Source organism: Oryzias latipes, chromosome 10, assembly GCF_002234675.1.
Source record: "Oryzias latipes chromosome 10, ASM223467v1".
Taxonomy (NCBI): domain Eukaryota; kingdom Metazoa; phylum Chordata; class Actinopteri; order Beloniformes; family Adrianichthyidae; genus Oryzias; species Oryzias latipes.
Genome location: NC_019868.2, coordinates 12,303,406 through 12,405,084, shown reverse-complemented (window position 1 = coordinate 12,405,084; position 101,679 = coordinate 12,303,406). Strand labels below are relative to the sequence as shown.

General features: G+C 40.9%; 8 protein-coding genes across 16 annotated transcripts; 3 read left to right on the top strand and 5 right to left on the bottom strand.

Moving 5' to 3' along the window:
• Window positions 1-5,073: 5,073 nt before the first annotated feature.
• Window positions 5,074-17,189, bottom strand: LOC101158863 (EH domain-containing protein 1). The gene is made up of 6 exons (XM_004073164.4): window positions 16,410-17,189; window positions 11,806-11,903; window positions 7,599-7,840; window positions 6,799-6,969; window positions 6,539-6,703; window positions 5,074-6,233 (listed from the first exon to the last, which is right to left on the bottom strand). The coding sequence occupies exons 1-6, from the start codon at window positions 16,796-16,798 to the stop codon at window positions 5,700-5,702; spliced, it is 1,599 nt and encodes a 532-aa protein (XP_004073212.1). The 5' UTR covers window positions 16,799-17,189; the 3' UTR covers window positions 5,074-5,699.
• A 2,988-nt stretch (window positions 17,190-20,177) lies between these two features.
• ubxn1 (UBX domain protein 1) lies at window positions 20,178-29,642 on the top strand. Of its 3 annotated transcripts, XM_011480030.3 has the most exons (11): window positions 20,178-20,329; window positions 21,033-21,103; window positions 22,335-22,399; window positions 22,497-22,550; window positions 24,940-25,067; window positions 25,607-25,694; window positions 25,940-26,131; window positions 26,465-26,516; window positions 26,588-26,710; window positions 28,856-29,039; window positions 29,130-29,642. In XM_011480030.3, exons 3-11 carry the CDS (start codon window positions 22,341-22,343, stop codon window positions 29,168-29,170), a joined length of 921 nt encoding a protein of 306 aa, XP_011478332.1. In that variant the 5' UTR covers window positions 20,178-20,329; window positions 21,033-21,103; window positions 22,335-22,340; the 3' UTR covers window positions 29,171-29,642. The 3 variants fall into 3 exon arrangements, with proteins under 3 accessions (XP_011478332.1, XP_020562164.1, XP_004073211.1); XM_020706505.2 differs by lacking the exon at window positions 21,033-21,103 and having other exon boundaries at window positions 20,311-20,329; XM_004073163.4 differs by lacking the exons at window positions 20,178-20,329; window positions 21,033-21,103 and adding an exon at window positions 21,702-21,873.
• Window positions 29,643-30,056: 414 nt separating this feature from the next.
• LOC101158365 (pre-mRNA-processing factor 39) lies at window positions 30,057-36,895 on the bottom strand. Of its 2 annotated transcripts, none has more exons than XM_011480032.3 (15): window positions 36,794-36,895; window positions 34,678-34,913; window positions 34,445-34,570; window positions 34,229-34,347; window positions 33,672-33,839; window positions 33,354-33,534; window positions 33,145-33,249; window positions 32,568-32,685; window positions 32,316-32,458; window positions 32,092-32,218; window positions 31,666-31,937; window positions 31,331-31,506; window positions 31,179-31,253; window positions 30,493-30,664; window positions 30,057-30,416 (listed from the first exon to the last, which is right to left on the bottom strand). In XM_011480032.3, the coding sequence occupies exons 1-15, from the start codon at window positions 36,840-36,842 to the stop codon at window positions 30,345-30,347; spliced, it is 2,139 nt and encodes a 712-aa protein (XP_011478334.1). In that variant the 5' UTR covers window positions 36,843-36,895; the 3' UTR covers window positions 30,057-30,344. The 2 variants fall into 2 exon arrangements, with proteins under 2 accessions (XP_011478334.1, XP_011478333.1); XM_011480031.3 differs by having other exon boundaries at window positions 36,791-36,857.
• A 1,229-nt stretch (window positions 36,896-38,124) lies between these two features.
• On the bottom strand, window positions 38,125-52,702 carry ganab (glucosidase II alpha subunit). Of its 3 annotated transcripts, none has more exons than XM_011480033.3 (25): window positions 52,619-52,702; window positions 51,772-51,873; window positions 51,569-51,677; window positions 49,370-49,497; window positions 49,059-49,238; window positions 48,825-48,890; window positions 46,905-46,962; window positions 46,741-46,822; window positions 46,363-46,459; window positions 46,104-46,284; window positions 45,822-45,975; window positions 45,006-45,241; window positions 44,797-44,923; window positions 43,958-44,037; window positions 43,631-43,771; window positions 43,033-43,129; window positions 42,750-42,851; window positions 42,052-42,295; window positions 41,667-41,731; window positions 40,427-40,503; window positions 40,259-40,333; window positions 40,069-40,182; window positions 39,876-39,985; window positions 39,640-39,740; window positions 38,125-39,471 (listed from the first exon to the last, which is right to left on the bottom strand). In XM_011480033.3, exons 1-25 carry the CDS (start codon window positions 52,636-52,638, stop codon window positions 39,362-39,364), a joined length of 2,856 nt encoding a protein of 951 aa, XP_011478335.1. In that variant the 5' UTR covers window positions 52,639-52,702; the 3' UTR covers window positions 38,125-39,361. The 3 variants fall into 3 exon arrangements, with proteins under 3 accessions (XP_011478335.1, XP_020562162.1, XP_011478336.1); XM_020706503.2 differs by lacking the exon at window positions 52,619-52,702 and adding an exon at window positions 52,568-52,586; XM_011480034.3 differs by lacking the exon at window positions 48,825-48,890 and having other exon boundaries at window positions 52,619-52,700.
• Window positions 52,703-53,016: 314 nt separating this feature from the next.
• Window positions 53,017-58,083, bottom strand: ints5 (integrator complex subunit 5). Its single transcript, XM_023959083.1, has 4 exons — window positions 57,817-58,083; window positions 56,738-56,990; window positions 54,681-56,654; window positions 53,017-54,519 (listed from the first exon to the last, which is right to left on the bottom strand). Exons 1-4 carry the CDS (start codon window positions 57,909-57,911, stop codon window positions 53,812-53,814), a joined length of 3,030 nt encoding a protein of 1,009 aa, XP_023814851.1. The 5' UTR covers window positions 57,912-58,083; the 3' UTR covers window positions 53,017-53,811.
• A 2,298-nt stretch (window positions 58,084-60,381) lies between these two features.
• Window positions 60,382-64,027, top strand: LOC101157546 (HRAS-like suppressor 3). 4 transcript variants are annotated; one of them, XM_004073160.4, is made up of 6 exons: window positions 60,382-60,495; window positions 61,021-61,085; window positions 61,164-61,211; window positions 61,788-61,896; window positions 62,062-62,330; window positions 63,378-64,027. In XM_004073160.4, exons 3-6 carry the CDS (start codon window positions 61,197-61,199, stop codon window positions 63,498-63,500), a joined length of 516 nt encoding a protein of 171 aa, XP_004073208.1. In that variant the 5' UTR covers window positions 60,382-60,495; window positions 61,021-61,085; window positions 61,164-61,196; the 3' UTR covers window positions 63,501-64,027. The 4 variants fall into 4 exon arrangements, with proteins under 4 accessions (XP_004073208.1, XP_004073206.1, XP_004073207.1 ...); XM_004073158.4 differs by lacking the exon at window positions 60,382-60,495 and adding an exon at window positions 60,670-60,803; XM_004073159.4 differs by lacking the exon at window positions 60,382-60,495 and adding an exon at window positions 60,687-60,842.
• A 3,352-nt stretch (window positions 64,028-67,379) lies between these two features.
• Window positions 67,380-81,873, bottom strand: scyl1 (SCY1 like pseudokinase 1). Its single transcript, XM_004073218.4, has 18 exons — window positions 81,636-81,873; window positions 80,919-81,059; window positions 79,159-79,281; window positions 78,847-79,073; window positions 78,670-78,760; window positions 77,823-77,978; window positions 77,521-77,679; window positions 77,313-77,420; window positions 77,093-77,206; window positions 76,848-77,003; window positions 76,577-76,765; window positions 76,338-76,413; window positions 75,393-75,590; window positions 75,142-75,284; window positions 74,977-75,060; window positions 74,590-74,889; window positions 70,582-70,660; window positions 67,380-69,515 (listed from the first exon to the last, which is right to left on the bottom strand). Exons 1-18 carry the CDS (start codon window positions 81,741-81,743, stop codon window positions 69,391-69,393), a joined length of 2,577 nt encoding a protein of 858 aa, XP_004073266.1. The 5' UTR covers window positions 81,744-81,873; the 3' UTR covers window positions 67,380-69,390.
• Window positions 81,874-90,722: 8,849 nt separating this feature from the next.
• On the top strand, window positions 90,723-100,531 carry LOC101172987. Its single transcript, XM_004073217.4, has 7 exons — window positions 90,723-91,258; window positions 91,394-92,891; window positions 94,389-94,417; window positions 96,137-96,265; window positions 96,658-96,724; window positions 96,819-96,926; window positions 98,814-100,531. The coding sequence occupies exons 1-7, from the start codon at window positions 91,152-91,154 to the stop codon at window positions 99,393-99,395; spliced, it is 2,520 nt and encodes an 839-aa protein (XP_004073265.1). The 5' UTR covers window positions 90,723-91,151; the 3' UTR covers window positions 99,396-100,531.
• The last annotated feature ends 1,148 nt before the right edge of the window (window positions 100,532-101,679 follow it).

Genomic DNA, 101,679 nt, shown 5'->3' with positions numbered 1-101,679 from the left:
CGGATGAACTTATCCTCTGCAGCAGAGGTGACTCTTGGTCTTCCTTTCCTGGGGCGGTCCGCATGTGAGCCAGTTTCTTTGTAGCGCTTGATGGTTTTGTGACTGCACTTGAGGACACTTTCAAAGTTTTCCCAATTTTTCGGACTGACTGACCTTCATTGCTTAAAGTCACTCGTTTTTCTGTACTTAGCTGCTTTTTTCTTTCCATAATACAAATTCTAACAGTCTTTACAGTAAGACTATCTGCTGTGTATCCACCTGACTTCTGCACAACACAACTGATGGTCCCAACCCCATTTATAAGGCGAGAAATCACACTTATTAAACCTGCCAGGGCACACCTGTGAAGTGAAAAACATTTCAGGTGACTACATCTTGAAGCTCATCAAGAGAATGCCAAGAGTGTGCAAAGCAGTAATCAAAGCAAAAGGTGGCTTTCTTTAAAGAACCCACAATATGACATATTTTCAGTTGTTTCTCACTTTTTTGTTATGTAACCCTTGTGCCATCCTAGGCACTTTAACATTGGGAGTTGGGTCATCTAGACCCACTAGACAGTGCTCTGAACCTTTTTTCTTCAATGATTTGTGATCTTCACTGGTGTCCATGGATTACATGAAATCTTTCCACCTTTATCCACCTTTGTCATTGTAGGAATAACACGTCAATGTAAGGGTGGGGTCATCTAAGATAGCACAAGGGGTATTCAAATCCACATGTGGTAAATCATAGTTTTGATGCCTTTAGTGTGAATCTACAATTTTCATAGTCATGAAAATAAAGAAAATTCTTTGAATGAGAAAGTGTGTCCAAACTTTTGGTCTGTACTGTATATCTATGTATCAATTACAGGTCACAGGTCAATTGACATCAGGTCAATAGTGCTTTAAAAAATTATCACAATACTTTCAGAAAGTACTATTACTTCTTTCATTTCCAGTATCAAAACAGAGTGGTTAAATCATGACTTTGTTTACAGAAAAGTCGTATCAGTTGTTTAATGTGATCAAAATGATTAACTACGATGTTATGTCTTGTGGGTAAAAATGAAGTCAAACATTATAATAGTAATTTCTCTTTGTTAGGTGAATAATCCTGTACGTATATAAAATTAGTGCAACACCATAGGAACTTTGTCTTTATTTTGAAGATTTGACATCAGTTCATGACTTTCTAAAATTATATAATGTATCAGAGATTTTGTTCTTGATCAAACTGTCATCGTTAAACATGTTTTTTTTATACTCCATAGAATAGTTATCAGATCTGGATCTTTCCAGTCTCTTCCATAAGACTTGTTCTAACACATAGAAGTGTTTCATTCCTCACCTGCTTCTTAGAAGAAACACTCCCACCTCATGATGGTGTTTAATGAGCTCGACCTAGTTAACTCTCTGCTGGGGTCAGTGTGTCAGGGAGAGCATGTGAGTGACCACATGAGGCGAGGCGCTGGGGTTAAGTGACAAAAACAGAGAGGAGAAGCTGCTCTCCACAAACACTGGAGGACAAGGAAGGAAAAGGGGAAGAGGTGAACGGAGCATAGTGACGTCTCTGGGAGGGAAAAGGAAAAGGGAAGCGGTGTGAGGCCGAGATATACAGCAGCAGTCCTGCAACCAGAGATGTGGAGGGGTGCCGTCGCTCCCCTCATGCCTCTGTGGGCATTCCAGCAGCTCTCTGTGAACGCTCTGACATTAGTGAGCTGCAGGAACATGGAGCTGCTGCCAGCAGCAAATGATCTGTAAAGAGATCAACGCAAACATCTGCAACTGCAGATCTCTGGAGCAGTTCAGAAGAGCCAGATCATACATCTCCTGCCTTGCAGGTTTGACTGTTTGTGTTTGAATGCCACAGCTGCTCAGAGGAACCCATAACTGAGAGGAGGATGAACATTTTTCACTTCCCTCACTTCTCTTTTACAAGTGGATTCTCAGTTTAATAGTCTTCAAAGATTGAGAATATGACCTCACATATGTGAGCAGAGAAGGAATCAAACCTGCACTTACGTTTTTGCTTTCAAGTAGATCCTAACGTGAGGTTCTTTTAGAGCCGTGTTGTTGCCCTCTACGTGCTAAATACCCTGTAATAGTTCAACTCATGCTGCAGTCTATTTAAATTGATCATCTTCTGATCTATTATAAAAGCATTCCCAGTGGTCTTTTAGTTAGGATGATGTTGTTTGTAGCCCAAATCAAAACATGTGTGTTGTTTTCCAGGACAGAGCAGCAGTAGTTCATTAGAAATTCACCTCTGAGTTGTGGACAGTACTGTTGGCGCGGAGCAACCCCGCCCCCTCTTCCCCTCCACTGATAGCTCAGAGCAGGGAGCTTGATGCCGCCCAGCATCACAAATACAAACTTTTTTACTCACAACAATATGAATAAAGAGATTCTCAGGAATGCAATTTTGAGCTTAATTTTCTTTAAGTAGTGGCCTCCTTCATCAGAAAAATGCTACAAGAACATGTTAAAAATGTCATCAGAGGGTGTCTTTCAGCCCCAACTCTTAACAAAAGGGCTCGTGCAACTCAGTAAATGTTGTCATATTTGGATGAAAACCTTCAAAACAAAATAATCTTGAACTTTATCTAAAGTTAAAAAAAAGACAAAATGTATGAAACTATCCCAGTTGTCTGCAGTCTGAAGTTCCAGAGCTTCACGTGGCTCTTTACCCCTCTGCTGTGGCTCTTTGGTTGAAGAAAAATAAAATAATAGTAATTTTAAAAAGTATGCGTTACTTATTTAGTTTTTCAGGTTTAGAATTGTATGGTCGAGGTGTTTCTATAACAGTAAAAGTTTTTTTTACACCACTACTGACATTAGACTCACTCAAGAGTCTCTGTGTGGTTAACCATCGAGTGTACAGGCTGCAAAATACTAAGCAAAATGTGCGTCAAATCTTTGATCTTCAGTCAGATTTGTTTTAAATTGGAAAACGTTTGATCCTATACCGCTAAACAATGCTTAGATTCTGTCCAGAGGGAAATTTAAATATATATCTAAACATATCTATTGTACCTTTTTCTATTGGATCATAAACTAATCAAGTTGTGTTTTTATTCAGGTTAACAGCAGCAACAATTGATTTGATTTGATTTGAAATGGTTTATTTCAAGCAATCAAATAAGAATAATACACAACAACAACACAATCATCAGTAATACATTCATACAATGACAACTCAAACTTAGAATATTTAGAAATATTAATAAATATTGCTTGAAAGGGAGTGGAAGGAAGCGAATTTATATAATCCCACCCCTGTTCTACCATAACCATTTTATTACACGATTTATCATTATCTGGTTCCTAATTTTTATCAGACAGAATTAAGAATCCTGAAGTATCAATAAAGCACATGACGAAGATGAATTACTTAAATTATTTTGTAAAAATAACTTTTAGAAATCAACATGGCAAATGCAGATCATTTATCCAAAATATATGCAGATTATGTTACTTATAAAAGTCATGTATATGATTGATAAAAATAATACTATATCAGTTAAATAGACATAACACTGTTTCAAAAATCATAGCAATAATTATTAAAGTATCAAAAGTTAAAATATGTGCAAAATTATGTTACATTAGGAAAAATCATGAATCAATTTTTGGAGCAAATGAAGCAAAATCATTAGAAATCAATCAATTTAACCATTTTTAATAATTGATTAAGCATTTATTTATTTTTTTTTATGACAATTTAATGCTGTGAAGTCGAATAAAAAAGGGTCCATAATCTGTCGAATGACCAAGGTTGGTATTCCTTCTTCCGCTGATTAACAGCCGTTCTTCTGGCTTTGAACAGAGTTTATAGTTGTCCTTGATGTTATGTCTGCAGACATTAGGTTAAGGTCTGTATCCTGCTGCTGTTGTCAGCGGCGCTGAAAGTTGAGGTCAAGTAAACATAAAGTTTACTGACGGTATGAGAACAGAAAAGGCAATTTTGGACTTGTGTTGTCTAAACTTTATGTACATCTGCTGGAGATCCTATGTGTCACTGGGTGACTAATTTAAAAGAGAAACCAGTAATACTGCCCTATGGGAAAACTGAAAGACAATTTCCTTTATAGAAAATATATTTTTTCTTTATATTTCTGACTTTATTTAATGACAAAAACATAGTTTATTTATATTTAGCATAACAGTAATATAAACACAAAGCAGTGTAGTATTATCGTGAAAGGTGAATAAGACTGAAATCGGCCCAAAAGGCTCTTTCAGTGTTGGGGGTTGCAGACTCCTGACCTTAACTAACAAGTAGAAAAAGTGGGGCTGGATCTGTGGTCACGCAGAAAAACAGATCAATGTTATTGTTATTTTCTGTTATTGCTCAATTTAATGAACAAAAACTGAGTTTAATTAAATTAAATTGTTTTTCTTTCATGGTTGGCAGAGAGATTTTTCTATTCATGTTATACACAAACATATAGAGAACCTAAAAAATGATAAGTAGCTGTCTTTTATTACCTCATCTTTACAGACTTGTAATAATTTCTCCATACACAAGGGAGCGCCTCTGGGCCTAATCTGCTACCCCGCTCATCTGATACAAATTGTGTTGTGACTCAGTGTAAAGGATTTCCAGCGACGACACACCAGCTTATGATTAGAGAAAGCAAATGTGACATTGCAAGGAAAGAGATGAACTCAAGACAAGGGGAGGGCTTCAGGACAAGCTGGTGACTTCAGTCAGATGGCAGCTCCAGGTCAAAACTGAAACAGATATGGATGAGTGGAAAAATGTAGAACATTTGTTAGTGTCATTCCTGGATGATGATACATCTGAATAAACATCCCTTACGAATGAAAATCAATAGGACAGACAGATGGTTCATATTTCTGTTCAGATCTTAGCATTTTGACTTCAACTTTGAGGCTGAATGAAGGAAATTCTCTAGTTAAAGGAGGCTTCCGTCCTCTTCCAAGTCACTCTTTCGAGAACTTTATGAGTTTAAATGAGCACTGCCTACATCAAATAGAAACATCAGAAATGTGAGAAATTCAAGGAACGACAACCGTCCTCAAACTCACTGACAGTAATGAACGGCTGCAGCATAAAAAGGCACGAAAGTGATGCATCAGTTCAGATTTATTCAACAATTTCTTTGCTGGTTTTCACCAAACAGGAAGGCATTCTTTCACTCAAATCACAGTTATGTCCCCCCAAAACATTTATTACAAATCCACAAACCACAGGTAAAACAGTACAGTATTCCTTTTATAATCTGGAAAAATAACAACATGGAGGCATTTGGAAAGAGTAAGGAAATATAAAAAAAATAAAGAAAATTATTTTTTTACATTTCCTCTCTCTCTCCCAAATGCATATATAATTCTTTGGATCAACATTTTAGAATATAAACTGCATCCTTGTAAGACATGTTTAATGCATAAAGCCACCTCATCGTGCCTTCTTTATTTAACTGTCCTTTCTGCAGAACAAAGACTTCCTCCCCTTTTAGCTCACATAGATACCTGAAATTGTATACTATATGCATAAGCACAGCACCGCTCTCCCTCCAGTCTCTGTCTGGTGAAAAACATCCCAGTCACCGCCTCCTCCTGGTGTGTGAGGAGGTCTGGGGACTCGGCTTGATTGGAGCACAAAGCCGTTTGTGTTTGGACTTGTTTTTGAGTCCTGAACACTAGCGCTGACATCCCTCTAGGCTACTGCTCCTCCTCCTCCTTTCTGGACCTTCAATCCTGCTGAACTGTCCCACGTTTGGATGGGGGCACCAGGTGATCAGGCAGGGAGGCCGGCAGCTCGTGGCCCTCCAGCTTCACTTTGATCAGGTGGTTGGCCAGGGCAAACTCCTCGTCGTCGAGCAGACCGTCTTTATCCACGTCTGCCAGCTTCCAGATCTTTCCCAGGACTGAGTTGGGCAGCTTAGACTTCACCATTTCCTTCTTGGCTGCAGCGCCGGTCACTTTCCCGTTGATGGGAGACAGGGTGTAGAAGATCTCGTCGTATGTCGGCTTGTCGCGGCCCACCACCCACTCCAGCTCGTCGATGCCTTCGCTGGCACCTTCACCGTAGCCGTGGCCAAACGGTCCGCTCATGGTCCCCTCGAAGGCTCCGCCTTTGACCGACTGGCTGGGCATGTTGGCCTCCTCCTGGCGTACCAATGCCATGAGCCGGGCAATGTCGTTGGCGAGCATGTCTTCCACCGCCTCCAGCAGCTTAGGCTTCAGGTTTGCAAACTTGGTGAAGTCATGACCGTTCAGCAGCTCCTGGAAGCAAAGGGAGGTTGAAAGAAAACAGGAATTAGAGATAGAAATAGATCAGTCTTCAATAACTACCCAAGGCAGTAGCGTACAAGAGGCAGGATTTCCTGACAAACCAGGAAAAATAAATCTCATCCTTGTTCTGGCCCATCCTGGAGGGCAAGAACAGGAAAGAAGGGCAAAGATGTGAAGAGCAAAGGCTGAAAGGTCACAGAGTCACTTTGTTTCTGCACTTTATGCTACAGACAGAAAAAAAACATTTCATCACATCTGTATCTCAAAAGGAATATGGAGGATTCTCTCAATCTCACCTGCATTTTTTCAAGTTTAGGAAAGTCTCCTGGGGAGATGTTATGCTCTTTTTCAACCCTGTGGTAGATCTCCCCGAGGTTGGTTATAAGCTCTTTCTTCTTGGATTCTTTCCCGAACACAGCGGGCATCTCCTTCTTCAGAGCGGTGATGATGTACGCATGCACCTGCAGGCCAAAGGAAGAAAAACAGAACAAACATGACAAAGAAATACAACCAGTTACTTTTTGTGATAAGCTTCAACGCTGTGTTTGACACAAACCTTGGCAAGGCGTGCTCGTTTGATGAGGTCATTGAGTTTGCGCAGAGCTGCATTTCGTGGCAAAGACTGAATGTCCACAAAGAGATCCTGCTCTTCGGCCTCGAACAACTTCCTGTTATCAGGGACCAAAAGGGGCTGGGCCCAGAATGACCCGATGTAAACTCGCACAACCTGGAACAGGATTCACACAGAGGTTAACCTCCACCCATCCCAATACTACATACAGCCAGTTATGCTTTTGCTCATGAGTCACACTGAAGCCTCACTGTTGCTTAAAAATAAAAAATCTGGTGTGATGCAAAAAAAGGAAAAGTCTCAGATTGTGAAAAGGGAAAGAGTTAGATGCAAGCAGAGTTTTTTCTCTTTACTTATAGGGTGTTGTCATTGTTCAGTAATGCTGTCAAGACCAATGAATAATGAGCAGCATGATCCAAAGGTTTCTCTGAATCAAACATTAACTAAACAGTCAGGGAGGAATCATAAGACTGTGTCACATGATAGGACATGGGATTTTCAAATGCTGGTGTTCTAAGTGTTTTTCACTTTCACTACATACATAGTCATAACTGTTCTCATGTCCATTAGGAGCCTGAAACCACTAAAGCACATTAATACAGCCCTAAACTTTCAAACAGGCTCAGATTTTAATTCCCATTATTCCCCAGCTGCTCACCGTCTGTTAAAAAATGACTACCAAGCAGCACCTGCTGTTCTTCTCAAGAGTGAAGTAAGTTTGCTGGTTCGATTTTCAACTTCTAACACGAGTGCAGAACTACTCTGCACGTTTTTGTTTTTCTTACCTCAGGTGTGTTGATGATTTTCCCCAAAGACCACATGAGCGCTCCGTAGACCCTCATCAGCTGCTGAGTGCTGATCTGATCAGCCTTGTTCAGCACCACTCTCATCTTATCCTCGTGATTCTTCAGGGCTCGGATCACCTCTGAGAACTCATCTGAGATGTCCAGCTTGTGGGCATCAAAGAGGAGGATGATGCGGTCCACACGCTCGGCAAACCACTCCAGCACAGCAGCAAAGTCATAACCTAAAGGAAAGGAGATAAAACAACAACACATATTTCAGCATCAGCACAGACATTAACTTTTCTATTATTTATTTTTACCATTTGGATAATGGAACTAACTGAAGAAGATGAAACAGCAAAGAAGATTTTGCATATTCAGAAAAAGCTACATGTCAGTGTAACAAATTCATTTCACCTCATAAAGAACTCAAAGGTAAAAGAGGACATTAAAGGATGGAGAAGTTTTGGATTACAGATAAAATCTATTTCAAGTGAGAGTTAATTTCAGTAATAGGAGAAATGTTCATAATACTAAGCGCACTCACCTGGTTTTGTTTAACCTGCTGTACTGAGACAACAGTAATATAAACGAGTAAAGACTGAACCACAACCATAAAATCTAGTATTATCTGCCATCAGAGTCCTGTAATGCACCATGCTCTATCACAGGCTGGCCATGACAAAATTCAACAGAACAAGGCTTTGTAAAATTATTGACATTAAGAAAGTGAGAAAATAAAGCAACGCATTTCTGTCTGTGAATGAGCACAGAACTGTGCTCCAACCTTTGGATCTTTTAATTTTAGAAACGAGCCGACTGAACTGAAAACACTGAGACAGAGGGGAGAGTAGAGCGTCTGGAGCTGCGTTTTGGATGAGCACATGTGTCGTCTGATCAGAAAAACATGATCAATCTCATTGGATGTACATGCACTCTGACATGACCACCTTTCAATACCTACAACTGAAAAAGGTCGAAGCAATGCAGTCTATAGAAAGACAAAGATCATGGACAAAAAAATACATACACAAGGCCACACAGTCCTTGTGTCAATTAGCACAAAAGAGAAGTCAGAAAAAAAGCCCTAAAGTTCCTTACAGTCTGGTTAGTCTCTGCTACGACTGAGCCAGGAAAACTTGCGTCTGTTAAACTTGACCTGCACAATCTAATCGGTTCTGTTTATGTATGACACAGACCGTACAGTACGTTAGTGGAGTACAGTATTGGACCAGTGTTGACACAGAAACAGAGGATGACGTGTTTACACTGAAGAGGGATCAGTCTCAGCGGATGTAGATGCACTCTACCATGATAATACCTACAACTGAAAAAAGTTGAAGCAATGCAGTCTATAGAAGGACAAAGATCATGGATAAAATGAACAAAGACCTAAAGTCCACTCCTAATGACATTTTGATCTATTGTAGAAGCGTTCCCAGTGGTCTATCAATTACATCATTTTTAGACAAAAATCCAAAAACCTGTTTCCTTTTGTAGGACAGTTTCTGAAGAGTGGCAGTAATTTAATAGAAATTCATCTCTGAGTTGTGGGCAGGACTACTGGCACGGAATGAGCCCACCCCCACTCCCCTTAATCCATGAGTTTACACGCCCTCCTGCTTTACAGTCACTCACAACCTCAACCTAACAGAGGTGAAACAAAAATGGTGAGCAGTATTGAAGCCATCCAGTTTTGAACCAGATGCCAGCTCAGATCAAGAGAACAAAGACGCACATGGATGTATTTGTCTACAAATGGATTCATGAGAATGGAGAAGAGCAGGGAGCTTGTGGCCCCCAGATTGTACCGTAATTTGTACGTCACAACTACACCTGATCCTGATACACAAAAATTTGAATAAAGACATACTCAAAAATGCATTTTTAATCTTCATTTTCTTAATATATGTCCTCCCTCATCAGAAAAAATTGCACAATATATGTTAAAAAAACCAAAAACTTTCATTCAATGGGTCTTCAAACAGAATATAAGAAGAAACTGGAAATAGAGGTGACATAGATCATGGTTGAAGCACTTAACGTTCCGTCCTTGACAAGTGAAAGTAAAAGTAGACAAAAGAGAAAATGATAAGTCTAAAGTCGCGGTGTGACCCACTGAGGACATTTGTTCATCCTCCATGAAGTCTGTTTTTAAACATACATGTAAAGGAATGAAGCAGCTGCTAAAACTCAGGCTTACTTATAGCATCAACAGCTGCCATGTCAGTGCTGTACACATTCTCCAGGCATGCAAAGACATAAAGACATGATCAAGTTTGATTCGCGTTGAGAGGAGAGAGACAGACAGCAGAGGTGTGGAATGCCACAACTATGGCAAGAAACCAAAACGTCTGATGAGAAATGAGCCTTGAATTTTTTTTTTTTGAGTCTCGCATCTGTAAAGCTTTAAGAAAGCGTCAGTGTGGTTACCATAAAAGCTGAAAATAGCAACAGCAAGCCCAGCTGTGTTTAAATCAGATGTTCTGCTAAGAGATCTAAAAAAAAAAAAAAAAAAAAAGGAACAAAAACGGGATAAAATGTCTGTAGCTCAGTCAAAACTATACATATAATCTGTTTAATGTGAGAAACAAAATTTAATTTTTTATTTTACCTTGGGTTGGTATCAAACTTAGGGTTTTGCTTTGCAAAAAGTCATTTTTTCCCCCTAAAATTATGATTCATCCCAAGAAATCGTTGTCACAGAGCTTAATAAGCTACAAACAGTTTCTGAAAAGCTTTTTTTTTTCTAATATTTTGCCGTACAGCTTTAGCCCTTAGCAGCATGCACTGCTATCAACATTGCATTAGATTTTTCTGAACTTCATACTGAGGAAAACGGTTTATGCTGACCTAATGAAAAATGAAAGCAGTAGCAGAATTGCTCAATAACTATACCATGAATTGATTTCTCAACATTTTTTGCTTGGACAATTTTTGCCAAAGCTTTAGCAGTTAGCAAGGTATAGAGCTAAATATTAAAATACTGAAATGTACAGCCACACAGTCCTTTGTCGTCAATTAGCACAAAAGAGAAGTCAGAAAAAAAGCCCTAAAGTTCCTTACAGTCTGGTTAGTCTCTGCTACGACTGAGCCAGGAAAACTTGCGTCTGTTAAACTTGACCTGCACAATCTAATCGGTTCTGTTTATGTATGACACAGACCCTCAGTACGTTAGTGGAGTACAGTATTGGACCTGTGTTGACACAGAAACAGAGGATGACGTGTTTACACTGAAGAGGGAGAAAGTGCCTTTGAGAACAGTACTACAGGAAAACACAAAGGTGTGAAGATCTCTGTTCATTCAGCTTTTCTTTATGGTCTGATTAGCATGCATTGACAAAGATGCCAATCTAAAGTTTTTTACTAAATCTATAACCAGTATTTGAATCTTTTTGAAATGCTGTAATGCCTGCTGATAAAAAACTCAATACTACTGCTTTATTTTGCTTTTTGATGACTCAATACAATACAAGACTTGGATTGGGGAAGGATTTGGTACAGTTCAAACCCAAAGCAGTCTTGGGAAACATCACAGTGTTTCCCATTTTACTCCACTTCCTCTCACTAAAATACACAAAAACACGTTTTGCATGCGTTTCCTCTAAAAACCACTTCAATCCAGGTAGAGAAAGCAGAAGCAGTGTTTAGTTGCGCATTGTTTTCCCCCTGTGCTCTGTCAGATAAAAGTAAAACTGTGTGCAACAAAATCCTAAAGTCATTTTAAAACAAAACCATTCCAAAAACTTCAAATTAAATTAGAAAAAGAATAGAGAACGGCATGTTAACATATTTTTAAAGAGTGAGGGAGATATTAAAAACTAAAATAATTCACAAGAAATGGTGGCTGATGTCACCCATAAAAAGGATCTGCACAAACAGGAAATGATCTTCAGGTGGTGTCAGCTCTCATCTTTGCCCTTGCCATGACTAGATTACATGCTTGCAGGCATAATAAGACTTTAAAACCAGTTTGACAGACTGAGAGCCCCAAAAGCCAAAACTAAGTTTGAAGGCTGTTTATGTACGTCTGCTTTTAGGTTTGCACCCCAAACTCCCTGTGGGTTTTTAGCACCTCTACAAAAAAAAAAAAAAAAAATCAGTTTACTCATTTGTGCTGGTTTTAAATCAAAGGGTTTTCTGCAGTTAGTTAGTGGAGGTAACGCCAAAGAGGAAAAAGAACAGTGAGCTTTTGAGAACAGCGGACCTCTACTTATCCTCTGCTTTTCCCCGGACAGGATTCCAGGAGTATCAATGATACTGATGCTTTCCAGGACAGCGTTAGGCATCTGAGCACACATGAACCTGCAGAGGGAACACAGGAGGGGTGAGAAACAAAAACATTTTATAATAGGCGGAAAAAAAAATAGTAAAGGAGTGTGTGATAAAAGGAGAGGGGAGATTCTCAGTGATGATTGCTGAGATGACAAAACAGAAAACCAGTCTGGTGAGTGTCTTTAAGCTTGGAATTACATAAACTTTACTCTTCAGCTTCACAACAATTATTATCTCGCTGTCAGGCTCCGACGTGAACAGACAACTGCTGGAAGAAACTGTTCAGACGGTGAGAGGAAAGTAAAAGTCAGAGATAAACAATCCCCTTTAATAATGTTCCTGTCGATATCATAGCTTGAAACATTTACTTTAAAATAAAGTACATTTCGGTAGAGGGATTTCCAAGTGGTCGCATAAGTTGAGTTACATTCTTTGTTTCCATAAATAAATGCTTTATAAATAAATGCTTTAATACTTCCGTCACTGCAGAAGTGTTTAGGGAATTATTTAGATTCTGTGCTAATCTATTCTGCAAACACTGTGCGCCAGCTGACGTTTAAATCTAGCTTTTCCGACAGTGATGATAAAGATTTTCCGAACATTACAGAAGTATTGTTTGTAAAAGGCCACTGTTGCGTGAATGCTTAAGAAGGGGAAATGTTGGGACCTTGTCCTTTTTACCTTAATGTAACATGCTGAAAATAAGTGTTTCAAAAGAATTTAAACTTAATAAAGAGAGTGCTGCACTTCAGCAGAAAAATACAATAATAATAGAACAACAACAGGGGAATAAAATCTGGACAGCTAACATAACCCACAACTTGGAATACCATTTCTCCCTCTGCTGCCCTTTAAGCCAAACGCTCATAAAATGAGCTCAGAGGGTCATAAGACCAAGAAAACGTGCCTTCACATTCCTGCTGCAACCACACAAAGAGCAGAACACAAACACCACAAACCCCAGCATGGATCCAACCCACCAAACAAAGGGAATTGGAAAAATCTACTCAGAGTATTGTGATTAACTTGCTTTTTGAAATGATACTCTCTGGGCAGCAACATGACAAATGATAGAAACAGCCAAAGATAACATAAAAGCAGCCCCCCCCCCCCCCCCCCCCCCCTTTCCCCTCATATCTGATACCATATGACTTGCAGCTGGAATTTTGGCTAGCCCTGTCCTGGATTTTTTCCACAAAGTTCTGAAGAAGGAAAAAAAAAATGGCTTGGATCAGTTTAAGCTGAACTAAAAAAAAAATTCCTGGATCTTTAAGAGAGCGTAGGATTTCTAAATATTATATCTTTGAAACCACGAGTCATCCCTGTAATGAAGGCTGAAAAATATCCATGAATTTTGGAATTCTGGGAGAGAAATTTGACAATGCCGTCTTCCTCTTTGCCTCATCTCCTGACCTATGACCTCCTTTCTCGTCATAACCGTCATTTCCCACAGAGAGGAGGAAACAGGGCGACCATCACGTGATCCGCAGATGTGGAGAGTGGAGTTACAACCATATCATGTTTCCCCGCTTTACTCCCAAAAATCCCTCCCAATGCGGCAGAACTAAATCACAGATTGTTTAAATGCCTTTTCTTGCCCATTCACACCTGTGAGTATGTTTTAGATGCTCTGAGAGGCTTTTAGAAATGTCAGGCTCCACCTCAGTAAAGAGCAGAGTCAGCACACTGGAATAACAGGACAGAACGGTGCAGGACAGTGTGGGCCAGAGCGGAACTAAAGCTTTGCTGATTCCAGTTTTACTGACGAAGGCCTTAAAGACACTGGAGCTTTCTGTGATACAACAGGAAAAAAAAGTGTATGCTTATCAGGAGTTGAGTAAGAAGTTCAAAAATATTTTAAAACAATCAGCAAGAACAGAGTTCACTGAAGAGACAAAGCAAAATGCTGCAATAGTGGTATGAAAGCAGAAAAAAAGCAAACGTCAAACTCTTCAGTTCCCTGTGACGATAATGCAAGAGTTGGTGTGAGAAACACAGAGCTAATTTGTGTTTACCATCTTCATAAATAACAGGTTATAGTGCAGACAAGTCACATCAGCCCCTGGTAGTTAAAGGCTAATCTGAGAGTTGAATAACTATGGTTAGGAGCTTAACAGAAGAGAAGCCATAATAGTCCACTGAATTTCGATGATTAAAACATATTTCCTTTAAAAGCAGTTACAGGGATGCCTGAGAAAAATCACCGGCTCAAGTCAACCAGTTTACAGTTTGAGCCGAGCAAATCTATCTAGCTGATATAAACTGTTATGAAAATGTGACAATTGAGTTGAAATATACAAAACACATAAACAACTTTTTTTAAATTAGCAAACGCATGACCACTCATGCTAACAACTCTATTCAAATAAAACCACCAAACTCCCAGGAGACAGCAGGTCTCTGTCTAATAATTGTAGAAAATCTATAGCGTTACAAAGGCTTCACATAGATTCCTCTGTGGGCTGTAATGACCTCCAAGAGTGAGCCATAACCTGTTAAGGTTTCTCAAAAGTAAAAAATGTTATTTGTCACAAGTTTGCCATCTTAAAAGAGAAGGACAACAGTCTATATAATCACAGGAAGGTAAGTGAATGGATAAAGGGAATGAACCAAACCGAGTTAATGTCAACTTAAAAGGTTTCATTTTCTGAAAACAACTGGTTTAAACTAAAGAACAGACTACAAACAATGTAAAAGCAGGGTAACACGATGCTGGCAGGTGAGGGGGGGGGGGGGGGATTGGGGACTAGAGGACATCCACTCAGCCTCTACGGGAAGTGACACCACCAACAATCACATGTCAATAGGCTTTTGTCATTACAAATCCATGGAGAGTGAACAGGGTTCAGGTACAGGCTGACTCAACACTTTGTACTTTGAATTGTTCTGGGAGGGGCTCATTTTGGTTTTCCAGTTTTAAATTCTTTAAGGGTCCTTAGTTTACTTTGTTTTATTATTTATTTAGGACCACAACTTGCAACATTTTATTAGACTCCCCCCACCCACTGTCATTCTACAGGTCAGTTTCCACATTGCAGATTTGATGTTGCATTATTGAAAAAAAAAAAAAACACAATGGGAAATTCATACTTTTTGTCATGTCCTGGTTAGAGATCTGCTGCGAGACCGTCCCTGCTTCTTCAATAGATCTCTTGATCTACTGGAAAATAGATCATTCCTGTGATCTGTAACCCTTGTGCTATCCTAGGCACTTTAACATTGGGAGTTGGGTCATCTGGACCCACTAGACAGTGAGCTGAACCTTTTTTCTTCAATGATTTGTGATCTTCACTGGTGTCCATGGATTACATGAAATCTTTCCACCTTTATCCACCTTTGTCATGGTAGGGAGAACACGTCAATGTAAGGGTGGGGTCATCTAAGATAGCACAAGGGTTAAATTACAATTATGCAGTTTTTAGCCCAAAAAAAGTGTTTTTTTCTTGGACATTGATTATGCAGAGTAGCAGTAGTTCATAAGAAATTTGCTTCTGAGTTGTGGGCAGAACTGTTGGTGGAGCAAGGACGCCCCCACTTCCTGTCACCCATGTGTTTACACACTCTCCCACTAGCTTACAGCCTGGAGCAAGATTTCAACGCTTTCACACCAAGCCTTTTCCAACTGTAGCTGGCAGACTAGTAAACAGTAGGAATGGAGGGGGGGAAATCCCTTCCCTGCTTCTCTGTTATGAACACCATGGGCTAAATCTGCATCCAGTATCCTGTGTCATCCTGTGTTTTCAAATGACATTTTTTGTCTGCTCCTGATTCACAGCAAATTGAATAAAGAAATGCTCAGAAATGCCATTTTAAGCTCAACTTTCTATATACGCCCATCATGACAAAATTGCCACAAGAACATGTTAAAAGGCCCCAAAACACAATTTTTAGTGGAGTGTGTCTTTAAATGTATTCCTACCAGTACATTTCACACACTGACTGCACTGCTACCTTTAACCCGTTGTGATAAGACTTCATAAATTGTACTCACAGCTAGAAAGGGAGTGTTCTTCTGACCGTACAGATGTGGCAACAACTAGGTGACATGAAAGTCATAGCGCCCACATGAGGACAGAAAAAGGTCAGTGTGTTGCTTGGCAACATCTGTAAGTTTCTATGTAGCAAGGGTCATGCTGGGAAAAAGTCTGGCAAGAATGACCCTTCCAGGTAACTGTAGTCAGGAGGCCTAACTAATATTTTGAATCATAGCGTCAAAAAGTACATTAAAAAACGTACACAGGTTAGAATCAATCGCCACTTCGTTCTTGACACTAAATACCCGCATTTTCTTCAGATGATGAAACCTGCTTACCCTCACTGCCATGATTGTGCAATGACACACTCTGGATTTACATCTGAAGAGTGGGGCGCGTTTAGACTTGTGGTGGGGGTTGTGACATCCGTTGACACGTTTTCAACAACATAATATTGAGTTGGTCAAAAACATGAACATTTCCCCTTTATGGATGTTTATATGGGTGCCGTGTCCACTTTATATTGCTTTTAACAACTCTGATAGTTAGGTGTCGGGGTTACCTGTTGAGGAAGGCGTTGCCAAAAGCGTTGAGTTTGCGAAAGGGCTTCTTGGGGTCGACCACCAGGGCGTTACCTGGGATAACCCCCTCCTGGTCACCGTGCATCACCGCGATGAAAGAGTCTGTGGTCGGCTCCGGGCCAATCCGCATACCTGGGAAGTCCTGCTCCATAAGGTGTCGGATAAAAGTGGTTTTTCCCGTGGAGTACTGACCCACCAGAAGTACCATGGGTTTGTTATCAAAGTCGGCATCTTCCAGTGCGGGAGAGTGGAAGTCGTGGAATCGATACGTGTCCTCCAGCGGGAACAGTTTGGTCCGGTACAGCCGCCGCAGCCCTTCGGAGACGTTTTGAAACAGCTCGGGGTCCTTTTTTAGGGTTTTTCTAAACATGGTGATCGATTTCTACGACGTAATTGACACACGTGTGCCAGTCTAGTAATTACCTAATAAAGTGGTGCGGACTTCTCACGCCGCAAAGACACTAGCTGCCTGCCAAAATGGAGCAACGACTGTGGGCGAGGTCTAGTTGGAAGTTTGTGTCCCCACCCTTTTCTTAGCTAGCTAGTCAGCGCTCGCGCTGTGCAAGTCTCAAATCATTCAAGGAGGACTTTCGGTTTAGCTGACATATACCAGCTATATAAACGCTAACCGCGCCACTAAGTCGGCATTCACAGTCTTAAGTTACGCGAGAACGAGAGGGGAAACCCGTAGCGGCTTCTCTGAATTAAGCCACTTACTTAGCATCCGCCTGTCAGTTCCTGTACCTTTAGGTGAACTCCGCTAAATGGGAGTGACACGCGGAAACCGGATTTCTTTTTGGGAAACTTCAAAATAAAATTCCTTTAAATGCCACCGTCATGTTGTCGTAATGCGTTGTTATTGTTCTTGTAAAATCTGCAGTTTTCCGCTCTATCGATATCCCATGAATTATTTCAGTTATTTTCTACATTACCTGATTACACAAAAATGGTCTTAATTTGTAAGTTTTTTATTTTGAAAAGTCAGCGTAGGATTGGTTTTCTGAAGATCGACAAAAATCAAATTGATTTTTTTATAAATCCATGCAAAACATCCTTTTAAAATTATTGTATCATTTTGTATCAAGTATCTTTCTCAATTGGCTAATGTAAATATTTATATTTCACATGTATAAGTTTTCTGCGGTTATTTTCACTTTCCTTTTCATCAAATCATCAACTCATACACTTTAAATGTATGGTTAGGTTCCAACTTTATCATATTCACTTCACGAGTCTAAAAACAATATCTTTGCTCATTTGTTATCTAATGTTGATTTATTTTGTAATTGAATCTTTCTTTGCAAGTTTTTCTTTTTTTGGTAGGGGGTTTCTCTTTTATCACATCGACGCTTTAATCTTACTGTGATACTTTTAATGCTCTTTTTTGCTTTCATTTATGTCTTTGTGAGTTTTTCTAAAACACTTTTTAAACTACTTTTCCATAATTTAATACTTTATGTCTCTTTTTGATTATTACTATTTTTTTTAAAACTAGGTTAAACTTTGTTAACCCTATCACTGTCATCAAGATGTCTGTTCTGGACTCTATCCTTTTAATGCCATCATGCAGCAACAACAACAAAAAGGTTCTTTTGTCTTCTTTTATGTTTTATTCATTCATTTGTTCTTTGGTACAACTACTAGAACATACCTTTAGACATGTGTGCATTTCAGTGTATTTTTTAATGGGCTGCATTACATTCCACTAAATAAAATATTGCATTTCAGATCTAGTTGCACAGTAAGTGTCACACTAAGACTAACGTGGAATGATAATTTACCTCCAGTTTTAATTTGTCTTTTTGTGGACCCCAAAAGATATTGCAGTATTGGTTTTTATCTGCTGCCGGCCACCCAGTTGTTTTCTAAGACAATTTGAAAATGTGGATTTTGATCAGAAAAGGTGTTGTAATTTGTTAAATGCAATTTCTGTAAATCAGCAAGTCACCAAAATAAGAGTAAGAACAGTTGCATGTATACAAATAGACACACATCCAACACAAACTAATGTAATTTCATTTGTTTTCACTTTTCCTACTTTCTTTAAAAATATGTAAAATACATTAAATCGGGGGTGTCCAAACTTTTTGCAAAGAGGGCCTGACATCCATAAACCAATTTAATTACATTAAATGCAAAGGAACTATTTAATGAGTATTTTATCACATTGTCCTACTTTTCATTTATTCCCATAGGACACAAATACATCTAAATACACTTTTACCAAAATGACTGACAGTTTGTGAATTTTTTGCACCGTTCATTTTTAGTTAGCAAACTCCTTTAAAACAGCCAGAGATATTTCATATTTCACCCCAAAAAAAATATGGCAATTTCCACTTGTACTGGAAGTGGTGGCCCTCACTGTCAACATTTTTTTTTTTTTTTTTACAGGTGACATTCTAGAAATGAACGTGAAAGTGTCACAAAAGTTTCGCGCAATAGTGGTGCCACAGGTTTACAATAACATCATCATGAAAGGAGTCTGTGGCTGAACTTTGGACATCCTTGTATTAAATCCCAGGTACAGATCCACTCCAAAACAGTACATTACATTCAAATCACATTTGTTTTAGTTGTAAAAAGGAAGCGATACAAGAACACAACAACACACAGATGGTTGAGATTCACAAGTTGTGCTTTATTTTTTTACTAGCTCAGAATTTCTTAAAACAAGTGTTACTGAGCACATGCTGCAGAGTCTGCTGAAGAGAGGCGTCCCGCCACAAATAACAGCAGCTCCACTGGAAGCCTGAGTCTTTCCATATGGAGATGCTGTTACAGCTGGTGAGATGCACAGAAACAAAACAGCTGACAGGACCCAGCACAGTCATGAAAATTCAGTCTCAGGAAAGACACAGTCTTCTGCTGAATTCTATAGAGAAACAAAACACAGTAAGTTGTTTTTTTTTCCAACTCAAAGCAGCTGACAGTTCAGAATTATCTAAAATATTCTCCTTTTTCTTTATTTAAGGATTTTATATTTAATCCAATTTCTAGCACAAAAGTTTCTGTTTATCTAAGTGAACAAATGCTGCCATCTCTTGGAAAGAAGTTGCACGTTAATACTTTGTACATAAATCCTGGAATGACTGCAGCCACACCTGCAAAGGATAATAAAAAAGATTCTTTGCTGATGCATCCTTTGATCTTGGATTTTACTGCTTTTTAGATTGAATTTTAACTTACAACACTTATTAAAAAAATGAGGCCGACTGTTAAATAATTTACGCAAGAAGTGAGGAATGAATGGTATGATAGCAAATGGACTTGGATCTCAAACCCATTAAAAATAATCTGTTACATGCAGGCATTGATATGGGCAAAAGCTGTAACCATAAGAATTTATGGTTTCCTTGTAAAAAATTCATCACCTTAGTTTTCCACTTTGTTGAAGGTATTCTGGCAAGGTTTAACCTTTATCTGCAAGAAAAGAAGGTTGTAAAGCAATTTAGGGCGATGCAAAAAAAAGACCCTTAACCCTATTGTTTCTTTCTACTTTATTCATTCTGTCTCATTTTTTTTACTCCAGTGTGAAAGAATGTTAACATTTGTTCATAATCAGCAACATGGTTATTTTGCATTTCAAGAGACTACATCAATGGAAAGTTTGGACAATTTTGGGGTCCTTACAAAGAAATTGTTTCCAATGACTAATCAGAATCATCTACGTTCATTTATTTTACTAAAAATCCCACCTGCAGTAAAATTATCTGTTGCTTAGCAACACCCCTGTTGAAATGTGCAAAAATGTAAGTGTGTTGAAGTTTCAAGGTCAACCTTTTCTGAAACTTTTGCCTTAAATGAATACTGCAGCTCTAGAAAGGAACGGGATTGACTTACTGCTACTCAACAAACATGAATGAACTTCGACTGAAAAGTTGCTCAAGTTCCTGACAGGGTGAGTGCACTTTGTGATGCATTTAAACATTACAAAATACAGCATTTTAACCCCAAAAAAAGTGTAAAGTCCAGAAGTCTATAACATTACTGACAGATTAAGAAACATTTTTTTTGTCCGTTTAAAATCCATAAAAGAATACTCACCAAGAATGTTGATCATGTGAAAGCAAATGGACAGTCAGAGACGGATAAAACAGATAGAAAAGCCAGAAAAAGGAAAATTCATGGCCGGATGATAAATAGAAATCCACTAAAGGAAGATCTGCTGAAGTAAGAGGGATGAACGGCAAGAGACACTTGTGAGTGAATGTTAGTCTTGTGAATGAGAGCAGTATAAGACTGTGTGACGGGAGAGTAAAATTAATCATTACACTTACTGTAAATATGTAACAGGCCAACCCAGCCCGCACTAGGGATGTCAGCAAATTAAATTCAGTTTGAACTCCAACTATGGTAACTAGAAGACAGGATGAAATCCTTTAAGCTAACAATAATCAACATGTCCTCCAGTAGTCTTACTTGTCACACCCACAAAAACACAGAGTTGTCTTGATTCTGCTTAGGTAAATTGTTTTCTTGTTTGGTTACATTTATCACAGTTAAATTTAAACCAATTATTGGTCACCTAATTTCAAACAGCCGACTATTGACATTCCCATATCTATCCGCTATTTGAAAAAAGTGAAACTTTGTATTTGCAGCTGATTGGAAGCATTGACTGATGCTGACCTGAGACAATTATTGGTGTTAAGAAAACCTGGAATTTATCCCTGTGAGTATGCACTTTAAAAAGATTATATTTGAAGATTTTTTTTAGTAATTGTGCCCCTTTTTTTTACTGCTGCAGGCAGGGACTCAAATTCTAGTGTAATAAAGATAGCTTTGGCCTTGACTGTTTTATTTGCTTTATCTCAGTCTTTCAATCTAATCATCAAAACGGAAACAGAAAGCTTTTACTCACTGAAGAACCAAATTTGAATCAGAAGAAATGCATTTAAAAGTAGATCTTTTTGATCAAATGTATTTTAAAGATTATTTTCGTGTATTTTTTAAAAGATATGTATAACTCACATAAATTATCATGAATTAAGTTAACTTTAATTGATTGTGGAAGGAAATAAATTCTCCACTTGGGTGTTTTTACTTTCCATCTTTTTTTTATGAATATTCATGAAATGTGCATGGAGAAGGGCATATGTTGAACCTGTCGAATTCGTATGGTACATTTGAGGAAAAAGTCCTAAATTCATTGTTATCAAATTGTAACAAAAGTGTAGTGTGCTAGTTGTGGGATGTCACATTTGAGCACATGGAGCAACAATGTTAGTGTGTCAGATTTATTGATGAGTCTGATTAAGTCAATTGTCTTGTTGCAGTTGCAGTTTAACCTAGTGGTAGACAAGTATTTATTTCTGAGAAGGTTTGTTTTGTGTAAAATTATATTTTAAAAATTCAGTTTAAGTGTAATGGAAATGGAAACGCGGTGTTGTTCGGTCTGGCACATCTGGCTTTCCGTACTGATGAAGCGTTCTTAACTAATGTGTGAGTAGCTAACCAAAATTTGTATTCATTCAGATTGAATTGTGAATTATTTAATGTCCCAATTACTGTAACTCTCGTATTTACATTTGAGCGAAAACCTCAATTAAATATTATAAATTGGCGAAAAATTTATTATGTCTTCCAAATCGTTATTTTTGCGCAAATGTCTATGCTAGCTCCCGCAGGTCGAGCGTTTGCTATATGCTAGCTGTAGCTTTTTCAGCATATTTAAAGTTATTATAGTTAGTAACTGAAGAATAAATGTATCCACACTTGAATAAAATGCAGCATTTTTAAATCTTTCATTTTTAAAAAATGATTTTGTTTAAACAAAAATCAAGACAAAATAAATGGAGTCTACTTGCTTTGACTGGTAGCTATGTGGCTGAATTAGGAACGAGCCGGTTTGGTCGCTTTTAAACCAAATTCCAAAGTGAGAATGGATTGTTTCACTGTTTCAGGCCACGATGGCGGAGCTTACAACTCTCGATAGCCTGCTGGAGATGGGCTTTGACAGAAACAGGGCGTGAGTGACCCCCCCCCAACCTGAACCTTTGATTATTGATTATTTCATAAACGTTTTGGTGTTTTAATGTGTGTTTCTGTAATGACATTATTTCCAGAGAGAGAGCTGTGGCCAGCACGGGGAACCAGGGAATAGAGCAAGCCATGGACTGGTGAGTAGAACATACAGTGGGGCAAAAAAGTATTCAGTCAGCCACCAATTGTGCAAGTTCTCCCACTTAAAAAGATGAGAGAGGGCTGTAATTTTCATCATAGGTAGACCTCAACTATAAGAGACAACAGCAGACAAAAACAACCGTCTCTTAATCGATTAAGAGAAAGTCACGTTTTGTATACTTGGGTTTAAGGAATTTACAAATATAGAGAGCTTTTGAATACTTTTTTCCTTTTCTGGCCTTGTTATTTAAATATATATTTACAGTGTCTCTCTGTATACCACTTTGATTTTTTTCCTGTGCTTGGAGTTTTTTTTTTACAATCTGTGGGTTGAAGCAGCACATGTGTATTAACAAAACAATGAAAAACTGCCTTCTAAAATTCAATCAGTCCTCAGCGAGACATTATCTAGCCTTTTTTTGTTCGAAATTTAGCTTACCGCAAGTGCGAATTGACAACATCACACACGCCACACTGTGCTGAAGCTTAAGAAAGAAAACTAAGTAGTGTTTAGGTCTTGAGGTTAGCTGATTTTTCGTCATTTTTCCAGCTTTAATTGTATTACATTAAGCCAAATTTATAGCTGTGTTAAAGGCGACCTCACAGTGAGGATGGTTTAGGTAAATAGAGGTTGTTTTTGGTTACTACAAGATGACTTCAGTTCAAACCCATATCATCATCCTCCCACCACCATTTTTTTACCTAACTCGGCTCTATGCCAGTGCGAATGTGTCCTGTACTTTTGTACCTTGTTCTTATTTGTACAAATTTCCTGCTCTCCTGTTTGAGTCCATTCTCCTGAAGCCCAGAGAGCCCTCTTCAAAATTCTTTCTTCTCATGAAATGACCCAGTAGGAAGTCTCAAACAAAAGAGCTTTACGTTGTTGATGTTTGTCCTTACAGTTAAATTTGTGCTAATTAACAGAGTGGGCTAATGTATGAATTGAACTCCTTTTACGCCACACTCTGTTCAGTTAGGGTAATTTATTAAAGAATGTATTATCCGTAATGCTGTTATCCTCCATTATCAATATATCAGAATAGAAACAGTAAAACATGCTGGCTAATTGGATGAAATTAAACCCTAGAGATAACTTATACAGTGGAAGAAATAAGTATTTGATCCCTTTTTGAATTTGTAGGTTTGCCCACTTAGAAAGAAATTGTCTGTCTGTCATCCTAATGGCAGGTTTATGTGAACAGTGAGAGATAGAAAATCACACACACAAAAAAGAAATTGACTTTAAAGAATCTATGTAAATTTATTTGCATTTTATTGAGGAAAGTAAGTATTTGAACCCTTTTGCTGGAAAGGTTTTGTACTTTGTGGTAAAATCCTTATTAGCAGCACAGAGATCAGATGTTTTGTAGTTGATGATCAGGTTTCTGCACATATCAGGAGGAATTTTAGTCCACTCATCTTTGCAAATGACTTCTATTTTATTCAGATTTGGTGGCTGTTGCTTGGCAACTCTGAGCTTCAGCTCTCTCCATAGGTTTTTTATAGGACTGAGGTCTGGAGACTGGCTGGGCCACTTCATGACTTCTTCAGCCATTCCTTGGTTGTATGTTTTGGGTCATGATCCTGTTGGAAAACCCATCTATCACCCTTTTTTAAGCCCTCAATGCCTGAATTTATTTCCACGATTTTTTTCCCATGTAGATGCTGTATTAATGTAATTTTGTATCTGTAGTGGTTTGATGCTTGCATCAATAGGTGTTAATGAGTTAATGACCCACTCCAATGAATTTAAGCTTAAAACGACCTTTCTGAAGATTTCTTTATTCAAATTGTGGAGGATCAGGAGCGTTAAAAAAAAGCTCAGGTTTGTGACGCAGCGACTGACACGTCGCCCTGCCCTGCTCTGGTCTGCTTCTCCTCCTCACACCCTGGACCGCTCACGCTTATAGGTGTGCGAGAAACGCCTACAGGTGAATAGTTAAAATTACAGGTGACAGGTTAATTAAGTGAGTTTAACTGGTCTGTGTGAACCAGAACTCTGAATAGTTTCTAAATCATTTGAACAAAAAAAAAAGTGTTCCTATATGTGGAAAGATGGGGTTTATAGATCCTGATTATATAGAAATGTTTCTTTGCAAACATCAGCTTCTTTGTGTAGGTCTGAAGTTTGTTTCTGGTTGGAATCTTTTGACACTTCAAAACTTCAAAGAAGGTTCTTTTGCTTGGTGGAGAACACAGATTTTCAGTGAGTGTTTTGGCAAACCGTCACAAAAAATCCTTTGAGTCATTCTTTAACTCCACCATATTGTTTTGTTGCTGAGAAGAAGTCCAGACTGAATAAAGGTTTTTAGTAGGTTCTTAAAAAGATCTAACACACTAACATTTTTTTTACTGAGCTGTTTTTCCTGAAAATGCTTTGATCAGGTTAATGGCACACGAGAATGACCCAGACATCGATGAGCCCTACGTTCCTCCTGTGGGGAACGTCCTGGGAGAAGCTGCAGACACCCAGAGCGGCACGGAGCCGCCCACACGGGAAGACCCCGCTGAAGGTCAGGCTAAACGCTAAAGTCAGTTCTGTTGGTTGTCACAATATAATACTCTCTATTTGAAGGATTAGCTGGAAGATGTCAAATTATGAAGAACGTCTGTTGTAGACAAAAGAAAAACACGACATTTCTCCTGCAGTTAACATAGCGGATAAACTTTCAGCTAATTTCTGTAAAAAATCTTAGAAAAATTCAACCCTATCAGTCAAAATAGCATCTTTGAAGATGTGATGCATCACTGGAATAATCCTAAATCATTCCTCATAATATTTCAATTCATTTAAATAGCTTGTCTTCTTCTCCATCTGTCTCCTAAACAGAGATATCTTTGCACCTTTCTAATTTGATCACGTCAGAAATTACTTGTATATCAGTGTTCTGGGAATTGGATTTGTTATAAACATCTTAGAATGTCTTTGTAGCTTAAAAAAACAACACAAAACAACAAATAACAGCATTACTTTCAGACTTGCACAGTTTCTTTCACCTTAAATGACTTTATCCTTTTCTGAACCTTGGAAATGCTCGTCTTGTGTCTTCAGGAACAGCAGAAGGAGACGGCAGCTTTGTTGAAGATGAGGAAAATAAGCGGCCGATGTCAGAGGAGGAAAAGCAGGAACAAGTCAAAAGGTCTTTTTGTTTCCTTTGGGTTTAGTTGTGGTGGATTGTCGCACTGCATGTTGCTCAGGGTTGGGTTAAAAAATGGAAGAATTTAGCTTTTTCACTCAGAAAATCAATATGTTTAAAAAAAGTACTTCTTCTGAACAGTTTAAAAACTTATATATATAATTTTTTAATGGAAATAAAAAAACCACGATGTGGAAATACTGCTGTAGAAAAAGCGACGTTGAACGTTGGTATCGTCTTGCGCTCAGACTAGAGGAGCTGATGCGAGTGAAGCAGGCGGAGCGGCGAGAGCGGGAGCGCGCCGAGGAGGTGGAGCGCGAGAAGCAGAGGAGGAGACAAGGCCAGGAGCTGCAGCAAATCCGCCAAAAAATACAAGACGACGAGATGAAAAAACTGGCTGAGCAGCGCAGGAGAGAGAAGATGGAGGACAAAATGGCCAGGTAGTGTCTGTCTCCCATCTCTGAGCAGTCACATGGATATTAAGAATCTGATTGTTTTCATTAAAGCTGCAAGTAAAGAATCTCTTCCTGTTTGATGTGAATTAGAAAAAGTGAGGCGTTTTAATATCAATATCATGGTGAAGAATGTTTAGATCAAGACTGACACATTCAATAACTGAATTTCATCTCCATAATGCAACACTTGTCAAATGTTTCCTTTTGGGAAAACATTTTAATGACATTGTAACATTTTTAGATGCCCTTAAATGACATTTTTATAGAGGGCTCTAGATGTTGTTGACCCTAAACTATATTTATTTCCATTTCTGTCAGACAAAGAGTCAAAGACAAGATCGCGCGGGACAGAGAGGAGCGAGCTCAAAAGGTATTCCAGTCAGTTCACATGTTCTTAACATGTTACATCTGCAACTCTGAAGCCTTTTTTTCCTGCTGTAGTTTGGGGGCGGTGCTGCCTCGACCACATCCGCCTCGTCTCAACCTAACTTACCCAGTCCATCCTCCCCCACCAGTCAGGGCCCGCCACCCAGCAAAAAGGAGTATGATGAGTCCAGGATACAGGTGAAAGTCTGCACAGCACTCTTTCCTCATTTCTCGTGACACATTTATCTTTTTTTTTTCATTTCTCATCCTTTAATGTGTAGAGTAGTTTGACGTATTCGTTGTGGGGATCAGTGAAAGCTGACGGCTGTGGCAGCCCCTAACGTGATAACAGCAATGTGCGTGACCATGTTTGTACTGCAGCATTTCTCTGTATTCTCAGCATCTCTCAGCAAAAAGTAGGACTCTTGAAGTTGAATTTTCTGAAGTATACTTGAGTATAAGTATAGCAAGTATACTGTAGACCTAGGGCACCGGAGGGAAAGATGGTGGCACGTGAGGGTGTCGCCTGTTTATGTTTTTAGGATCTGAGAAAAATAAATTGGGGTTTTCGTGACAATCTCCTCTCACAATGGGCTTCTTTTGAAACTCCATTTGGTCATGTTTTTGGCATCGCAGCAGCTGATATTCATGAAATTATATTTCCAGATTCTGATTTTTTGTACCAAGGCTTGTCGGTTTGGTCTGGGGGTTTTGCCGCAGTTCTCCCCCCTGCTGGGGCTGCTGGGGTCTAACATTGTGGCTGATCTGATCCTGGTAGAAGAGATTACCCGTATATTGTTTCTTCTCAGCAGAGCCAAGCTACTCATCTCTTTTATAATCATAGTCATTTATTCCTTCCTGTATGCATTGTGTGTGGGGTCAAGGGGTGGATTTTGTCTTGAAAAGTGACTGTTCACACGTAATCTCCTAAATATGTGTGGCCATCACAAGTACCGGTATTTAGAAACCAGCACATGGTTGGAGTGCAGCTGTCTGCAGCTTGATAAAATAAATAAAATAGCTTGGGTTGGTTTTAGTGTTTGTTTTTAATTGTAAAACGCTTTGAGCTGCACACGTGAAGCTTTTTAAAAATAAAGCTTGATTGATTGATGAGTTCCAAATAAAAACCAAGCAAGGTCAAATTAAACCCAGACTTTCTTTCTGCTCTGCCAAACGTTAATATAAAATGTGAGTTTGAAAATACTCACAACCGATCACCACTCCATTTACTGCGGTGACAACAATGAATAGACGCTGTCCAATCAGCCAAGTAAAAACATTTAATTTTACGTGCAATAAAAGCACCGTGACAGAATGACATGAAGTTATTCAGGCCCTGTCTCATAATGTGAAAAACGATGAATAAGTCTCAAGCATACGCTTTTTTTGGGGTCATGTTTGTGTGGGTGTCAGAAATATTTGTGGTATTTTGTTCTGACGTATCCAATCCTATTGCTGTAGGGATGACTTACCACAAATGCAGTACTTTTGGTTTCAACTTTGACCTACTTTCCTTGTGCAATATTATGAAAACCCTTTTTTTGAATTAATGCCAAAATAAAGCTGTTGGTGAATTCAAAAACATTTCAGATATATTGGAAATGTATTTGAGTCCATGTATGTGTAGTGTAGGAAGTATACAAACTAAATACTGTATTTTCTGCACTATAAGCCGTTCCAGAGTCCAAATCACAGTAGCCACACAAAAAAACATCATAAAGGAGAAAAAATACATTAGAGGCGCTTTTTATTTTTTCTTGATACAAATAAGAAAAATACAAAGTTCGAGTTGAGAAGCGCTTCTTCTTCTGTCAGTAGCAAATACTGATACACTAACACACACAAACACACACACACAGACAGAGAGACATGTAGTGGTTGTTGGTGGGAAAATAAACATATGAGCCCATTTTTTTTTTCTTTCAAATCATAAATAAGTTGCAGCTGAGTGAAGCTGGCTCCCCGTCCAAACTATACAAAAAACACGACTCCATACTCAGAACAGTTTGGTGGTCCTTCTTCAGACTAATTGAAACAATTTCAGTTTATAATATTTTGATTGAATAAAAAGTAAAATACAAGTGTACTGCCTCACTTTTCGTATAGATCAAGTTTACTTGCAGTACATTTAACTGACTACTTTTTGCTAAGCGTATGCTTCTGCATTGATTTTCAGTTGACCATCTTAGTTTCTGTATTATTTTCTATTTGTCAGAAAATCTGCATTTGTAGGTTCTTAGATCCAGATGTTAAGGCTTTTGAACTCAGGTGCTGAGTTTGGTCATTCTTCCAAAGACTTGTATTTCCATCTTTGCTCCAAACTCCCCTTTGACCCCCCCACAGGTCCGCCTCCTGGATGGCTCCACCATCACGGCAGCCTTCAAGGCCCAGGAGCCTCTGGCTGCGGTGCGGGTCTACATACAGATGAACAGTAACACCCCAGAAGGTCAGGATTTCACGCTGCTGTCGCCCTACCCTCGCCACATTTACACTGAACAGGACATGGAGAAGCCCCTCAAAGAGCTGGGTGAGCTTGGGAGGAGCACTTTAAAGCAAAAGGACCCCTTATGGGGCAGCTTTCCAATCGGAATCCAATTGTCTTCTTCTGTCCTTTCAGGTTTGGTGCCTTCAGCTGTGCTGGTTGTCTCCAAGAAATGAGTCCAGGAGGATCTGCCGTGTGGCCTACCTCACCACCTGCATCAACACCATAAACACCTAAACCGGGAGGATCCAGAACACAACCGCCACCTTTGGGTGTCACTCAGTAAGCCAGCTGTTTGACCTGCAGAAGTCTAGAGACTCTGAAATGTAGAGATAATTATGTTGGTCAGTGCTTACAGTGAGTTGGACCTTCAACTTTTACCAACTGAAGAAAGCAAACAGCTGGCTTCTGACTGAAACCTCTTCCAGGATCACTTTCAGAAAAGTCTTTCATTTTTAACCGGATCCTTATGCGCCTCTGACTGACAGGACCTTAGAGATAATCCCATTCTTCCTGATTTTGTAAGATTCTACTTTTTTTTTTTTATCATTCAGATGTATCAACAGTTCTGTCTGCATTGTCACCAAAAATCACAGACAATAAAACTGACTTGGAGAACAGAAAGATCCAAGTTTCTGAAATATGGAATTTAAGACAATGATTTCATTTACAATTTGATTAAAAATCAGTTAATTTCTCAAATTTCTATTTCAAAACTTATTTTGTTTGGCTTTGAAAATCAGTTTTCACATAACTAGTGATGGAATTTTTTTTTATATATATATACATTTCTTAAAAAAACGAGGACTTCCTTAATTAAGTTGAGCAGAAAAGCTGTTTTTTTTTTGCCTGAAAAAAATCCCAGAAAGTATTTTCAAGTCAAATTAATTTATACTTTAAATGAAACTTACTTTGTTTTTTAAATAAAGATTGATTTAAATTAGTTTACTACTAAACCCAGTTCTACTTCTGTAGAAAATGAACTCAGCAACCTTATATTGAAAATATTTGAACTTAAAAGCCACAACACCTTTTCTCCATAGATGGAAGCATGAGCAAACATAAAACGTGACACTAAAAACATTTTATATACATTAAAACAGGCAACAAACGGACAGTGGAATGGTAGAAAACATCAACGTTCCTCCTGCAAAGAATAAGCAGAGGAGTTTCCAAAACATAGAAAAATAATTCCAGATAAAACGCACGCCTGACTTTCCTCCTCCTTCCATCCGCCTGTCAGAAAGAGCATCTTCTTCCTGAATCCTGGGGTGTGATGGGGCAGCAGATGAGGAAGACGAGGCTGCTGCTGCTGTGTTTAATGTGAGTCCAGCAGGCTCAGTCTGTTCTTCAGCTGGGCGGATAGTAGCCCTGGTTGTAGTTCCAACTGTTCTGGTAGCCGTAGCCGCCGTACTGCGGTTGCTTTAGATCAGAACAGATTCTTTTCAGTTTCTTTTGTCACAATGACGTACCGGAAGAGCAACATTCTCCGCCCTACCTGGTACCAGCTGCTGTACGCTCCGTACCCCGTTTGAGCGCTCACGTCGGCACTCACAGGGGGAGGCGGGGTGGTGATGGGGACATGCGTCGTGGTGGGGGCAGCCTGGGTGGCGGCGGCAGCGACGGTGGAGTCCTCTTCGGTTTTGCTCTGCTTCTCTGGATCCTCGTCTCTGAAGAGTCACAGATGAATACAAAGAAATCTTCATCAAATTAACTTTTATTTGGCAGTTCGGTAAAAAAAATTTAAAAAAAAAGTGCCAAGCAAACGTAATGGTACAGCTTTCCCTCGTTTATCGTGGAAGTTACGTTCCATAGAAATAAAACCCCACAAATATCCCCAGAAAGGTCAAATCTGTGAAGTTGGATTAGAGATGTTTTAACCCCTTACTACACACTTTATACACTTTTCTCTCTTGTTTGTAAAGTCAAAGTTCAAATGTTCGTAGGAAAAGTCCAGTTTTATAGAATTAAAACAAAAATCTGCTCGCAATTGAGGATTTGTGTAAATCTGGCAACCTACACACATTCTGCACAGGAAACACAGCAAGGAGGAGATTGATTGACAAGATCAACGGCCAATCAGGGCGCTGTGTTGCACCTTAAAAATATCTGTGAGGCCACTTAAGGTGAACTGAGATATAGCAAGGGAACACCGTAAGTAAATGGTTCTGCTGGTGGACGTACCCGTTGTCAGCTGGCCTCTTTGTTCCGCCCAGCTCGCTCAGCAGCTTCTGGTGCGCCTCGTATACAGAAATCACGCTGCAGAGGAGCACAGATCTTAGCAGCCTTTTCTTCCAACCCTTATCCTGATTTAAAACTCATCTGTGAGGCCCGACCTCTTGATGGAACTGCTAAAATCCTCAGAGAACTGAAGGCCTCTTTGTGAGAGGAGGATCTTGGTGTCTGGAGTGAGAGGAGCCTCCAGCGCTCGCCTTACACACTCCTGCACGGCCTCGGCTGAGGCGTCCGACACCTCCAGCTCCAACAGGTTCAGGTGGAGCTTTTCGTTTTCCTGATGGAGTTAATGGAACAGAAAGAGGGTGAATGAAGACTCGTTCTGAGCATTTCAGCAGAATCAGCCTGCACCAGAGAGGGAATGGAACGTTCTGCAAGTCAAAGCGTCGCAATATTATAAACGGCTGTGAAAAAAACTCAGTTTTCAGGCTCTTACTGGACTCATTTCCAGGGCTTCCTGTAAAACTCTGCGCGCCTCGCTGGAGTTCCTGCCCACTTTCAGCAGCAGACGGGCCAGCTTGATGGAGTAGAAGGCATGTAATGGGGGTTTCTCTGTGGACTGAGCCACAGCCTCACGCAGAAGGGACTCTGCTTGCTCCAGCTGACCCGCCCGCCTCTCCAAAGCAGCCCTGCGGAGGCGGACCACCACCAGACCAGGCAGTTTTTTCTCCAACTCCTCCAACACTCTCCGAGCCTCAGCGATGTCACCTGGAGAACAACATTAGAAAACCCCTATAAGGGGAACATCCCACCGGATCGGGAAGGGTCGATTCTTGGTGGTTCTGAATATTCCCAGCAGCACGTCTGCTTGTACATTGTTAGAAATGTTTTCATGAGCCTCGATTGGTGTGATGCCTCATACCGTGCCGCTCCTCAAACGTGGCCCACTGCATGTGAATATTGGGCCTCTGTGGCAGGTGGATCTGGCAGGCTCGCCGGTAAACGGCACGCGCCTCCTCAGCGCTCTGTAGCTCCAGGTATCTGATGTACTAACACACAAAAGTACCACGACACACTGATCCATCCTCATCGAGTTTGCAGACAGCGTTATGGGATCACCGGGCACATCTGGGAACCACTTCCTACCCTGGTCCACAGCTCCTCGTACAGCGCACAGGCGATGAGGCAGCGCTCAAACAAAACACGGACTCTGTGGTCACTGCGGGCAATCCCAGCATCCTTTGGTGCATCGTGAGGTTCGGATCCCTCTACAGCTGCTTGGCTTGGATCTAGGAGGATGTTGCAATGGAGGTTGTGTTCAAATGTAGCTACAGTGGTCCCTCACTCCATCCGATTTTCCTTGGAGTGGGTCTGCATCTGAGTCATTTGTGTACTTGCCTTGTGTGGTGTCTCTGCTGTCCCTGTGCAGCTCGGCCATCTCCCAGTCCAGGTAGGCGTGCCAAGCTTGAAGCTGCGCACGATCGAGCGGCTTTACGTGGAAATACGGCCGTTTGATCTGCAGTAAGAAAGGAAAAGAGTCGGGTGGGTTTGAACATTTTTTGTAAAACTCGTTGATAAATACAGACGTCCATCGCGGGATGTAACGTACTAAAAGTAGCTGGTTGTCAACCTTTTTTTTTTTTTTTTTTTCCAATTCTTACAGATGTTTTAAAAAAAAGCCCTCACTACACATTTAAACTCTTAAATGTCAAACCATAGAAAAATAAGTCCAGTTTTATAGAATTAAAAAAACAAAGATCTGATTGAAGATTCATGTAGATTTGGCAAACTAAACAGATTCTGCTTCCTGATCGACAACGATTACAGCCAATCAGGATGCCGAACACAATGCACTGTAAAAAATAAAACAAACACCAAAGTTGTGCAACAAAATTTCATTTCAAAGGAAGCTATGATGAATCAGTTTTAAGTGGACAATCTGATCTCAGTTTGAAGTTAACCACCAGATGCTCACAGCTTCTTCAAAGTGCCACCTCTTGCGGACTTCTTCCTCGTTTTCCTGATACACCTTGTCTCTGACGGCCAGCACTCGTTCCCTTATCTTCTGCATGAGTTCCTCCTGAAAAACAGAATTATCTTAAAATAAAATGTCTTAAATGCATTCACCTTACCACATTAATCTATTGGAGCACAACAGATCCGGTCCAGGTGGATGTGACTCACAGAGTCCACCCCTTCAGGTGTGGCGGGCCCCTCCTCCCCCGGTGGTCTCTCCTCGTCCTCCTGCTGGGCCTGTTGGGCGCGCTCCGCCTTCTGGCTTTGACGGCACAGCGCCCTCAGCTCCTCGTACTCCTCTGGAGAGAGAACGTCCTTAGGTGGATGACTGTTGATGTGCTCTTTCAACCTGAGAGTGGACAGGAGGAGGCCACAAAACAAGCATGACGTTGGTCTGGAGGAAGCCTTTGCTCTTCTGAATGTGGAGTTCAGCAGGAATTTTGGCGACATTTTCTTTGGTACATTACAACAAAGTGGTCCCTTTACTTGTCATAATGGGTGTTGTAGAGCTGGGTGGGGACTTTGAGCACTCTGTCCAGGATGGCTGTTGCCTTTCTCAAGTTCCCCTGCTCCTTCTCCCACTCCACATACAGATCCCAAAGCCGGTCGGAGTGGAAATCCATCCCTGCTGCTGTGAGGCAGTCTTCAAAAACTCTTTCAATGTTTGGAAAAAAACACGACAGGAATCATGACTGAGTGCACTATGTAGTTCTGTCCAACTCAACAATTCTAATGTCCAGGGCCCTGGACATTTCCCAGAAGTCTCCCAGTGTGCATCGATGCTCACTAGGTTGCCGAATATAGACCACAATGCATTGTGTTTTAACCAATTTTCATGTGGGAAAAAAAATATTTTTATAAACATCCAAGTTCCCATTATCATTTAAAAATAGTCCTTGTCAAATGTTCATACTTATGTAGTTTTTACTTTTTTAGTAGTTCAAGTGATTTCTTCTTTTTTACTTTGGATTTGCATAAAGGAACTATAGTTATTTAGTTAGAAGCAGTGAGCTTGTTTTGTGTGTGTGTGACTGTATTCTCACCTGCGGATCCGTGTGGGAGAATCTGACAGGTTCATGTCCAGAGTTCCCAGCAACAGGTTTACATAGTGGATCCACAGATCTACACTCAAAGGGATGGCTCGGAGGCCCCGAATACACACCTAGAACAAAGCATGCAGAAATACATCAACATAAAAGTGAACTTTTTGAGCCAACTTTTACAAGCACTGGAGCAGAAACGTCGGTAAAAGTGTAAACCTCTTCTGCTTTGTCGTTGGATCCGGTGCGACGCTCCAGATCTACAAATTTCTTCCAGTAGCCATAGCAGAGCGGGTAATGAGTGAGGAAGGCCTGTAGTGCTCTGTGTGATGCAACAACGTGACCCTGAAGTCAGATGATATGTCCAAATGTATCAGTTGGCGCTAAAAACGAGTAGCAGACTCAAATATCACTTTGAGTTCCTTTGACTTTCTCGTGCTGAAAGCACACACCTCTTGCTCGCAGTACTGCAGCAGGTCGGTCCAGCTGGTGAAGTCTTGAGGTCTGTCGTGTGCCGCCTTCCACAGGTGCTCAAAGTCGGCAGGCAAGTCCCCTTCCTGGGCCTCGGGGGGCGCAGAGAAAGATGCAGGGTCGGGGTCCGCGGGGGCTTCGGGTCCTGTGGCCGCACTGCCGTTGTCCTCCGATGCCTCGGCCGGAGGTGGCGGGGAAAGGTCAGAGGTATCCATGGCTTTAGAGGACAAGACTTAGTTTAAAACTCCTTTTGTGACAGCGGAGATGACTATTAAAAGTACCATGAAGTTAGATCGCGGCCCAAAGACATGACGTAAAAACAAATCCAGAGGTTTCTTTTCACTAAATAAAAGAAAGAAAACTAATTTGCTTTCCAACGGGAACCAGTATCAGTTATTTGCAGATGTACAAACCAGTAACATCTGGACCTAATCAGCAGAAACACGTGCAAATACATTTAGACTAAAATGGCTAAAAGGCGAAAAGTAAGACCGCCAAATTCCTGAAAAAAAGTCTATCTTTATAGCAGTTCTGGACTGCAAGGACCAGATTGTTTTGGTGATTGTTCTTTCTTATTTGACCCCCGCCACATACTCAAAAACCCACTATAATTTGCACACTCCTACTACCCAGCAGAAATGAATTGTAAGCAGTGTGAGCAACCCCCCTCCAAAAAAATGATGACATCACAACAGGCAAAACCGGGGGGAAAAATAAATAAAATGGGGCCAAAATCGCTCATGGCTTCAAAAAATTCTCTCAAAATCCTCAAAGTGAAACTTTTTGGTTGTACAATATGGGAAAAGAAAACTTGTTTGAATGATCTTCGCAAAATTTTACACACATGCCACCAGCTTAAGTCTGCAACCAGCACCATAGTTTTGTTGACCTTTGACCTTGGGAAGAGGACGCCATCTTGTATATAAAAAACAAGACAAAAATTCGCCTTTAGTGCTGTCTACAAATTTAAACTCCTCTTAGGAATTTCAGTCTATCGCTTCCTAACTCCTCGAGCATCATTGGGAAGGAAGCCTTTTAGGAAAAAAGGTTGGAGATTTTTTAACTGCGTTAGCCTGACTATACTAAGAATGTGGCCGTGGTTAACAAATAACCTCCATCACCAAAAAAAATCCAAAAGTTTACTTCTGCTGATTCTTCTAAAAATTGCAGACTTCTTCGTCAACGTTAGATGACCCAAACAAACTGGTTGCTATGGCGATAACACCAGCAGAAAAAACGCTTTTTTTTTATGAATTTGTCACTTGAAAGAGGCGGAAATGGGGTGTCAGTGAAATTTCTGTGGATTTTTTTTATTTTTGATTACAGAGTTTTCACATAAGAGAATTAAACTGAACAGAGACGGAGCTTTTATTATTAAAATACTGAATGCTTTCAATACAAACAAACCGAGATGAGATCTTATTGGATAAATGATGAGAAAACTTTTCCAAGGATTTTATCAGAACCTTGTATATGAAGATCCATTTGGATTGATATAACAGTTGAAAAACGTTTTAACAAGTGGGAAAAACTTATTTTTACAAAGAAGGGTGAATTTCTTTTATGTTTACTGCCATGGCAGCTGTTCTCTGTTGTAAACCTTCTGTTTTGTCATCAATTCTTTCACTTGAGAGTTTGTTTTAGAGCTCCTTCATTCTAAACACTAATAAAAAACACAAGTCCTCCACAAACTGTTGAACAGCCTGAAGTACAGAATCGTTTCCATATTCACTTAAAGTACCTTATCAACTGTCTTGTAAAAAAGATTCACGATATGATTTATTTATTTATTACTACTCTATTCAGTACAGGATGTTTCATGCAAAAGAAAATTCACAAAATACTCTACGATCTCAATCTAATCAAAATATGAATTTATTAGAGAAAGAAAGCCTCTAGCTAAACTGTGAAGACATCTGTGTTGACCGGTGTAGTTAACCAGGTTAGCATAGCCAGCTAATTATCGTGCAGCTTTGTCTTGTCATTGTGTGTCGCGACATTTGGCTTGATAGATTTTTCTTTTGTTTTGCAACTGTAGCTTCAAATTTGTATCTTTAAAAGTCTAACCACGAAGCGTATTTGTTTTAAACTAACCACCTGACGATTCTCCGTTGCTGCTCATCTCCTCACGGCCCTCCTCCGCCATGATTAAAATGCCAACGTGACGTCATTAAGACGCGACAGGGGGGGGCAACCATTTTCTTCTTTTACATTTTTTGGCACAAAGCGTTTAGGTGCATTACCGCCACCTATTGGTAATGAAATGTGGGTTAAAATGGATTGATGGCTCAGCCTATCAATTTTCATTTTTACCCATTTTCGTCTTCAAGAATGAAATCAGAAACTTATAATTGGCGGCGTTGCTTAAAATATCTTAAAACTTCCCAGTGTATTCCTTTCCTTTCTATGGATGTTCCATTAACAACTGTTTCTGAACAGAGAAAATCTTACATTTCATCAATGCTCTACAGTTTCATCCTCATTACAAAACAGATGTTTCTATCAAGACTTTGCAGTGAACCTCAAGGCAAAAAAAGGCTCACAGAAAATTCTGATCATTGTCTAATTCCATTAGTTATTAAATTAATAAATTGACCGTGTGAGCAGGATTATTTAAACTCATTTATCCAACAACAGCAGTAATCTGAATTTGAGGAATAAGATTTTTTCTCAATCTGATTTCATTCCACATCTATACCAGACATATGTTAACCCAGATTAAAGAATAGTAACATGAAATAAAACCGTTTTTTACATGCACTCCAAGAAGTCTTATACTGAAATGTGTTTGAGGGTTTTTACATCATCCTTTTAAGTGTCCCTCAAAGCTTTATATCAGATTATTCTAGTTAGCAGATTATGAGTAGTTAGATATTTGTCATCAGGTAAAGGAGGAAAGTACAGAAATAAAAACATCTTTCTGCTCTTTAGTAGAGCTCCACCATCCTATAACCCTTGTGCTATCCTAGGCACTTTAACATTGGGAGTTGGGTCATCTAGACCCACTGAACAGTGCGCTGAACCTTTTTCTACAATGATTTGTGATCTTCACTGGTGTCCATGGATGACATGAAATCTTTCCACCTTTATCCACCTTTGTCATGGTAGGGAGAACACATCAAAGTAAGGGTGGGGTCATCTAAGATAGCACAAGGGTTAAAAGAGCATCAAATCATGGTAAGCTTGTTGAAAGTGTTAAAAATTATTGCACACATTTGAGAGTAAATGCAGTAAAAGGTTAAGTAATTTGGGATTATCTAATCTAAAGCAGCATTTTCTTTTCTAAAACATTCTTTTCTATTTTGGGAATTAGGATTTTTGTTGTTGAAAGTGCTGCATTAACTTGATTAAACACATGCCAGCTAATGCGATAGTTAAAAAACAAAACAAAATCACATGTAGAAAAATCATAATGAAAGCCAAACAACTATATTGGTCAGCTTTATTTCCACTTGGTCTCATCTGTTAAGAGTACATTGTTCAATTGCGACAGCCAAAGTAGAAATTTTCACTTCCATTTGATTGAGCTACAAAAAAAAAAGAAAAAACGCATCAGTTTTCACATTTATCCTCATAAAAATCATCTTTTCCAAGGACCCCTCAAGAATTCTGATTCTTTCAACACCACATAGATTAGTCTCCAGAAAGTAACTTGCCTCTTTAGAAGTGCTTCATGTTTACATTTGGACAGGTTATTTTGGAAGCTGAAAGCTTTTTTTAATCGTTTTAAAATGAGGATTAACTGTGATTTGGGATGGAAAAGTAGGTGGACGGTAGGGACTGTCCTAATTTTTGCCTAAATCTAAACAACTTTTCTTTTTGTTAAGTGCATTTAAAAACAGCCAAGACTAGTATCTAAACATTTAAAGAACGATCCTCACTGAGTGGTACAGACCTTGAATGCATTTCAAACACTAGATTTTTAAGCATTTAAAATTCCAATTTCTGGTCAGGAGCTAAGAAACCTCATGTCCAAAGTCAATGACCAATCGTTTTTATTCTGCAGAAGTCACCACTGAACAATGTAGAGATGAACTCTGCAAACGTGACAACCAAGACACAAAAACCAATGAGGCCCGCCCACACCGTCACACGGGAAACATGAGGGAATGCTGGAAAAACAAGAAGATCAAAGACTGTGGACAAGCCTTTTCTAATGGGAAGTGCACAATTAGAAAAAAACAAACAAAAACAAAAAGGAATATCCACATGGATTTATGGGCGTGGCCAAATAAAGGAATGACTTATTTTTGAATCAAAAAGGGCCAGCAAAGGGTGGAGTGTGTGCAGTTTGAAAAAGGTAGCCTTCATCTTTAATCCCCGATATCCATAATTTAATCTGGCTAAATACCCAGAGAGCAAAGCTAGAAAAAAATAATCAAATTTTTGCAATTCCAATTTTAAAAAAAACAAAACAAAACTATAACCCCTCAATTATTAACTATTAAAAAAGACAAACACAATGGTCTAGTAGTAACTTTTAACCTCTATTTGTCCGGTTTTACAGTGAAACTGCACAAACAGGGAAAAATAGAAATGACTGCTTGGCTAACTAATCTACATGAAAGTGAGGGTATAATGTCCGCATTCTGGCTATTCTTTTCTTTTTAGTTAGTTTGAATGTGTTTTCTCCGTCATTGCTCTCATGCTCCTCCGTTTCCATGGTTACTCCAGCGTCACAGTCCAGTCTGCTCCTGCGTTCATTCCGGGCTTACGGACCGTCACAACCGACATGGAAGCATCAAAGTCAAATTCCAGCTGACTTTCAATACCGTCTGGGAAGAAAAAAACAACATAACTCAAAACTCAGAGCATTCACGCTGGCTGGACTTGTTCCAACAATTGCTTTTCAAATCCTCTTTTGATGTTTTTCTTTTTATATCAACTCTTAAATGCTGCAAAAGTGTAAAAGCGGTTCTCTTAAAACAGCTAAAATCACTCACCAGCAGTCTTGAGGGTGACCTTGGCGGGTTTGCTGGATCCTATCAGGACGATCCGTTCGATCCATGAGTTAGTCGTGAAGTGGGAATCAGGAACCAGGTTGCTGTGCAGGAAAAATGCAAACATTCTGAGGTCATTCCTGAAACTCTGCCGTAAACGGCTGTTTTACCGTCTGAACTTTGATTTTTTCATGGAGGTGGATTTGTGTTTTAAACAGAAGCTGCTTCGTTGCACGTACACAGAAGAGAGGACGTTGTTGGAAAAGGACAGCCTTCTGTGGATGAATTCCTTCTTTTCATAGTTAAACGTGTGGCCATCATCCATGTAAAGCTCACCCTCTGCAACCCCCTGTCAGAAGAAAAAAAAAAAGAAGAGATTTTAAGACACCATGAATGCCTTTTGTGTCATGCAGTGTCCATTATTTTGGTTACCCGAGCGTTCAGAGCCGCATAAAGAGTGTAAGGATCGTGTTCCATGCAGGAGGAGGACCGACGAACTCGCATTTTCCGAGGAATGATGGAACCGCCGCGCTGGAACACGGGGATCTAAAAACAGAACATACTCAATCAGAAAAAAGGAAGGTGACCAAAGGATCAGGAAATGAAACAGTGAGCGTCTTACAGAGCTCATGGTGACAGGAATGTAAAGGTTCTGAGCGCCGTTGTGCTTCTGGAAGGTGTGGATGTCAAACCAGACCTAAAACCAAAGACATGCACAAAATTGTTTTTGTTTTCTTGCTTACAGATAAAAGAAACATTTGAAAAGTTATTTTCGGGTAGACAAAAGCACCTCTTCTTTTCCAGGCAGGTAAGCAGTTACTCCTCTAGCTCCCTCTTCAGTGACGGGATGCACCAGTAAGTTCTGGCCTAGAGGAGGAGAAAAAAGAAGGCAAAACAAGACGAGTGAATCCAAAATCTAAGGAGACTGAAACCGTTTTAAATCACTTCTTTAAAGCTTCTCAAATGCAATTCATTTCAACATAAAGTCTTGGTTTTGGCCACAGACACAAGGTACCACATTTACTTCATTTCACAGCTAGAACTGTGACGTGTGGGATTTTTGATGAGGTCATCACCGCGGTGATGGGGTTATCGTCACACCCCTATTCACAGCTATTACTTAGAGGCACAGGCTAAAACAGCAGTGATGTGTTTGAAGCCATCTTGAACTACTTCTTATTTTAGTTATTAGTCTATAGTTATTTAATATCGCTATACATGTTGACCAAAGTATTTTTTTCCAGTAACAAAATAATAAGTTACTATAAAATAACACTAAGAAATTGGACAAGAACTAAGCCTGCACAATATACCGCAAATATATCGTTATCGCAACATCAAGCTGTGCAATATGCATACCGCAAAAGACGGCGAAAATCGCAATAAATGGTTACCTTGACCCTTGTGCTATCCTAGGCACTTTAACATTGGGACTTGGGTCATCTAGACCCACTAGACAGTGCTCTGAACCTTTTTTCTTCAATGATTTGTGATCTTCACTGGTGTCCATGGATTACATGAAATCTTTCCACCTTTATCCACCTTTGTCATGGTAGGGAGAACATGTCAAAGTAAGGGGGGGGGTCATCTAAGATAGCACAAGGGTTAAATGTGCTAAAACAAACTCATGGCAGCTTGAAATATTGAATAAATGAAATAAATCCCTTTATGCATTTAACCAATCAGAAGGACCCGTTTACGTTGTTGATCAATCAGATGAGCCCTTTTATGTTTGATTTTTGCCTCCTACGTTCACAAGGGTCATTTGGAGTATAATTTTTATACTGTTGCATTGAAATGGAAATGATGTTTTTGGTTGGTTTGATATTTGTTTATATACCGCAAATTATATCGTTATCGCAATATTAATCACCAATATCGCATATCGCGAGTTTTCCTCATATCGTGCAGCCCTAACAAGAACCATACAAAAAAGGAAAAGAAAAAAAAAAAAACTACAACAGTTTCAACCAATATCCTATTTATAGAGTGACACGTTCACATGTCAGAGCAAAACAGATGTGTCTCACCAATCAAGAACTCATCATCCACAGCAAACGTAGCCGGATCCTGAGTATACTCCACCCACAGGGGTCTGTAACACACATGCACCTATAACTATACTGTCTCCATCAGGTTTAAAATACAGACCAACAGAGCTGCACATCTGGACAACGTTCTTATCTTATGGGTTTAACTGTGCTGTTGGATGCTTAGTTGTTTGAATTTCTGGTATATAAAAGAGAATTTTAGTCCATATCCATCAGGTTTTAATAAATTCCCAAATGATCACATTAAGAAAAACAGAAACAAGTTTATAAGCAGATCAACAGTTTCCTCTTTAAGTAATAATAATGTTGCATAAGGTTAAACTCCTTCCATGTTCTATATGTTTCGTCTTCCACTGATCCTCACCTCATGACCGGCTCTCCGGTGCGGTACGCGTGGTAGAACTGCTGGTACCAGTAGGGTAAGAAGGTGTAGCGTTGGCGGATAGCCTCCCGGATCAGAGCGGTGTTCTCTGGACCAAAGAGCCAGGGTTCACGGCGGGGCGTGTCCAGGTGAGCGTGAGCCCTGAAGAACGGCTGGTAAGCCCCCGTCTGGTACCAGCGCACAAGCAACTCTGGAGTCGGCGACTTGAAGAACCCGCCAACGTCAGCTATGTGAGAGGGGGGGGGCTATTAGTCAAATCTGAAGTTCAGAGTGCAGACAACAAACCTCTGCAGCCCTTTTGTCCTTTTATTAACATATTTCTACTCATGAATAAACTGTTTTATCATATAATAAAAAGATCAGTAAAAACAAAAATGCAAAACTTTACCTAGAAAGTACGTTCTTCCCTCATTTGCATGTTTTTGTTTTCTAAATGACATTTGCACACGGTCCAAACATGAGGACTACTGACACTTCAGCCCATGTAAATGTCAGAATTCTTCTTAAATAAGTTCACACTCATTAAACACCACCTTTCCAACTGTGCTTTGATGTAGTTTTTGGCGACATTAGTCAAATTATATTTCTACAGTGGATAACATTAAGAACAAAACTCTACTTAAAGTAACTTCTCCTAATATAAATACTTTTGCTCAGCTTAGGAGGGGGTTAGTACTCACCACCACAGAAAGAAATTCCAACTAGACCCAGACTCAAACACATGGGGATGGATATTTTCAGGTGGTCCCATTCAGCTGCATTATCTCCAGTCCACACAGCACCTGAACAAACAATAAAGCAATGGAGCTTCAGAAGAATCCACCCAAATGCCTTTAAAACGCAGATTAGAATAAGACACTGCCCGGTTTTGGGACACAAAACGGTTATAGCCTGAAGAGAAACTTTAATCAAAAGGTATTTTGGGTTAGACCCCAACTCTGACTAAGCAGAAAGGCTGGTTACCGTAGCGCTGGGACCCAGCGAAGAAAGCTCTGGTCAAGACAAAAGGTCGTTCAACTCCTCCCGACCTCTGGACCAAACCCTCTGCTGTGGCCATTTGCTGGAGATGGAGGGAGTGATGGAGTGAGAAACAAAAAGCCCCACAAACGTCTGGATGCAATAGTATTTATATCGAACCAAGAGCCACTTAAGACCAGCGTTTTTGGAAGCTTAATTATAGGTCATCGATCAGATATACGTCAACATCTCCCATGATTTATTAGAATATTGTGACAAACATAAAGATCAAACAGTCATCAGTTTTAACAGTATGTAAATAACAGTTTAGTTCTCCTTCTGGGTTTGTGCTGAAGCACAAAGGAATTACTAACAGCCAGAGATTGCTGGGTTTGGTCCAAGTCATCTCTCTAACTCAAACAGATGGTTTCTAATAATGTCTGGCCTGAAGGACAAATTCTATTTCAGACTTCAAGCACTTCTGAAAAAAACAAAAACAAGAATCTGACTTTACAGTCAATGACTAAAGAAAAGAAGAGGAGTTCAGGTTAAGTGGCCAGCAGATACATTTGACTAAAGCTAAGTTAACTGGGCTCACACTCACCACATATAATCCATAAATATTGTGTACGTCCCGGTTTTCCCAGTCTCCGTGTACTGCGTCCTTGTGCATGGTGACCTCAGGCCCATTGAACACTGAGGGCTCGTTCATGTCATTCCACGTGTACAAGTTCTCCATGGAGCCCTGCAGAAACATTGGAAGCAACATTCAAAACCAGATATTTGAACAAGTAAACTCAAAACTATAAATATGTTTTCAAATCGACTATCCTAATAAGTTAAAAAGAAGAAATATGCCACGGCTTGGGAACTGAGTTTTCTTATCCTTTACAAGCCAACTGTTCTATGATATTATGACTTATGAACTCACCTCGTACTGATCGTAGGCAAACATGCTGGCCCACCAGGCCCTCATGTCGGCACGAGTGAAGTCTGGATAACCAGCATTACCTGGAAATCATCACCAAAGATCATCAAGACGGATGAAAAATAGAACAACATTGAAGAGAAATAACATTTTGTCTAAATATTGTGACACACTGAAACATGGTCTCATCATTAGGACTTTAGAAAAAGCTGAATGGAATCTCCAAGAGCAAGAAAACTTTTTTCTTTCACTATGAGTGAGAAGTTTGAGTGACTTCCCCTCTTAACCTCAAAAAGAGGTTTTACCTTTAAGTGTTATACAAGATCACCGGGAACCAAACTTGTTGGGCTCACTTTCAGTAAACTGCTTTTCCATCATTCATCACGTTTGTGACAGAATTCTTCAAACAAGAATGTATTAAATTAGCTTTTGGCTTATTATTTTTTTTTTTTAATAAAAGTTTCCCCCACAAAACCTGTTAAAGGAAATTGTGGCGCAAAATGTCAACATTAATGCTTCATAAAGATGGAAACTGATTTTTATACATTGATTCTAATATTCACCTTTTATTGTAAGATTTTAATTTAATTTATGCTTGCGTCACATGTTTATACAAATGGCAAAGACAGTAGAAAAACAGGAAGAGAAACTGACAAAGATTGACAGAAACAGATTTACTTCCTTCTCTTTTTACCAACATAATTTTCATATCTGTGATTCATATTTGATACTTCTGTTGCGGTCATAACTGGATTGATTTTTCGATATGCATCTGTATCATCTTCATTCCTACAAGCAGGTCATACATTTTATAACAATCATCAAACAGAAGAGTTTCTTACCGGGCCAACACCAGCCCTCATAATCCCCACCGTCCTTGTTCTTGACATAAAACCCTCGAGAGCGAATCTCATTGTGAATCTTGTAGTTGCTGTCTATTTTGATGTGGGGGTCAACAATGGCAACCATCTAAAAATATAACCAAATTGTAAAAGATGAGAGCAGTATCTTATAATGGTATATATCAAAGCAGGATGGATGCTGTTGGTACCTTTCTCTTTTTGTCCAGAAGGCCTTGCAGCATTTCCTTTGGCGTTGCAAACTTGTGCGGATCCCAGGTGAAGTAGCGTTTCCCATCCGTGTGCTCGATATCCAGCCAGATGAAGTCGTAAGGAATGTCATACTCGTCAAAGCCTGCGTCCACAGAGCGCACGTCTTCCTGGTCATTGTAGTTCCAGCGGCACTGGTGGTAACCCAGGGACGCCAGAGGAGGAAAGGACTGAGTGCCTGTAGAAAAAAAGAAAAACAAAATATTTCATTGAAAAAGAGAAGCAGAGAATTCAGGAATGTCGTTTCAGACAAAGAAAGTCAGATTTCAGTTATTTAACCTTTTAAGAAAAAATGTACCTAATATTTTGGTTCTTTTATGTTGCTTTTCAAACATAAACTTACCTCAGACACATTAATACATGAATAAATGTCCAAGGAATGTAACTTAAGACTTTAGCTGTTAAATAATTCTGATAATTTTGCTTATGTTTTATTTGATCTAAAAAAAAGGGAAAGTGTGTTTTTTGTCACTGGGTTTTATGCTACAAGTTTGGTTAAAGAATTTATGGCATTAAAATTAAATGTCAAATGATTTTCTGAAAGCAAAAAAAAAAAAAAAAACAGCCAACAGTTTTACAAAGGCTTAACGTTCTCCTGAAGGGCTGATATGATGCAAACCTACCCAACCTAAAGATGTTAACATTTTTGGAGATGCTAAAAGGTGACAAACGCCAAATGCATCAACTCAAAGCCAATGCCAAGTCAAGTGTCTTGGAGACTTTAGGACATAAACATCACTGTGGCATGAAATGCCTACCTGTTAGAGAGGCATACTGGGAGAAGACATGTTTGGGTGTTGGTCCCAGCATAATGAAGACATCTATGATGCCACTTTCAGATATCCAGCGGACATCAGTTTGTGGTATCTCACTCGATCCCTGAACATAATCCAGCATTTTCCCAAACACAGTCTGAAAAGACAAAAATAGTGGCACTTTCAGGCGAGTTTTACATTCCATTTAAAGACAAACTAGAAAGTTTCTTATCGGTTAGCAAGAATCAGTCTAACATGTCAGAGAAGAGGAAACATTCAATGTACCTTTCCAGCTGTGTTGGAGCTTATATCCACCCACGTTTCTGCAGCGTTGAGCCAGAAGATCCCGGTAGTCCGCTGGGCATTGTGTGCCAGCATAACTGGGACAGCCCCATATAAGGCCATAGGGTTATACAATTCATACTGAAAGACGTCCAGGTTGAAGAGACGATACGGATCTCCGTTACTGGAAGGAAGAAAACAACCCCCATAAAATCCAACTATATGAGACCCAGCAATTCAAACTGTTTAATGTGACACCCACTCTGTTGTTTTGAGTTTCAGGTCATCTGCATGTTCAGGGATCCCGTAGACGTGCTCCACCCCCGGGAATGAGAAGTCTAAACTAATAGAGGACGGACCTGGGGGGGGGGAGATGGGAGACAACAACCAAACATCAGTTTTATCAGCAACTGACCTTGCAGCACTAATACCACAAGTACACTAGCTCAGTGTTCCCCAACCCCATCAGGCCACAGACCGGTTTAATGTCAGACTATTTTTTCACGGGTCGGCTTGTACAAGGCTGAAGTGGGAATCTGATTTCTCTTTAGCCTCTAGTTTCCTTTGACTTTTGAGGGTGACGTTTATCTTCGTTCACACACACATTGGGAGTTGGGGAGCAATACACTAAATGACTCACCGTTAGGTTTACTGTCTGAGTGGGACTTGAATGTTTCCTCCCACATCCCCTCTTCCGCTTTCTCTTCCTCTTCCTTGGTTGCCTGGAAGTCAAACACAACTAGTGTGTATTGTGCACCCCTCAGTTATCTGAAGTGGGGCAACAGAAAAGACATCTTGAAGTACCTCCGCCTGGTCTGCAGAATCGGCCTCCTCTTTCTTCTCAGCCTCGGGGTCTGCCCGACTGCTCAGAGAAAAAGGAGCGTGGAAGAGATGCAGGAAAACAACAGTCAAAGATACGTCACTTCAGGAAAGTCACGTGACGAATGATCATATGTGGAGAAAATTAGGCTAGGATTAAAGAAAAGAGGTCATCTAACAGTGGTGTGGAGATGATCTCCTTACCCCACACTGGAAAGCTAGGCACAGCTCTACAGGGTGTAATTGACTACGGTTTACTGATAAAGTGAGCTAAGCAACTCCCTGTCTTGTGGCTACTTCAAGCTCAGCCAAAAGGGACAGAGCTCCAAAGTATCCTGCATGCAACAAATGCAATGGTCTCTAAGGAACCTAAAGATCGAAGGAATCCCAGAGGACTCAACATACGTAAATCCATAGAATGGCACCGCCAAAAAATGTTTTAAAAAGGGGGGAATACTTCACAAAAAGCCTCAAATTCTGATGAAAATGTCAATACTGGCAGCCGCAGAAGTGCATGATCTGCATCGCTAAACATGCAGAGGAAAACTCAATGTGCTCTAGAGTGAAAACTAACCAACATCAAGTGAAAGGAGCAGCTCAACTGCAAACATAAAAGACCACAAAGAGAGGTGTTGCTTATGGGTTTGAGAGGGCAGTAAAACCTAACGTACAAGGGAGCACTATTGTGTGTGTACAGTGATCCCTTGCTATATCACGGTTTTCTTTTCACGGTTTCGCTACTTCACGGATTTGGATTGTGCATTGTGTTCTGCATTCTGATTGGCTAAAAAGTCACTCAGCGAGTAGCTCAAGAATGGGACCCTTTGATGAGCCGTTCATTACAGTTCTCCAACATAATCGATGGTGGCATGTCGGTGTATAAGGATCTTTAGCAAAGAAGAAAAAAGAGCGACAACAACTGCCTATCACTATGTTCCTCTCCCGAACAAACACACCTGCAGCTGCACCGCGGGCTTCAGAAGGAAAAAACGCTGCAGAGGATGCAGCGGCTCAGTATGAAGAGCAGTGAAAAAGTAGACCGGAGTCACTATCTGTCCCACTGTACTTTTTTATTTTTTTCATAATCATTTTAAATTTTCCTCCGGTTAATCCACTCGGGTCGCGGTGGGCGGGGCTAATCTCCGCAATTTAAAGCCTTCTGTTCTTATCGATGATTGAAATTATTATTTGACAGCACACTACAGAAGTTATTTGTTGAAAAAACGTTTCTAAAGTACTTTTATTTGTTAGAAAAACAATTGATTTAGCCTGTTAAATGGTTTGTTCTTTCTTTTCAATGTATAATAGTGAATTTCATTGTATAATAATTGTAAAAAAATAAAGGTTTCTACTTCACGGGTTTTGCTTATCACGGGTTCTATTTGGAACGTAACCCCCGCGATAATCAAGGGATCACTGTATACAGATGCACGCCCTTCAGACCTGCACACTAAACCAATTCAAGATCTTACATGGCATAATGTAGCCATTTGTCCATTAGCCTCCACCAAATATGAAGCATTTATTACACAGAGCTAGTTGAGAAACCCATTCAGTCATGCAATTGAAGAGTTAGATGAAATCAGACAAGCTGCTGCAGTGATACAGAAGCTGCATGATGTCATTGATCTGTGCTGAGACGGTGTCTGCAGGCGCTGACGCATCATTTCTCCTTGTTTAATAATTAGGGTGATCTTTTACAGGTTCATTGAAAATGTTCTGGAACAGTTAAAATCTCACCTATAGTGCTACTTTGAATCAAAGACGTCCATGCACACACTCACGCAGTCACATTTATTTACAGGGTAAGTACAGAGCTTGGGAGTGATAGAAACCCCGTATTGAATGGCACTATAGGCAGCATTAGCACAAGGAACAGAAGGCACAAATCTGAAGGGTGTTTACCTAGAGAATACCCTCTTGATATTATCCCACACGCTAGCCACTGTGCTAGTTACTTTATAGGAGAAACTAGGATGATGGGGAGAAGAGGACAGAACGAGTCAGAGAATACCTTTAAAAGTAAATCATATCATGGGAACAAAACACAGAAATCATCTACTGAGTGACAACTTGGGCCACAGCAACAAAAGGCAGTTATTTGTAAATGTGCGTGAGCGTGTACGAGTAGATTCTCACGTGTCCTTGCGCATCCTCAGGTGCTCGAAGGCGAGCAGGCCGCGGGAATTCAGTGACATCAGGACATCGTGTCCCTCCATTATGTCCAGGCGGAAGGGCCGGACGCTAACGATGACCCTTTGAGACTCCGCCCCCAAGGACAGAACAACTCCGCTCTCATCCTGAGACAGAACTGACAGGCTGTGGCGGAGAGAGAACAGAAGGAACGATACAGATATTAGGGATGAGCAATAATACTAAAGGATGATACTTTTTGTTTCAAGTTTCATCATGTAGCTGTGTGCGTGCAGGAAGTCTCATGAGACACTCACGGCTCTGTAGGGGGGTCCCTGATGAGCACGTCTGGGACCTCGTAGCGAGGCTTCAGCGGCTTAAGCTCGTTTATCTTCACCCTCGTTATGTTTCCCTGGAGACGGTAAAGCTCCAGCAGCAGACGCACCTATGGGGCAAACAAAACGGGCCTAGAATCTTTAGAGTTTGACTTGTTTTGTCGGTTTAGGCATTCTGACTCGACACCAAGAACAGCAGAGAACAAGTTCTTGAATGGCAGCATGTGAACAAAAAGACCCTCAGATATAGCTGATGTGCCACCAAAGTGTTAAATCACATCAGTAAATTGGCTTTATTCTTGGATGTTTGTAGGAAGATTAATCTGGGCCACATTCACAAACACATGATTTAAATCAAACTATTTGGAGATTTCCAACCCCTACTTCAACAAAAAAGGCCTCCTGAACATGGTAAATACCAGAGAAAGAAAATGTTTGAATGAAAATGAAATGAAAAGGACATTTAATCCCATTTTGAGTATGCGGTTTTTAGCCAAAAATAAAAAGTTTTGTTTTCTAGGACATAGTTTCTCCAGAGCGACAGGAGTTCATCAGAAATTCACCTCCGAGTTGTGGGGTGGGACCATTGGCATGAAGTAAGCCTGGGGGGTATTCCAGAAAGCACATTAAAACTACCCTGACTTTAAGCCTGAACTCTGGCTGAAGCCGCCTGAACTTACTTACTCTGGGTATGTCGGTTCCAAAAGACCGGATATGAGTTAGCGCAATTACGCTCGATTTGGTAACCCTGGATTTATGCGCGTGCACGGCAAGTACATAAAGACATTCTCAATGGATCGCCGATTTCAGGAGTCACCATGGAAACATTTATTGTACTTCTTGAACTCTCACATGTATAATTTTGAGCCTGCAGATATTCATGTTTAAAACAATAAAATGTATTAAAAAAAATGGATTTGCAATATGATACATAATGTCTAACAGTTTCTCTGACTTTGACATTTCACCACTAGACAGTAGGGATGCTAAATAAACTCATCCTCTCCCTCCCTCTCCCTCATGGTACAGAAAGAATTAAACATAGTGGGACAAAGTAACTCAGCAGAACACAGTAAAACAGCTAAACAACTAAATATATTTGGTCAAAAACCCACACTAAAACCCAAATCCGTCCAGACAGGCAAAGGGAATGGTTTCCCACAATTCCTTGCGGTGCCGATCTAACAGCAGCACCAAAGTTACACCAAATTAATTGAATTGATTTGAATGAAAGTAACATAAATGTCTGATAACTACCTGTTATTTTTAAGCTGACTTAACAAAAAAAAATGATTTATCTTAACTGAAGCAAATAATTAAGTTAGATCTAAGTAAAAAAGTTTATTTTTCCAACATCCATATGTGGTCTTATCACCCTCTCATGGTGGAAAAAGTATCATCTAAATCATCTTCAAATGGATATGACATGCTGCTTCACCTCTCTGAAAACAAACTAACCTTCAACTAAACCTGCTCCAGACCAGGTTATGTTCAGAGCATGAGTTGCTATGGCAACTTGACATACCCTGAAAGCTCAGGTTATCCGCTTCCTTAGCCTCAAACTTACCGTGGTAACTAGCATAACATGCTTTCTGGAATACCCCCCTGGTCTCATTTCCTATCATCCCTTTGTTCACACCCTCACTTGCTAGCTTACAGCTCCTCACAACCCCAACCTAACATTATCAGTACGAACAAAAATGGCAAGGAATATTGGATTTACCCCGCTTTTAAAGTCATCTACAAATGGGTGCATCAGAACGGAACAGTGGAACAACAATTGTAGCTTCTATGTCACAACTACAAGTTTATCAAATTGCATTTTCTCATCTGCTCCCAATTCTCAACGATTTGGAAAAAGAAATACTCAGAAATGCAATTTTAAGCTTAATTTTCTTTATAGGTGTCCTTCTTTATAAAGAGAAAATGCCACAAGAACGAGTGAGTCTATAGAGACATAGGGACTCTAAAGCACTGTGGTGTTGTCCTTTGCTTTAACATTGTATGAAACTCAAAGTTCAGCTTTGCCCCCATAGAACCCCACAGACCAGTGAGTGTAAACAGTCAGGGATAGGTTCATTCAAGGATGAATTTTGGAAAATCTAACACTGATGTGGCCCAACTTCTCTTTTACACTGCTGTAAAATGAGCTGAAAGTCACAGATTTAGAAGTAAACCTGCCTTGTTGTTGTCGTTGATGAGCTGCAGGGTGAGTCTGGTGTTTGTCAGCTCCATGGTCTCCAGCAGGGCTCGATAAGGGGAGTCGCCGGGTTTGAGGGCCCGCTGACGCCTGGTGGAGTTAGGATACACCAGATCAGAAATGACGCGCTTCTCCTTGGAAAACAAACAAAGCCTCATAGCTAAACTCTGTCTCTTGCACTTACTTGCAGAAAGCACTCTGGTCACAGGTCTTGAAGTTGCCCCTGTCCACGGCCCATGTTGCGCCCAGGCACATGGCCAGCCAGAGCACCAAGACAGGCGCCATCCTGGGAGAGAAAAACAGAGAGAAAAAAAAAAATCACATCTTGGTTGTTTGTGTCGGTTGTTTTCTCACACATAATTCCCCGATTAGGGCCAGGAACGTCGATTTAGCGATGTACAGGATCCAAATAACTTCAGATTGTTTGCAAACGTTGTTCATTTTTATCTAAGCATCGCACATCCGGACTTTGGTCTCTTATGGCGCTGAAACACGCGTTTTCCTATTTCTAACAACGCAAAATGAATATATTCCAAACAGTCATTTTACCCACCACTCCCGTTTTCTGTCGACTTTACTGTGAATACTAATTCCTGCGATTAGAATGAGTTTGGCCTGATACAACAAACACCATAACCTGTTAGCTAATGTTAGCTAACAAGTCCGCGTGAGAATTAGGTGAAAATATCTAAGGAAATAATAACCAAATATCAAATAAACAACAGCAACGCATTGCTTACAAATGAGGATTAAAATGCAGATGTAAACCTGCAATACGAGGGTTAACTGCTTAAATGAGCCATGCGACATAACCCTCGCTAACACTAGGAGCCGTTAATTCAATTCAATTGTAAAGGACCGCTCGACTTTTGCACACCGTCTCTTTTCCCTGAACGACAACGATATCTTTAAACAAAATTCCAATACTCCAACTATGTTAATGTAGTAATTAAATGTGCCCTCTCGACTACAATTCCTACCTTAAATCGCCGGTAATTCAGGGATATTAGATCAGAACTGCTTTGTCTTACCTTTCAGAGAAGGAGGCCATCTTGATTTTGCTCCGGTTTAACTCCGCCTATTTCACTCCGCAACAAAGATCGTTAAAAAGTAAGATTCCCAACTACTCGCGGAAAAACAAATAAAAAACTTTTTATTATCTTGGTATAAAATGTTCTTATGTGTGTCTTTGATTAAAAAATGAGCATTTCATAGTAAAATGTGATTGGCTACCCCAGGATTTAAGGGATAGTCATGTGAACTTCCCGATTATTGACCCTCTCAGGCACGGACACGTCATCGCTTTGCTCCAGTCAGTGAAGCGCACACATTGATCCCGGATTTGTCTCCCTGGATTCACTTCAGCCACTGAGGAGCATTAATGTAAAGAACAAAGGAATACTAAAAAATTAACATGAGACACATCTGTTAACACATATTTTACTTGCACTTTTACATTTTAAACCATAATTTAAGCATATAGTTTTGCAGATGCACCTGCTGTCATCAAGTTCTTTGGGAATATTTTGATTTACATCTGCAATTTCACACTCACAAATTCAGACTGTTGGGACAGTTTTACTGTAACCAGTAACATTGACTCATAAATAAACATGGAGTGAGTATGTTGGTAGAAAAACTGTCATGGGTAAAACTTTAGGTTGTTTTTTTCTTATTTCAAGTAATCCAAGGACCGGCCTGACAGTGAATTATAGATGTCCTGCTCTTTTATTTCCAGAATGTCCATGCAGGGTTAGATGGTGAGAAGGCTCATGTTCTTCCTCTTGACCTTAAGCAAAAATGTAACCAAGGTTGCAGGAGTATATTTTTTTAAGCAAACTTCATTTGTATCTGTCTAGTTGACAGCGGAAAACTTGACCCAATTATCTTTTTAGAAAGTTTTTAATGTTTATGTATAGGGGGAAAAAAGTTTTTTTCTCCTTAAAGGTGATGTGAAAGACTCTACTTTAGATGCAGTCTATGACCAACTTATAATCTGTTTTTAGAGTTGAGTTAAAGTTCAGTTTGACAATATTGTTCTATAAAAAAAAAAAAAACTGTACGATCCAGAAAAACAAACGTGAAACACATAAAGCTGTGCACAAAGGTCACTATTTATCAAGACAAAGGGTTTGCAGTACATCTTTGCAGTAAAATGTATTGTAACACATAAGGATCCCTCTCTTTAACAGTATTTCAGCTATCACCCGTTTCTCACATCTTCTCAAAGCTGGAATCTCCAGCACAGGTGCCCCAGTCTGTCAATGTTTTTATGCAGGACGCTGTGAATTGGGGCCACATATCTTGCCACATCCCCGTCCCTGGAGAAATCCCTGCAGAACATGCCCTTTTCCGAGCTGAAGACAAACTTTTGTGGAAGCGGCCCGTTTCCCCTCACATACTCCCACACAGCCAGGAGCAGCAGCCTCACCTCAAAGGGATTCAAATGGGGAAAAGCTTCGTGGACGTTGGCCAGGACCGGAGGCAGGAGTTGACCCTCTCCCATGCAAGACACCAGCAAGCAGGAGGCCTGCAGGTGCCATGGAGAGTCGGTGGATGACGCTTCGCGGAAGGCCTCCCAGTGGGCTAGCAGAGTGGCCATGAGGCCTCTGAGCACAGCCGAGCAGTAGCAGAGAGCAGGCCGTCCGGCCGCCACCACCTGAAGGAGAGGGAAGAGCACGGGGTGGGCCTCAAAGCAGCGTCGGATGTGGATGTCTCGCTCCACCGTGGTGCGAGCGTGCTCCTCGGGAGGCCACGATAACTCCCCGTTGGCCACATCTGGACAGACGCTTTCCACCAAAGTCACTGCTATAACCTTGGCTGCCTCTGCGTTGATGGGCAGGGGCTCGTCGGGGTCAGAGGGCGACGGTGTTCCATTAAGGCCAGAGGAAGTGCAGCACTGAACTATGACCTCCATAAGAGTCTGGATGTTCTGAAAAGATAAAACATACATTTAGTTTTATACCAAATTCCAACAAGTTTGGCTCGTTCTCAAAATAAATTTTGCTGATTGAACATTTAAAAGGAAAAGCCTACAAATAGATCTAACTCTTTACACTGTTATAATCATGACACTGAGACTCAACTACTCACCCAGATGACTCCTGCTGGGTCGGGGTGCTGTGAGGCAGTGCGATGCTTAAGCCCCTTTCCAATCACCCCTGCGTGAAAAACAGACCACACACTTCCGGAAAAGTTGACGCTTGTGCTAAAGCGGCAGTTTATGTCCAGTAAAGACGCTCCCAGATCGGAGGACAATGAGGGGTTTGTCACTGGGGCTCCTGACATGTCTGCGACCTGCCCTCCAAACAGGTCAGCATTGCCTTTATGCAGCGCTCCCTCAGCCAGCTGCTGAAGGATTGCCTTGAGAGTGAGAGGAGAGTATGCTGCAAACCGAGACAAAATCAAAACGGAACAGTTCACAGCTTCTCCTGCCTGGCCGCCATCTCTACCCACGTTCCCAGCTTCCACCCGCTTCCGCAGTGCCATAAAGAAATGAGTGACAGCTGCCCGGGAGAGCAGGAGGAGGTGTGCCGGGGAGGATGTGCGAGGGAGCGGGCTGCACGACAGTAGACGGGCTGTGGAGTGGGAAACGGCTGCATCGCTGTGCAGAAGGAGCGGGCAGAAATCATGAAGGTGTCCTGAGACGGCTGAGCCCACCTGGACAGCCATGGAAGACTGAGCTCCTCCTCCTTTTCTATCTTCATCCTGACTTTGGATGGCTATGGAAAGGTTGAGCAGTAACTGCTTAAGCTGTCGAGGCCCCAAGGTGTGAGTGTGTATCTGTGCCACAGAGTGAGCTACAGCCGCAGGAATGAGCCCGGCCATGCACGATGAGAGGTTGGTGTGCAGCTGCCAGGCAAGAGCCAACTCTTCTGGGTTGCGGGCTTGTGTAAGGAGCTGGCAGAGGGTCTCTGTGGCAACACTGGGACCCCCATAGACTGCCAGCAGACAGAGTAGCTGATGCAGCCACAGGTGACGCTTTCGCTCCAGACGCAGGGTTTCCGCACACAGCTGTGCTACATGAGAGCGCAGCTCCTCCAAGAAAGGGATCACCCTCTGAGGCTGCGAGGAGGCAGAAGTATGAGGGCTGACCTCAGCTCCATCAGAGCGATTGAAGACCAGCTTGTGGAGATGAAGGAGCAGCATCTGCAGAAGGCGGTCGCAGCCTTCTCTGACCCCTTCGTGAGGCGATGGGGTCGGCCCAGAGATAATCACAGAAGCTGGGGTGGCTGTGTCTGCAAGGAATTTGAGGACTCGAGCTCCTCCTGTTGGGCTCTGGCTGATCAGATGAACAGCGAGCCCCAGCATGTTTTCCAGTTCTTCTTTAGGGAGGCCCTGCAGCAGAGCCTGCAGCTGGAGCAGAATGGAGGGGCGTAGCTGCTCTACAAGCTCAGCAGAAACAGCACCGAAAAGGTTAGGGGACATGGCAGCGAGCTGCAGAAGAAATGGAACAGCCGAGCGTCGAAGTTGAGGGGAGCTTTCCCAAGAGGTTGACGAAGAAGTAGGAGAAAGCGGGCTTGAAGGACTCAGACTTTCCTGAAACATCCTGAGGAGCTCCTTCCGTATGCTTTCAGAGTGATGTGCTGCAAGGTGGCCAAGAATTCCCACCACCGAGCCAATCTTGGGAATTCTATTACCTTTATCCATTCCCATCATCAGTAACCCTTGATCCTTAGCACCATGGGAGCAGAAGTCTTTCAGCCCACAAGCCAACACCCTGCTGATGATGGTTCCGGGGAAAGCCGAGCCAATGTGAGCCACCACCCAGTCAAAATGTGGGGAGTGCTGTACTGAGGTGTCCAACAGCGCGTCCACACAGGCGTCAGGGCACCACGCCAGCATTGCAGCCAAACACTGCGAGTAGGCCTCCATGAGGGAGCGAGTGGCGGCACAAGACATCCAGAGCTGCAGCAGCTCGTTGAGGCTGGCAGAGTGGGGGGCAACCCGGCGGCCCGCATGCTTGCTGCTCAGCTGGCCGAGCAGGTCCACAGCCCAGGTAGACACCAAGGGCGCCCATGCCCTCGGATTGAGACGGATGAACTCTGACAGCACAACATGTACCTCCTACAGGCGGAAAAAAGAATTTAAACGGCTTCAGAAAATGATCTCCCCAAAAGACGGTAAAAAAGTATGGAATGAAATCCCACCTGTATAATGTCCTCAAGATTAGAGTTCCCTCCTGAGGTGGAACTACCCTCTGTCTCCAGATTTACCAAGAAAGCAGACACATGCTCATCATACACGCCCCTAAGATGCTCCAGCACTGCCTCTCGACAGGCGGGGACCGAGCGCAGCAGCCGCACGGCGCAGCGAGCGTGCTCCCTGACACTGAGCTTGCGACCATGAACTGCATCAACACCACTGATGAAGGACTTGATCTCCTGAGACAGCTCCTGGGCACTAAGGAAGAAGGAACGGGGAAAACAGAACACACACACAATTATCCATAAAGATCGTATCAATAAATGAACATTTATTTCAGCATAAAAATGTTTGCAAACAATTTACTCTGTACTCTTCAAGTTGTTAGATTTAAAAAGTAGCTTTTAGTGAGCCAAAATAACATCATTACCCTGACCAAAGTATTTTGCTATAATATAAACAAAATAGACTGCTGCCCCCGCGACCCGGCCCCGGATAAGCAGAGGAAAATGGATGGATGGATAAACAAAATAAGCTGTAAATAATCAAAGCAATTTAACAACAAATGAGGCCAAATCCAGGAAACGTGAAAATATTCTATACAGTGAAAGTTATCCAGTAAGATTTTTTAATCGGTTGATCCAGCTTTTGGTTATACAATCATTGAATCTAGTATATCTATCTGTATGATGATTTATTTAACCAACATAAGTTTTAAAATATCAACAAAAGTAATTCATTTAAAACTTTTATAGTTACAGAATATCATATATTATATTTTCAGAGTCGAAAATACCAGAATTGGTTCTAAAACGAAGTCATGACAATAATTTCTGGCATTGAACAATGAACAACAATTTGTAAATTGTTTACCTTTTCAATAAAGTTTTTCTTGGCTAACGGTTCTTTTGTTCTTATTGCCCTAAACAGCTCGAGTTGTGAAGGACTTGTAGCAAAAAACCGAGAAAAAAGAAGAACCCGTAAAATGTGTTCATCCTTATTCATTAATATATATGATAAAACTATCTATACAGCGATTCTGAGAATAGTAGCGGCTCTGTCGAACCCGCCACTTCCGACGTACCTCAGGGTTGTCTGGGCAGTGAGGCTGTGGGAACTCTGCATCGCTTTCAGCGGACCCCCATCACAAACCACGGACATCGCTGGGTCGCTTAACATTTAAACGTCACATAAAACTCCGCTCTGGTCCGGAACACTTGAACAAAGCTGATGGGAGTGGGGTCTTTCGTCTTTAGGCTGACAAAAATGAGGAGAAAACACAGCCAAAGGGAATTCTCAAAGCCGGAAGTTACGACTTCTTCTTGAAAAGACAAGACAAGCCCGCCACTGTTAGCTAGCGACACCTAGTGATTGTTGTTTTTGACGATTCAAATTCCATCAAAGTAAACTAAACATTTTTTCATAAAATGTGAGATTCAATAAAAAATAAATAAATAAAAACTATACATCTAAAAACAAAACAAAAAGTTATTCCCTTCAGAATAGGCTCCTACTCAAACCGATATGTTTTAGGATGTGAACATTTATTGTATACATTTTTAAAAACACCTCAAGTTAATAGTTTAAGGAAATAAATTTGTATTTTGTGTGCATAAATGAGCATTTTATGGCCACAAATTAGTACTTTGTGCGCTCAGATTAGCCAACTATTGTACACACAAAAGTAAAGTCACTTTTTTGCATTGCACAAGCTGCTAATTTTTGCGCGAACGTATTTTCTGGCCACAAAATGCTAATAATTTTCTAATTTGGGTGCATAAAAAAGTAAATTGTGACCACAAATTAATAATTTAATGGAACTATTTTTATGTAACATTTATCATTACCGGTTAGAGGACCGCGGTCAAGTGAGCCGACATCTGTGGAAGTGCGGTCACGCCAGCATGCGCGTTTACACCATAGTTTACGGTACACACGTCCAGCGAGCTGGAGAGACGGCATAAAGCGCTGATATCACCCATGTCACAGTAACCCATTATAGAAATGACGTACTGTACTCTGAAATAAATGAGAGTTATTGCATGCCCTGTATCGTTATTTAATGTACAAATGCATTCATTTGGATTGCATGTCTGTTCATTCCATAATAAACTACCAGAAATAACGTGTTTTGTCTGAAATATAATCAATCAGATAGATTCTAAAAGTGAGATTTAATACTGACAAGAGTGTTTTGTGGGTGGTTGAGCATGACATGGAATGGAATCAAACAGACATGAAGAAACTCCAAGTAAAATCCCATCTGGTCCTGTCAACTCTTTCTAAAGTTGCTTCATTTAAGGTGACGCTAAACTTTCACTGGATTATTGTTGGTAATAATGTTCACTAACATCACAGCATGTTTGAAGAAAAATGACTGAGAATATTAGAGATATTGACATTATACTGTAATTCATCCTCCCTCATAGTCATAGTATAACATTTGAACCATCCAAAATACTCCTTTATCAAAAGGTGACACAAAACTTTCACTGGATTATGGTTAATAATGATGTTCATGATCATCCCAGCAAGTTTGAAGAAAAATGACTGGAGAATATTAGAGAAATTAAAGTTATAGTTCTCCTAAGCATCCAGCCTTTGTGGTTAAAGTAAAACATTTGAACCATCCAAAATACTCCTTTATCAAAAGGTGATGCAAAATTTTCACTGGATTATGGTTAGTACTGATGTTCGCGATCATCTTAGCAAGTTTGAAGAAATTTGACTGAAGAAAATTGCAGATATTGACATTATAGTACACCTATAAGCGGCCTGCCTTTAGTTAAATTATTACGGATTACCTATTCAAAATGCACATTTATCAAAAGGTGACGCAAAACTTTCACTTGATTAATGTTAGTAATGTTGTTCATGATCATCACAGCAATGTTGAAGAGGAATGACTGTAGAAAAATACAGATATTGACATTATAGACCAATTCTGGTCTCCTCATTCACAGTCGGAGTATAACATGTTTATAAACCTCAATATAAGGTAAATACACGGTTAGAGTATGTTTTTGCAGTCATTTTTCTTCAAACCTGCTGTGATGATCAAGAACATCATTAACAACCATAATCCAGTGAAAGTTTTGCGTCACCTTTTGATAAAGTGGTATTTTGGATGGTTCAAATGTTATACTATGACTATGTATGAGGGAGGATGAATTAGACTACAATGTCAATATCTCTAATATTCTCCAGTCATTTTTCATCAGCCTTGCTGTCATGTTAGTGAACGTCATTATCAACAATAATACAATGAAAATTTTGCGTCACCTCAATTGAAGCAACTTTAGAAAGAGTTGACAGGACCAGATGTGATTTTACTTGGAGTTTCTTCATTTCTGTTTGATTCCATTCCATGTCATGCTCAACCACCCACAAAACACTCTTGTCAGTGTTGAATCTCACTTTTAGAATCTGTCTGATTGATTATATTTAAGACATAACACATTATTTCTGGTAGTTTATTATGGAATGAACAGACATGCAATCCAAATGAATGCATTTGTACATTGAATAACGATACAGGGCATGCATTAATTTCAGAGTACAGTACATGTCATTTCTATAAATGGTTACTGTGACATGGGTGATATCAGCGCTTTATGCCGTCTTTCCAGCTCGCTGGACGTGTGTACCGTAAACTATGATGTAAACGCGCATGCTGGCGTGACCGCACTTCCACAGATGTCGGCTCACTTGACCGCGGTATTAGAGGAGTCTGACTTTCGATTTCCATTTTTGCTATAAATAGGTAAGCCAGCTAAGTATCAAGTGTTATTACTGGACTTTTGGCATTCTAATGTATTTATTTTCATTAAAGTAGACTGTTCCATCTTTTTATAATCCATAAATAAAATGCACTTGTGGACTGACCCATTTCGGTCGCTTTAACCGTAAAGTATTTGATCCGTTCCGTCCCCGTGCGGACTTGGTACAGACCGTGGTGGTTGTTGTTGTTGCAATCAGCTGATCGCTCACAGCTGAGCTTTGCTCTCCATGTCAGTCGGGAGCGGCGGCTCTTCTAAACTAAAGAAAGGTCTTCTGGACGGTGATTTTCGGGTAAGGACCGCTGCAGAGCCTCGGAAGCTGGGAAAGAGGGTGAATTTCTGAGCCTCAAAGCATTTTGTGAAACGGCGTCGAGTCTGTCGACACAGAGCATCACAGCCTGCTAGCTAGTTCCTCCGCGTCGTCATTGGTGATGTGGCTGTTCCAATGAAGTTATACCCCCCGAATATATGAAAAATATATGCGTTTCCTGTTTGTTTGTTTTTCTTAGAAATTTTCAGCTTTTCCTCGGCTGCATAACAGTGCTTGATTGAAACGCTTTCAAAGGCTAAAAAGGTAAACGACAGCATCAAATAAATGAAAGAAAATGGCAAAGATGTGCTTAAAAACAATGTTTCGTGATTCTTTGATCAGAACAGGAAACCAGTCCAAACATCAGAGTGGGCCATGGCTCCAACACTGGTAAGCAAGTTGATTCTACTTTCTTCTTCAGAGAAATTGTTTGCCTGGTTTGAAACTGTATTTTTAATTCAATACATTGATTTTATGATTTTCCTTAAAAAAGTTATTTGTTTTAATTTTTCCTCATATAAAGACAGTAATTAAAGAGGAAATGCATAATTCTATGAAGTAAAGATTCCCATTTGTAAAGTCTAAATAGGCTGTGTAATCATCTAATTTAAAAAAATAATAATCCAAGGAAACCAAATTAGAATTTACATTTTAGGCCTTTTTCTTTCTCTCTACGGAAAATAACAAGCTGTCAGGAGGGTCTGTGTTTTGCTGTTTTAGAGGAAGTTTGTTGCAGTTTTTTCAGTTCTACATTTAATCAAACTTGTCGTGAACCTTTTTACAAAATTAAAGCATAAATTTAACTCGTACAAAGCATCATTAAAACACTCAAATTGTAAGCATACAGTGAGGAAATAAGTTCTCACAGACTGCCAGGGAGTTGAATCGGGTGAAAGTTTTTCAGAGTGTTGAAAGTGTTATGTTGTCATTATGAAACACATTTTTCTGTCCTGCTCTTAATCCCAGTACGATGTGAAACCCGAGCCGGGAGACTTGATTGAGATCGACCGTGGCTCTTATCAACACTGGGCTGTGTACGTTGGCGATGGCTTCGTTGTTCACATGGCGCCGCCCTGTGAGTGTCCAAACAGGATTCACGGAGCTTATGTCCCAAATATCAATCTGGAACAAAGAGTGTTCGATGAAACAAACTGAATTTAAATAGTTTTGAATATCAAGTTGTGCATGAAAGGCTATGAGAGAATAGCATTTTTCTTCTTCTTTTGTGATTGTGTATTAGTTGAGACTCCAGGTGCTCGTTCCAACAGCATCATGTCTGTCCTAACGGAGAAGGCTATGGTGAAGAAAGAGGAGCTCTGGGAGGTTGTGGGAACAGATCAGTGGAAGATCAGCAACAGTCTGGATGAAGAGTACGAGCCCCGGCCGGCTCCAGTTATTGTGGCAGATGCCTGCTTGCTGGTGGGCCAGGAGCGACCATACTGTGTCTTCACGGGGAACTGTGAGCATTTCGTCAATGAGCTGCGCTACGGAAAAGCTGAGTCCCGACAGGTTGGTGGAAACACTCGAACTTTTCTAATACAAACCTCTTTTTTAAAACCATTAGCGATAGAGAAAGAGTGGTGAGTTTAAAGACCCACTTCAATGAAAATTGTGTTTTTTGTTTTGTTTTTTGTTGTTTGTAACCAACGCCAATGGCTGCACGGTGGCGCAGTGGTTAGCGCTCCTGCCTCACAGCAAGAAGGCCCCCGGTTCAAGCCCTGGCTGGGGGGACCTGAAACAGAACATCAATGGGGGGCCTTTCTGTGTGGCGTTTACATGTTCTGTGTGGATTTTCTCTGGGGTCTCCGGCTTCCTCCCACCGTCCAAAAATATCCTTCATAGGTTAATTGGAAACTCTAAATTGTACATAGGTGTGAATGGGTGTGTGATTGAGGACATTCTACCCTGCGACAGACTGGCGAACTGTCCAGGGTGTCCCCTGCCTTCGCCCACAAGTGGCCGGGATAGGCTCCAGCAGCCCCGTGACCCAGAAAGGGATAAAACGGCAGAAGATGAATGTTGATTTTTGAAATGTTCTTGTGGCAATTTCCAGCTATTAAAAAAATTCACTTTACGCCGTGGTGCAGCGGCAGGGCGGTCGACCTCTGATCATAAATTGCAGGTTTGATTCCCACCTTGACCGCTCATGTGTCAATGTTTCCTTGGGAAAGACACTGAACCCCACCTTGCCTCTGGTGGAAGGTTGGCACCAGTGATTGGCAGCAGAGCTGCCACCAGCGTGTAAATGTGTTTGAATGGGTTTGGGACTGTAAAGCGCTTTGGGCTTTCAGAGAAGGTAGAAAAGCCATTTTTGTTGAAGTGCAAGCTAAATTAAAGTAGTTTTTGAGCCAAAGTGGTTTGATGCATTTTTGCATCCGTAACCAAAAAGGGGTTAAACAAAAACTTGCATCAGACACAAATTGCGTTTAAAAGTTTAGTGTAAAGTCCATTACTGTGCAATTCTGAGGAAAACTTCTTTTTAAACTGGAACAAATTCATTCAAAGAGAGCATAAAAGAGTAACAAACCGGCTCTTGTTTGCGTTTGTCCTCTGCAGGTGCGTAAAACAGGAGAGGCCGTGATGATGGCGGGCGTGGCTGCAGCCGTGGGCCTGGGTATCGTGGCTCTGGCCGGAGCGCTGTTTGGAGGCAGCAATAAGAAAAACAAGAACAACCAATGACTGAAATCCTATGCTTTTCAGGGGTTTCAGCAAACTCCTAACAGCAGCTCTTCAAAACTAATCACAACATAACACTGCCAGATTAACACTTATTTGTGATGTCACAGGAAGTTAGGGTGACCCTCATCATGGTACCTCTGCCTCACCTTTACCAGCCATTGATGTTCAAAAAGAAGCTGAGATCATCTATAGAAAAGCACAAACTTGATGATTCTTCTTTGGTGCCAACATAAATTACAGTAAGATTTATATTTGTATGCTTATAAAGGTTGGAAAGCACAAATTATTGAGGGGATGTTTTTAAGGTACAGAAGAAATTGTAAAATAATTTTTAACTGGTTGGAAATATAATCTTGTGGATCAAACTGTTTTAAAGTCAGCATTTAATTCTGTATTTGCCAATAAGCTATCAAGTTTTCCTGTTTCACAAGATTCTAGTACTGTAAAGTTGCACGAGTCTGTTTGTTCCTGTTTGTCTGTTTCTGACATTTGTTTGTGAGCTTTAGAATAAAGATTTGAAGCATGGAGTTGATTTGCTAAAAAATTTTTTTGAATCCAATGTTCAAAGTCTTACTGATCAATACATTTCAGATACAGGGTAAAGTTATGAAGGGGTTTGCCTCGACGAACCTTTGCCACTGTGCTGGAATGCCATGCTATCTTATCTTGCATAAAACACACCAGGATTTACAACTCGACTTGGCTTAAATTTACCAACTACATTAAAGCACGAACTAAAACTTTAAAGTCTTATTTCAGCTTTATTAAAAAAAAAACAGCTTATCATTGGCAGTGGATCACATCTAAAACCCACTAAATGTCATCACTTATGTTTGGAGCAAGAAATACTGGGAAGGTTTTGCAACTTGTTCCACGTAACCCTTGTGCTATCCTAGGCACTTTAACATTGGGAGTTGGGCCATCTAGACCCACTAGACCAGGGGTGTCAAACTTATTTTCACTGAGGGCCACATCAGCATAGTAGCTGTCCTCAAAGGGCCAGATATAACTTATACATGTAACTAAATGTAATGAAAAATAAACGTAACTACTCAATGTTACATAACTCATAACTTTTTTAAGTGAAAATTAGTTGCATAGAAAAAATGTTTGCTTGTTACTCTACCATAAATCCTTTTACATTTGATTCTGTCAGGTTAGGTTATGTGGACAGTGTTTAAGTTCTAATGTATAGTTAACCCAATCCGATATTTCAAATCCATTTCCCCCTAGATATGAATAAATACAGACCTATTTTTATTTTAAGAAATTAAAAACTTTTATGCTCTTGCGGGACACATTTGGCCCACGGGCCTTGAGTTTGACACGTGCACTAGACAGTGCGCTGAACCTTTTTTCTTTAATAATTTGTGAACCTCACTGGTGTCCATGGATTACATGAAATCTTTCCACCTTTATCATGGTAGGGAGAACACGTCAATGTAAGGGAGGGGTCATCTAAGATAGCACAAGGACAAAAGGACTGCAGAATGCATGTAAGAAAAAGAATACTCTTTATAAAAACTACTTAAAAAAGAGAACAAAAGAGGCCGAAATTAAATATAAAAAATACAAAAATAAGCTAACGCAGATCATAAGAACATGCAAGAAGGAATATTATGGAAAACTTTTAGAGGAAAACAAAAGTAATATCAAAAAAACATGGGGCATACTTAATACTATTCTAAGAAAGGGTAACAAGGAAGACTCCTATCCAAAGTATTTTATTAGTAAGAGTGAAGAAATAGATCAAAGGGAAGAGATTGCTAAAAGATTTAATGATTTCTTTGTAAACGTGGGACCTGAGTTAGAAAAGCAAATCCCGGATCCAGGAACATTTAGAAAGGATGTGCAAATGTTAATTGACAGAAATCCCAGTAGCATGTTTCTTAACCCAGTAACTGAAAATGAAATATTAAAGACCGTGAGAGGAATGAAGGGTAAACTCTCTACTGATGTTAATGGCATTGATATGGCCTTGGTGAAAACAGTAATCAGTGGAATTCTGAAACCGTTAGAATATATCTTCAATTTATCATTCCAAACAGGTTCATTTCCTAATCAAATGAAAATTGCAAAAGTTATACCATTGTACAAAACCGGGAACAAGCATCACTTCACAAACTATAGGCCAGTTTCTATGTTACCGCAGTTATCAAAGATTTTGGAAAAAATTTTCATAACCCGATTAAACTCTTTCATCGAAAAGCACAAGATACTGGACGAAGGACAGTATGGGTTCAGGTCAAATCGATCAACATCACTGGCCCTGATGAATGTAATAGAAAATATAACAAATGCTATTGATAATAAAAAACATGTAATCGGGGTATTTATTGACTTAAAAAAAGCTTTCGACACAATTAACCACTGTATATTAATTCATAAATTGGATCGGTATGGCATTAGGGGGTTAGTGCTAGACTGGATCAGAAGCTATTTGAGCAATAGAAAGCAGTTTGTAAAGGTTGATGGTGCTTGTTCCCAATGTTTGGACATTGTTTGTGGTGTCCCTCAGGGGTCGGTTCTGGGACCAATATTGTTTATTTTATATATAAATGATTTATTTCAGGTTTCTAACAAATTACGGCTAGTTCTATTTGCTGATGATACTAATGTGTTTTGTGATGGGGATGATTTGCAGCAACTCATTGAAATTGTTAAGAAGGAGATGGAAAAACTGAAGCTGTGGTTTGATGTAAATAAGCTTTCACTAAATTTAAGTAAAACAAAAATGATGTTATTTGGTCACCATAAGGGTAAAAATATTGACATTGACATGCACATAAATGGGGTGAAACTTGAAAGAATTTATGAAAATAAATTTCTTGGGGTCATAATTGATGACAAACTTACCTGGAAAGCACATATTAGCTACATACAAGCTAAACTATCCAGAAGTATTTCTGTCTTAAATAAAGCTAAACTGGTTCTGGACCACAAATCACTCCACATGTTATACTGTACATTAGTTTTACCATATTTTTCTTATTGTGTAGAGGTTTGGGGGAACAACTATAAAACAACGTTACATTCACTTTCAATACTTCAGAAGAGAGCAATACGAATCATACACAAAGTCAGTTACCTTGAGCACACAAATAAATTATTCATAGAATCAAAATTACTCAAATTTTACGATCTAGTAGAGTATTGTACCGCTCAAATAATATTCAAGGCCAAAAACAACTTATTACCCACAAATATCCAAAGGTTATTTATTACAAAAGAGGAAAAATACAATTTTAGGGAAAAAGATACATTTGTCATACATAAAGCACGTACAAATAAAAAGAGATTCTGTGTTTCAATTTGTGGAGTGAAGTTGTGGAACAGAACCAGTAAATGCTTGAAACAATGTCCAAACATAAAAGAATTTAAATATAGATACAGGAAGATGATCATGGATAAATATGTGCAAATACAAAAAAATACAGAATGTCAGCATTTATAAATCTGCATACTTTGACAATACGTTTTGTTATTCATTTGTATGTTGTTTGGAAATGAAAATTACATGTATATATGTACATATACACTTGGGTAGGGCACTGGACTCTGATGGTGGGAAAGTAAGGGCTTAGGGTAAAGGGGGGTGAGAGTTTATAAGATTTTTCTTCTTCTCACTCCCTTTTGGACTGGTGTTTATATCATTTTGTTTTGTTTTGTTTTGTATAATTTACTTGTCTTTTTCTTGTTTTTGTAAGTTTTGTCTCGTTCTTGTCTTATTCTGTTATTTTACATTTGTTTCACTAGTCCAAAATAAAAAAGACTACTACTACTACTACTACTACAAGGGTTAAAGAGTTTGGTTTGTGATGTTCTTCATTGTCCACTTCAACTGTGAGAGACTGAATGCATAAAACAAGCCTAGAAATTGCATTTTAGGATTTTATTTGTTTTAAATTTTTTGTACAACGGAGCAGAAAAGAAATATTTGATCTAAAACTAAAGTTCACCATAACCCTGGTTGACAGTGACACTGGTCAAACAAAATGTTTGCATACAACATAGTTGCAATGGACTTTCACACCTTCCACTGATCCTCTGTTGAATGGAGGTCCAAAAACTGAATGGGTCACTCCAGAACCTTGGAATTCTTATGTGGCACTTTTTTTATTTTTTATTTCCCGGTTGTTTATCACAAACAGATCCATTTTCATTTCATCTGACCACATGACATTCTCCCAATCCTATTCTGGATCATCCAGATGGTTTTGTGGTAAACTTTCCCGGGACATGTGCTGGCTTGAGCAGGGGGATCTTCGGAGCGTTTCAGTATTACAATTCACGATGCCATGTTACTTGTTACTATAGTAACCTTGGTTACTGTGCTCCCAGCTCTCTTCAGGTGACTGATCAGTTCCCCTGTTTAATTCTGAGCTCATTCCTCACCATGCAGATCATTTGTACCTCATCAGGAGGGATCTTGCATGGACCCCTTAGTGGAGGGAGATTTTACTTTCAGTTATATTGCAATTACAATTTGTGGATTGGATGCTGTGATGCTTCTCTTATGAAAAGGTATAATGTTAAAAACATAAATAATGCTGAAGTTTATTTTTTTTCACTAGGTCATGTGAATAACTTAAGTTGAATTTTCCATGGGTTCAACAAAGATGCAGAAAACGAATGTTGGTCTAAAACCGAAGCAGCCAAATCCAACGTGTCATCTGGTTTTGGTCTGCTCAAGGTATGAAGGTTAAGTTTCTATAAATGGAGTGTTTGCGTTGGAATGACTTATTACAGGTAATAACGAGCAGCTCTGGCATGATCACATTTTACAAATAGTTTTTTAAAAATCTGATCAATTGAATAATTTATGGTTACTCCAGACCTGACACCCAAAAAAGCCGTATAAGGTAAAATAAATGTAGTTCTATTAGCTTTATTTTAAAATGGCTCACATGCTACACCTCTCAAACATTGCACCTGCTCTGGGGATTAAAGCTCGTAAGCGCTGACCTGACAGTCTCCATAAGCATCTCCAGCAGGGGTGGCTGGTATTTGGTTCAGCTGCTGCAGCCCCCCCATCGAGTGTTTTGTATGAGCAACAGCACACCTCTTAGTGACACCCGATTGCAAACATCCCAAAGTCACATTGAATGTTCTGCTAAAAAGTCTGAAGCTCCACCTGGAAGCTTTTGGCGTCCTTTCACCTGTCACAGCAGATGTGTGTGGATGAATAAAAGGCACAAAGAAAATGGTAAAAAGGATTTCTTTTCGTAGCCATGATGGAGAGAATCTTTTTCTGAGTTCTGAATGACCTCTGCTGGCCGGGACTGATGCACAAACACACCTGCAACGAGACAGTAGAACACTGGGGCCACCTCAAACCACAAATATGCAGCTCACAGGGGCTACAAAGCCAGTCTGGAAGGAACTTTTAGAAGTGATTTGGTGAACCAGCTAGTTCCATGTGCAGTGTTGGGTCATTGCCCAGATGGTCAGTTCAGTAAATGGTGTAATTTGTGCAAAGTAAAGGTTACACTTTGTCTTTTGCAGGGCATGCATGGATTCCTTTCAAAATGGCTGATTTGGACATTTCACATCCACAGTGTGTGCAAACAGAATCTACTGAAAATGATCAGAATTCTTTTATATATATTCATCTTTTTTTTAAAAAAGTGTTACTTCATTAAGACAGGAGGAAAAGGGTATATACAGTTACTGTACAACAGCCAGTTTGGTTGATAAAAAAAAAAAAAGGTTAAATAACCGTTTTGCTTTGCTTCAAGGATTTCCTGTTTGTGCCTTTATCTTCATCAGTCAAAACAGAGATCCTTGTCAAAGGATGACATTCACGGTTTTCCCTGCTGCTCTGTCCCTCTGCGTGTGGACATTCAGTTTGTAGGGTGCCTGCAGTCCGTGTTCCTTTCTTCAGCCTACATCAGTCCAGCTTGCGTGCTCCCAGTTTCAGAGGACCTTTGGCCGCTTTCCGCTCCGCTCGCTTTGCCTCCAGCTCTTTTCTCCTCTCCTCACGTTTCTTTTTGGACAACTCTGCCTTACTAAGACCTGCATGATAAAAACAAAACAGTAAACAGACATTTCACTCTTATCAAATTCATTTCAAAGCAAACCTAAAGGAGCTCAGAAAATAGTTTTGTTGCCGCTACAGTTATCAAAGTTGCAGAGAAAGTCAAGAGTTTCTATGAAATTATTCAGCCTCCTTGGATATTTCAGCGATTTTTGCTTTGATAAATGGAACCAGGATCAATATATAAATATTAGGAAGTTGACCACATTTTGCAAAACAAAAAAGAAAAAACAGTTTTAATGTCAAAAATGTACATTCAGGCAGCCCATAGTAGATTCAGATAGTAGAGTCGCTACAGATATAGTGTTTAAAGTAACACAAAGACTACATTTCCTTTTTGTTTATTAGAAATGTACAACTTTTCTTTTACTGGACAAAAGCATTGTTCTATGAGCTTTTTAACATACAGCAAAGCATCTCAGAGGAACAAGTCTCACTCTAAAGTTTTCATATATATAGATCTGAAAGCATTCAGAGCATTTATTGAATATTGGACACAACTGTAAACCATAAGTTCCTCATTGCCAGGGATCTATTAGGAACAATGTGGATCCCTACCAAAAATAACATTTACCGGAAAACACTCAATTACTGACTATAAGCTTCCCAATCTCTTAAGAAGAAGTACATTTAAAAAATAAAGTGTTTTTTTTAAACCGGAAGTTGCAATTAAAAAGATGCAAATAATAGACAACATTGAGGTCTGATTACTAATGTTGGCATTTACTTTATCAGCCGTTTGCTTTAATATAAAGTACTTTGTCTATGTAGTTTAAGTCAAAGGAACCAAAAAATACATAAGAAAAGAAAAACCCAGATATAATACTACATCCATAACGGGCTCAGAAACGCGCCTTCAAGCCCCCACTTTCATAAAAAGTCTACGTAAATGCACATAAATATGTTTCTGGCTTCCACATTCAAAACTCATTTATACAAAGAGTGTTTTTCCTCTTTTTGATCAGTAATTGCACAGAATGACATTTACTTTGTGAGCTTAGTTTATTGGAGAGATGGCTGAATGATTTTTTTACATAGACTTACTCTGGCCTCCTTCCACCGACTCCCAGCTCTCATCGGCTCCCCAGTCTCCGGCTGTCTCGGCACCCCAACCATCTCCACCCTGTCAAAAGATGAACAGTAAAGAAAGATATAAAAACAAAGTTCCATCCATCCATCCATCCATCCATCCATCTTCCTCCGCTTATCCGGGACCGGGTCGCGGGGGCAGCAGACTGAGCAGAGATGCCCAGACTTCCCTCACCCCAGCCACTTCCTCCAGCTCCTCTGGGGGAACCCCGAGACGTTCCCAGGCCAGCCGAGAGACGTAGTCTCTCCAGCGTGTCCTGGGTCTTCCCCGGGGCCTCCGCCCAGTGGGACATGCCCGGAACACCTCTCCAGGGAGGCGTCCAGGAGGCATCCGAACTAGATGCCCGAGCCACCTCAACTGGCTCCTTTCGATGTGGAGGAGAAGCGGTTCTACTCCGAGCTCTCCGCGGGTGACCGAGCTACTCACCCTATCTCTAAGGGAGCGCCCAGCCACCCTGCGGAGGAAGCTCATTTCAGCCGCTTGTATTCGGGACCTTGTTCTTTCGGTCATGACCCATAGCTCATGACCATAGGTGAGTACTGGAACGTAGATCGACCGGTAAATTGAGAGCTTTGCTTTTCGGCTCAGCTCTCTCTTCACCACGACGGACCGATAGAGCGACCGCATAACTACGGACGCTGCTCCGATCCGCCTGTCAATCTCGCGCTCCGATCTTCCCTCACTCGTGAACAAGACCCCAAGGTATTTAAACTCCTCCACCTGGGGCAGGGACACTCCACCGACCGAGAGATGGCAAACTACCTTTCTCCGGTCAAGGACCATGGCCTCAGATTTAGCGGTGCTGACCCTCATCCCAGCCGCTTCACACTCTGCCGCAAACCGCCCCAATGCACGCTGGAGGTCCCGGTTCGATGAAGCCAACAGGACAACATCATCTGCAAAAAGCAGAGAGGAAATCCTGTGGTCCCCAAACCAGATCCCTTCCGGCCCCTGGCTGCGCCTAGAAATTCTGTCCATAAAAACTATGAACAGAACCGGTGATAGAGGGCAGCCCTGCCGGAGTCCAACGTGGACCGGGAACAGGTCTGACTTACTGCCGGCTATGCGGACCAAGCTCCTACTCCGGTCATACAGAGACCGGACAGCCCTCAGTAAGGCTCCCCGGACCCCATACTCCCAGAGCACCCCCCACAGGATGCCACGGGGGACGCGGTCGAACGCCTTCTCCAAATCCACAAAACACATATGGACTGGATGAGCGAACTCCCACAAACCCTCCAGCACCCTAGATAGGGTGTAGAGCTGGTCCACTGTTCCACGACCAGGACGGAAACCGCACTGTTGTTCCTGAATCCGAGGTTCGACTATCGGACGGACTCTCCTCTCCAGTACCCTGGCATAGACTTTCCCAGGGAGGCTGAGGAGTGTAATTCCCCTATGGTTGGAACACACCCTCCGGTCCCCCTTCTTAAAGAGGGGAACCACCACCCCTGTCTGCCAGTCCAGTGGTACGGTTCCCAACCGCCACGCGATGCTGCAGAGACGTGTCAGCCAAGACACTCCCACAGCATCCAGAGACTTGAGGTGCTCAGGGCGGACTTCATCCACCCCCGGGGCCTTGCCACCGAGGAGCTCGTTGACTACCTCAGTGACTTCAGCCCGGGTAATGGACAGCCCCACCCCAAAATCCTCACTCTCCACTTCTTCAAAAGAAGGCGTGTCAGTGGGATTGAGGAGATCCTCGAAGTACTCCTTCCACCGCCCGACAATGTCCCCAGTCGAAGTCAACAGCTCCCCACCTGCACTGAAAACGGTGCCTGTGGAGAACTGCTTTCCCCTCCTGAGTCGCCGGATGGTTTGCCAGAATTTCTTCGAGGCCAACCGATAGTCCTTCTCCATGGCCTCACCGAACTCCTCCCAGGACCGAGTTTTCGCCTCCGCAACAGTCCGGGCCGCAGCTCGCTTAGACTGCCGGTACCTGTCAGCTGCCTCTGGAGTCCCGCAGGCCAGCCAGGCCTGGTAGGACTCCTTCTTCAGCTTGACGGCATCCCTTACTTCCGGTGTCCACCACCGGGTTCTGGGGTTACCGCCGCGACAGGCACCAGAGACCTTGCGACCACAACTCCGAGCAGCAGCAGAGACAATGGAGGTGGAAAACATGGTCCACTCGGACTCAATGTCCCCAACCTCCCCCGGTACCTGTTTGAAGTTCTCCCGGATGTGGGAGTTAAAGACTTCCCTGACGGAGGGCTCAGCCAGACGTTCCCAGCAGACCCTCACAGTACGTTTGGGTCTTCCAAGTCTTTCCGGCCTCTTTCCCCGCCAGCGAATCCAACTCACCACCAGGTAGTGATCGGTGGACAGCTCCGCCCCTCTCTTCACCCGAGTGTCCAAGACACAGGGCCGAAGGTCACCTGAAACAACTACAAAGTCGATCATCGACCTCCTGCCTAGGGCGTCCTGATGCCAGGTGTACTGATGGACACCCTTGTGCTCGAACATGGTGTTCGTTATGGACAAACTATGACGAGCACAGAAGTCCAATAACAAAACACCACTCGGGTTCAGATCAGGGGGGGCGTTCCTACCAATCACACCCCTCCAGGTGCCACTGTCATTGCCCACGTGGGCATTGAAGTCCCCCAGGAAGACAATGGAGTCCCCCGTTGGGGCACTTTCCAGTACCCCTTCGAGAGACACCAAGAAGGCCTGGTACTCCGAACTGCTGTTCGGCCCGTAAGCCGAAACCACAGTTAGAGACCTGTCCCCCACCCGGAGGCGGAGGGACATGACCCTCTCGTCCACCGGGGTGAACTCCAACACTTGGCGGCTGAGCTGGGGGCTCACGAGTAAGCCTACGCCAGCCCGCCGCCTCTCACCTTGGGCAACTCCAGAGTGGTAGAGAGTCCAACCCCTCTCTAAGGACTGAGTTTCAGAGCCCAGGCTATGTGTGGAGGTGAGCCCGACTATATCTAGACGGTATCTCTCAACCTCTCGCACCAGCTCAGGCTCCTTCCCTCCCAGAGAGGTGACATTCCATGTCCCAAAAGCCAGGTTCCATGATCGGGGTTTGGGCCGCCGAGGCACCCGCCCTCGACTGCCACCCAAATACAAAACTTTGTTTTGTATGAACCAAAACAAAGTTCATACACTTTAATTGGGCTACAACAAACATTGTGCTGACACAAATACTTTCCCTAATGTCTAAACAACTAGATTCATAAACTTTTTTCTATGCAACTAATAATGAGGTCACTGTGTGTGTAGTTAAAAAAAAACTAATTTAAAAAGAAAGCCTAAATAGATTTTATCAGGCGAACCGCATATATCTAAAACCCTTAACCCTCCATTTTCTAATGCTGCGATCACACTGAACGCAATCTGCGTGTCAAATTTGCGTCACCTGCTTCTCTTTTGCAATGCTTGAAAATTGCTTCTCAGTGTTTGTCCAACTTTGTGTTCATAAACTTGCTGCTCCTGGTGCATGAGGCTGAAGCTACAGTCAAAGGTTTTTCGCCTCATGGCCACATGGAAGCATCGACTGTACATCTCTCAGTGTGGTGAGCTTCACCACTTCCTGCAGGAGCTGCGTCTGGATGACGGCCGTTTTCAGCGGTACTTCTGTCTTACTGTGACACCGTTTGAGGACTTGGTGTCCCGCATTAGTCACAACAAATATAATAAAATTCAAGTCCTTTTTTATTATAGTCGTCATACAAAAAAAAATATATATAGCCAATTATGGACTTTATTGTTGACTCCACCCGCTGATGATACGTCAAGTCCATGACATTCTTTGCCAAAGTTCAGATGTTTGAACTCTATATTGCTTCAACGTCTGAAATGTGCTGCCACTAAACCGCCGCGCCTAACGCTCAAAACGCGCCTGTCATTGACTTAACATTGAAAGTGGCCGCTTGTGCTGCCCTAACCGTGTTCAGTGTGAACGGAGCTCAGGACTCAAGAGATTTCATTCTGAACTCGACTCATTGAGCTCTCACCGTGCCGGCGGCGTTGTTTCTCTGGGACACGCTTGCAAACAGATCATTCTGGAAGGAGCCTTTCCCCGTACTGCTGGTGTCCCAGTTGTACTCGCTGGCCAAGCGTACTCCCTCAGGCAGAGGCCTTTTAGCGGTGTCTGCCTCCTCCTCCCCCCAGTCGTTGCCCCAGCCTTCCTCGCCTGCAGAGCTCTGACCCTGGCCTTCTTTCTCATTGGACCAGCTGTCATCTGCATCCCAGCCAGAGCTGCTCCAATCAGAGCTTTGCTTCTTCACAGCCATGGATGTGGATGAACGACTCACCTATGTGAAAAAAGTCACATTTGGTTTAGTTCACTGTCATGAGTCCAAAAGGGGGCATATACTTATAAAAAGAACAAACAAACATACTCCTCTGTCACTGGCCTTCTTTTTGGATGACGACATTCCCGTCCAGTCAGTGTTCCAGTCATCAGCAGGGGTTTTTCCTGGCTCCTTCAAATAAAGAAGCAACCTTTTAAGAAGCTGTTATGGAAGATAATCATTTGACCAAACATGTTAAGAACATCAGTCCACCTCCAAACTTCCCCAGTCTTCTTCATCATCCCATCGGTCTCCAACTGGCTCTTCTTTATCGTCGGTGACCTCAATGGTGCGGCTGGCGTGAGTGGAGGCAGCTGGAGGAGCCTCAGAGGGCTCAGGGCTTTTATCTTCTGAGCCTGAATATGACATAAACAAGGAGAAGCCCTCAGGTGTTGTTTTTCTTCAGTTAGAATTTAAAGTGAGCGTCCACAAACACAGCTGAGCGACGTGGATGTCTCCCTCACCGGGCGCTGGAGCTCCGATGGCGCCGCAAGACGAAGCGGTGTTGTTAGCCGTCTCGCTGCCCTCGGGTGTGGCACCCCCCTCTGTCACCGGGGCATTTCGAATCAACTTTGATGTAAGCGACGACACGCCGGTCACTGCCCACCCGGCCCAGCTTGATGACGCCCCCGCAGGCTGAGCGCTGGACTCAACGTCCTTTTCTGAAGGACAGACAGAGCCGTGTTAAAAATATTTAGAATAAAATTAACAATCTTATGCTAAACAGAAAATCACGAGCGACCAGAAGAAAACCTAAAGGGTTTTTTTTTTTTTATCTGAGCCAGAAAAGGAACAGCACTTCACACAATTCCTGTGGTCACAAAACCTCTGGAGGGAGCAAAATACAGAAATAAAGATATTTTGCTAAAAAGGACATAAAGATGACGATAACGGAGCTAATGGACAAAGTTATTCCAGTCAAACAGATGCTCCAACCAAGTTTTCCAAAATCTGGATCCATATTGCTAACATCTCATTGACCTTTTGATAAAGAAAAGTAGGAGGTATTGTGACATTTTCAAACCGTTTATCACAAATGATATCAATGTTTTGAGATCCTCTAATCACTAGTCCAGATAAACTGCAGCCACAAGGCTGTGAAAATTAGATTAAAAACATTTAAACAATTGACACAAACAATGTAGTTTTTTTTCAAAAACATAATTTGACATAAAATAAGACTCGCATTCACAACGGTCAATTTGAAAAAAGTCACAAGACTTCTCCTATTTTCAGGTAAATTTATATACTTATCTGGCATTTAAACTACCATTCTGGTAACCTTTAAAACTGGTTTGATCAATGAAAAAAAGTGTTCCTTTTCTTGAGTAATGCAGCCTTAAAAACATAATTCATTTGTAGTCAAATGTTCTTTGACGGACTGCAGCTTATTGAAGTTTGATACGTACCAATTTCAGACAGCTTGGCTGGATCTTCTGACACCATCTCTAGTTTGGAAAGGAAACTCTTGATGGCTTTAAATGTCTAAACCCAAGAGAGATTGGACAAGAGGTCAGACTTTGATAAAAACAAAAAAAAACATTTATTCAAGTGATAATAAAATGTCTCTAATCTTTTCTACATCTAGTGGTTTATCAGTTAGAGACGGTCTTGTCTTGCCTTGGATGTGCTCGCGCCTTTCCCGTACCTGATCCCTGACGTTCTTGTCAGGGTCAACAGTGACGGTGCAGAGGGTGGGCAGGATTCGGCCAGCGATCTCCGTTATGCTGTAGTAGTTGTGTGTAGCGGCAAAGCCCAGGACGCCAGCAGCACGGGAAGCGGGAAACGGGTCTTTAGTCGCTCGAGAAAAGGCAGAAATCAGAATACGCTGTCGAGTCTGTGAAAAAATACAAAAGGAAAACTCTTCATGAAGATTTGGTTTTCCTAAGTACATTAAAACATAAGGACCAGCGCTTTACCCCGGCATTGAGGTAGGAGGCGATTTTCCCCAGACAGACGGTTGTGTTGCAGCGTATGGGGCCTTGCTCGTCTCTGGCCTGCAGCCGTGCAAATTGACGCATCAGCTCTTGGTTTAGGTTTGTCTCATTGAGTTTGGGAGCCAACAGCAGCATAGACTGTAGAAACAACAGGAAGTAATGGCGGTTACACGGAGGCCGACATGTTTAAACCCCTCTCTAATATGTGCTGAACACTGGCGACCGACCTTTACAGTCTGCTCCCGGATGGCAGGATTGGTGTCTGTGAAGCCGTGAACAACATGAGGGAATATTTGGGAGTTAACTGCTGCCTCGTTGAGATACTGAATGAACTGCTCCATCTGGATCAAAGACCAGGGAAAATTCATGTTTGTCAAAGTGTTTTAAACAATGTTGGTGCTAAAGAACAGGAAAACAGCCGTTAGCAAGTCCTGCATGTAGTCCAACCTGCTGCAGAAGTCGTATCCTCATGGCTCGGTCGGTGGAGGAAAACATTTTCACGATGACAGGAATGATCTTTTGCTGATACTCGTCTGCAGACAGGAACTTTCCCACCTGACGGGAAGACAAGAAAATGCGATTTTTTATCGAATTTGTTCTAGAAATGAACCTATAATCTGCTTCCGTATTGGTGTCATTAGAAACAAACATTCACCTTGAAGAGCGGCGTGAGAATGACTGCGCCTGCGTTGCCAAACTCAAAGGCGGTGAGCAGCTGAGGAAGAACTTTATGTTTGCAGAAATCTTCAGGGAAGGAGTCCAGATTATCGCTGAGCTCCTGGAAGAACTGCTGCTTTTCAGCTGGCTCTTTGATCTACAAAGGAATGATTTACACCTTTTTAATTTCACTGCAGCATCAGCTGTAGTTGTACAATTTGTTTCAAACACAAAAACCACGTTTATCCTAATGCGCCACATGTTTCTACGTAATCAAGCTTCAGATGAGAGTTTTCAAACCTGGATCTCTTCCAGAAAAAGGTTGCTCTCCACAAAGCTGTTACTCAGAAACCCACCGGGGGCTCTACAGTTCTGGAGAAAGCGGGCTGGGTTTGGTCGGGCACGGGGATTGGCTCCAACCAACTCACAGTAGTGAGGAACCAGTGACTTAGGGATCTGAGGGAGCACACACAAGTTATATCCCAAAGTTAATTCTTTCACAGTGGCTCACAAAAACATCCAGTGCATGAATAACATTTCCATGGAGATTTAAGATAAATGAAATATTTTTCTTTTCCTATATCCCCTTGTCTTTTGACATTCATGTGATTAACTTTTAGGTGAATGGTAAACTGTACATTTATAAAGCGCTTCACTACCGTCTACTGGCCCAAAGCGCTTTACAGCCACAGACCCAATCACGCATTCACACACACACACACACACACACACGTGGCGGTGCCGCTGCCAAACACTGGCACCAACCTATAACCATCATGAGCAATATGGGGTTCAGATGTGGGGTTCAGTGTCTTGCTCAAGGACACTTCAACACAGTGGTGCATAGGAACCGAACCAGAGGTCGGCTCCTCTACCTCTGCACCATGCCCCCCCCTTATTTCCTTTGATGGAAAACTCTGAAGGGGAGCAGCCAAAAAGAAAAAAAAAGATAAAACATTCTTATGCTAATAGTGGAATCTGAATTTCTAACTCTGATCAGACTAATTTGATGTCAAACAGTGGCTGAAAAACAACCATCTTCTACTACTCATCCAGGACTGGGTCGGAGGAGCAGCAGCCCAGATTTCCCTCTTCCCAGTTCATTCCTGCCTTTAAATGAAATGAAAAAACTGCTTAAAGGTTGTACCTTTCCCAGTGAACGTAGGGAGGAAGTGCGAGGTAGAGGCCCGTTAAACACTTCCCAAATCAGACAACCGAGTCGCCACACCTCCCCTGCCCTGACACAAAACAATAGAAGCACTTCAGTACATAGATTTTCACAGAAAAACCGAACTTTGCATCAATTTTTAATGGCCCCTCATACCACTTCTCTCCGCTGTTGTTGGACATCTCTGGTGGGTCATATTTTTCCATGTCTGGGTAAACAGATTTTGGTTCTGGTAGAGAGATCCCACTGGGGTCACCCTGCTCAGGGGCCACATGATCCAGAGCGCCAAGCTTCCACTCCCCAGCCCGGTCCACAAAAATGGCCCATATGCCCATGTTATTATGAAGCAGGTGGCAGTCATTCACCAGAAAACTCAGTGCTTTCTGTGAAGAAACGAGGGGGAGGAATCACTGCAAAATTACAACTGAGCTAGAATGTATTTCTGATGGTGTGTTGTCTTTTTCTTACCACTATTTGGTGCAGACCCCAGGACACTTCCAGCTCCCCAACACCACTTTTTTCTGTCTGCGCCTTCAGGTGGACGGCTAGAGGCGTGACCTGCTCAGTTACCAGATACAGGCTCTTATCTGTCTGTAAGAACCAACACAAAGAAAAAAAAAAATCGACTTACTACTCACTGAGAAATTGGGAAACACATTTACCAGACATTCACCATATTAGAGTCGAGGTTTTTCTTCAGTAATGTGGATTAAAAACAAGATTGAAGCTTGTGAATAATTGATAATAGTAAACTAATCTTACATAGGTGAAAAAATATATCTTAAAACACAGAGCTGCAGGCGTCAAATCTCTACCTTCCTATTGACAGCAAAAACCAACACAGCGGATACTAAAAATTCTTAAATATTTGTTTTCACGTTCTTGGTTTTCAACAAATTAAAAATTTTCTTTTTTATATTTTTCTACATTTCTTGTTCTGGCCCTTGGTGTAACAACCACAAGTAGGTGAGGCTGGGGTGAAGACATCTCCCTGTATCTATTGAAGCTGGGAGCTGCAACCGTGTATGGCCCTGACTCCTACGCCTGGCGCACATGATACCATGCAGTCGGACCATGACAATGGATCCTTAACCGATTAAAAGAACTGTTGTGCTTCTGCAAAGGCGGCAGCTTTTGTTACGCCCATTCTGGTGATCCGCCTGCCTACTGTTTGTGTGAACCCCGAGCTCTCATCCTCTTTGTTGTGGGCCTTGGTTTCTGCAGCGCAGGAGTTGTTCATTAGAAATTCACCTCTAAGTTGTGGACAGGATCATCCAAGCTCTCTGTTTACACTCTCTCCGCTAGCCAACATACCCTCACAACCCCAACCTGACATTAAAGATGCAACAGGAATGGTGAGCAATGTTGGAGCTGTCCAGCCGTGCAGTTTTGAGCCAGATACTAGCTCAGACAAGGAAAACCAAAACGTATAAGAATCTATTAATCTACAAGTGGATCCATTAGAATGGAGCAGCAGAGAACTTGTGGCCCACCCACCGTATTTTCTACGTAGCAAATACAATCTTTTCAAACAGGTGTTTATTGTCTGCTGCAGATTAAAAGGGATTTGAATAAAGAAATACTGAGAAATGTAATTTTAACCTTAAATTTATTTATTTATGTCCTCCATCGTCCTGACATGTTAAAAACACAGTTTTCATTGGAGTGGGTCTTGAATCACATCCCCTCCAGTCCGGTTCATTTATTTCTTTATGTTTCACCTTCTTGGCTGAAGAAGAATGTAACCTGGCAAATATAAAGATCGAGTAAAGGCTGTTCATGTCTCAATAGAAGTCTATGGGGTTTGAGCAGGTCCTTCCTGTTTGGAACGCCACCAGGGAGAAATACTCCGTCCAGGTCTCATATACAGTAAATGTTTCATACTCTATGTTGGGTTTCAACAGACACAAAGAAGGAATATTGTACAATATGAAAACTAATAAAGTGGACATGAAAAACTTTTAATGTAAGGGGATTGTAGTCTATGCAGAATGTTTTTTTTATAACCATCTTTCCGGCTTTTTATTGGTTTCTCTAAATCACATCTAGATAGGTGTGTGTGTGTGTGTGTGTGGTACTACACTAATAATCAAACCTCCTCACACTCACTCACCTCCATCTAGTCATGTGCATTGCATGCAGAAGAAAAAAGTAGATGGTACACGGATAAACACAGGCAAAGAACACCTTAACAAAAGCAACCAAGAACATGCCATTGAAGGGAATACCTCCAGGCCGTCCACATAAGCCAGAATGTTGGGATGCCGCAGAGTCTTCATTCGTTTGAAGGCCGCCTTGGCGAGCTGCGTCTGCTGCTCTGTTCCTTGGGACACCTCGTACACGAACACGGACACGGGCTCTCCAGAGGTCTGAGACAACAGGTCCGGACAGCCAAGTTCAACAAATTATTAGCAAGCCATATCCGCTTGACAGCTGCCACGCACGTGGTACTTTATGTACATTCTTTGGTCAAACATGACAGCATAAAACGAGATGACGTTAAGACGAGGAAGTTGACGCGCGAGCGCCTGCTGATCCTGTTTCCTGAAAGGATGACCATCGCACAACTGCTGACAATAAATTAACACTATGTTGTATTAATTAAAAACGACACAGAAAAAATCCGTGTCAACATAATGTGTGATGTTATTATATTAATTTAACAGATTAAAAAGATGTTTTAATTCCGCTAAAACTGGGTGACGTGGCGAGAAATGCGCGACTGTCTGTGTAAACAATAAGGTCCGCTTAAAAGAATATACAAAAAACAAAAACCTGAGAACAAGAGTGGGAGGCACATGGCTTATATCACACAAATAGCATCTAAAAACCCGCAGCACGCTATAATTCTTCCTTATTTTTCATTCGTGTCTCGTAGAGGCCACCATCGCATCAGTGGGGCTAACGCTAACTCGTTCTCGAAAAATTAGTCAAGCCGCTTTCACCTTCCGTTTTCCTCGATGTAGACTCCAAATCCCGGACCTTTCTGGGCTGTCTGGGAGAATTTCATATCCGAAGTCTTTGACTGGATCCCTGGCGAAAAAGGACCACATTTTCGCCTTACCTCCACACAACAGCAGAGGGAAGCTTCAAGCTGCGGCTAGGTTTAAGGATAGCGCAGATGGGAAATGCTTCCGAAGAAACGTTGTTACTGTGCGTTGGTTCCGCATGCTGACGTCGGTCGTGTCTTGTACAGTGGGGGGGGATTCAGTCAGCCACCAATTGTGCAAGTTCACCCACTTAAAAAGATGAGAGGGGCCTTCAATTTTCATCATAGGTAAACGTCAACTATGAGAAACAAAATGAGTGGGGAAATCCAGGAAATCACATAGTTTGATTTTTTAAAAAGAATTTATTGGTAAATTATGGTGGAGTATTTGGTCACCTACAAACAAGCAAGATTCCTGTCTCTCACAGACCTGTAACTTTTTCTGTAAGAGGACCTTCTGTTTTTCACTCGTTACCTGTATCAATGGCACCTGTCCACAACCTCAAACTGTCACACTCCAAATTCCACTCTGGCCAAGACCAAAGAGCTGTCCAAGGACACCAGAAACAAAATTGCTGACCTGCACCAGGCTGTGAAGACTGAATCTGCAACAGGCAAGTAAGCAGCTTGGTGGGAGCAATTATCAGGAAATGGAAGACATACAAAACGACAAGAATAGTGAGCAAAAGTCCCATTAATACTTGGGGGGACCTAGTGACCGACCTGCAGAGAGTAAACAAAGGTTACCACACAGATGTGTACGGTACTCAAGTGACAGATGTGACAGAGCCTGGAGACGCCACGGAGAATGTTCTGCCGCCTGCAGTATGTCCGGTTTGGCAGACAGTCAATAGTTTTAGGTGGCATTTCTTTGGAAGGCTGTCCACGCTTTACCTGACTGCATTGTCAGACCCCTTTTGAGACCATATGCTGGTGTGATTGGCCCTGGGTTCCTCCTAATGCAAGAATATGTCAAATATAAGCAGTTTCTGCTAGACATTATTAACCTTTGTGGGGTTGTTTTTTCAGTCATTTGTTTAGCTATAGGATGTGTTTCTCTGTAGTGGTTGTGTTTACCATTTAAAAAAATCCTTACCTAGGGTAACATGTCCATCGAATAACTCTTTCAATGATTCACTTTTAGACCGCATCAATGTTAATAATTCAAATGTTTTGATTAACATTTAAAAAGTGAAATCACATTTAAAAGTCAAACAAATCTATTTTATAAGCAGTATTTTTACCTGGAAAAAATATTGAATTTATTGAATGTCCTAGTTTGCTATCCACTCATTTTCTAATAGTAAGAAATGGTCTCGTCTTATTTTGTCAGGTTTTTTGTGAGAAGGCAAAAGAAACACTTGTATATTCTCCCTTTTGCTTACCTTTTCTCATCCTTGACATTTTATCTTCATTTGGAGTTCATTTGATTCCGTTTTGTCTTGTCTTCTAGCACAATAGTTCATCTTCCATTGTCAGAATTTTGTTTTTATCTCAACAGTATAATTAATCACCAATGCTTGGTTAACTTTGCCTCATCTTAACCACTTTTCTTCTCACTGCTTTCAAATTGACAGAAGGGTTACAGGTAATTGCCTAATAGGGATGGAGGATGAAATACTGTCACATGAGCTGCCTTATGCCATTTAAGTGACTTTATTGACAGCTTATGTTATACATATAGAATGGTATGTTGAGAGGCTCTAATTTAACCTTTCAAATAAAGTTTGTTCTCATGTGATCATCTGAGAAACTCAATAAATTCAAACCAGTTTTCATTTATAAGTTTTTTTTTTTTTTTTTTTTTACATTTATTTCAATATTAAAAACTTCACAGCAAATACAGCTCCACGACAAAACAAAAAACTGAATTACAAGTCCAAGAACCATGTATTTCATTAAACAGCAGGTAATAACATGTGCTTATCGTCTACATCCGGTTCCATGGTTACACCATGGGAGGGATCCCCATTCTTGCAAAAATCTTTGAGCACCACATAGCATATAAAAAGCAAGACACCGCAGGGAATTGAACCCCGTCCTGAGTAAAACAGGAGTGCCACCACCGGAGTCTTTTGCTTTTTCTAATAGCTATGTTATGGGCAAAAGCAAAACCTGGAGGAACAATGATTTGTTCCTCCAGGAAAAGAAAACCCTTTCTTTCTAAACATTTAGCTGCTGTTTTCTCTCATCTAAAGAGTTGTTCATTTCCAAGTTCCGGACATTTCCACAAAACAGATGTTAACAAATTCCATAAATGCCTTGATTTCAATAAACAGGGCCACAATACCAGCGTCTCTGATGACCATTTTCAATCTGTCAGGACTTCCAACGTCAAGTAAACAGTGAAAGCTCTCCTGCAAAGCTTAAGCTGCAATAAAAAAAGAGAAGACACTTAAAGCCCCCACCCCACCCCACAATAAACCCTCCCTATACAAGCACGAGTTGTCAATACATTATACAGCTGATGCATTTACCACAACTGTTATTCCTCAAAGACGGCCAATCACTTGTTTCATATTACAGAATGGTGCCTAGAAGCTGGTGTACCAAAGTCACGACAACGCAGATGTATGTTGCTTGGCTCAGTAGCAAGTTAAGCTGAATGAGTTATCTGAAAGGGAAAGAAGAAAATAGTGTTGCCCCCCCCAAAAAAATCCCACAGCTACACGGTTTGACAAGGACTTAATGAGCATTAAGCATGATTAGGCAGAACGGAATTGCATGCTATAAATAAAATCCTTCATGGTAGAAATCATGTTAAATGAAACCAATTACTTAACTTTGACACCCATGAGTGAAGTGATGCAGTATTAGAAACAAACTTGCTGCTCTTGATCTTAAAATGACAGGGTTCTCAGTTTTCCATCAGATCCCAGATGAAATTTCTGGCAATTTGACCTGAGAAACCAAGGGGATAGAAAAGACAAAAACAGCGGGGCTTCTGCAGATGACACCAGGGGTTCAGATTCAAGCTCAAGCGCACAGTGGTTTGGCACTTCATTCAGGAATGAACACAAACGCCGACAGGTTCCAGATGCAGCTTTGCATTCAGACGCAGGCAAGATTGAAGTGGACAGATGACAAAAATCTGAAACAAAGAGGGATCTACACAACACACCCACCACACAATATGCAAGATTTCTACGAAACAGTGATCTTAAGATGCAAAGCAATAGGGCTTCATGGATTAAGAAATTGCTAGTAAAGCATGATTTCAGGTAAATGTATAGCAGGGTCTAAGATGTTTTTGAAAAGCCAACATCTTACTACACACTCCAGGTTAAGAGGGCTGCAGCCGTGCTTGTACCAGGCTCGTACTGGTGATTCTGTGAAGAAAAGCGTAGGGACACGCCCATACAAGACAAGTGTACCATTTCAAAAGCAGCGCAGTTGCACTGCAATTCCAAATTAAACTGCACAATGCACAGCTTTCCTCAGCTACTTTAATTTAGAAATGCACAGTTGCACATTTAGTTTTGAAGGGCTAACCTAGCCTTGCACATTTGCACAAGGGCAAGAAGCTGAGGCCTAATTCCTTTGTTTCGTTAGGTTTCAAAACAGTTTTAAACGTTGACCTGAGTCTGTTCAAACTCCATGCTGATGATGTTGTGTTCTTGTCCAATGTACACTGCAATCTTCTTTTAGTGTTCTGTAGGATCAAAGAAGTACACACAAAAAAAAAAAAGAACCCAGTCCAGTTTCCCACCCAACAAGAACTGACTTGTCCTTACCCAAATACTTAGCTGGAGATAAATCAAGAAGCTCCATCAAATCAAGAATTATTGCAAACGCACAACTTTGCTTATTCAGCTGTTAAGTTTTAGTAAAGACTTCTTCAGGAAGGATTTAAAGACACCACCCACTGACTGTAAGTGACCCACATCGGCTGGATTCTAGCTGTCCAAACATCAATTTTTGGAGAAATCGACTTATCTGCCTTCAATTCCACTTTGAAGGATGTCTTTCAAGCCCGGGTCATTTCCATGTTCTACTAAGATCCCAAGACTTACACACCTGAAAAAGCACAAGAAAAGTACCCCCCCATACAACCCAAAGAGAACAAATGCATACCAAAACTGTAGAATCGCCATAAGCTATGCATTTATTATGCAATATAAAATTCCTTTACAATTTAAATCACTCAATTTTGACAGTACAATAAATTGGTAGCTAAGTGCAAAAAGTGGCCAAAAAAGGTTTTGATAAACAATTTATGACCTTACGTGATAGTCGATGGACTAGGAAATGTGTACATACAATGAGCCAGAAGATCTTCCAATGTCTTGTTATTAAAGCGCACAGGACACAGCAAACTGAAAAATGTAAAGGGAAAAAAAAATCCTCCCCACAATACTATTGCCAATACACGAAGCAGTACAACACCAACACTGTAACAGCAAATGTTACACCCTTAAATGGGAAAATGTAGGACTAATACAGTTACAACTAAAAACTGGTGAAGAACATTTAAATACCACAGGCCTGAGAATGGGGGTTTCTTTCTTGAACAGTGGATGCAGACTTGAACGTAGATTTGACTGATGTGCCATAAATAAATATCTGCAAGAGTCAGAAGCACACATCCCCTCCCACATAGCAACTTTAACAGGAAGATAATCGCTGCTAGTAATGAGACTTGTTACCATATTCCTTGGGCAAAGGGTGCTTCCCTACACCTGGAAACTAGTTTTCAGGTTGCTATGCTGCTTGGTAAAGTGTCCACTTGAATCTTGTTTGGTTGGTCCTGGATGTTTCCTATTCACACGATTTGGCAGGAGCCTATACGGAGCTGTGAAGTCTGGGAAGAGACTGATTAACGCCCCACAGCCCAGCCCTCCCATAAACCCCCAGTGTGGTTTAAACCCCGAGAAATGGCAAAGAAAATTTGGATTTGTTGAATACAAGATACCTTCCTACATCTTAAATCACTGTAGATGCGCATGATCTCCAATCCGATAACTTTACTGTACGCAAGATGGGGTCAACATCAACCAAATGGTTAGCACGGGGGACTTTTTCCATGATGAGCTTTAAGAGGGGGGGAGTCAAGCCTGTGAAAAGAAAAACTCCAGACACATTTTAAATCCCCCCCACCTCCCCTCCCATTGAAAGGAAAACCATTTCAAATAAAGAATCTCTTTAAAATTGTCATTACTGCACACCACAAAGGCAACGAGCCAATGTACTGGATAGTTACACCCACGCGTACATTTCATGCAATCACTCACTGCTTTGGTTAAGATGTCGATGTAGCTGATCTGTACCATTGAGATGCAGCAGAAGTACCGAAGCGGTGCTGAATATACGCCAACCAGGTGCACAGAGGACCATCCACTCAAACTCCAATGCTGAACATCAGCGGAAGACTATCGAACAACAAGGGATTGACACTCCTTCCAGATGAGGAGAAACTACTTCTGATCGAAGAGGGGAGTCCAATTATGAGGTTCAGACGCCAGGACACTACCCAAGGCATTCATCACAGCAGACATCACCCAAACCATGTCAGCGCGCAAGAGGAGAGGTGACCGTGGTACAAAACGTTTTACACGGCTTGCCTGAAAAAAGGAAGAGAAAGCTGTGCAAGAAGGATTGTTCTACAAAACATTTTTGAAAAGTTTAAATACCAAATGCTTGTGTACAGAAATACCTCTACCCGATATACAAACCAAGGGCCCGCTTTAACCTTGTGATGCAAGTAGACTGCCCACGCCCACCCTCAGCATTGGCTGGCTTGCATTGGAACTTCGTAGCACCATTCCTGCTACACTGCCCTGTGCCTCTGGCTCCCTCTGGTGTACACATGCCGATATCGCGTGATGACGCCTCCTGTTCCCCTGAAGAAGACCCTCCTCCTGGACCTCTCAGCTCCCCTGAAGACCCTCCTCCTGGACCCCTCTGCTCTCGCCTCCACGCTCTCTTGTCCTGCCTGGCTCCACTCTGGTCCTTTTCCGCTTCCTATCGCCTTCCCTGGTCCCGATCTTCATCTAACGTCAGTCCATTCTTCAATCACGATCATCTAATCTGAGTCCTTTTACTCTTGAGTGACTTAGTCCATTTTCATCCAAAAATTAAATAAAATAAAAGATTTCTTCGTCCAATCTAATCGATTTTGGCTCGACTTGTTGAGCTAAACTGAACTCTTGTAGAAACTTTGTTTGGGAAAAAAAAATTTTTCTTCATGTGCCTCTTTAACACATCTTAGGTTTGACAAAAAAAAACCTCTTTCAAGTGTTATTTCATCAACACATCTTAAATGAAAAAATAAAAAAACTTTAAAAAACTAGAATTAGTAAAATTAAGGGGAAAATTACCGACCCATTATCTTTTCTGTAACAAAATGTAAAATTGCTCTTAAAATATGTCGTCACGAAAGGTACGGTGAACCTCTTCAGCTATTCTTGTGAGTGAGAAGATTTCTCCTTTAAATAATGACCGCCTAACAAATGTATGGCGATTTTATTTGCAACGGTTCAAGTCAATCTAATTCTAGAAAGAATATTTCAAATAAAGTCGTTATCTTCTTTATCAAAATCTGCATAGCTACAGAAGTACAATGAAAAAAAGCCAACTGACCACGCCCTTTCGACTTTCGTCCACTGACATTGAAGCATTATTCAAGCTAACCAATCACAGCTTTATGAAAAATGCTACGTTAACACTAGTATTGTCAATTGTTAACTAGTGATCTTAGCTAATGGTTAGCAAAAATTTTAAAAGCAGAACATTTGTTAATTAAATATATATAAAAAAAATTATATCAAAAAAATCTTACTTGTAGGTTTTTTTTTCTAACTAGCCACATTGGCGAAGGACGGCCTAGCCCATCTTTAACAGCCTGTCCATTATGTAACTCGAAAAAAACGGTTATAAGCAGTCAAGTCTTCAAAAATACTAACCAAAAATTACTTACAAGTTGCCGAGTCGCCTAAATACAACAACAGAAAAACCAAGGGGGAAAAAATGCGTCATAAATGCCTTCAACAAGACAAGGCCCACCAGCCCAATGGCGAAAACAGTTCAGTAAACCGTTCAAACTCGACAAACTATAGAAAACAAAAGAGATCGCTTCAAGCTTAACATTGTTCGAATAAAAATATTAATTGAAATAAGCGCCGTTAAATAAACATTATATGAATAAAATCATGTCACCAAACGACCAATAACACAACTACGTGCTTAAGAGTACCGGCGCAATTCTGTTTGCAGTGGTTGACGACGGTCGTATTTATAGTGCAGGACTAACCCCTTTGTGTGGACGTGAAGGTGTTCATCCGACGACAAGTTAGTCCGTTTTTATAGTTTAAAATTCTCCAGTTAAATTGTATCAATACGTTTAAATGTCAAATGTACAATTTAGGCAATAAACAATAAAACTAAGGAGGCTCGATGATATCTAAAGCCAACCAACGTTGTTACATTGTAAGCAGCAGTTTTACACTACAGTAGCCATGCAAATGTTTATGCACCTCTCCCTTAAACACAAAAATATGAGATTGTGTTATGGTCTTATAAACAAAGAGTATTTAAAAGACTTCAACCAACAATTCCTAATTTTAATATTTTCAAGCGTAAAATTTAGAAATGTGTGTGACGTCACAAAAGCGATACAGCGGAGTGATAGTTACTCGTGTGTTAGACGGTCCTGAAATCCTGCTTAAACCAGAATGTAGTTGACCTGTCGGATCTACTTTCCTTGTCTACTGCAGTGCGCTCGTTTATTTAAACAAAAACTCTCTACCCATTTAATTTGATCTGTATTTTTTGCATTGTGTTCACGTTTTTCTTTTGAGTGTAGCTGCTGTCAACGTGTTTTGTAATAAAAAAATTTTTTTTTTGTTATGCTACTGATTTCTGTCTTTACTTTAATGTTTAGTAGTTTAATACTGAACTTCTTTTGAATCAAAGACATATCTTGTACTGTAATGTATTATTGAGAGATTTGTCTGGAACTATCCAGAAACATCCAGTACCTCGTGGTTGGTTTTCTGTGACATGATGGAAAATTACCAGGCCTTCACTGGAGCTACCATTGTTTACCAGCAGAGGGGTGTAGCGACGTACGTGCCATGAGTCACGTCCTACCAGTACTGAACTCTGTCTGTTTACCTCCGCAAAGGCCGTGGTCGGGCTGTGATTTGGGAATAAATGGATCCCCACAAAACCGCCACCGCACAGCAGTACTGAGCCAGACCCTTTCTTTAGAGCTAAACACGTTTTTGTTCAGTTTCAGTATTAGGATTAATTTGGGGGGACTGGTTGAGGGGATGGAAGGGTGTTAATTTTGTGTGAATGTCCTGTTTATTTGTTTTTTGTTATTCTCTTTCATTTTTATAGTTGGCGTCAATATTTTACTGCTTATATGTTAGGTGTTTTGTGCTTAAACTAGAATAAAAAGTGCTTAACATATACAGTTTGAAGTTAAAGTATTGACTGAGGAAACCAGACAAGTCTGGGCAGCACCCTTTGTGTTTGTGTTTCTATTTGTAGTCCTTGGAAACTATTTTGTGATTGCTTTGTAAAACAAAAGCTTTATTGTCAAAGTGAAAGTTACTTTGTTTCTGTGATTTAAGTTTTTTTTCCTAGTGGCATCTCATTCATAGTTTGATATGTCTGTATATGGCAGCAACAGAGCATGTAATTATAGGTCTTAATATGACATAATTAGGAAAAACACTCAATTTTAGACAACTGTGATGGACTGTGAATAAAATCCTTAACTAGTATGTTTTTTTCTTTCTTTAAAAACGACATACCAATGGCAAATTTAAACACCTTGCAAAACTAACCATCCATGAGTGGAAGAACCATTGAAAATAAAACGACTTTAAATACATATCTAAGCAGTGGGTTCCTTTTGTCTTTTTGTGTTGTACTAAAACAAAAAGACGCATTAAACACACTGTGGTTTCATGATGCCATGAACAGAAACAGGCAGAACAACTTTCAGCGAGGCTTATTGGGGCAGGCTGCTGTCCTCTTCCCTGGGGCTTGATCAATCACTTCTGAGTGAGGACAAACCTCTCCCTCTTTTGAGTAGATCCATAAGCACATAGCTGTTACATCAGCTGTGATGCAGAAGGAAACCTTCGTCCAGGAATTCATACAGCCCCACTCTTCAACTCTCATCCTGTTATTCCATGGTCAGACACTGAAGAGACAAACTGGCTGGAAGAAATATTTGGAGTACTTAACAGAACAGGGAGGACTAAACTCCTTATTGGGTTATATACTTTTATAACATTTTCATTGATTGATTACATTGAATTTGCAAGTTATACTTTCAAATATTTTATTTTCATCTCTTACCATTTTTTTTCTAGTCCAGAAGGAATTGAACCAGTAGTGCTGTAATATCTTATCGGATCAGTTGTAGTATATCGGGAAACGTTGCTTATTTTAGAATAGATGGGGATGTCCACAAATTTTGTCTTTACTGAAATCTAGAACCAAGCAAAGAAGACAGGCAATGGAGACATTTTTCACGCCTGTTCACAACCCTTCTTCGTTGGATGACCTCAAAATACGCAAGAACCATCAACGACAAATTTTTCACCATCACCAGAACACAAACAGGTGGGAGGGTTTTACTCTGACAACTTTTATTTTTATTATTATTTTTAGAAATGCACACAATCTACACCGATGGGAGCTTGTTCTTTGTTTCAGAGATCATAAATTGGCTCTGGCTAATAGTTTTCTTCAATGCAGGTACAAAAAGCTTGAGGACAGTGACAGAAACACAGATGACAGCCGGGGGCACCGCCATAAGCTCAATCAGAATCTCCGGGACAGCCCTCACCATGATGCCCACTATCCTCACCGCCTTCAGCACACAGATGACAACGGAAAACAATACAACCACCGCAATCCCGTACATCTCCCCAGCGCCTCTTCTTCTTCTCTCTCCTCCAGCTCTTCCTCCAGCTCCTCTTCCTCCTGGTACACAGAGGCGAGCGCAAATGATCCCTTCTCTTTGCGTCACACCGAGCGGCCACTCCATTCCCTGTCATGCTCCAACATTTCAGATGTGCGCAAGGGATTTAAAGAGGACAACAGCTGCACGCCCATTGTTTTTGCCACCATAAAACATGGCAGAACAGCTAACACCGTTAGGGTGCTGCAGAGCGAAGAGCCTGATTTTTCTACCCTGCATCGGGGTCATAGTCGAAGTGAAGAAGGGCTTTTGCAGGGAAATGAAGGCAGTGAGCAACCTGCAGTACCATGCAAGGACTACGGGTCTCTGTATAAGACATTCAGTTTAAACAGAAATCTGGCTTTTAGTGAGGATGACACTGTTTTAGGGGTGCCAAAGAGAGCCATCTCTTCAATCCAGCTTCCCACCAAAGGGATCCTCAAAAACAAGGATCACAACAGTGACATTCGGAAGTCAAAGTCAATGGAGGTTCTGTCACCGAGAGACACACAGGTAAATGATCCAAATGGGCAGAAAGGGAAAGGAGCCACGCAGGCTGAGATAGAAAGGGCTCGTGCAAATTTTGTGGAGGGAAAATTGCAGTTTTCCGCCTTTCTGAATGAGATAACAAAACAGGTCATGAGGCCTTCAGAGCTTTCCATCCTAGGTGTTGGCAATACCAAAATTGTTAGGAAAATATCTGCTCCAGCCCGAACATCCTTTCCAGTAATGCCTCAGCTACCACCCAAGAAGAACCGACAGGGCACGCAGGTTGAGAAGAAGCAGTCCCCTAAGCAGCCCAGCAGAGAGGTGAAAGTTGGAAAACCCTCAGACTTCTTCCATCCTGACAAATTCCCCTCCTATGAAGCAGGGAGCCACAGTGGCAGCCCCTCTCCGGATCAGCACCCCCACTCTGCCCGTAGAGACAGGAGGCCTTCACCTGCTGGGAGCTCCGTGGTAGGGGACAAATACAGGAAAAATTCTCATTATCTCACTGATGGAACTAGCACCAGTCCTGAACCCTGCCGGCCCAAACAGCGGCACCACCGTAGACACCCGCCAGACACCCCCCACAACCCCACACAGCAACCCCCCCAGCAGTTACAGTCTGACAGCCGGGGGCCAAGCAACATCCCTCCATCCTCTGCCCAGGGGGTAGGTCCAGGTTTTGGTTCTGAGTCTTCATCCACAAAGTCGGACTCATCCCGGGCCAGAGACACAGCCTCCACCTCTGCCAGTCAGAGCTCTGAACAGGGCCAGCGCCACCCACGACACATTGCCAACACGCACCGAGTAAGTTCACTGTAGCCATTTTCTACTTTGAATTCATTCATTTAGCAGCTTTATTATATTAATAAGGTTTTTGTAAATAAGGTGATCCAAACTGTTGTCTCACAGCTACAGCTTCTAGGGTTTTATGTAACCATTTGACAAACAAATGAGAAATGCAGAAAAAGAAATAGTCTGCATGAATATATTAAAAAAATAATTAAAATGAGTGTTATCAAGCACAACCGCAAGGCCACACTGAAGTGGAACTACAACACAATAAAACAATTTCTTAAAAAAACAATAATCAGAAGTTAACTTAAAATGATTGAAAATAGGAGTAAAAGCCTTTATAACACAATATGATCAGAACAAAAAAATACTGATCATCCAGGTCAATGGTGAAACAAAACTTATGTTTGGAATTATGTTTTTTACATTTTTACAGGGATAGTTTTGTGTTTAGGGAACTCTGACAATTCACGACAGTGAGGCTTGACTGCATGGTGAAGATGGACTGATCATGAGGCTCCTCTGTTGCGTAGGCAGTGTGGCTCAACCACAGGCGTTGATCAAGTGTCAAACACTGCGTCAGTGAGCTGAGTCACCGTTCAGCAATGCGGCAGATGAGTGTGCAGTGCTTTTAAGCTAAACAACAATGGAAACCACCTGATTTCCCTGTTCAGATGCTTCTGTTCTCAGCAATGTTTGTGATGGAAGCTGGTGTTCTGTGTCTAGGGGGCAGGATGACTAAAATGTCAGAGAGACTCGCCCTCAGTCTCTTCTTATGCAAGACCCAGGCATGGACTTCTGTGTGTACAAACACACTTACACAATATTACATAAGATTTCCTGTTTCCATGTAAAGCTCACTGGTCTCACTTGATCCATTTGATTTTTTAATGCAAACCACATAAATAAAATAAGGGAACATTTCTCTCAGTGCTTCAGCTACACAGAACAAATTGATTCTTTTAGATCTGGGCTCAGATTAGCCAAAGTTGAATGGTTTATTGAATTTCTTGCGTCCTCAGAATGGACAGCCTGTTCTGATTATGTGTGCTATAATGGTGGAGGATGAACAGATGGATGTTTAGACTCCTAACTTTTCTAACGTTTTCTAAGTTTAGGGGCTCTTGTTCTTTCTTTGTCTGCTCCCATGGACGAGGTCATGTGACCACAGGTTATATTCATGTCAAATTTTTCCGGGTGTGAAAACTTTGGATCAAAATATCTGACAGTTTAGTTTATTATTACTATAAAATGCAAGACAATAGCTTTATAAAGCTTTAACCTCTTAAAACTCAAGCTAAAATTGGAGCTAACTGTCTAAACAGGTAGTCACAGGTCCCCAGCTAAGGAAAATTAACTATCTCGGTAATATAACCCAAAATTTGATGTGGACACCAGGTTTAAGAATTTTTTATACAAAATCTATGTGTTAATACTTTTAAGTGAATGATGCTAGATCCTAATTTTTCTCTCACCCTGTCCATTTTCTTGTTTGGTTTTCCATTTCAGGACTCTCTGTGTGATAACAGTCAGCTTCAGTAAGTGCCTGCAGCCTATTTTTCAAAAACATGCATGTTAGGTTGATTCAAAATTGTTCATGTTGGTTTGAGAGCTCACAAGGCATTTTCCCCGTCTCTGTGTTGCAGAAACTGTCTTAGAAAAAAACACAGGTTTTTTGATTTTGGCTAAGAACTGCATGATCGTATTCTAAAGACCACTGGGAGTTCTTTTTACAGTAGATCAAAATGATTGAAGGGGGACTTCATACAATGCAAACCAGTGCTTTCGTTACCTTTGAGTACAATTCATGTTTTGATCAACTGCAATCATAACAGCTCAGGCTAAGTAAGAATCAAAAACAGCAACCATCACACACAGATTTTCCCCAAAAGAAACATAAACTGAGGTTTTCTAAACAGTATGCTGTAAATTAAAAATAAAAATTAATTTTGCAAGGATTAGTCTTTGGTTTACCCTTGTCCTATCTTAGATGACCCCACCCTTATATTGATGTGTTCTCCCTACCATGACAAAGGTGGATAAAGGTGGAAATTTTTCATGTAATCTATGGTCACCAGTGAGGTTCACAAATCATTGAAGAAAAAAGGTTCAGAGCACTGTCTAGTGGGTCTAGATGACCCAACTCCCAACGTTAAAGTGCCTAGGATAGCACAAGGGTTACGACTATTATAAACTATTGTATGTCTAAACGTTTCATCCGTTCTGTTGAAGTAAAACAGGTTGCATTGAAAACACATTTTTTCCAGGTTTTTCCAACATGTAGTTGGGTAACCTCTGGAAAAGGCTCCACCGCCATGATCAGGATGAAACACGTGTAGAAAACAAATGGATTTCCCTTCAGCTCACTCTGTGACGGGTCATTGGATTATCGATGGTTCTAACAAGCCTCCTCCCTCCAACCACAGTTGTTCAGACAGGAAGTGCTGTTCCAGTGGGACACATTGACATAACCATTGTCATTAATCTGCACAATCCCTGCACATGACAGGGAGATGTAGGAAAAAATCGGATAAAAGAAAATGACTTAAATGATCGGTGTAGTGGCACATTTTCTACATATTTTTGTAGATTTTTTTAGGTTTCTCTGAAAATCTGAAGTATTTTTTTAGACCTTGTTGGTTTGATTTTCTTTTTCAAAATATTCTACCAGCAAGTGTTGCCAAAAAAATAATTATAACACTTGTAGAACATGTGTCTTTAAGCTTTTGATTGTTAATACCAGTGATAGACTTTGGAGTGTCATTTGTATGACCCAAACATATCTATACTTGTGAAAGAATTACACCAACACAAATTTTTTTGTTTTTTTATTTACCATTTAAAGTGTACTTCTGCTTAGAAATATCACCAAAAATGTACAAATGGAAAATATTTTTTTGAATTTGTCATTGGAATTTCGGATTTATCGATGCACAACAAGTTTACAGTCTATATTCTTGCAGCTCTTATGTGTATATTGTATATGATAAAACAGATTTTCTAAATGTGGTAGATTGTTGTGTTAATCTCTGATCATTCAGGTCATCACCGAGTTATTGGGTCATGTTTTTTTCAATTCTAACTTGTCGTGGATTTTAGTGTCATATGTCACAAATGACGGGAATCATTTTTAAACAAGGAGTGGGAACAGGTTTACTTTTTGTTTTTTTCCAGATCTTTTGATAAATAAAGCCAGCAACTCTCCCAGAAAAGGTCTTTTTCTGTGACTGCCTCACCCATGTTCTGTCTGCATTCAGGGCCCTGCAGGAGGAGAATGCTGATCTGCACCAAAACTTGCTGCAGACCGTAGTTTGCATCGAGAGCCTCGAGGCGGAGTTGCAGAGAACCAGGGACGAGCTTGGCCATGTTAAAGAGAAATACAAAAGGTTGGGAGTTTTCAACCACACATGCTGCCATGATTGCAGATTTTCCTTTCAAACCCAGTAGGTTAATCCAGGTCTTTACATAACTGCTGTTATGGATTAATTGAACTGTGGAACATCATGGATTGTCAATAGGGCACCACCTTTTGTCCCTGTGCTTTTCTGTGGGTGTCCGGTTGTGGTTCATCCTGCCTGACAAGCTGACCCTTTCTGGTCCGACACTGCCCACCAGGCACATACCAAACATTCATCTGACCAGAATAACAACTGCAGTTGAATGCTTAGCTTTCACTGGGCCTCAACTGGGTGTCAGTTGCTGCAGACTCAGTACATGTGCTAGCAAACACCTGCTGTTGACCCTTTGAGTGAACGAATGACTTCTTTCTGTTATCTAGCCTTTTGCAGACACACACTGGGACCAAGCAGGCCAATAACGTGCTGGGGGAGCACCTGCACGTAGCGGTGAGGAAACAAAGACACACAGGGGGTGGAGAAGCCATGACAGAATGATCAAAAATGTTGGTTTTTTTAACGTTGTATGTTTTTGTGCATACAGTCAGAGAGTCTTACCAGTGAAAGGAAGTACCTGCTGAACCGAGTCTCCCAGCTCAGCTCTGACCTGGAGGATGCTCACAGAACCATAGCAGCGCTGGAGAATATTAATGTGAGCACACTGCCATCTAGTGGACACTGTCCTGCATTAATTACACCACACACAAAGTCTCCTAATTTCGAAGAAGTTAACTATTTTAAAAACGTTTGGTAAATGTTTTGTCATTTAGAATTTATTTTTCATTTATTTTTATTTTCACAAAAAAGCTTCTGAATTTTTAAACTTCTCAATTTAAATCCATCCATCCATTTTCTAAACCTGCTTAATCCCTTTTTTGGTCACAGGGTTGCTGAAGCCTATCCAGTCATTATTGGATGAAGGTGGGGTACATAGTTTTCCAGCCCACTGCAGGGGCAAATAGAGAATAATGGCCAAACACAATCACAGGCACACAGAGGGACAATTTAGAAACACCAATGAACCCATGGTGCCTATTTTTGAACTGTGGGAGGAACCCAGAGAACCCAGGGCCACTTTAAATCCAATACTAGAATATTAAAGTGTAAGAGTCTGATCCATTGTGGTTCTCTGGTTGAAAAAAACGTAATTTTTAAATTTTAAAAAGTAACATTTTTTGGACTATAAGGCCTCTCAAGCAGCTAATTGTTTTTAACTCATTCACAAACAATGTGTATCACTCTGTGACTCTCTTGACTAAGTACCCATGATGCTCCAACAAAAATCCATCAAGCAGTGTAGCTTTACAGTTTTCCAAAATCATAGTAAAACACTTAGAGTGCTTGGAGATCAGTAAGCATAAACAGAGTTTATGCACATGTTGTGCCAAAGTATTAGGTGTTTGTTTAAATAAAAAAAAAGAATTGGAAGTCTGTCAAACGGTACAAAAACTATGGTAAGGGTCACTGAATTCATTTTAGTTAGCTAGGTTTACTAATTCGCAGCTGAGATGCACCAACAACTGTAATTAAGAAATTAATTGAGAAAATTATATTTTCTCTTATGTTTTTGTTTTATTTATTCCAAAAAACAATTGTTCTTTTATATTTATCATATCAACATTTAGTATTATTAATAGTAACATTGTATTAAATACATACCAGTGTTTTATTTTTCTTAAGGGTGAAGTAAGACTTTGTTACTCCTGCTGGGTTGTTGTTAGTGCGAGAAATGGACCTAAATAGCTCTTTAAGTGCAAACCCCTGGTTCCCTTTTCACCTGCAGGAGAGTAGAGCACTCCTGCCTCACAGCGAGAAGGGCTTGGTTCAAATTCCGACTTGTTTTTTTCCGTGTGAAGTTTGCCCCTTGCACACGTGGGTTTCCTCCAGGCACTCCGGCTTCCCCCTACAGGTCAAAAACATTCTTCATAGGTTAATGGGTGTCTCCCTATTGTCCCGACATGTGTCCACATGTGTGTGAGAGTGTGTGGCCCTGCAACAGCCTGGCAACCTGTTCAGAGTGCCCTCACCTAACTTACATAGCTGGGTTGGCTTCAGTAACCTCGTGACCCCAAAAAGAGATTGAGTGGGTTCTGAAGATGGGTGGATAGATGGATGTCTTTTTTCCGTTGTATGCATAGTTTCAACGGCAAGTATGAAACAAAAAAATCCAGAAATACAAAGGGTCAAGGTAAAGTATAGAGAAACTCGGGACAACATGTCACATAATTGTGTGAAACAGACTGTAGGTGACAGTCAGCATCAATACTCCAGCATTACATTATTTTGAAGGACAAAGTCACAGACCTATGGATGATTAGCAGCGGTCAGCAACCAAAAAGGGTTTTATTTTTCTTTCCCTTTTCTTTTTTGTTGCAAAGAAACTGCTAACCAACTCTTCTTTTCATCCATGTGGTGTGACATTTGTCCGCTGTTGTAGCAAAGTTTGGAATCTGCCACAACAAAGTTAGAGGTGGAGGGAAAAATTCTAGATGTAAGCTCAGAAGAAGCGGATTATTTTTGCCTGATGTTTCTCCTTCAGGTTTCGTGCTTGATCAAAGACCTGTTGGAGAAGCACTTCGGCTCGGTTGAGGCAATACAGAAGTTCCTCGCCTCCTCGGCTGCAAACCGTCCACAGCCAGCAGACTCCCAATCCCATTCTCACGGCGGAGAGGAACCCACAGCGGCGGCCGCCTGGTTGGCTGAATCAGAGGCAAGCTCACAGAGAGTCACAGCGTTTGTGCCAATAAAGCAAAGAAATCCATCAAGCCAAAATGAGGGCAGCCTCTCCGACCAGCAAGACTCATCCCTCTCAGAGCTCGACATCAGCAGTGCTAAATTTAGGAAAATGGGTTTGAGTTATGCTGGCAGACCGCAGCCTGTTTATTCACAAAGCCAACAGAAAGCCTCCCTGTGCACAAACCATGTGGAACCTGAGACTCAGCAAGCTCAGGGGAGCGGTAACGTTTGGAGAGAAAGGGAAGGGTTGAAGACATCACTTCTGGATGAAGGTGCTGAAGATGTGAGCTCGACGTCTGCTCAGCAGATCCTGGATGATTTCATGCAACGCCTGCAAACACACTGGCCGGCTGCTGGAGGGAAGGAGCTGCCGGGAAAGGAGTAACTGAGTGGAGCCCGAAAAGGAAAGCCCTACAGATTTGTCAGCAGTGTAGCATAGTGAGAATAGGCAGTCGATAGATTTCTTTTAAATGTAGAAAAATGGAGCTCTCCTGACAATGATGATACTTAAACATGGCAAAATTAGAAGTGTGACAAAATTTTGTCACACTTTCACACTTTTTTCACCTAAATGTTAGCATTTAGGTGAAAAAAGAAGCAGTTTAATATCAAAATTCCCTGAATGAATGTCTTATTTTGAAGCTATAGTGTTAATATGTGTTATCTTTATTAAATTTTAGTCTCCAAAGATTAATATTATGATAGGATAGATCAGAAAATGTTTTTGAGGAACAAAGTCAAATCAATGTAAAACAATAAAAATAGTTTACTATAGTTTGTTAATGGCGTCTGTTATCCCTTAAGGTAAATTGAATAGGTGTCTAATGGTAGGTGGCATAAAGGATCTTTAGTTATTATAGGAACTGGGAGAAAAAAATGTTGTAAAAAGAAAGAAAAAGTTTTTTAAAATGTGTTTAACTGTAGGAAACCCATTTTATTTTAGCAGTTTGTTGAGCCAAACACACCTACTCACCTCTGTGTCTGTGAGGTTTTGCTTTTCAATGTCACTTATTTTGAGGAAAATAAACCATTACATTAAGACTGTTAATCAAATTCACCTAATTGTCTTCCAAAGGAAAAAAAACACCTTAAAATAAGTCCAGAATGACATTTATGTAAAACAAAATGTCTTACTTGTCTTTGTAGTGACTGAAAGGCAGCTCATGCTCCAGGCCATACTCAGCCATTCCTGTACAAAATCAAAGAGACACTCTCAGTGTGAGTTTAGGAATTATTCCTCTATCCATTGAACAGAAGTGAGAAAAAGCAAAAGTTCCATATATGTGTGTACATGCATTAGTTGTTACAGAGAAATATGTCTTTATTTAAATATAAAGTAATGCCAACATAAAAAAAAGAAGATAAAAAAAGAAAATACTGTATATTGAAAAAAATTATGCAGTTAAAATACTATGTGTCTTTAGAAGCAAAGCATTATTTTGGCGTTTGTATTTTTGGTCTTAGATGGTAAAACCCCTTTGTTAATAAAGATAATTATGTTCAATAAAAACTGTTAATTCATCCAAGTTTTATTGTTATTTACTGTTGGCATGTTTTTTTTACTACACCATTTAATAGAAGTTGGTGACTCATTCACTCATTTTCCCTTTTTAAAAAATATATTTAAAAAGAAAATAATAAGGTTGCATGTGGTGCATTGGGTGTAGTAGTTGGTACTCTTGCCTTACAATGACAAGGCCCTGGTTCAAATCCCAGTTGGGTCCTTTCTCTGTGGAGTTTGCACATTCAGCCCATGTGTTCCTCCCAGCTCTCCAACTTCCTGTCACAGTCCATAACATGCCCCATAGGATAATTGGTGATTCTAAATTGTCCCTAGGTGTGAATGTATGTGTATATGTGGTTGTGTGTCCCTGTGACAGACTAGTGACCTGTCCAGGGAGTTCTTAATCGGCGCCTGACAGTAGCTGGGATAGGCTCCAGCAACCCTGTGATACCTAAAAGGATTCGTCAGATTGAGAAGACTCAAATACAAACCCTTTCCAAAAAATTAGAACATCATGGAAAGGTTTATTCATTTCCATTATTCTATTCAAAAAGTGAACTTTCACAGAACATAGATTCAGGGCCCATTGTTCGTAGTTCCAGCTCATAAAACCCATGAAAAGTTAGGAAACCCTGGAGAAATCCTCATTCTGTTTTTGCAAAAACATCAAGACAGAGATTTTGATCACATCAAATAAAATAAAGTATTTTCAAAACGAAATGTCCATCTTCAATCCTTCCATAGTATTTGCAGGGTCCAGGTCCTGCTTGAGGATGAAATCTGCATCTTCATCCAGAGCTTCAGCAGAAGGAATCATGAAGTCCTCTAGAACATTCTGCTAAACCGTTGCAGGGATTTAGGATAAAAAAAAGCAGAGTTTACCAACACCAGTGCTGGACATTGCCGCCCAAATCTTGACTGAGGGTGGAGATTTCCCTCTGGGCCTCCAGCAAGTTTGGGTTCTGCTCTTCACCAGTCTTCCTCCAAACCCTTGGACCTTGATTCCCAACTGAAAGACTTTCCTTTCATCATAAAACAGGAGCTTGTACCACTGGCTAACAGTCTAGTCCTTCTTCTCCTTGGCCCGGTTGAGGTGTTTCCTCCATTGGCTCACTGATCACTGAATGCTTTGAGCTGTACAACATCTCTAAGAGCCTTCAAAGGA

Excerpts from the sequence above, each read along its gene's own strand:
- LOC101172987 (XM_004073217.4), top strand. The coding sequence starts at position 91,152 with ATGGAGACATTTTTCACGCCTGTTCACAACCCTTCTTCGTTGGATGAC. Across the intron at positions 91,259-91,393 it reads CATCACCAGAACACAAACAG|GTACAAAAAGCTTGAGGACA; the intron begins GTGGGAGGGTTT and ends TCTTCAATGCAG. Across the intron at positions 96,266-96,657 it reads GTTAAAGAGAAATACAAAAG|CCTTTTGCAGACACACACTG; the intron begins GTTGGGAGTTTT and ends TCTGTTATCTAG.
- scyl1 (XM_004073218.4), bottom strand. The coding sequence starts at position 81,743 with ATGTGGTCCTTTTTCGCCAGGGATCCAGTCAAAGACTTCGGATATGAA. Across the intron at positions 75,591-76,337 it reads AGCCAAGCTGTCTGAAATTG|AAAAGGACGTTGAGTCCAGC; the intron begins GTACGTATCAAA and ends TCTGTCCTTCAG. Across the intron at positions 75,061-75,141 it reads AAGACTGGGGAAGTTTGGAG|GAGCCAGGAAAAACCCCTGC; the intron begins GTGGACTGATGT and ends CTTTATTTGAAG.
- ubxn1 (XM_011480030.3), top strand. The coding sequence starts at position 22,341 with ATGGCGGAGCTTACAACTCTCGATAGCCTGCTGGAGATGGGCTTTGAC. Across the intron at positions 22,400-22,496 it reads GGCTTTGACAGAAACAGGGC|AGAGAGAGCTGTGGCCAGCA; the intron begins GTGAGTGACCCC and ends CATTATTTCCAG. Across the intron at positions 25,068-25,606 it reads ACGGGAAGACCCCGCTGAAG|GAACAGCAGAAGGAGACGGC; the intron begins GTCAGGCTAAAC and ends TTGTGTCTTCAG.
- ints5 (XM_023959083.1), bottom strand. The coding sequence starts at position 57,911 with ATGTTAAGCGACCCAGCGATGTCCGTGGTTTGTGATGGGGGTCCGCTG. Across the intron at positions 56,991-57,816 it reads ACTGCCCAGACAACCCTGAG|TGCCCAGGAGCTGTCTCAGG; the intron begins GTACGTCGGAAG and ends CTTCTTCCTTAG. Across the intron at positions 56,655-56,737 it reads ATCTTGAGGACATTATACAG|GAGGTACATGTTGTGCTGTC; the intron begins GTGGGATTTCAT and ends TTCCGCCTGTAG.
- LOC101157546 (XM_004073160.4), top strand. Across the intron at positions 61,897-62,061 it reads TGTTCACATGGCGCCGCCCT|TTGAGACTCCAGGTGCTCGT; the intron begins GTGAGTGTCCAA and ends ATTGTGTATTAG. Across the intron at positions 62,331-63,377 it reads GAAAAGCTGAGTCCCGACAG|GTGCGTAAAACAGGAGAGGC; the intron begins GTTGGTGGAAAC and ends TGTCCTCTGCAG.
- LOC101158365 (XM_011480031.3), bottom strand. The coding sequence starts at position 36,842 with ATGGCGGAGGAGGGCCGTGAGGAGATGAGCAGCAACGGAGAATCGTCA. Across the intron at positions 32,219-32,315 it reads ACGAGGAGCTGTGGACCAGG|TACATCAGATACCTGGAGCT; the intron begins GTAGGAAGTGGT and ends TTTGTGTGTTAG. Across the intron at positions 31,938-32,091 it reads CACGTTTGAGGAGCGGCACG|GTGACATCGCTGAGGCTCGG; the intron begins GTATGAGGCATC and ends GTTGTTCTCCAG.
- ganab (XM_011480033.3), bottom strand. The coding sequence starts at position 52,638 with ATGGCCTCCTTCTCTGAAAG. Across the intron at positions 46,460-46,740 it reads CTCAGACAGTAAACCTAACG|GTCCGTCCTCTATTAGTTTA; the intron begins GTGAGTCATTTA and ends CCCCCCCCCCAG. Across the intron at positions 44,924-45,005 it reads TTCTGGACAAAAAGAGAAAG|ATGGTTGCCATTGTTGACCC; the intron begins GTACCAACAGCA and ends TTATATTTTTAG.
- LOC101158863 (XM_004073164.4), bottom strand. The coding sequence starts at position 16,798 with ATGTTTAGAAAAACCCTAAAAAAGGACCCCGAGCTGTTTCAAAACGTC. Across the intron at positions 6,704-6,798 it reads AACGAGCACGCCTTGCCAAG|GTGCATGCGTACATCATCAC; the intron begins GTTTGTGTCAAA and ends TTTGGCCTGCAG. Across the intron at positions 6,234-6,538 it reads CTAAACTTGAAAAAATGCAG|GAGCTGCTGAACGGTCATGA; the intron begins GTGAGATTGAGA and ends CTTTGCTTCCAG.